This window comes from Musca autumnalis, unplaced genomic scaffold, assembly GCF_047663935.1.
Source record: "Musca autumnalis isolate F117 unplaced genomic scaffold, ASM4766393v1 scaffold_5, whole genome shotgun sequence".
Classification (NCBI taxonomy): Eukaryota; Metazoa; Arthropoda; class Insecta; order Diptera; family Muscidae; genus Musca; species Musca autumnalis.
This window is the reverse complement of record NW_027412088.1, coordinates 44,248,824-44,393,002: the sequence shown is the minus strand read 5'-3', so window position 1 is coordinate 44,393,002 and position 144,179 is coordinate 44,248,824. Positions and strand designations below refer to the sequence as shown.

The 144,179-nt window shown below is 37.2% G+C and overlaps 2 protein-coding genes across 3 annotated transcripts; both read right to left on the bottom strand.

Annotated features, from left to right (window-relative positions):
* Positions 1-8,562: 8,562 nt before the first annotated feature.
* LOC141405897 (putative inorganic phosphate cotransporter) lies at positions 8,563-22,436 on the bottom strand. The gene is made up of 4 exons (XM_073990767.1): positions 22,053-22,436; positions 21,807-21,943; positions 10,198-11,289; positions 8,563-10,134 (listed from the first exon to the last, which is right to left on the bottom strand). The coding sequence occupies exons 1-4, from the start codon at positions 22,114-22,116 to the stop codon at positions 9,931-9,933; spliced, it is 1,497 nt and encodes a 498-aa protein (XP_073846868.1). The 5' UTR covers positions 22,117-22,436; the 3' UTR covers positions 8,563-9,930.
* A 19,001-nt stretch (positions 22,437-41,437) lies between these two features.
* Positions 41,438-102,175, bottom strand: LOC141386711 (putative inorganic phosphate cotransporter). 2 transcript variants are annotated; one of them, XM_073955629.1, is made up of 4 exons: positions 101,139-102,175; positions 43,315-43,451; positions 42,176-43,249; positions 41,438-42,105 (listed from the first exon to the last, which is right to left on the bottom strand). In XM_073955629.1, exons 1-4 carry the CDS (start codon positions 101,188-101,190, stop codon positions 41,881-41,883), a joined length of 1,488 nt encoding a protein of 495 aa, XP_073811730.1. In that variant the 5' UTR covers positions 101,191-102,175; the 3' UTR covers positions 41,438-41,880. The 2 variants fall into 2 exon arrangements, with proteins under 2 accessions (XP_073811730.1, XP_073811731.1); XM_073955630.1 differs by lacking the exon at positions 101,139-102,175 and adding an exon at positions 59,029-59,366.
* Between the last annotated feature and the right edge of the window lie 42,004 nt (positions 102,176-144,179).

Here is a 144,179-nt window from a genome sequence, read left to right as displayed (position 1 = left end):
CGATTCAGGAAACGAAGCTGAACAACAACTGCAGTCTTCGGAGTTGTGATGGATACAACTTCTTCCCTGGGTCGTCCAAAAATGGGGGTGATGGGCTTTTTTTCCTACTGCACCAGTCTGTCCAGTACAGACCTATCTCGCCTGAGCTAGACTCTAGGGACCCATACTTGGAGCGGATAGGTGTGGAACCGCCGAGATAAAACTGCTGAATGTGTGCCCCGCGCTATACGCCTAACATCAGATCTCTGTTGCGAGGTGATAACCGTCTGGCCCTAGGGGATTTTAATGTGCATCGTGAGTTATGGCATTCAGTTCTAGGGAATGACCAGAGAGGCCCAGATCTGGCTGAGCAAATAGATAGCTCCACTTTCTGCCCTGAGAACGAGACGCACCCACCAGGATTAGAGGGGACTGCCATAGTTCGCCTGACATATCCATCGTGTCACCCGGTCTGACGAATGACGTGACATGGCTACCAGTCATTTCCCTTGGGTCGGACCATCTCCCAATCCTCATCTCCATAAATAGACCACCAGACTTCATATCCTCTGAGCGCCGTACTTTCATCAACCATGGGAAAGCGGATTGGAAAGGTTTCAGTGAGTTCACTAATTAACGCTTCAGAGAACTGCCCAATCCCTCTGATGTTCGGGTAGCAGACAGGAAATTCCGAGACATCATCACTGCTGCAGCCGCTTGCTATATTCCTGTTGGTCGAATACCTGAAATAAGACATAATTTCCCAACAGAAGCGACGTGATTAGCTAATGAGCGTGATGAGCTTCGCCGCACGAACCCTAATAACCCCAGAGTCAGTGAACTGACAATGCGGAAAAAGTGGCTAGAACATCTGAAGAGCTGCATCCTTGGAGTCGGTTGTAATAAATTGTGGACAACGGTTAAGGCACTATCCAATCCTGGTAGGAGAGATGATCGGACATCTATCATGTTTAACGACTTGGCTGTGACAGATCCATAGAGGTGCGCAGTGCCGACAATTTTTCGATAGTGACCGGGCTTTGTTTTACGTCGTTTGCGATCTCTTCCAGCCGAGGAAGAACCGCCACAATTTACGATGGCTGATGTTGCAGATGTTATCAGAGGCGCAAAGTCATCCAAAGCGCTTGTACCCGACGGAACTTCAATGGCGGTGCTAAAACAGCTGAATGACCCGCGAGTCCAGTATTTAATAATAGTTCCCAGGCCGATTTCACTTCTATCGCCAGTAGCAAAGATACTCGAGGCGTTACTCCTCCCCAGCATCAGAACGTTTTATCCAGTTGCGGATCATCAACACGGATTCCGGAAGCAGCATAGTACCACAACAGCACTGCACGCTATTTCCACATATATTAGGCGGACAAACCATGCCACAGAACAGCATTGGATCTGACCAAAGCGTTTGATATGGTCGGCCATGCTAGGCTGTTCGAGGATATCGAGAATACTACCCTCCTGGCCTTGTCTGAAACGCTGGGTCAGCAACTAATTGTGGTCTCTAGTCATACGTGGAATTCAGAGACAGGAAGTCCATACCCCGTAGAGTGAAGCAGGGAGTTCCCAAAGGAAGGGTGATATCTCCGGAACTGTTTAACCTCTACCTTTCTGCAATTCCACGCCCCCCGACGGCATTGAGTTAATTATGTACGCGGATGATTTTACAACCATGGAGTCAGGTTCCAACATTGGTAACGTTTGTGACAGGATAAACGCCTATCTCATTGATCTTGTAGAGTTTTTCCACGCGAGGAATATGAAAATATCCACCACTAAGTCAACAGCCACACTGTTCACCCCATGGACGGCACAAATGAAGCTCCCACTGAATGTGCAGGTCGACGGTGCAATTATTGGGTGCGGGGTGCGGATAAAGAAACCTTGTTAACATACAACGCGATAGGTCGGTCTGTGGTACGCTATGCGGCACCAGCGTGGTTTGCTAACGTAAGTGATACGCAATGGGATAACATACAAATCTGCCAGAATGTTGCCCTGAGAACAGCTACAGTTTGTCACCTCATGTCTGCAGTGGACATGAGGAGACCAAGATCCTGCCGGTGCGTCGACACAAAATGTTGACGATGCAGTACTTGCTTGGATGCTATAGGCAAGAGCATCCAAATCATCTAGTGGATATGCCTGAACCCCCCAGGCGAGTCAGGCAGGATTATCGTGATCTAGAAAGGGAGGTCCAGAGATATAAAAGAGAACCTCTAGATCAAAGTTCTTACCAGGCAGGTTTGAGAGATATTCACACTGATATGCTATAGGCAAGAGCACCCAAATCATCTAGTGGATATGCCTGAACCCCCCAGGCGAGTCAGGCAGGATTATCGTGATCTAGAAAGGGAGGTCCAGAGATATAAAAGAGAACCTCTAGATCAAAGTTCTTACCAGGCAGGTTTGAGAGATATTCACACTTATACGGTCGCTGAGGCTCTGGAAGCCTATAGTGCGAATATCGTCCTCGAAGATCACCCACCAAACGTGGCAGCGGAAAAGCAACAGCTGCCAAGGCAAACGAGAGTCGTGTTGGCACAACTAAGATCTGGTTGGTGAAGCCGCCTCAATTCTTACTGGGCCGCGATTCAGTTGAACCGTTGAAGCGATCGGACGTGTTTTTAGTAGCTCAGTGGAAAAATTTATAAAATTCAAGTGAAAGAAACAACAACGATATTTGCTGTCTCGGTTTTTGTGAAATTTAAATTTTCTGACTCTGTCGGATATATTGAAAGTGTTGTTGGGGAATCCCATAACGCGAATATTTACATTGCAAAAGTGGAAGTGGACACTGGAACTGTTGAGACAAGTGCGTGGCTTTTGGTTATACGAGTGGTCGATTGTTTTGGTTTTGATAGCTTGGAATTGCCCTTTTCTTGTGACACGGATTTGTACCTGGCTTTCGGTGAGTTTTTTCTTGTTTATTTGATTTCTGAGTGGGATGCCTCCTAGTGACTCCTAAGGCGAAGCCCAAAAGGGCAGTTGGGAAAGTTGGTGGTGGTGGCTCCAATGATCCACATGCCGGCGATCTGACGGAGATGTCAGACGTCGAGCAGGTGCATGAGAGTGCCGATGGGTCATCTGGGCGGCCGACGTTGACTGCGGCTGAGTCGGCAGAATTGTTGGCGCCTCCTCCTCCTAGTAGGAGGCTGAGACATACAGAAACTGAGGAGAGTTCTGGTGATGGTGGTGAAAACGGAAAGAGAGCGAAGGTTGGTACACCATCAAAGAAGTCGCCAACTAAGGTGTCGAAGAGTCGGGCGCAGGTTGCTGTGCCAATGTGCCTGGATGTGGGATTGGAAGAGCAAGTTGGGCAGAGTGTACCGTGTGTTTCTGGTGTGGGTGGTGAGAGTGCAGCGTCTACGAGTGCGGCTGGTGGAGGGAGTCGTGGCCGTGAGAGTCGCTCTCGCACTAAGAGAGCCACGGTAAGAGCGGTTGCTGGTGTGACGGTTGCGGCGTTAAAGAGTGTGACTGACTCTTTATTAGATTTAATCTGTGACACTCAGTGCTCTACGGAGACAACTAGGGAGGTGATTGCTCTTACCAACAGGTATGAGGAGATGCTCATGCGTGTTATGGTGGAGAATGAACGGCTCAAGGGAAAGTTGGAAGCGTATGAGGGCATGGCGGCAGTTGGAGTTGTGCGGCCTGCAGTGGGGCCTTCTGGACAGGGTGCTTCCGTGGCGGCTTCTACTATGACGCCCCCTGTTGTGAAGGAGAGTGCGCTTGTTGCGAAGCCTGCGGAGACATGGTCGGTGGTTGTCAGGCCGAAGCAAAAGGGGGCTTCTGGTAAGGAAGTGGTACAGAAGGTAATGAAGGAGGTAGGGCCCACTTTGAATGTCAGGGTGCATGACGTTAAACCTATAAAGGATGGAGGAGCAGTTATTCGTACGCCCTCGGTTGCCGAGAGGGAGCGTATAGCTGCCAATACAAAATTTGCTGAGGTGGGGCTGGAAGTTTCGGTCAATGACAAATTCGGGCCAAAGGTTGTTGTTCAGCGTGTACATGTCAGTCTGACGCTTGACGAATTCATGGAGAAAATGTATTCGTTGAATTTGAAGAAGACTATGTCCCTTGAGTCGTTCAGGAAGAGTGTCAGAGTGGTTTCGGTTCCTTGGAAGCACGAGCCTAATAGTGATGCTACGGTGAATGTGGTGTTGGAATGCACGGAGCGAGTGGCTCAGCAGTTTGTTCTGACGGGGTGTACATTCACTGGCATAGATTTATTGCCCGTAGGCAGGATCTTGTTCCCTATTGCTATAGGTGTCTTAGCTTTGACCACAGAGTGCGCGACTGTCGATTTGAGGCTGACGTATGCAGGCATTTTGGAGGCTCCGGTCACTTTTCGACTGGGTGTCCCAATGCGGTCAATTGCCGGAATTGTGCGTATAGAGGTCGTCCAGATGGGCACCTGATGATGTCCATGGACTGCCCTGTATACGCGGCGTTGGCAGCCAGGGTGATTTCTAGACATTAATATGAAGGTCCTCCAATATAATTGTCAGAGGTCCGCTAGCGTCACTCAGGAGTTTGGTCAGGCTTTTCTAAGGCTAGGCGCTTCCATAGGATTGCTTCAAGAGCCTTATTGTAGAGATGGCTATGTGAGGGGGTTGCCGGGGGTATGCGGGTCTTTACGGACCAGAATTGTGACTCTGCTATAGTTGTGGGAGACAGTGACATTGACTGTACTGTTCTTTTAAGTAGCCAATGGGGGGTTTGTCTGTCCGTTGAGTGGGCGGGGGGAAAGGTGTTGTTGGCTAGCATCTATTGTAGATTTAGCTTACCCCTGGAGCCTTATCTTGGGTATATGGATGCGTTACTACTCCTTGAGAGTAGTTGTCCGCTAATCCTCGGTTTAGACGCTAATGCAACCTCCTCTTTGTGGTTCTCGAAGATGGCCAGTCATACATCTGGCCATCAGAACCGCACAAGAGGAGAGTTGCTAAGTGAATGGGTGTTAGCGAGGGGCCTGGTGGTTTTAAATGAGCCCTCGGATCTGTATACCTTTGATGGTCCATCCGGTGTAAGCGACATTGACGTGACGGTTGCAAATGGGGCAGCAATTACGGCTTACCAGTTTAGTTGGCAGATTAGTGAAGACTGGGGTATTAGTGACCATAGGCTCATTGAGATTATGGCCACGCCACGGGGACGGACGAGGGCGACTGAGCGTTTCCGGGGTTGGATGGAACGAGACGTGAACTGGGACCATTATGCGAACTGTGTCAGGGAGGCAGCTATGCCATTAGCGGACTTCAGGGCACTGACGTTAGATGACCAGGTCAGCAAGTTGAATGAGTGGATGAGAAGCGTCAATGACGTACTCCTTGGCAGACGCCGTCAGGTGAAGCCAAGTAAGGTCAAATGGTGGACCCGTGAGCTGGGTCGGATGCGGAGGGGAGTTGCGCGCCTGAGGAAGCGTTTCCAAAGGGCAAGACGAACCAATGCGGAAGACCTGGCTCAGCGTAAAGCTGAGTTCCTTGCTGCTCTTAGGACGTACAAGGACGAGCTATCTAGGAGTAAAGAAGACGATTGGAGGAGATTTATACAGGACATCAGGGATGATCCCTGGGGTAAGGTATACCGTGTGTGCCGACACGGTGGGTCTAAGCGTCAGGTTGACCTACAGGCGTTGCGTCTTGGCTCCACGTCGACGGCCTCGGGGTGGGCGGGAATCGTAGGGATTTTGCTGGGGTCTTTCTTCCCAAGGTCGGAGACTCAATCACCTCCCCCGCTTGTGTGGGAGCTGGGTGAGCCTCCGGACTTGGAGCGTAATGAAGTTGCGGACAGCATCTGCCGGATTAGGAGTAAACAATCGCCAGGTATCGACGGCATGACTGGAAGGATGTATAAAGCCATCTGGAAAGTCATGCCTGAGTATATTGAGTCCGTTCTTGGTGGTTGCATTAACTAGGGGTACTTCCCGCGTGCGTGGAAGGAAGCTCGCGTCGTGGTGCTCCTCAAGTCGCCTGATCGGGTAAGGAGTAATCCTCGCTCGTATCGGGGCATAAGCCTTCTCCCAGTGCTTGGAAAGTGCTGGAGAGGATTATGGTGGCAAGGCTTGGGGAGTGCCGCGGCGTGAGTCCTTCACCGCATCAGTTCGGCTTTGTCGAGGGTAGAGGTACTGTGGACGCGTGGATGCATTTGCAGAACAGTCTGAGCGGGTCAAGTGCCAAATATGTCTTAGGCATATTTGTCGACTTTAAAGGCGCATTTGACTTCCTTTCGTGGGATAGCGTGCTCGCAAAGCTGTCTGAGATCGGGTGTCGGGAGTTTCTTCTCTGGTCCAGTTATTTCAGTGGACGAAGGGCTTGTGTCGTGGGAGCCAATGAGACGGTCTGGACAGATGTGGAGCGAGGCTGCCCTCAGGGGTCTATCTGTGGTCTATTTATTTGGAACCTCATGATGGATTCTCTGCTGCGGGAGTTAGCGACCACTTTCAAGATCTGTGCGTATGCTGATGATCTCCTCATCATGATTGAAGGTGAGGCTCGTGCCGAAATGGAACGTCGTGCTGAGGAGGCCATGGGTATCGTGGGGGTCTGGAGTGACCGAGTGGGTGTTGAGGTGTCAAAGGAGAAGACTGAGCTAATGCTGCTGAAAGGCAGATTAGCACACAGTCGACCTCCCCACGTTCGATTTGGTGACCACGGCATACGGTATGTCAAGCAGGTCAAGTACCTTGGGATAACTATTGCCGAGAGAATTAATTTCCTGCCGCACTTCGATCGTTTGAAAGACAAGTTGACTGCTGTAGCTGGAATGGTCAGAAGGGTCTTGCGGACCGACTGGGGTTTGAGCAGACGTTCCGTTCCGTGCGCACCATATATGGCGGACTCTTTGTTGCCTGTGCAACATATGGGGCGCCTGTATGGTGTGCTGCAGCAGAATCTGTTGTTGGACGTAAGAAGCTCTTGTCGTGTCAACGTGTGGTCATGTTAGCATGCCTGCCAGTGTGTCGCACTGTGTCCACGGATGCAATGCAGGTGCTACTTGGCGCCCTGCCCTTTGATCTGGAAGCGAGATGTAGGACTGTTCTGTACAAGCTGAAGCGTGGCTTGCAACTGTCTGAGGATGATTGGCTCGGGCCTTCTGATCTGGTGGATGGGGATGTTAGGCGGCGCAGTGCAATCCTTCGGGAGCGTGCTGCTGTTAGGTGGCGGACAAGGTGGACGGACAGTGACAAAGGGCGGGTGACGTACGAATTTATTCGTGACGCAACGTTCGTACTGGACCGCCCAGACTTCAGCTTTAGCATGAGTCTGGGATTCTTACTGACGGGGCATGGCTCTCTAAATGCATTTTTATATGCAAGAGGCCTGTCCAGGACAGATTTATGTGGGTGTGGGATGACTGAGGACTGGAGGCATATACTGACGGAATGTCCTTACTATGATGACATTAGAGTTTTAGTCAATATGGGTATAACGTATGGAGGGGCGGGGTGGGATTTCAGTAGCGCACTTGGAGACAGTCGGACCTTTAGTTGTTTAAGTAGGTATGCACGTGAAGTGTTCGATAGGAGAAGGACTAGACTTAGTGGAGGTAACTCCTCCACATAGTCATCTCTACAGTTGGGCGTGTTGTGTTGGAGGAGGAGGAGGTTTTGGAGAAGTTGAGTGGTGCGGCGTCGTGTTTCTCTGGTGTGGATGTCGTGCCGGTCATCCGTGAGGGTGGCTTCGTCTAGTGTTTGTGTTGTGTTGTCCGTTGCCGCGGTCCCTGTGGGCCCATTGTGCAGTCCGTGAGGGCAGCATGTTAATTGTTTGTGGTCCTGTGTTGTTTGTTAATTCCGCTGGCTTATTTGGAGGAGGTCACCAGTCCGGGACTGTTTGGAGTCCAACTCGTAGTGGTCATTGGCCACGAAGCTTGACCGGAAGCTATATTCTGGTACCGCGGGTGCCAGGTGCCCCCAGATCCTCGGATCTGGCCTGGCAGTTGGTGTTGGCCCCCTTGTGGGAGCATCGCGGTGGCTGTGGTTTGGACCCAAATCGCGGGTAGAGTTTCGGCTCGAATGTGGAGTTGCATGGCAACCGGGTGCCTGACCCATAGAAAGGCAGGAGTTTAGATAGGCTCCGCTCCTAACCAAGGTGGCGATCACGTCCAAATACGTGTGAGCGAATTGGTACTCGTACTTTCTGTGCGGGGGCGTTGGTAGACGCATTGTATTCACCCGGTGTTAAGAGCACTGTGGGGTAGACCGTATGGTAGGAACCCACATAAAACACCACGACGTATGGGCCGCGATTGATGGCACGCGGAATATGTGCCCAGCATGCGGCAACGGTCCGCATACTACGCAGCACCTTTTTAACTGCCCAGCAAACCCGACTAACCTGACTCCACTCTAACTTTGGACTAATCGTATTCAGGTGGCTTCCTTTCTGAACTTGGAGCTGGAGGCAGAGCCGAATCAATAAAATTAAGATATACACATACTTGCAAAAGCTGCTACAACAACGACATCTTAAGTGAGAAAGTCGGAAAACTCACAGGGAATTCACGGTCAGTAACCCCCCCCCCCCTATTCCATAACCCAACAATTTAAATAAATTACAGATTCTATTGAATTACCAAAAACTCAAATTACTTATGAATTTTATTCACAGTTGCAATTTATTTAAAATCACGTTAAAAATTCATATAATTCTTGTACGCATTAAGTTTCATATCTTCGAGATAACAATTCACATTCAATTAATTAGGTCGTATATCATACTATTGAAAGCACCGATATTTTTGCTAGGCATATTGTGTAGAATTTACATACATACATATATTAATTCAATAAATAATAATATATAATACCCTGCCAACATTTGCTATCTGTTTATTGTCCAATGAGTCACTTCAATTAGATTGCACAAACGAATGCGATAGTCGCATTCTTATCCAAAAAAATAAAGCTCTCGGGAAGAACTTTTCCTCTCATTAGATACTTTTTTGAGTGTCTAATTGGACACTTCAGAAAGTTATTAAAACGATAATATCGGTGGAGCAGTGGTAAGCATGCTCGCTTTGCAATCTGAATGCCCGGGTTCGATTCCCAGGCCAGTCGACATTTTTTAATGACAAATCTTTTTTTTTAACTATAAAACATTAATATATCTAAAAACTTGATTAAAATAATAATAAATAAAAAAGAACAAAATTTCATTTTGATTTTTTTTAACTTAATTTAATTCCTTTTTATGTTATGTTTTGTTTTATTGTTGTTGTTGTGTCGTTAATCCTTTGTTTGGGTTATTTTTAACTTTTTGGTTTTTTATTATTTAATTTAATTCATTATATTTTTATAATTGTTTCAGGAATTGTCGCTTATATTAATTTTGTCATTTGAAAAATGTGATGTCGCCTGACCTGGTAATCGAACCCCGGACATTCAGATTGCAAAGCGAGCATGCTTACCATTGCACCACCTGCGTATATAACCATCTGTGTACAAAAGTCTTATTTGTTCAACTTACAACAATTCTAAAAATAAATGTAAGCTGTCTAATTTGTATCCAAATAAAGGATGGAAAATAGATATGTCTATCTAATTTCCATCCTTCATTGGGATATAAATGAGATAGCTTACATTTATTTTTAGAAACATATGTTATTGTTGTTATTTGTCTATCGTATTCTTTTCTAAATGGTGACTGGATAGGATACAAATGGGATAACAATGCAATTGTTATTGTATATTAGACAAATGTCGCATTTTTACAGAAAATTAGACACCAAAAAGATCCTCATTTATAAAATTAGATAAAACTCACTTCCAATTGCTGGCAGGGTAGGAATATATAGATACATATATAATTATGTAAGTAATAATGGGGCAGAGAGTTTTGTTTTCATATACATACATATGTACTTATATACATTAAGGACAGGATTTTGAGATTTATACGCACACGCAGAAACACATCACTATCCAACTCATGCTTAAGTAGAGTTTGGTTGTAAAGGGTCTGTTTCCGAGGAATGGACGTCAGTGGAAGGTCGACGAGAGTTGGAACGACTTGCTGGTAGCTGAGGAAAATTCCAGGCCCTTGGCGAGGTACGACCAAATATAATAAACAGCAAATTACCAAAGAAATAGAAAGCAGCAGTAATGTAGAAGACTATGCGCCACTGTAGGGGATTTGTCTGCAAATAAATTGAATGCGGTTTAGAAATTTTTCTACGAAAAAATCAATTTCACCAACTCACCTCATCCGTAACAATTAAACCCACGGTAAGAGGTGCAATAATGCTCATAATATTAGCAGCACAATTTGTAATACCCATCAAAGTACCAGCAAAATTCGGCGATAAATCAATATGATTTACTTGGAAACCCAAATAGGTGGCAGCATTTGATCCCACCGCCAATGTCAATAGGGCAATAGCCAAGGCTGTACTTTCACCGGTTGTTATATAACCCAAACCAATGAGGGCCGTCATTGGTATCCACATTCCAAGGGTGTTAAACAGTTTTCGTGAAAAAGCTAAAGGCATTACACTGTTACGATTCATAATATCGGCAATAAAAATGAAGCCATACGAAAGCAAGGTCATGGCCAAATAGGGTAATGCCGACAATGGACCATTATGACGTATATCCAAACCGAGAATATTTTTCAAAAATGTTGGAATCTCCGTTAGCAATGTCCAAAAGCCCCAGTTATTGGCACAATGGACAATAAGCAATGTCCAAAACGGTAACGAAGATAATATTCTACACCATGGCGTTTTCATTTCGGCTACTTCTAAACGACCAGCATCCGAAGGTCTTCTGCCGTTACTGGAACTTTCAATATAACGTCTTTCCTGTGGCGTTATGCTGGGATGATCTGCTGGAGTACTTGAACTACAATAATACCAAACCAGGCACCATACAAGGCCAGCTAAACCGGAAACATAAAATATACTTGGCCAACCCATCCATGAGGAAGCTATAAAACCGCTTATCGACAGCATTATAACTGTACCAAATTGTGCCCCTGAATAGCAATAACTAACGAGACGGCCGCGTTCTTCGGCTGGCGCCCATTTAGCTAGAAATGTATGCGTGGATGGGAAAATCATTCCTTGGCAAAGACCTTGAACCGAACGCAAGGCTAGGAGCAAAGGCCAGTCACCAATTTCAGCAGCAACAGGTGTTAGCATTGTCAAAATCGAACAGAACAGCACACCAAAGAAAAATGTAAATTTAGCACCATATTTATGCGATAAATAACCGCCAGGAACTTGTGTTACAACATAACCCCAAAAGAAACTGCTTAAGAGGTATGATTTTATACCTTCATCCCAATTGAATTCCTGTAAATAAAAATGAGGTTGGAAATTAAATAAATTACACGGTGCTCTTGAATCAAATTTAAATGGAAGGTGCTTAAACCTGGGAAGTTTTTGCGGATTCTGAAACTACAATGTTCATAGATGACAAAAATTAAAAAAAACTAAAATAATCGTCGGAGCGCTTTTTAAATAAATCGCGATTTAAGTTGGCATTTTTAAGGGTTTTTTAGGTTTTAACGATTTTGCTTGGAAACCACGGGACTAAAGAAAATGTTGTAGCTATGAAAATTCTCTACAAGATTGTCTTTTGTGATATCTTCGTAGTTTTTACCGTTATTGAGATATAGATTTTCAATTTAGGACAATGGATTGAGTGGCCTCCTTATAAAACAATGTTATACACAGTGCACTTTAACTAACTTTAAATGAAAACCGCTTACAGCAGAGAACTTTTTACGGATTTTGAAACAGCTATGTTTATAGATGAGAAAAATCAAAAAACAAGAAAAAATCGCTGGATGAATTTTTAAATAAATCGTGATCAAAGTTCACATTTTTAGGTTTTTTTAGGTTTTCACGATTTGGCTTGGAAACCGCAAGACCTATTGAAATGGGACTAAAGAAAATGTTGTAGCAGCGAAAATTCTGTACAAAATTGGCTGATTGATATTTTCCTAGGTTTTACCATTTTTGTGATATAGAGGTTCAGATCAAACTTTCAGATTTTTTTCATAGGTCTTCAGGATTTAGCTTTGAAACTGCAAATCCTTTCGAAATGGGACTAAAGAATAGTTTGTTGCTGTAAAAATTCTCTACAAGACTGGCTTTTGCAATTTTTTTCTTGGTTGTACCGTTTTTGAGTTATATAGGTTTAAGTTGGGAAATTGCAGTCATGACATTGTTTTATAAGGAGGCGGTCCAGAAAACATGGACCTATATCTACAATTCTCTATAGGAAAATGTTATAGCCCTACCAAAAAAATACCAAATTTGAGGCATTTTGGATAACGAAAATACACAAAATCGGGAGGTATGTTTCTATGAGGGTTATATCAAAACGTGAACCTGCACCGACAAATTTCTGGGGGATAGTTTTATTGCTCCAATGAAGACTAAATACCAAATTTCAGCCATTTCGGTGGGATAATGAGGCTAAAACCTTGCAAAATTGTACCCAGCAAAATTTGACGGAAGGGGTTCTTTGCGATGACGTGATTTCATGTCATCTTTTGCATTGGTTCAAAGGAAGTCGTGAAAGATCCGATCTTTTCATTAGGATTTGAACTAATGCAAAGGAAGTCGTGAAAGATCCGATCTTTTCATCAGCATTTGTACCCATTCCATCGATCCAATAGAGATGATGTTTGTGTTTTTATTTACACACCTGTTTATTTTCATTTTGGTATGTTCCAGTACTGCAAAAATCTACTAATTTTTACTATTTTTTCCGATAACATAAAGGAAAAATTGTTATCGTAGTAAAAATAAGTAGATTCTTGCAGTTTCTGGAACAGACCAAAGTTGTTAGAACTGTCGTCGTGATGTTGTCTTACATTTCCTGCATATCAAACAACTAAAAATTCTAAACAATTGGTATTATATGAAGTCCCAACCATCGAGCTAAAAATAGAATCGGACTGCACACATTGCTATTTTAAAAGTTCCCTTGTCTGTTCTAAATCTGACATAGAATGAAATCAATCAAATCTCGCTTCTTGGAATTTGAAAAAAAGTCCGAAACGAAAAGGAACAAGAATCTGAAAATAAAGAAGAAACTAATTTTGGAAAGAAACAATTAAAAATAAATTAATTAAGCATAAATGGTATTTTCCATAAAAAGTCTCTCCTCCCCGTTCGTTACATTTTGTTCTTAGAGATCCCTAAAGCAAGCCGGGTTGTAGATCCCTACATATTTCCGTCACTAAGCAAAAGAGTATAAATTACCAAAATGTTGTTATAAAATAACAAAATTATAAAATAAAAGTAATTTACGAAATAAAAATACTTAAAGGAGTGCATTTGGAGTCCATGTTGAAATCTGAACTGGTGATGGGAAGATAATTGAAAAAACCTATTGTAAGATGAAAGAATATCAGTTGCGGAGAACGGAGGAAGTAATCTTTTGCGTTGCAGCGGTGGTGATTACATTGCAATTTTGGTTGTAAACTTTTGAAAAACTAAACTGATAAATTAATTGTAGCTATTTCATGAATTCGTTTGAATTAATAAAGAGTTTTGTTTTTCATGAAAACCATATTTCAATACAGCATTTCCATTTTCCAAACAAGACATGAAAATTTCATGCCAAGGGGTTGGTGAAAATGACATGCCAAAGCATTGGTTAAAATGACATGTCAAATCATTGGTGGAAATGACATGCCAAAGCATTGGTGGAAATGACATGTCAACGCATTGGTTAAAATGACATGCTTAGGATCCAGAAAAGAACGTCATCTTTTGGGGTCCACGCTCATATAAAATTCATCGATGAAGATGCTAAAAAGATGACATGCTAGATCACTTGCACCCATGATTGAATGTCATCTTTGGCATCGAACATTTTGCTGGGTATGTACCGTGATGTACCGTTCGATGAAGCCTATATCAAAGCGGGAACCGATATATAATACCAAACATGTTAGGGGTAATAGAAACTTCTGTACCATTTTATAAAGCTTTATATGACGTAGGGGATGGAAGATACCAAGGAACGGTCCTGACCGGCTTTAACATGGCAAAGCCCAGGATTTATCTTAGTCCCTCTTTCATCTCAAGTGGACACTGACCTCCCCATGGTGTCACCTGGGGAACTGCCTTAAACACCCGTTAAAGGTAGTGAGCTAACATGTGCCGCGCGTTCACCCATAAGAACGTTAAAAACTTGGGTTTGGACGTCGGGTTAGTAACCCTCCCCTAGCAAAAATAGCATAATATGAAAAAACGAAAGAAAGGAAAAACAAACCCTTCTAAAGTTGACAAACCCCGCAAACGTTTTAATGACCATGATCTGTGAATCTGCACCTGGAATGTTCGCACTCTTTATAGAGAAATTGCAGTTTACGCATTGGCAGATGTACTTGAAAAATACAAGGCCGACATTACTGCCATAGAGGAAATACGATGGAACGGGAAAGGCGTCACAACAACACCTAAAGGTGACGCTCTGTATTATAGCTGCCATGACACAAAGTATGAGTTCGGTTGCGGATTTGTAGTTGTTCGGAGGTTAAAACATCTGGTTTTCAGCTTCACCCCAGTGAATGAAAGACTCGCTGCAATTCGATTAAAAGCAAAATTCTTCAACATCAGCTTTATTTGCGCTCATGCTCCCACTGAAGACAAGGACGAACACACCAAAGATATATTTTACGAGCGCTTAGAAGAAACTTATGACCGATGCCCTGCCCATGACATTAAAATTATACTAGGCGATTTTAATGCCAAAATTGGAAAGGAGAATATCTTTGGCCCAACAATCGGGAAATTCAGTCTCCACAGTGAAACATCTGACAATGGTATGAGGCTGATAGACTTTGCAGCTGCAAAAAACATGGCAGTTAGCAGTACCAGATTTAATCATCTCGATATTCATAAGGGCACCTGGCTCTCTCCAGATCAGAACACAAGAAATCAAATTAATCATGTTGTGATAGAAGGAGACATGCATCGAGAGTGTTGGATGTACGATCGTTCCGAGGCGCAAACATTGATTCGGACCACTACCTTGTTGCAGCAAAGGTACGCACTCGCTTAAACGTAGCAAACAAAGTACGAACAGACACAATACGAAAGTTAGACATCGGTAAGCTGCAATCACAACAGATAACCACAGCATATTCCACTCAACTAGCCCAATTGCTTAATCAAAGCACTCCTCATCCCGATAACATATCAGCGCAATGGCAAAGCATTGTCCACTCCATGCAAACAGCCGCAAAATCCATACTTGGACCTCCTCCAGAGACCTCCTACAAGGAATCCATGGTATGATCAGGAGTGTCGTGCTGCTACCGAAGAGAAAAATGCGGCATATAGGGCTACTTTACAATCAGTAGCAACGCGTAGCGCACAAGAGAAGTATCGGGAGAAAAGGAGAGAGGAGAAACGTCTTTTCCACAGGAAAAAGAGAGAGATGGAAACGCGGGAGTGTGAACAAATCGAGATGTGCAGGACACAGAATGAAGTCCGAAAATTCTACCAAAGAGTGAAACATCAAACTGATGGCTTTGGAACTGGCACATCCTTCTGTAGAGACAAGCAAGGCAATCTGGTAACTGATACAGATAGTGTGATAACGATATGGAAAGAACATTTTTCCAAACTGTTGGTATCCAATAGTAGCGAAGTCGAGGAAGATACCACAGATCCAATCCCAGAAGATGGTATTGAATGAGGTTAAGACAGCAATAAACCGACTGAAGAATAATAAGACAGCAGGAGCTGATGGCCTACCATCCGAGCTGTTTAAAACCGGAGGCGAAACGCTGATAAGGTGTATGCATCAGCTAGTTAGCTCCATCTGGTAGGAAGAACGCGTACCCGACGATTGGAACCGGAGCATCCTGTGTCCCGTCCATAAGAAAAGAGATAAGACTTTAGCTCCAACTATAGGGCCATAAGTCTTCTCCCTATCGGCTACAAGATAGTGTCCGGGATATTGTGCGATCGACTAATACCCAATGCGGCTTTAGACCTGGCAAGTCCACCATCGACCAGATATCGAGATCGGACCAACTGTTGAAGTTGGTTCCTATAATTTTGGGGTAGTAAAAGACTTCATATACCTCGGCACCGCCGAAAACATAAAAAACGACATCAGTTGTGAAATAAAAAGAAGAATTGTATTGGCCAACAGATGCTACTTTGGCTTAAGTAAGCACTTTAAAAACAAAGCCACAAGTCGTCAAACAAAAATAACGCTTTACAAAACAATGATACTACCCGTGCTGATGTATGGTTCCGAAGCCTGGGTACTTGCGCAAGCAGATAAGGCAAAGCTAGGCGTGTTTGAGAGAAAAATTCTTCGAAAGTTTCTACGGACCAATCTGCGTTGACGGTGAATATCGACTTCGCATGAACCACGAGCTGTATCTGCTATACAACGACATCAATATAGTTAAACGTGTCAAGATGCAGCGATTGTGTTGGCTAGGCCATATCATAAGAATGAGCGAAGATGAACCCGCTAAAAAGGCGTATAAATACGGACCGCTTGGCGGGGCACGCAGAATTGGCAGGCCAAGGAATAGATGGCGCAAACAAGTGGATGAAGAGAAGAAAAGACGCGGGATTCCAGAGTGCGAAGCAACAAATGGAGAGAAATGGAGATCTTTTTTTAGTTCGGCCTATGGAACAAATGTTCTGTAATGGGCCAGCTAAGTAAGTAAGTATCTTAAAAATTGCGAGCTCTACGTTGGCTTCAACAGACAAACGGACGGACATCTTATAATAGAGCACAATTTTTATATTAAAGGTTACGTAGAGTCATTACAGTAATCCTATTAGTATTTGTTCTAAAAGAATTACTGTAATGAAAATTAAAAGCGCTGACAAAATAACTATAATATAATAAGCAATCATATGGCGTCCTAGGTAATGACCACAGGATTACAACACCGAGCCAAGCAACTTGATAGCTACTACGAGGATAAAAGTTAATACACACAGATTACCAGACATCATCATTGTGTCACCTGGTGAGATAAATGACGTGTCATGGCATCGCTTTTCTTAAACCACCTTCCCATAATCGTCTCCGTCAATTGACAGCCCGACTTTATAACATCAGACATATCCGTTTCGAGAGTTTCTGATCTAGATTCTGATCAGATGTGCAAGTTTTCAGAGTTTTTCCCAAGTGCCCCAAAACCGTGGAACGTTAGAGAACTTACTCTTAAAGTCTAGTAGACGGGCACAATTTGAAAAAGTGAAGCAATACACTAAAGGTACATGATTGAGTAAATTCTGGGAAACCGTTAAATCACTTTCGAATCCCTGAAAGGAGGATGATAAAAAACAGCTGCTTTCAAGGGCGGGACAAAGACAGATCCGAAGCGAAGGTGCGCATATTTTAACCAAAGGTTCATAGAGATGCATGAGAGTGGTAGTTGGAAAATGAGTGTTCTATGCCGTATAAGAGCACACCCGCTCGATGAGAATCACCATAACCCAATATACATAGATCTGTTTATTTAAAAAACCTCATCAATATATCGATAGCCACCCATATTATACTGAAACAAGCATGCCTGCAGAGACATATAGTACAGGCTGATGTTTCTTCTGTTGCCAGTAGCGAAGATTCTTCCCCCATAATTAAAAGTTTTTTCCAGTTGCCCAACATCAATATGGATTCCGGATAATATATCGTTCGAGGACTTAAACAGTACAGGCTTTGGCCCGAAAGCGTATACTCGTTCATATTTCTAAATATCAGTTTCTGCTTTTAACTACAAGTGCAAATATATCGCACCTGCATCTGATTTGTTTACAAAACAAGCAAAAAAGTATCAAATAAAAAAGTTTGCTGACAGAGATATATCCTCAGCTTGTGCAAATTGAAACCTTCATCTATGGACAGATCGAATACGAGGTATACACCAAAATCCTTTTCTCCAAAAATTATGTAGTTAGGGTTTTTAAGAATTTTGGATTAAAGCACAAAAGTGTTGCGGAGGTGAAGAAATGAATGGATCACATTGACTATTTTGGAAGTGGATCTTGTTGTTGGAGTTATACCTTTTGATAGATATCGCAGCCACCAGCCATTACAGTTGGTCACCGTATAATTTAGAGCTTTTGGACCATTACATGGGGACGCATAGGGTTGCCACGAAAAAAATAATATTGTTGTAAACAGGACCAAAAAAGTATATTCGGTAAAAATTTACAAAGGACCATCGAACAGACATTAAACTACACCTAAACAAAAAGAGAGGTACGCTAAGGAGTATACGACCCATTTTCCAGCTTAAAATATTTGGAAAAAATATTTCAAGATCCATTTTAGCGAATATTTTGGAAGTTTTGTAAGTGAGGTACCAGAAGAAGTGGACTGATAAGCATCATCTTCGTATTGTGTCTAAGATACGAACAAGTAATACGATATGCAATGGGCCAACGCAGTATCTGTTTCGAGAGTTGCCGTGCGCACCAGCAACCATACACGGTAACCATACGGGTTATTTTACAGCTTTCGGGTAATTTTTTTTTTTCAAGAAGTATGAACTTGTCCCTCAAAGAGCTTATACCATCGTAATAGGGGCCTCGAGTACAACAAGAAAAATCAAAACGATTAGAAAGGCAGGTCTTAAACTGCACTTTTCCGAAATTTTGTGTGAAAGGTTACCGGAGAAGAAGGCCAATATAGCACTGTGCAAAATTTTTAAGGTAATCTTGTGCAAACAATTTGAGCTTAGGATTTTTTGAAAGTACAGACCCAAGCGACAAAAACCCTAATTGGGTTTTGTTGTGTCAGATCCAACTTGGATTTTATGGCCCCATTTGAACATGGTTAAATATTGATTTTTTTTAAATAAATTCTGGGCTACATCTCTGAAAACTATGTGAATCTTCATTTGACCTCTAAAGCAAATTTATAGATAAGGGCAGAATTGCTGAGAACTTTATTTGAAAGATTTTTACAAAGTTTTAGATGGATCAACTCCCAATAGTTAAACTGACCAGAATTTCAGCAATTATGTAAAATTTTCTATATTTTATCGATTTTGATGCCCTAGATGGAGTTTTTTCTTATGTGATCTGTTTAAAAGATAAGTTTAACTAGTTTAGGGCTACAATATTGCCAAAGACAGCAAGGTCAACTTCCTAATCGTTTCTGAAATAAAGGCCCGATAAATGCAAAAAACTGTAGTTTTAGCCCGGTATAGATGAGGCCATAAAATCCTGCTACTAGGGTTTTTGTAGCCTCAGTATGTACTTTCAAAAAATGCATACTAGATAGAAGTTGTTTGAATTTTCAGTGTTGCCATATTCGAATCAGATTTATGTCTGGTAGAAATATTACGATGAATCTCGAGGATTATCGTGTGCACCATTTTAGTGAAAATTGTTGAACTTAAGTAGGGGAGATACCCGAATGAGTAGACCGATATGGCCCCTCCACGAGAGTTATCGTGCCAGCCAGACTGACGGACGGATATGCTTAAATAGACTCCAAATTGTCAGACAGATTTCGTCCAAACATAAAACATAGTTGGGGTCTAAAACCATTATTTCGATAAGATTTTACTAGCCTGAAGGCTGAGCGTAAAAAATAGGAGTAAGGTAAGTTAGTTTGGTAGGTCCACTTCCAGCCTTCCAGCCTCTTCTAAAAGCAGATTTTTGAAACCAGTTTGTTCCATTTTTTTCAAATCTAGCCTTGGAAAGGGAAATAGGTGACAAAAACCAATCCTGAGAAACCAGGTTACACAAGGTTATTTTAATAACATTGGAAAGGTCACAGACTTAGAAATCTGAACACGATTAGATACTACCAAATTCAGCGAAATCAAGGGTATTTGGTTCCAAAGCTTTGCTGAATTAGGATCCTGCATGTGACATGAGTAGGAAAAGCAACAGCGTCAGGCACTTTATTCCTTCCTGAAGGTAATTCGCTGGCAAGAATTGAGGACCTAAGTCAAGGCTCATGTACTGTACATATGAAATTGTGGTTCTGCGGCGGTGTAGTCTGGCTTAAAAGGCATTTGAAAATAATGCTATCATTCTCCAGTTAAAGGAAAGTGGCTGCTTCGATGGGATGTAACCACAGATCCACTGGAGTTAGATGAGTAGGTTTGGCAGGGGAGTAGAAAAGGTGTTTTGTGTCTTGCGGGCCCATGCCGCTTACTGGGTAGATAGAGGTCTTGCACGGCGCGATGGATTTCCGCCCAATAAGAATTTAGGCGACTACTTAGGACTTTATTCACACTATGCTTATGGCCTTAGCAGTTGCATCCGTGTGAAAGCTATTTAAACCCGCTTGATATGCCTATTGATCTAGGGATTCTCTCCTATATTGTTGGACCTCCCTCTCTAGAGCATGAATATAATTCCTGTAGTGGAATTCTGTAACTAATTTTTTGAGTTACCGACAAAATTCAGTAAAAATAAAACGCAAAATTAAGACTGAAAAGTATCAAAAAAAAATTGACAACACTGTTGCTATCGGTATAACTTAGCGACGACTTTATTTTGGTTGTTAACTAACCGAAAAATTTAGCTAATTATCGAAATTATTAGCATTTTAATTTTACCGATTATTGTCGATAACTCGAAAAATGTGTTACAGAATTCCACTACTGATATGCCTGCATGTATCGGGGCCAGCCAGCAGATGGTGATTGGGATGGCTCTCACGGTAGCACCCAATCAAGTACTGCAACGAAAGCATCTAATTGTTTTGCTTTACTGGAAGAATCTTTGCCTCCTCATGTAGATGGTCCACTGAAGACTTGAGAAGGCACCCTGTTACTGTTCTGAGGGCGGCATTCTGACAGGTTTGAATCTTTTTCCAATTCGTACCACATAATCACGGGGACCAAACTGGATCCGCATAGCTTACCGCGTTAGCAGATAGCTGGGGAGTGCGAGCACGACTTGAAAGTAGTGTCAAATGTGACCCCTAAAAAATATTGCTCATTTCTCCAAGTGTACATAGGGCGATATTGATTCTGATTACTTATGGCCGCACATGCTATTTGAACTTTTCCGCTCACACATACTCCCAATCGAAATACAATTGATTTTCCTTATACCATTTGTTTTTTGTCTTCAGGTTGTCCTCAATGGACCATTAGATCTCCGGGTGACGTCGTTGTCATATTGGGAGCTACAAAAACAGGAACAAATTAAATACTCTACCAGCTGACGGAAAAAAACTGATTCTTTTTAAACTGTAAGTTTTTTTTATATATTTATATTTTTGTAATCAGGACATAAAGATCTACCTGTGCTAAACATTTTCCGCCAGCTGGTAGGGTATTCAATTTATGCCTCCGGGTGACGTCGTTGTCATATTGGGAGCTACAGAAACATAAATTAAAGCCCTGATGAAGTGGTTCGCACATAGTGGTACACATAGTTTCCATATTTTCAGGATGAACTCATTGTACCATCAGATCTTGAAATGAAATAGCTTGGGAGCTAAGTAAAATAAGTTTAATCCCTTGGTTGACAAAGTGAAATCATTTTTGACAATGACACTATATACATACATATCAAAATTCGCCCCAGATTTGCGTTTAACGAGTGGATGAGTAATTAAAAAGATAACAAGCGTATGATGACCAAGTAAAGTACCATTATCGCAACTTTTTGAATTATGACTTTTCTTAGTGACGCCATAAAACCACAACAACTAATAGCAAATTATCAATATTTAATCCCTTCGCGCTATGCTTATTATAAATAAATGTCCACCATGTCAAATCAAATTTACACAATTGTTTTATCTGCATATCGACCAAATAAACCATATGGAAGGCAATCAATAATCATTCTATAATTGGACGAATTCATAAAATGTTATTTTAACATACCTCAAAGTCAGGATTTGTGGCATTTCTATCAGTCATAGCCACAATCGCCACAGAGAGATTCACTCGCAATGCATAGGCCACAGCCAATCCACAAAATGCCAATATACATTGGATATGACGCACACCAAAACGAGGACCTTGAATTATTATTATTGCACCCATTGCACCCAATAAAGACAAAGAAAGTTCAGAAGTTTGAATTACATTTGAAATTAATCATATTTTAACAATTTTTACAAAACTCACCTTGTGCACCATTTATCTGTTGATATCCATTGTGCTGCTGCAGACAATCACACCAAAATACCATATTTAATCAAGTGTTCCTTGGAACTGCTTGCTCCACTTCAAAACAACAAAAACGAAACACAAAGCAAACACAAGTAGTTCAGGGTAAATTATTAATTCTTCTGTGGGTTCACTTAGCACATTTTTGTTAAAATTATCTATGTATTTTGTATTAACAATAAAGAAGATAATCGGAATTTGTAGACTCGAAAATATTATTGATGACGCGAAAGTAGTAAATAATAAAAGACAACACAAAAACACCATCTAAAGTGGGAGTGAGAACGACGCTAACAAGTGTTTGTGTGTAATCGACATTGCTTTGTTGTCAAACAAATAATCAGCTGTTACGAGTGTAGAGTCTACACAAACATTGTAGAGTTTTTTACTACGTAAAATACATGCACGCAGTTTAAGTACTTTCTTAGACAACTTTGCAAGTAACAGTTTGGAATTTTAAAAACCTCACAGGAAACAAAATTTTTAATAACTACTACTATAAATTAAATAAAGAAGGAGTAATATTAGCTGTGTTCCTTTACTTACCTGAGGTTACCATTTCTTACCATTTTTAACCTGTAAAGTGTTCCCTTACTTTTAATAGCATACAATTTATATGATAGCAGTTTACCACTTTTACCATTTTCTGCCACTGTTACCATTTTTAAAAGTAAAGGAACAGACCGATTATAATATAGGTTCTGTTGCAAAAAAATTAGCCATAATTATCCAAAAATATACTGTTAGCTCAACTGATTGTTTGAAGACATAGGAGAAACAAAAAAACATTAAAATAAGTTTTCAATTTTTTTAATCGGCCTTTTTGATCTATAATGCAAATGAAAAAGGAAAGCCGACGATTCGAACCCACACACCCACCACTGTTGTTGTAAAAAACAAAACAAAAATGCATTTGAAAGAAGAAAAGTTCGAGGACAGCGAAGCCGCTCCACATCCGATATGTCTGAAGAGGCTTTACCAAAGGCGAAACATGCATGTCACATAGTGGTGGGTGTGTGGGTTCGAATCGTCGGCTTTCCTTTTTCATTTGCATTATAGATCACAAAAATGCATTTGAAAGAAGAAAAGTTCGAGGACAGCGAAGCCGCTCCACATCCGATATGTCTGAAGAGCCTTTACCAAAGGCGAAACATGCATGTCACATAGTGGTGGGTGTGTGGGTTCGAATCGCCGGCTTTCCTTTTAACTACCGTTAAAGACTACTCTAATATGGGGCAAGCCTGGCTAAAACGCATGGTAGAACAAAGAAGGTAAAGTAAGTACTACAACAAATACAACTCAAGAACAACCACATAGAAATTAGTTTTTGTTTGTAATGTTAGTGTCACCGATATATGCAAACAAAACACAATGCTAAAACGCCTGTTACGAGGGCAGTTCGGAAAATTCTTAGCCTAGCACAAAAAGCGCGGTATAAATAGAAAAAGTTAAGTGTTTTGGGAAACTTCCATCTCTGTTATGAGCAAATTTAAATTTTGTTTCGATCTGGCAACTCCTTCATATAGAAACAGGTGTTCAAAAAAGACGCATCCGCAATTTTTTTACAATGGACAAATTAGAAATGCGTGCTGTCATTAAATATTTACATAAAAAAGGTTTATCGGGACAAGAAATTCATAATGGTATGTGGTCTGTTCCTTTACTTCTGAAAATGGCAAAACCGGCAAAAGTAGTAATAGTTGAAAACTGCTGCCATATGAACTGTATGGTGTCTAAAGTAAAGGAACGCTTTTCGAGTAAAAAGTGGTAAAACTTGAAGATTCTTGAACGTAAAGGAACAGAGCTATGGTGAATGTGTTAGGTGAAAGTGCTTCTTCATATCCAACAGTAAAAAATTGGGTTGCTGAATTTAAACGTGGTCGTACAAGCATTGAAGATGAACCACGTAGTGGACGTCCAAAAACAGCAGCAACAACAGAAATTGTAGCCAAAGTGCATGATATGGTATTAAATGATCGACGAATAAAAGTGCGTGAAATTGCTAATATAATGGACATCTCAAATGATCGAGTCCATGAAGATGGGTGCCGCATTTGTTAACAGTCGATCAAAAACGCATAAGAATGAACATTTCTCAAGCTTGTTTGGATCGTTTTAAGCGAAATAAAATGGATTTTAAGCGTCGTTTCATAACTGTTGATGAGACATGGAGAGACAAAAGAACAATCCAAACAATGGACTGAAGCTGGAGGAAGTGCCCCAAAGAAGGCAAAAACAATTCAATCGGCTGGTAAGGTTATGGCAACGGTTTTTTGGGACTTCAAAGGTATTTTATTGATTGACTATCTGCAAAAGGGTAAAACAATAAATTCAGAGTACTATTGCAACCTTTTGGATCAATTAAATGTACAAATTCGAGAAAAACGTCCTGGCTTACAACACAAAAAAATAATTTTTCATCAAGACAACGCACCAGCGCACAAGAGTGTTTTAACAATGGCTAAAATCAACGAATTAAAATACGAGTTGCTTGACCACCCACCTTATTCTCCTGATTTAGCTGCCAGTGACTTTTACTTGTTCCCAAATCTAAAAAAATTCCTTGCTGGCAAGCGTTTTACCTCAAATGAAGATGCAATTACAGTTGTAAACCACTATATATATTGAAGTTTCAGGAGATTATACTGAAAAATAAAAATATTTTTGAAAAACTAACTATTCTCTTTCATTGATAGGCTAAGAAGTTTCCGAACCGCCCTCGTAGACTATACACTTATAACATGTTTAAGAGCATTATCTCGATTTCTTTGACATATATTGTATGAAAATGACAACTTATATACCAGGACTTTCCATATATCATTAAACTTTTTGTACGTACTCTAGTCATATCCGTTAATGATTTTTCATATTCGTTTGTTGGAAAAGAACTTCAAAATCTAGAAATTTCCAGCCCAATTGCCTACAAAGGACACTAATTACGATCATGCGAAAATTACTTCAGGATCATCATTCTTTCGGTCGGAATCAATGACAGAACTATTGAAAACGATAGAGAACCAATTATTCCACCATTCTGATTACTAAAATGGCATAAAAAGCCAACAATTTGGTAATTATTAATCGATTGTTGGGGCGCATCATTTTAAATGCACAAATTTTAAAATATCAATTTTTAGCTTTTCGGCAATATTTTCGTATAACGGAACTGTAAATAAAATATTTTTGTTTACCATCTTAAAGACAACTCTTCAACCTACAAAATTATTTTTTGATTTGTTAACAAATCACAACTCTTTTCGAAGTTACCAACATTTACGTTTTTAAGTTCAGGGGCAGGATTCTTGTTCTATTAAAATTTGAAATGAAAAATATTTCCTTTATACAAGGTGACGCAAAAGTAAACTTCCGATGTTTATACCCTCAGCCTTTAGGCTAAGGAGGGTATATACACTTTGATACGATGAAAATGTGCCTCATCGAAATAATGGTTTTAGACCCCAAGTATGTTTGGACGAAATGTGTTTCAGACAATTTGTAGTCGATCTACCCATGTCCGTCCGTCTGTCTGTCTGTCTGTCCTGCTGGCTGGAGCGCACGATAACTCTCGAACGGATGAACCGATTCGGTTGAAATTTTGGCTTTCGTAATATTTTGCCCAAACTTAGTTTAAGTTCGAAGATGAGCTACATCGGTCCACTCCTTCCGGTACCTCCCCCACAAGAGTTCGAAAATGTTCGGAAAATTTGTGCGCACGATAACTCTTGAAGGGAGTGACCGATTTAGTCCATACTTTGTATAGCGTAAACTTTCTACCAGAGTAATATGAGGTTTCAATATGGTCTCAATAGGTCTACTCCTTCGAGTACCTCCCACACAAAATTTCGGAAAAGTTCAGTTTACGGCCATCTGTCGAATCGCTTCGACTTTTGTTGCAACAACTTGTATTCACTGTCCTCCATACGACGGTACACATTTCATCAGGGGCAAGGCCATACTTCCTGAGAAAATAGCCTGAAAGATGCAAAAAGCCCCTATGACACCGAGTGAGGAGGTTGGAGCGCAAGATAACTCTCGAACGGATCTGCCGATTCGGGCCAAAATATGGCCTTAGTAATATTTTGTCCACACACAGCTTAAGTTTGAAGATAAGCCATATCGGTCCACTCCTTCAGGTACCTCCCCCACAAAAGTTCAAAAATGTTCGGAAAAATTGTTCGCACGGTAACTCTTGAAGGGAGTGGCCGAATTGGTCTATACTTTACACATCCTAATATATCTACCAGATATAGATCAGGTTCAAATATGGACTATATTTGTCCACTCAATCCGGTACCTCCCACACAAAATTTCGGATAAGATAAGACATGCTCTCGAATCACTTTAATTTTTGTTGAACAACTTGCATTCGCCGCCTCAATTGCGATGAAAAAAGTTTTTTTAGGGGCAAGTCCATACTTCTTGCCCGAAGAGTGTAAAAACACCCTATGGCACCATATGTTGTGGCTGGAGATCCACTCCATAATTGTCAATGTCGATCCATTCCTTTTAGTATCTCCTCCGCAAAACTTTTGATCTTTAATCCTAATCAACATTTTCGTCGGTTCAAACACCCAAATATTTTAAAACATCCTAAATACATACGTATTTTGGGAAAAATTTGTTGCAATATACACAGGCTGAGGGTATATCTCTGTCGGCAAGGCCGACTGATACTTTTTTACTTGTTTTTGTCTGTAATTAAAAAAAAAATGGAAAACTTTGATTCTTCTTGTGGATTATTTTTATTTGTTCTTTTAATTTTTTTACATCAAGTCGAGAATATGATGTCAGATAAATGGCCGCCGCCACAGTTTATTGTCATTTGAGCCCTTTTTGTGGCATTTTCCATCACTTTGGCCAAAACTTCCGGCGATAGGTCCTCACATTCTTGACGGATATTGTCTTTAAGAGCTGAAAGAGTCTGAGGCTTGTTGACATAACCCCGCGACTTCAAAAAACCTCATAAAAAGAAGTCTGGAGCGGTCAAATCAGGCGATCTGTGACGAAATTCACGTTGTGCCAAAGTCACTGACCGATTACACTGCTCAACAAAATTGAAAAAGTTGAATGTTTCAGACGAAGTTGCAGTTGCTTCTATATGAAATCGGCGAGTTATTTTCAAATCCGGTCCCGGTTTTTCTCCATCAGCTCTTGTTTTTGAGATATAGCTCAAAATCTGTTTTTACGAGTTTAACCCAGACTTTCGTTATTTTCGGATACACACAAATATTTTTTGTGGGTTTTTCGACATTAATATATTAAGGAGATGTTGTACGCTCGATACAAATCATTTTTGAAATAGTTATGGTGAGTATATATCAAAAAATATAGAAAATATACGACGGACCTGTAGTGGACGAATTAGTCAACGTACCCATCTCGTAAGCCGAAACTCACCAAACTAGGGAATACAAACCTTAAATAATAAACACATCACATAAATTTATACTCCATTCTTTATTGCAACAATACAATATGAATTTCCGTAGAATATTCAGTCTTCTTTTTAAAGCCCTTTCTTTAAAATGGACCTCTTCAATAATATCTACGTGGATGTACCTTCCATTAGTATTTGGGTTTATTTAGAGGTTTTGTGTTCGCACGTCCATTCCTGTTAACTAATGTGATAACATATTATTTCAGATCACTGGTTTCGTTAACAAAATCTTTTTACTTACTTTAAGGTAAGAATTTGTATTTTAGGTCAGTAAACGTACAACAGCATAATTTTGATATTTGGCCCTCTTCATTGATACGCCACTGCGATAATATTATATCAAATTGAAATTGCAATGCCATAAGCGAATTTACCGAAATGTTTAAAATATTTTATAGCTGGCGGCTTTGACTGAACTCACAATTTTGATTTGCTCACACTTTTCGTTTTTGTTTTGATCTCCAAGGCCCATCGATAACTTGGTCTACTTTGAAGAGAGAGAGATCTCGCATGGTATGTTCAGTTCCTTTCTTGCAGGACGTACGTACAAATGCATGATGATAACTGATCATGCAATGTTTAGTATAAATATTTTTTATAAAATACTTCTTCCTTCCAAAAGTCAAAATCTATTTGATCCTGGAGTCTTTTAGATCAATAATATTCCTTGTAATATTCATGAAGTTTTCACCAGTTAAAATAAAATAATTTTCATAGTGTTCAAAAGAAGCTGCATTTTGTACCGTGACCTGTGAACTCATGGATGAAAAATATGTCGATAGCACTAACAATCGTTCAAGCAGATTTGACATTCCGTTTTCTACCCTATTCATCTTGCCCACACCTAGAGAATGTAATCTTCTACGAAACTTAATCACTTCCTTTCACTTTAAACCGCAGAGAATTGAACATCAAATTTCCAGAACAAAAGTTCTTAAATTTTTACAATAATCATATTTTCGTTAATACTAAATATTAAAAGATATTTTTTTACGCCCACAAAATCGACTACAATAATATATCCAACATCAAAATTCCGCATTGCGTAGAATTAGTGAGAAACATTTGGAATTACATGAACAACATTCTTTACAAAAGCCCATCAACCACCAACGAGCTCCAAACCCATGCTCTGGGGACTGGGAATATTGTAAATGGCCACAGGTAGCAACGACTAGCGCCCATAATATCGTTCCGAGTCACCAAAAGAACTTGAGTGCCACTATCTTGAGCCAAACAACTTTTGCCCTACCATAAAGCGAGGAAATAAGCCCTAAAACAACCAATGAATCTGACATGCAAATATTGCGCAATAGCATTCAGTAATAAACAACAACAGCAGCAGTAAAGTTCCCTTCATCTCAAAGCAGCCGTATAGAAACGATAGAACCTCTTTTCGTAACTGTACTGGTCACAGCAAGCCCTTGAAGTACTACATGAAGCCTGAAGCCGCTTCCCGTTCATATTGGTCATAATCTACAACACAGCAAGCGTAAAGTCAGTTCTTTTAGTGTTTCTTATCAATCTTACACAAAACACAATTTGTATCATCGGTCGTATTGATCGCATTTTTAATTCGTCGATGCCCAAGTGGCCTGTATTAAATTGTTCCATGCCAAAAATGAAACTCTTTGGAAACCAACAAAGACAAAAATTATTATTACTAAAAAATGTTTTAATTTGTACTACACAGAGTTACAAATGGTGCTATTAAAGATTTCACCCATCTAAAAACATAGTTCAGCAAAAATATTACCAAAACTTTCATTTGCAGAAAGAACACATAACGTTTTATAATACATTTTTTTGTCTTTATGGTTTCCCCTCAAGATTAACTAATATAAATTTTTTTCCCTTTATTCAAATTTCAATGATAAGTCATTAATTGATTAAGGTTTTAAATTTATATTCATATCTCCTTAATCATACATTTAAACATACATATTTACAACCCATTAATGCAAGTGAGGTTACTTCCCCACCTTATAAAATATCTAAAACGCTTTACAATAAACGTAAAAGAAAAAAACAACAGGCTTGAAACAGAGTAATTTAAAGTAAACCACATTCATTGATAAGAACTGATCAAAACAAAAACAAAGATCAATACTAATAACTCTCATCTAGCAACACAACAAGAGAAAACACCCGTGTCCAGTTCGTGAGTGAAGGCCTTCAGCATGACAGGATAGAGCGGTAAGTCAAAACACACAATCATTTGTACATACTGGTGTATTGATTTTGCTTGAATTTTGATCAGCCTGCTTAACAGAGACTTAATGAGTGAGAAATTACAGGAATGCAGATTAAAGCGTTTACATAAATATTACCATTCTTCTTTAATCAGATTGTACATTTTAAATCACTGTTGTTATTGTTTTGTAAAAGGTTCTCTGTGATATCTCATTCTCATTAAAGTCTCTCCAAATTTGAATTGAATTTAAATCTTGTATTGCCTTTCCTTTTAAAGTGATATTCAGTCATAAACGAATTCATGAATTACCCTATAGGGACTGAATCTATTGTATGCATATTTTCATAGAATTAAAAATCACAGAAAGACTTAATATTTTAATTCGAAACATAAATTAAATGTATATAAAGTCTATTTAAAACCTAAAAACCTAAAAAAATATTTGAATTGTGAAGTATTGAAATGTTAATCTATCTACTTAAAATCTGTACATAATGAAATATATTTGAAATATTAATTGATAAACTTCTCACTTTTACTTGTCCTTTTTTATTAAGATATGAATAAATTATAGCTATCTAAAATGCATATCTAAAGAGATTTGACGTTTTCTTGCACAATATGGGTTAGAGGCCAGGAGTAGATAAAGTTTTTTTGGGATTCTACATAAATACCTAATGCCCCGTAGAATAAAGGTAGGCGAGGGTTTTGAGGGGTACACTCTCATCATCAACTGAGAGTAAATCACTACATCGACTAACATCTGAAACTTCAGTGTAAATTCATGGTTTTTTTGTGGGGTATTTTTACTAATTTATTTAATTTTTATTCATCCATATTCATAAATTTTCTTGCGATTTCATTAATAAATAAGGGAGTCTAGAATAATGACGTAGTGGAGAAATGGTTTTGGTTTCGAGAAGGACATGAATCCCCCCGACCGACTGAAGCTAGGGAATCAAAGGCTCCCGCAGTCCTAACCTCGTACCATTTCCCCGAATGCCCTGATCTTTTAAAAATTGCATTCTACGAATCCTGTTCGTGTCCATTACAGACCTTGTAAAAATTGCATATTTTGAGTATTTTAAGCTGTAATTACGTCATCGGGGGAAGTCATAGGATCTTCATATGGTAATGCGGATATGCTTAGGGTGTCTACTATATAGTCCAGTATTCAAATATATAATATAAAGTTCATAGCGCCCATGATTCGGCCATAACCTAAAAATCATCATGAAGACTGCCATTGAAAAGTAAATGGCTTATGTGGTAATGATATCACTGGTAAATTATTTCCCTTTAGCAGTCTTCATGGCGATTTTTAGGTTATGGCTGAATCATGGGGGCTATGAACTTTATATTATACATTTGAATTCTGGATTATATAGTAGACACCCTAAGCATATCCGGAGTACCATATGAAGATCCTATGACTTCCCCCGATGACGTAATTACAGCTTAAAATACTCAAAATATGCAATTTTTACAAGGTCCGTCGTATATTTTCTATATTTTTTGATATATACTCACCATAACTATTTCAAAAACGATTTATATCGAGCGTACAACATCTCCTTAATATATTAATGTCGAAAAACCCACAAAAAAATATTTGTTTGTATCCGAAAATAACGAAAGTCTGGGTTAAACTCGTAAAAACCGATTGTGAGCTATATCTCAAAAACAAGAGCTGATGGAGAAAAACCGGGACCGGATTTGAAAATAACTCGCCGATTTCCTCTAGAAACAACTGCAACTTCGTTTGAAACAAAAGTCCTGTTGACCAGTGTTAGTGGTCACTAATATTCCGCGTTATGGAACAGTGTAGCGTAACATTATTTATTAACGTATATTTCGCATGTGTTTACTACACAAATGTCAAAACAGAACTGACATTAGGGGCCAATCGCAAAATGTATAGCATTTTCTGATATGAGGATTACTTTTGCGCCACCTTGTATTTATACCATCAGCCTAGGCTAGAAAGGGTATATGTATACACTTTCATAAGGGCAAAACGTGTCTCATCGAAATAATGGTTTTAGACACCAAGTATGTTTGGACGAAATGTGTTTCAGATAATTTGGAGTCGATTTAGCAATGTCCGTCCGTCTGTCTGTCTGGCTTGCTGGAGCGCACGATAACTCTCGAACGGATCTGCCGTTTCGGTACAAAATGTGGCCTTCATAATACATATTTTGTGCAAACTTAGTTTAAGTTCGAAGATAAGCCATATCGGTCCACTCCTTCAAAATTTCAAAAATGTTCGAAAAAATAGTGCGCACGACAACTCTTGATGGGAGTGAGCGATTTGGTCCATACTTTACACATCCTAACATATCTACCAGGTATAGGTCAGGTTCGAATGTGGACTATATTTGTCCACTCCGTCGGGTACCTCTCACACACATTTTTGGGTTAATTCACTTTAAGATCTGCTCTCGGATCAATTTGATTTTGTTGAAGCACTTGCATTCGCTGCTGAATTACGACAGTAAAAGTTTTTTTCAAGGGCAAGTCCATACTTCTTGAGTAAAAAGCCCGAATGTTGTAAAAACCCCATATGGCACAATATGTAGTGACTGGAGAGCTCGAACCGAATACTGCGTTCGTCCACACTTTGGATATCGTAATATTTCTTCTTCTTCTTGAGAAAGAAATAAATAAGCGCAAATGGACCTGGATCGGTCATGTTCTCCGAAGGCCTGACGATGATGTGACAAAATCAGCATTACACTGGAATCCTCAAGGCCAGCGAAGACCAGGAAGGCCTCGAACCACTTGGATAAGAACGGTCAAACAGGAATACGAAGCCCACAACAAGACATGGAACCAAGTCAAGAATATCGCTAATGACAGAAGAAGATGGAGAGAATTCGTAATCGCCCTATGTTCAACATGAACCTTTGTTAAATATATTTATTTGCATCTGTATTTAGATATATGTAACAAATAAAAAGGACATATATATATATATAATATTTCTTCGAATATTGGATGAAATTCGAATGTGGGAGGAGTGGTCCTAAATATTGTCGAAACTCAGTTTAAAAAGCCCTATCTATCGATATTCCCTCAAATTTTTGCGCTTTAATCCTATCCATATAGTTTTGAAAACCCCCCTAAATACAAAGGTTTTTTTGAAAAAAAAAAGTATTTCAATCCACACAGGCTGAGGGTATATCTCTGTCAGCAATGTCGACTGATACTTTTTACTTGTTGTAAAAGCGTTTTGCGGTGCCAACGATAGATGGAAAACGGATGGGCCGATCTTCGTATATTTTTGTGGACGTTTTAAGTACCTAATAATCTTTGATTTAAGCGAAACAGAATTTAGAAAAATCTTTGAAAAAAAAAATTGAAACTATCAAAATTTCGTTAACGAAAAATTACCCTTTTTGTCAAAAAATCGAGCAAAGCACTTAAAAAACAAACATATGAATATCGGTCAGTTCATTTTCGAGCTATCGTTGGCCCCGACTTCGAAAGTGCCATATCGAAAAATACTCGTTTAAAGTTTCTATGTTACATACAAATCACAATAAATTGTTATGACTGTTTTCTCAAATGAGAATGAATGAACTTTTGCCTATTAATGCCTAAAAGAACATTCATTTCATTTTATTTTAAAAAAGGTTCCACACAAAACACTTTGAAAAATGTTTTTTTTGTGAAAAAAATGGTATGAAATGGAAAAAAATTCGCAAAAAATTATTTCCTGTTGCACGAATGAATGAGCTTTTGCCTATTAATGACTAAATAACTTTTATTCAAAAACGTAGAGAAGTAAAGACTAGAAGAAATGCATTTTCCAAAAACATATCCTAATAGTTCCACATTTTGGTTACAGATGGCTACATAACTCACTGGAATTGATAACAGCAATGCCAATCGTTTTTGAAACATAAACGTTGAGTTTTGTCAAAGACATAAATACAACAAGATAAGACATTTCTTTTGCTATCATTCTTCAGTGAATGGCTTTTGAATTTAACATAATGTTATGTTACGATATGGTGATATAACATTTTTTTCTTTTATACATTTTTACGTATTTAACCGAATTTACCGATCCAATTGACATGGAATTATTCTTGAATAGATCCTTGAATTCATAAATTTCGTTTCTGATACCATTACATGAAATGTGCCTCCTTGGTTGCGATTTTGAATTAACTGCAACCTGTTAAGGGTAATGTTTCTATACAAAGTTTCGTAAACATTTTTTTGTTGCATGCATTTTGTCAGGTCTTTATTACTTTATGTCTTTGGTTTTGTGGCTAAAATTTTTTTCTTTTCTTTTTTTATTCAATGAAAAAATCAAAAGCGAATGCCGTCAAACTTGAGTTTTAATGTTTTTCTTGTCAATATTCCAATGAGTAATAGTTTTCGTTTAACAGAATGTTGCTATGATATCGTAGCAACAGAGTTAATTTTTCACAATTGACTTTTCCTATCTTATAATATTGACATCTTTGTTTTATTCCATTTAAATATTGAAAAAGGTCCCTCACAAACCACTTTTCGTTTTTATGATATATGAAAAAAAGTTATATATAATATAAAACAAGTAAAAAAGTATCAGTCAGCCTGTGTATATCGAAACAATTTTTCCCAAAAAACGCATGTATTTAGGGGGTTTTAAAAATGTTGGGCGTTTGAACCGACAAAAATGTTGATTAGGTTTAAAGATCAAAAGTTTTGAGGAGGATATACTAAAAAGAATGGATCTCCAGCCACTACATATGGTACCATAGGGGGTTTTTAAACCCTTCGGGCTGTTTGCTCAAGAAGTATGGACTTGTCCCTGAAAAAACTTTTACCATCGCAATTGAGGCAGCGAATGCAAGTTGCTTCAACAAAAATCAAAGTGATTCCATATCAGGTCTTAAAGTGAACTTATCCGAAATTTTGTGTGGGAGGTACCGGATGGAGTGGACAAATATAGTACATATTTGAACCTGATCTATATCTGGTAGATATATTAGGATGTGTAAAGTGTGGACCAATTCGGCCACTCCCTTCAAGAGTTACCGTACGAACAATTTACCTAGCATTTTTGAACTTTTGTGGGGAAGGCACCTGAAGGAGTGGGCTGATATCGCTTATATTCGAACTTAAACTATGTTTGGACAAACTATTACTAAGGCCAAAGTTTGGACCGAATCGGCAGACCCGTTCGAGAGTTATCTTGCGCTCCAACCACCTCACACGGTGTCATAGGGTTTTTTTTTCAACTTTGAGGCTATTTTCTCAGGAAGTATGGACTTGCCCCTGGTGAAACTTATACCGTTGTATGGGGGGCAGTGAATACAAGCTGCTAAAGCAAAAATCAAAACGATTCGAGAGATGGCCCTAAACTGAACTTTTCCGAAATTTTGTGTGGGAGGTACCCGAAGGAGTGGACCGATTGAGTCCATATTGAAACCTTATCTAAGTCTGGTACACATTTCACGATGGGCAAAGTATGGACCAAATCGGTTACTCTCTTCAGGAGTTATCCTGCGCACAAATTTTCCAAACATTTTCGAACTTTTGTGGAGGAGGTACCGGAAGGTGTGGACCGTTATAGCCCATCTTCGAAATTAAACTAAGTTTTGGCAAAATATTACGAAAGCCAAAATTTGAACCGAATCGTTTATCCGTTCGAGAGTTATCGTGCGCTCCATCCAGCCAGACAGACGGACGGACATTGATCAATCGACTCCAAATTGTCTGAAACACATTTCGTCCAAACATACTTGGGGTCTAAAACCATTATTTCGATGAGGTACATTTTGCCCGTATGAAAGTGTATATACCCTCGTTGGCATAAATGCTGAGAGTATAATGATATATATGATATATGAAGCATTGTGGCGTTTTTTTTATTGAGATAGCGTTTGCAATTTTGTTTTTTTCAAAATAGTCTGGCTTAATCCCATTGTTGTTGTTTTAATATTTTAAAACAACTATTTTATTAGTGGAAAAGATTTGGCATTGTTCGCCAAGGGGTAAGGCAGGGAATACTATAGTTTCGATCCACGCCACTGGATCTCATCAGTTCCCTTGTTTCTTGTTTGTGGATATTCTCCACCGAAGTTATTTTTCAATAACTTCTTCAACAAGAAACTTTTTATACCCAAACATCAATCGTCAGCTCGAAGTATAAAGGTAAGCAAAGAAAAAAGTTCAATGAGAAGTTTTTCCTTGGCAACCTCATACAACTCCGACGAAAGTGTCTGCGAAAACAATTCAATTCAAAAAAAAAAAAAAAATATATATATATATGATATATGTATATGTATGGAGAAACAAACGGTTATGTCATTTTGGTTATGTCGTGTGCCCCTAACTTTGTTTTTAATTAAATATCGGCTTACAATGACCAACAAATTTCAAAAGTTCTGAAAATTAAAAACTTTAAAGCTTTTTGTTCGGAAGTTTTTTTGTCGAGACACTTTATAATTAAGATTCTATGTAATCTTAGGTAAAAACTCATAAAAATATCATACAGGGATACGAGGTTGTAAAAAAGTCATAACCCACGACGAATATTTCTATGTGTTAAAACGGAATGACAAATTTAATTATACCCTCCATATTATGGTGGAGGATATAATTATGGACATAGGATATATTATGGACAAAATCGGTTAGCCCCTTCGAGCGCATAATTAGGCTGAGGGTATAATAATTGCTTTAGAGTCTGATAAAAACAACTCTTTACGACAGCCATCAAAACAATATTCTGATATCGATAGTTTGCCAGCTCTACAGCCAGGCAGAGGAATTGTCTGAAACGGATTCAGTTCTAATACCCCGGTTACACTTATGCCCGTAATTTCTATGCGAAGTTATCTATGAGTTCATAGATATCTCCCGTGTAAGCAAAATTTTATAATTTCAACTAATAGGTAACGTTACCGGGTCAAAAACAACCGTGTTACTTACACCAATGACCTGGTTGATCGTTGCCATTGTGTTAAATGTTGTAAAACACTTCTATGTGGCAATGATTTTGCGAAATCATGAATGAAAATCATCAATGTTACCACATATTTTTAAAATTTTCACGCCTCGGTAAATGGCATGTAGAAATTACCAAACGCGTAGGTAACGATAACTAATAGGTTAATTACGGGCATTAACCAGTGGGTTTGGGTTTCAAATGTCAATTCCACAACGTAAACGTCAAATACATATATCCTCATGAAGTGGGTTAACCCGGCAAAAAACTGTAATGTAACCGTACTATAACATTCTAACAGCTTTAAACCACCTTAACAAAGGCCTTCAAATCGAACTGACCCGAAAAACATCCTAAACAAGTAAAAAAGTATCAGTCGGCTTTGCCGACAGAGATATACCCTCAGCCTGGTATATTGAAACAATTTTTTCCCAAAAAACGCATGTATTTAGGGAGTTTTAAAAATTTTGGGCGTTTGAACTGACAAAAATGTTGATTAGGATTAGAGATCAAAAGTTTTGCGGAGGAGCTACTAAAAAGAATGGATCTCCAGCCACTACGTATGGTACCATAGGGGTTTTTTACAACTTCAGGGATGTTTGCTCAAGAAGTATGGACTTGCCCCTAAAAAAACTTTTACCATCGTAATTGAGGCAGCGAATGCAAGTTGCTTCAACAAAAATCAAAGCGATTCGAAAGCAGGTCTTAAAGTGAACATGTATCCGAAATTTTGTGTGGGAGGTACCGGATGGAGTGGACAAATATAGTCCATATTTGAACCTGATCTATATCTGGTGGATATATTAGGATGTGTAAAGTATGGTCCAATTCGGCCACTCTCTTCAAGAGTTATCGTACGCACAATTTTTCCTAACATTTTTGAACTTTTGTGGGGGAGGTACCTGAAGGAGTGGACCGATATGGCTTATCTTCGAACTTAAACTATGTTTGGACAAAATATTACTAAGACCAAACTTTGGACCGAATCGGCAGACCTGTTCGAGAGTTATTTTGCCCTCCAACCTCCTCACACGGTATCATAGGGATTTTTTGCAACTTTCAGGCTATTTTCTCAGGAAGTATGGACTTGCCCCTGATGAAACTTATACCGTTGTATGGGGGGGCAGTGACTACAAGCTGCTAAAGAACAAATTAAAACGATTCGAGAGATGGCCCTAAACTGAACTTTTCCGAAATTTTGTGTGGGAGGTACCCGAAGGAGTGGACCGATTGAGTCCATATTGAAACCTTATCTAAATCTGGTACACACTTCACGATGGGCAAAATATGGACCAAATCGGTTACTCTCTTCAAGAACATTTTTGAACTTTTGTGGGGGACGTGCCGGAAGGAGTGGATCGTTATAGCCCACCTTCGAAATTAAACTAGGTTTGGGCATAATATTACGAAAGCCAAAATTTGAACCGAATCGTTCATCGTTTCGAGAGTTATCGTGCGCTCCATCCAGCCAGGCAGACGGACGGACATTGATCAATCGACTCCAAATTGTCTGAAACATATTTCGTCCAAACATACTTGGGGTCTAAAACAGTGTTCACCAGCGAGCTGCTACTGAGACCAAATTATCGTAACTTTCAATCCAAAACACACGGTAATGAATGCTCAGTTGCTCTCAGTACGGGCTCGCTGGTGAACACTGGTCTAAAACAATGCTGAGCAAAATCGAGAGAGAGGCAAATTTAAGAGAGAATTAACATTTAATTTTTCTTGATGTTTCATTACTTATTTCAAAATTGTCTAAAATCGTCCACAATACAAATTATTAAAAAATATTAATAAAAATTGCATAAACTTTTAATTGTTTATGGTTCACAAAAAACTAAGAGTACGTTTTCACAATTTGCCAGTGTGCTAGCACAAAGGCGTGCTCACCCCTAGTCTAAAACCATTATTTCGATGAGGCACATTTTGCCCATATGAAAGTGTATATACCCTCGTTGACATAAATGCTGAGGGTATAATGATATATATGTAATAATTTGATGATAAAATTACTGAGAAACAAACGGTTATGTCATTTTGGTTATGTCGTGTGCCCCTAATTTTGTTTTTAGTTAAATATCGGCTTACAATAGTTGTGTCTTTTTACTTTTTCAGTAATAATTATTCAGTAACTTCTTTTCAGAGAGTAAGAGAGATTTTACTCTTTGATATGAAAATAGAGAAAAAAGTAAAAAGACAGCATTTAGTAAACTTTAGCAAGATAACAGTTAATAACCAAAACAAAAACATTGGCGCCAATGCATGAAAGGAAAACTAATTCCAAAGCAATGAAAAAGTTCTTCAATTTTAAGCAAAATAAATAAAAAATAATTAATATATTAATAAAACAATCAATAAATATAGCTGAATCGTAATATTTATAATATTTTTCCACAAAAATAAGATAAACATTGAGCAGCTGACTATTAGCAGATGATTAAAAAACAGCTGATCGAACTTGCTAAATGTTGCTGGGAAAAATTCTTTCAGCAACTTTTAGCAATTTCTCAGCAAACAACTGTCAAAATTGTTTTCTCACTTCGCTCTCTTTTACTGAACTTTTGTGTAAAAAGACAGCATTTAGTAACATTTCGTAATAATTATTACAAATTATCACGTAAAAAGACACACCTAATGACTTCAACAAATTTCAAAAGCTCTGACAATTAAAAACTTTAAAGCTTTTTGTGCGGAAGTTTTTTTTGTCGAGACACTTTATAATTAATATTTTATGTAATCTTAGGTAAAAACTCATAAAAATATTATACAGGGATACTAGGTTGTAAAAAAGTCATAACCCTAACTAGGCGTTTACACCAGACAGTTTGTCTTCAAATACAACTCGGATTTACTAACACATACATATAATTGTCGTTTGTCTCACAGCTGTCCATCATTTTTTTAAAGACAGTCGGGTTAACAAATTTTTGAAATTTTTGTGAAAAAGAAGTGAGATGATAATTCAAATGTGCTGAAAACAAAAGAATATGTATAAAAACAAAATAAGTGGAAGGAAAACGAAAAGAAATCGATGATTTTCATTCATAATTTTACAACTGTTTTTGCAGTTGTCTGGACGCCTACGTCACATGAACTCAACTGTCCTGTCATGTATAAACGCAGGGTAATCTAGAGCTTCCGACGAATATTTCTATGTGTTACAAACGGAATGACAATTTTAATTATACCCTCCATATTATGGTGGAGGATATAATTATGGACCAAATCGGTTAGCCCCTTCGAGCGCATAATTTAGGCTGAGGGTATAATAATTGCTTTAGAGTCTGATACAAACAATTCTTTACGACAGCGATCAAAACAATATTCTGACTATCGATAGTTTGCCAGGTCTACAGCCAGGCAGAGGAATTGTCTGAAACGGTTTTAGTTCTAATACCCCGGTTACACTTATGCCCGTAATTTTTACGCGGAGTTATCTATGAGTTCATAGATATTTAAAACAACCGTGTTACTTACACCAATGACCAGGTTAATCGTTGCCATTGTGTTAAATGTTGTAAAACACTTCTTTTTGGCAATGATTTTGCGAAATCATGAATGAAAATCATCAATGTTACCACAGGTTTTTAAAATTTTCACGCCTCGGTAAATGGCATGTAGAAATTACCAAACGCGTAGGTAACGATAACTAATAGGTAGCTACCTACCCGTTTACCTAGGCGTTGAAATTATGGCATTAACCAGTGGGTTTGGGTTTCAAATGTCAATTCCACAACGTAAGCGTCAAATATATCCTTATGAAGTGGGTTAACCCGGCAAAAAACTCCAATGTAACCGTACTATAACATTCTAACAGCATTAAATCAACTTAACAAAGGCCTTCAAATCGAACTGACCCCCAAAAACATACTAAATTATAAGAGAATGTCTAAAATATACCCATTGTTTAAGATTTCTGGATACACATACAACCTGTAGGGCGTAAAACAACAAGGTCTAACACATCCTTATATTAAAATAAAACTCCATATTTTTGTTGTCTTTTCTTTCGGTTTTTTTCTTAAACAAAAATGAAATATTTTATTTCAAATTATTGGCACTTGTATTTTGTTGTTTGTTTTTGTATTTTCCTCTTTTACTATTTACTTGATGTGTTTTATTTTCATTCGGACACATAACGATAAAGAGTGTACTATTTCCTGTTTTTGTGAATTTGTTATTAAAAAAAATGTTTGTCGCTGATGATCTTAAACAATAACAATAAAAAAATTTGTGTTCAAACATTTACAATTATTTAAGGCACATTGATGCAAGATTGCAAGACGACGATAAATAGCAATGTGTGTTGAATATAAATTTCTGAGTTTTTCTCTTTTTTATTATTTCTTTTTGTTTTTTTAAATAATTTACTTAACAATTAAGGCACAAAGCTATATGTATGTAGATGTGTTTGTGTGTATATACATAAATTATACAATAATTAAAGTACAAAAGGCATATTTTTCGAAAAATTAAATTAAAATAAAATAATAACTTGTGATGAATTGCTTGAATTAAGGAAAATGTTTTCGTTTGCGGGGGCTGTATGGGTTTGTTTCCTTCCATGGCTACATTATTGCAAAAGATAACAAAGATTAGAATTGGAAAATGTTTAAGGAATTTTTGTGATTTCTTGCAGTTACAATTAAAACTAATGGAAGCTCAATTTATGTATAGTTTTTGTTTTATAAAAAAATTAATCAACAAAACAGCAATTCACTAAAAAAATTTAAATGCCTTTTTTTTCAAATATCTTGTTTTTGTATTTTTTGTTAATAGTTTTTTTTTCTATTTTTTCAAATGCAAATTTATTCCATAAAATCATTTGCTTTGTGTTGTTTTTGTTTTCATTGATTTACGCTTACAAATCTATGCAATGCTTATAAACTAAAATTATGTTCGCAAATAAAATATAAAAAATGTATTTTTTCTTATTTGTTGTTTGTTTTGTTTTACTTTTAATTATTACTAAAATTATTTAATTAAATTTCTTTGTTTATGTGCGTTTACTTTAACTAGTCTTAAAATGTAAGGAGGTCTTCAGTACGCTTATTCATATACAGGTATGGTTACTTGTGGCTGCTTGGGGAGGGGGATTGGTGGTGATGATGCTGCTGTTGCTTGATGATGGTGTTGGTGATGGTGGGGTAATAATGAATATGGAGTGATGATGTATATCACTTCCTTGTACCAACAAAGGTTATTGGTTACCATTCTCCTTGATAACAGGTTTCACTTCACCACCATTTAAGAGTAGGGCTGGCATTTCTGGATCAATAATTGTGCTTAGGCGCTTGGCCAAAGCATCTTCGGGTGAGTTCCAGGGCTGTACATTGGTCTTGCCCAAGATGACAAAGAGTAAATTACCAAAGAAGTAAAAACCGGCAGCAATGAAGAACACCATGCGCCATTCCTCGACACTTGGCTGGAAAAAGATAGAAAAAAGAGGTTAGTATTTTTGCATATGAAAAATATACTTCTATTTTTACACTTACCTTATCGGATACCACCAAACCCACACATAGAGGAGCCAGTGCACTCATCACATTTGCCGAACCATTGGTAATGCCCATCAAAGTACCAGCATAATTGGGCGACAAATCAATATGATTCACCTGGAAGCCAAGATATGTGGCTGCACTAATACCCACAGTCAGTGTCAATAACACCACCGCCAATGTGGCATGTTCTTTGGTAACATAACCCAAGGCAATCAATGAAATCATGGGAATCCAATGGCCAATGGAGTTAAAGAATTTCCGACTGAAGGACAAGGAAATGTTTTGCATTTTGCCCAACAACTTGGAGAGGTAGATAAAGAAGAATGACAACACCAACATCACAGCATAGGGTAGGGATGACAACAAGGCACTATTTTTAATATCAATACCGAGAATGTCCTTCATGTAGCTTGGAATTTGGGTCAGCAATGTCCAGAAGCCCCACATGTGAGTGCAGTGTACAACAATCAGGGAAATGAAAGCTGGCGAAGTAAATATCTTAATCCATGGTGTGGGGCCATTGACCTTTGGCGTACTATCAACCTGACCCAAAGAGTTTTCAATCATTTTCTTTTCTTCCGGGGATATGCTCTTGTGTTCGGCCGGTGTACTGGCGGCAAAGAAGAACCAACATATGGCCCATACAAAACCCATGGCTCCAGAGATGTAGAAAATGCCCGGCCAGCCAAGGGAAGATTGAGCAATGACACCACTTACAGCCAACATAACAACGGTACCAAATTGTGAACCAGAATAACAGAAGGTACCCAAGGCACCACGTTCTTCAACTGGTGCCCATTTGGCTAACATGGCGTGGGTGGCAGGATGTACTGAACCCTGTAGCAGGCCCTGGGCAACACGTAAGGCAAACATTAACTTCCAGCCTCCAATATCAGCAGCTAAGGGTGTTAGTATTGTCAAAACGGAACACAAAGTGACACCGATCAGCAACAAAGTCTTGGCACCATATTTCTGGGCAATATGACCACCAGGTATTTGTGTTATAATATAACCCCAAAAGAAGCTGCTCAACAGGAACGATCTGGTGCCGGCATCCCATTCATAGGTCTAGAAAAAAAAAGCAAAAAATTAATTTAAATTCAAGTTTTGGGGAGATTTTTTGCACAACTTACCTCAAAATCACTGTCTGTTGAATTGCTATCCGTCATGGCCACAATGGCCACACTTAAATTCACTCTCAGGGCATAGCACAGGGAGAGACAACAGAAACACAAGAAACACTGTACATGTCGGCTACCGATTCGGGGTCCTGGAAGTAAGAAAAGTAGAAAAAATAAAATTTAGTAAAACAGTCCCATAGCAAGAATTCCTTATATAAGTAGGCAGACAATCTTATTGTAATATAGTCCATATAGGTATATGTATTTAATAAATAAATTATTTTTTTTATATTACTTTGGTTTCGAGCTTCAAGTGAAACGCCTGCCACCAACTTGTAAATTGTTTACTCACACACAAATCATTCCCATTTCCTTACAGTCGCCCGCCCACCCAGTTATCACTGATAAGATGGCACGTCGTCGTACTTATGGGTTTACAAAAATATGCCTACATTCATACGTACATATATTTTATTTTGTAACGCTTTGGAATTGTCTTTATAATCGCTGTTATCAGCAGCGTTAGGTCGGTCTGCTTGTCTGGTATTTGAGCATTTTAAAGTTTTTTTTTTATTTTTCAATTTTCATTTTTTTCTTTCCCTAGCAGAGTAGACCGCAATTAATCGTTGTTTGCTAGTTTTTGTTCATAAATCAAGTTTGTTGTTTTCTTTTGTTTTTGCAAGGAGATTGAGTAAGGCCATTGAGGTTTTCTTGGAAGGGTACATTTATATAAAACAATAAGAATAAGCGTGGATTACATGCAAGAGGGACAAATGTTCAGAGAAGTCCCACCGATCTCTTTACTGAAGCTGAACTGAGCATGCACTTCCAAGCGCTTTGTACTAGACCAACTTTCACTTGAACTGTTCATTGGGTTCGTCTTAAAATTAGCTTTTTGCTGGATCTACTTCAACAACCTCTCAATATCTCAAAGGTGTACCCTACAATTTTTACCGGGTGTTGATACATTTTTTTTTTCGATTTTTCGGCCCCTTCGGGAAGGACACGTATATAAGTGCTACCGGACTCGTCCACATGTAAGGGAAAGTGAAGCTGTGGCTTTGTAATTAGCCATAGAATTTTTGACTTCATATTCACCCGATGTGATAAAAGATTTGATTGAAATACCCAAAATCGGGTGGTGCCGTCATATGGGGGCTATCCCACAAAATGGACCTATGCCCGCAATGTTTGGCAGATAAATTTTCTGATCATTCCAACCCTTAACACCAAATTATATCTAATCTGAAAATGTGGCTAAAAACGTCAAATAATACCCGAAATAGGGCGGTATCGTTATATGGGGGCTATTCCAAAACATGGACCTATGTCTATAATTTTCGGTATATACGTTTTTTGACCACCACCGACCCTAAGTGCCAATTAATAATTTATTCGGTCTGAAAATGTATCTAAAAAACGTCAGTATACTTGAAATCGGGCGATACCATTATATGGGGATATTCCAAAACATGGACCTATTTATGTCCACAATTTTTGGTAGATAAGTTTTTTGACCACAATGAAAATGTAGCTAAAAACGTCGAAATTCCTGAAATCGGGCGGTAAAGTTATATTCCAAAATGCGGAACCATCTTCGAACCTGACCTGTCTGCAAACAAACGACGGATCTTTTCAAAATGTCAGCGTCTTATTTAAATTTTTGTGGATACAAATATGCATAGGCAGAATTTTACCCCATTTCAATGCGTTACAAACGGATAAACAAACATATTATACCCTCCATACTATAGTGGAGGATATAAAAAGTGCCTAGACCACCTGAAGCAATGCAACATGGACTCGGGAAAAGAAAGATGATAAAAGGGCTGTTACTTTCAACAGCGTGACAGTTTCCAAGAGGTGTGAGTGTTATTTTAATCGGCAATTTATAGAGCACCCGGAGCGTGATAGGGCGAAGAGGAGTGTGCTACGTCATATAAGAGCCCTCTCAGCAGAGGAGGTGTCACCACTATTTCCGATGAGCATTGTTACAGATGTCATCCTCAACGCGAAATCATCCAAAGAGTCGGGTCCACACAGAATCTAAATGTAAAAGTAAGTTGATGAACACGGAGTTAGCCTCCCATATTGTACTAGAAGCCTGCACATATGGCAGGGTGAACACGACACCATAGCCAGACAAATATGCCAACGGAGGCGAACCATACAGGCCATATAAGAGCCCCCTCAGCCGAGGAGTTATCACCACCGTTTACGATGAGCGAAGTTAAAGATGTCATCTGCATCTGTTAAAGATGTCATCTGCATCTGTTAAAGATGTCATCTGCGGTTTCAATGGTAATGCTAATGTAAGTGGATCAACCCCGAGTTAGTCAACCATATTGTACCAGAAGCCTGGAAAGTTGGGAAGATGGTCCCGCTACTGAAGACAGACAAATATGCCAACAGAGGCGAATCATACAGGCCGGCCTACCTCTTGCCGTCAATAGCAAAGATTCTAGAGGCACTACTGATACCCATGATGAGAATCAGATTCCATGTTTCCCAACATCAGCATGGATTCCAGAAAATGCACAGCACTGCACGCCATATCCACACATATCAGTCGAGGACTGAACCACAACAGGCCGTGCGACCGAACAGTTGTGGTGCTCTTGACCTATCGAAGACCTACAAGATACCGTGATTAAAATATTGGATCAACTATATGTGTATACGTCAGTGGTGTTCTGAAATTTGAAACAGGGAGTTCTCTAAGGCAGGGTGATATCTCCGGAACTGAATGGATGTTCCCACAACACTAGGGACAGGTAATGAAAAGCAAAAAACGATTTGTCGACTTTTCAATTTTGATCTAAAACTAAAAATTCAATTTTCGGTCTGGCGATTATTTCATTTGTCCTAAAACTCGACTTTTGACTTGTTGATGACCGCAGAAAATCGATTATAAGTGGCTATTCGTCGATTTCCGAGTTTCCTTTTGATCCTTTGCACATATGATTTTGTAGTTATCAGAAAGCTGTAGAACCGCCAAAGTCAACTAAAATCGGTCAGAAATCGATTATGCGATTTTCCCTCCAGTCAAAACACGACTTCGATTTTTAAACTTTTGACTACAAAAATCGATTAATTGAAAGTCGACTTACCTATCCCTACATAACACCCCGAAGGGACAAGGAAGACTTCTCTCATATCAATGAGTACACGCCGATTCATATTAACTCACTGATATGGAACCTACTTTTTATCGCCGATACCAAACGGCGTGTCTTACGACACCACTTGTTTCGTGGTCCAAAGTTACAAGCGAGAGCCTCTAGATCAACGAGCCTATCAGTCAGACTTGAATAGCATTCACATTGATGCAGTTCCGCAGGCAAGTACAAATGTCGTACAGTGTGAATGCCGTACTTAGAAACCATTCCCCAGCCATCGCAGCAGAACAATGTCAATGTTTGCTAAGGCAAAAACTCGATTTGATGACACGAAACCCCACAAATTTTTGCATGTGGAGTATGTAATTGTTCTTCATTTGTTTAATTGACCTCCTAAACCCACTTACATATCTTCTGATTCTTTATGGATGCAGCCAGTCCAAGTCGCAGAATTTTTGAATCTGCAGTGCTATAACAACTATAAAGACTATCTATCTAGTCCAGGTCCAGATTTAAAGAAAAATACACCGATATTCATAAGAACACCCCAAATCAGGTTTTCTCCTCTGCAATATACCCCCTATTGAAGTCTTCCATTCTATAGAAGTCTAATCTATAAAATATCCTATAAGAGGTATTCTGTTCTATAGACGGAGGGCTTTTTTATACCCTCAGCATTTATTCTAATGATACGGGCAAAATGTGCCTCATCGAAATAATGGTTTTAGACCCCAAGTATGTTTGGACGAAATCCGTTTCAGACAGCCGTTTCTGTCTGGCTGGAGCGCACGATAACTCCTGAATGAATTAAGCTATTGTGTCCAAAAAATTTGGCTTTCGTAATATTTTGTCCAAAATTAGTTTATGTTCGAAGATGAGCCATATCTGTGCACTCCTTCAGGTACCTCCCCCACAAAAGTTCGAAAATGTTGGGAAAAATTGTGCGCATGATAAGGGAAGGGGCGGGAAGGGAGTAACCGATTTGGTACATACGTTGCACATCGTTAAGTTTCTATCGGTCCACTCCTTCGGAAAAATTCAATTTAGGACCTGCTCTCTAATCACTTGTATCCGCTGCTTTCATTACGATTTGGTCCGAAGGTTGGGCATCGTAATATTTGTCCGAACTTAGTTTAAATTCGAAGATGAGCCATATCGGTCCACTCCTTACGCAACCTCCCCTACAAAGTTCTAAACTTATCGCTATAATAGGGCGCACGATAACTCTCGAAGGCAGTAACCGAGTTGGTCCATACTATTCACATTATAATATATCTACGAGACATATATCAAATTCGAATATGGTCTATATAGGTCTACTACTTCAGGTACCTCCCAACAAAATTATACCTTTGATTTCTGTTGTAATAATTTTAATTCGCTGTCCCCATTACGGCAGTGCAAGTTTTTTTTTTCAAAGGCAACTCAACGATTCTGACCAAAATTTGGACTTCGTAATATTCTATCAAAATTTAGTTTAACTTCAAATATGGTCCATATCGGTCTTCTCCTTAGGGTACCTCCCCACAGAAGTTCAAAATTTTTATTAAATGCAGTTTAGGATCTGTGGAAAGATCCTTTGGAAATGTATACCAAAGTCTATATACATATATAATTTTTAGGGAAAACCAACTTTTCGTTCTGTCCGCAAAGGACACTTTCAATTCAAACAGGCTGAGGGTATATCTTTGTCGGCAAAGCAGATTGATACCTTTTTAATTGTTCTATAGAAAATACATATAGTGGTCTTTTATTATATAGAAAAGTCCTATGGAGGTCACATATTCTGTGATTTTAAGCAATCTTTCGTATTAATGCTTTTTTTATAGAAGACACCCAATGTAATAATATTTTCTACATAAGACCCCTATGCATATCTTTTTAATCTGTTTAAAACTCTCTGTATAGACGAACATGTTCTCCTTATGGTTTGACCAATATTTCGATAGCATTTAATTATTTCCATAATTCAATAATATTTCGTTCATGGTTACAAAAAAGTAAACGCCGATTCTATGAAAATTTATAAAAAATGTCTAAATATTAGCCGATTTATTATCATTTTTAATTGTAATAAATATTTAAATAAATAAATAATAACTGTCTAAATCGGTAGCGTAACAAATTATCTCCATTTTATATAAATGTGCGCCTATTTAGATAATGCTAAAAATATAAATTTTTAAGAAATAATTTAACATAATTAGGTTGCTAGAGCAAAAGTTTGCAACTTTCGAACATTCGCCACTGCCGCATTAAGCAAAACATTTTTTCGGTGATTTTTATCAACAACTTCCGCTTTCCTAACCTTCAAAATGATATTTTTACAATTTTTATTTGTTTTTTTAAATACTTCACCCACCGAAAAGAAAAAAAAAAGTGTTGGTCGGTCATACCACCAGTGAATTGCTTAGGGGCCCGTTTGCAAAATTGTGATAACTTAAATGCTAATATTTACAAAAAATGAATAAATAAATGACTAATACCAAACAACCAGACAACAATAATTTTTGTTAATAAGCCCGTTAGCCATTGTTGTTTCATTATTTGATAATAATTTTGAGATTTTTCCATAGTAGGTATGTACTATATTATAGCTTATCTTACCCTTGGGGTATCTGTTTTGACATGGTAATTTTTCACTTCACCTAGAACTCTTATCCTATATTGTAAATAATACCAAGAGACGTCATTGTTTATATCACAAAAAAATTTGCCATAATGTTACCTCTTCCCAACCTACATACATACATATTTATAGAAAACAAAATTTAATCGCTATCACCAAGTGTTCAGCTCTGATGGATGGCATATGACTTGCTTGCTTGAAAGGATTATAAATTTTCCAAGTAAACTAAGGGAATTTCTATGCAAATCGGTATGACATGTTTGAAATTAAATTTCTGAAAAATATTTTATTGCACTGCAGTATCGAAGAATTTTTAAAATTGGATAAGGTCTTCTGTTCTATAAAATATTCCTAAGCAGGTCCTCCAATACACAAATGATCCCTACAAATATGTTCTACAGGGCCAAGAGTACTACGTCGCATTTGATTTCTTCCTGCCGAGAATGAACCACCACAATTAATAATGGATGATGTTGAAAATGCCATCAGGAGCGCTAAATCATACAAAGTTTTGGTGATGGAATCTCCATGTAATGCTGAAAGAGCTGAATGTGCCGGGAGTCGAATGAACACTAAAGTTTTCAACCTGCCGCTAGCCACCCACATCGTTCCGAAAGTCTGATAAATGGGCAGGATGGTCCCGCTACTGAAGCCAGGCAAGGATGCCAGCAAAGGTGAATTGTACAGGTTAATTTCTCTTTTGTCGCCCGTAGCAAACACCCCGAGGCTTTAGTCCCCCACAGCGTCGGAAATAGCTATCCAGTTGCCGATCATCAGCATGGATTCCGTAAGCAGTACATTACGACAACAGCGCTGCACGTCGCACATATTAGTCGAAGACTTAACCAGAGCAAGCCGTGTGACAAAACAGTTATGTAGTCGCTTGACTTTGATACGGTCAAGCACTCAACGCTTTTTGAGGACATCGAGCAGACAATCCTCTGACCAAGTTTGAAACGTTGGATAATCAATTATATGTGTGGACACCAAACGTATGTACGTGGAATTCAGGAGAGAAGTCCAAGCCACGTAGAGTGAAACAGAAAGTTTCCCAAGGTGGGGTGACATCTCCGGAACTGATTAACCTCTACCTCTTCTGTTTTCCGGCCCTTAGACGGAATCGTAACGTATCCTGTACTATCTTCGCGTAGGGTGCATTCCCTGATGTCATTTGTGAAAGGTTGAACACCTACATATTTGACTGATCTTACCACTTTTTTCCACGCGAGGAATGTGCAAATAGCCACTTAATCTACGGTCACTCTATTCACTACATGGACGGCAGAAGTGAGAACAGGGTTGCATATCGTGGTCGATGGTAGCAGAATTTCGATAAGAAACAACCCCAAAATTCTAGGGGTCTCATTCGACAGCATGTTCATGTCGTACGCGCATGCCACAGCTATCTGCGATAGGAAAAAGGTCCTCCAGACCCTATCCGGCAGCACTTAGGGTGTAGGTAAAGAAATTGAGAAATAAATTGCATGCTTTCGTTGCAGTACTTGCTTCATTCGGTTACAAAATTTTGCAAAAATCCGCAAAATTCCGAAAATCGGGAGGTACCACTATATGGGGGCTATACCAAAACATGGACCTATATTGATTTTTGTTGGAGGAGTTTCGTGGCCACTGAGAATCTCAAATGTTCAGTTCGGTTAAAAATTGTAGCAAAACTTCTCAAAATACCGAAAATCGGGAGGTACATTTATATGGGGGCTATCCCAAAACATGGACCTATGTTGACGATTTTTGGTGGAGAAGTTTCATGACCACTGAGAACCTCTAATGGCAAATTACAGCTAGTTTTGTTAAAAATGTTCCTAAAATCCTCAAAATATCGAAAATCGGGAGGTCTGTTATATGGAGGCTATACCAAAACATGGTACTATATTGACGATTTTTTGTGGTGAAGTTTTGTGACCACTGAGAACCTCAAATGTCAAAAGATAGTTCGGTTGAAGCATTTTGCTAAAATCTTCAAAATACCAAAAATCGGGAGGTACCATTATATGGGGGGCTATACCAAAACATGGACCTATGTTGTTGTTGTTACAGTGTTTTTATTATGTTTATATGTTCGTTCCTCTGTTCAATCTGGCTTTGGGTCTATCTCCAGTACCAGAAGAATGGCTGCTTCGATGGGATGTAGCCACAGATCCACTGGAGTTAGATACCCATCTAACTCCAGTGGTGGGGGCAGTTAAAAAGATGTTGTGTGTCGTGCGGGTCCATGCCGCATACTGGCCATATGTCTTGCACGGCGCGATCGATTTCGCCCAATACGAATTTAGGCGGCTGCAATATCCCGAGCGTAGTTGAGCCAAAACTACTCTGGTTTGTCGTGGCAGCTGACGCTCCTCAGCTGCGATAGATGGAGGATGTACTCCGAGTACTTTATTCGCACTATAATTGCTTAAGGCCTTCTCTCCTATATTGTTGGACCCCCTCTCTAGAGGATGAATATCCTTCCTAATATGCCTGAATGTGTCGGGCCTAGCCAGCAGATGGTGATTGGGATGGCTCTCACGGTAACACCCAAGCAAGTACTGCAATGAAGGCATCTCATTGTGTTGATTAACTGGAAAAATCTTTGCCTCCTCATGTAGATGGTCCACTGAAGGTTTGAGGAGGCACCATGTCGCTGTTCTCGCTGGAGCTATGTTGACAGTTTTTGGTGGAAAAGTTTGGTGACCACTGAGAACCTCGAATGTCAAATTACAGCAAGTTCGGCTGAAAATTGTAGCTAATATCCACAAAATACCGAAAATAGTTAAAAGGGGGCTATACCAAAACATGGACATATGCCCATCATTTTTGGAATAAAAGTTTGACGATCAATAGGAAGCCAAAATGTCAAATTATAGCTAATTCGGTTTGAAAATGTGACTAAAAACGTCAAAATACCTGAAATCGGGCGGTACTGTTATATGGAGGCTATACCAAAATATGGACCGATATTGTCCATCATCGAACTTGACCTGCCTGCAAACAAAAGACTCGTCTTCCCAAAATTTCAGCGTCCTATCTCCATTTTTGTGGATGCTAGAGTGATTACCACAGACGGACATGCACAGATCGACTCAGAATTTTACTCTGATCCAGGATATATATACTATATAGGGTCGCAAACGAATATTTCAATGCGTTACAAACCGAAAAACAAACTTAATATACCCTCAATACTATGGTGAAGAGTATAAAAAGGCGTTAAGTTCGGCCGGCCCAACTTTTTTTACCCTCCACCATACAAGTTTAATGATGATACCCTTCAACCAATCTTTTGGTAAAATTTCTTTAGCTGAAAGCACATTTAGAATGTTTTCGAAGAATATGGGGTGTCACATTTTAGATTCTAATATTTAGAATTTCATCTGCAATATTGTCAATTCCTTAAGATTTTCAAATTTTTAACGATATAATGGCATCGGTAATTTCTTCTTTCGATGGCAATTGTATTTCGATGGAAAGGTCCGGTCGTTTTTCGTTACTCATATAAAACGTTTTCTCTAATTCTTCAGTTGTTTGTCAACTTAAATTAACAGCCTTTCTTTGTAATTTTAAAAAGAGTTTTCAAGTTTCCCACTGCCTTAGCACTTTCTGTTTTTGCAATTATCTTGGAAATGTTTTCAGTTTTGTCGTCATTTATTGAATGTTTTATTTGCTTATTAAGTTGTCGGTATTCAGTTTGTATGCTTTTTTCTTTCTTCTAGATTTATCAGGGAGTTTTTTAAATTATTTTTTAATAAAGCTGTATCAATAATCAGTGACCATGACTGTGGTGATATGTACTCACTCTTCCCTTTTTTCTTTTCACGACCTAGACAATCTTCGAAGACCTTCGTAACTACGGCTTTAAATTTATTCCAATTTTGAACAACACAAGCTCGGAGAGTGCACGATTTGAAGAAAATTGAATGAGAGCGATTATCATAATAATGAGCACTAATTTAAATACAAATAATAGCGCATTTACATCAAAAGATTTTTACTAAAACGCACTTAAATTGTCATTTCCATATACATATGTATGTATATGTACATATATATGTTTCAAACAAAACACCTATTTTCCAAAAAAATCGCGTTTGAAGTGCCCTGGAGTGCATAATTTAGAGTTAAGTTAATCTCAGACACTCATATTTGGTTTTACTGAATTCTACCTTTTCCAAAAAAATCAACTTTCTATTGCAGTGTTAGTTAGCTACCTATCCCCAAAATATTTTTCTACATTAGTCATCGAAATTCCTCAACAATGAAACAAATTACCTGCTGTGTTATAACCAATACTTCGTTTTGACCTTTACACTAAGAACACGGCATGGTAAAACACAACGTAACCGTAACGAATTATTTTTCAGTTAACTGTGTTATCTTATTTCAAATTTTTGGTTGCAATTAAAAATAACAAAGTACAGTCAAGTGAAATTAAAACGAATAGGAACACTCATGGTGTCTTACATACGAATATATGAATGAGTTTTTCATTCCGATTCTATCAATATGATCAACAGTATTATACTTATTTGTTATTATCGATACAAATCTCGTATAGCTGTGGTTGCATCGTTCACCAACCAGCCTCGTGGTAATACCTTAAAAATGTCTCTCAAAGTGAAAAGATAATCAACAACAATAATAGCAAACACGCATAATAATTTATTTTACTTTGTTGCTGTTTTATTTACTTACTTTTATTTATATCTCTGCCGATTGTGTTAACAACAACAGCAACAGAAAACAACAACTCACGAGTTTATCGCGCGAGTTTTTCTTAATACCTATTATGAAGAAATACAACAATACAACATAATGCAATATATGTATGTATGTACATACAATGTACAACAGCAGTACAACACATGCCTGACACACATTCATTCTCACATGACTTGCAGCACTCTTTTTGTTTATTATATGATTAACATTCGCATAATACTCACGTATGCCGGGTGAACAATATTAAGAGTACTATTTTCGGAATGTGCAAATTTTGAATTGACTCTCCCTCTCTCTCTCTATTTTAAAGAGTTGTATCATGAAAGATATCTACAAGCGAAAAGTGCTGCGGAGCTAACAAAAAAGTGCGACTTAGGGGATAGAAACCGTCACCGATTACATTATTATCCATGTGGTGTCGTAGAAGTTATGTACCTCCTCCGAGAAGAAAATCATTACACCATAGTAATTTGCGCTATACTGCATCTTTTTTGATGAATCACTCATTATTTTCACAAGAAATGCAGTCAATTCCACAGTTTGCATCGAAAAGTGTAGTTTAATTATTAGAACAAGAGCCGCTGTACTGCATCTTTTTTGATGAATCAGTCATTATTTTCAGAAGAAATGCAGTCAAATCCTCAGAAATTATTGCGCCTGAGTGCTTGAACTAAATGTAATGTCATACAGTGAGTATCTGCAACAATCCGAAAAAACAGCGAGAAAAAATTTTAGGCGCAACATTCCCACGAATTACACAGAATGGATGCTTTATAAAAGTGGTTCCCCGGATTTGAATTCTATAGAAAATTTATGGTGTATTTTATTGAAAAATATTAGAAAATACACAGTTACAATCACTCAGGAAATATAAGATGAAGCTTCTTGATAGAAGAAGAAGAAAGCATGATACTAAAATTCTAAAAATTAAAATGATTCTAAAAAGTAAAAAAAGTATCATTCGGCTTTGCCGACAGAGATATACCCTCAGCCTATGTGAATTGAAACTTTCATCTACGGAACGATCGAATGTATATAAGGTCAATACCACACACCAACGGCAGCTCCAATATCCACACCAAAGATTTGAGGTATGTTTCGCGACGCGATATTTGGGTTTATTATGATCAGATAGCTACGCAGGGGCAAAGCACAAGAACACCAGAGATAGCAAGGTTTGATTTCACCCAACGGGGACAGAGTACGAAGACACCCGATAGCTTAATTTCAGATGAAATGAAACACACTGATTTTATGCGTATACAAAAAGTCAAAGTTTTTATTTATTAAAATGCACGCCCAAAGGGAAAATTCAATAATTGTTGTGGTACACTTTCAAGGTTTTGCTAGTTGCAAAGGGAGACGGTCAAACTTTATACACGGTAATCGACAGACTGCCAAAAAACCATGGCACGCACAAAAACGACAATATCGTTTGTTTACATTTCTATACGGTCAAGGCCGACACAAAGGAGAATTAGGAAGAACTATCAGTGATGGCAATCAGTGGTTCACGTAGGCGGAGATGGGACAACTAAAATAAGAGTCATATATAGTTTACACAAACTAAAGTTACTTTCTGAATACAATAACTAATTTAAATAGTCTTCGCCTACGTGAACAAGGTCTTTTCAGCATTTTGTAGCCCTTTGTGGACATTTGAACTTGCCGACAAAAATGCGGATTAGGATTAAAGTTCAAAAGTGATGCGGAAGAGGTACTTAAAGGAATGGAGCGACATAGTCCATTATGGAAGTGGATCTTATTTTGGAAGTTATATCTTTTCGATAGATATCGCGCCCACTAGACGTTTCAATGGGTCGTCGTATAACTTTTGGGCCAGTATGCCAGTAAGCATGGACTTATCCTCGGAAAACATTATATCGCTGTAAACAGGACCACAGCGAACAGCATCGGTACACATTTCCAAAGGATCTTCGAACATACCCTAAACAAACACAAATGTTGAACTTTTGTGGGGGAGGTTCCCTAAGGAGAGGAAATTTTAGAGACATGTTTTAAATATTAGGGGAAGTACTGGAAGTTGTTGACCGGTATTGCCAATCTTCGAACTGAAACTAAGTTAGGATAAACAAGTAAGTACATATCAGTCAGCTGTGCTGACGGAGAAATACCCTCAGCCATTGACCAAGAAAAAAACAACAAAACCAAATCAAACACAATAATTATGCCGTATATAAAATATATTGATTTTATATCACGAGTTTGCTTTAAAATCTTTAGGTACTGCAACGTGGGCATATACCAAATCATTGACATATACCAAACATTTTTGGCAACCAAACTTCTTCATAAAGGACTCAAAATATTAAATTATGTTAAAATAAGTTTGAAAGAAATTTTTAAAAAAGTTTTAGAGTTATCTTGCACAATATCCGACAGGGGTTTGAAGCTTTTGGGCCATTATCTTAGGAAGTATTGACCGGAACAAAATGTACCATTGTAAATGAGGCCGCTCCAACAATCTACTGAAAAACAGTCAAAACGATGCGAGAGGAGCTCCTAAACTTCACTTTATCCGAATTTTGTGTGGGAGGTACTCGAAAGAGTGGACCGATACAATCCATTTTCCAACCTGATACATGACTGGATGAAATAATACGATGTGCAAAGCCTGCACCAATCAGAAATTCCCCGCGAGGATTTGGTTGGTGCCGTCAGGGTTTCTTGGAGCTTTTAGGCCAATATCTCAGGAAGTATGGACTTCCGCAAGAAAAAAATTATACCGTCATAAAGGGAGGCGCAAGAAAAGCTTACAGAAAAAGATGCAAAACCATCCGAGGGGAGTCCTTAAACTTCACTTTATCCGAATTTTGTGTGGGAGGTACGCGAAGGAGTGGGCAGATATAGTTCATATTCGAACCAGATATATATCTGGAAGAAATAATACGATGTGCAAAGTTTTGACTAAATCGATTGCTCCCTTCGAGAGTTATCGTTCAGTAGTGGGATTATGTAACTCATTTTTGCTGTTATCGACAAAAATCGGTAAAATTAAATAGCAAAATTATGACTAAAAACATTAAGAAAAGTTGGCATCACTGTTTGTGTCGGTAGAGGCTAGCGACTACTTTTTATTCATCGTTAACTTACCGAAAATTTTCGTTAATTATCGAAATTATAAACATTTTAATTTTACCGACAATTATCGATAACAGCAAAAATGAGTTACAGAATCCCACTACAGACCATTTTACAGAAAAATTTTGAACTTTTGTGGGGGAGGTACCAGAAGGAGTGGACCGATATGGCCCATCTTCGAACTTAAACTAAGTTTGGACAAAATATTACGATACCCAAAATTTGGTTCGAATCGGTTGAACTGTTCGAGAGTTATCCTGCGCACAAGCCAGACAGACAGACATTTTTCGTATCAACGTGTATATACCCTTCTAGCCTAAAGGCTGGGGGTATAAATATGACGAAGGCCAAATTTTGGTCCAAATCGGTTGATCACTTCGAGAGTTATCGTGCTCTCCAGCAACTACATAACATATGGTATATGGTATCTTTCAGGCTATTTTTTCAGGAAGTATGGACTTTCGCCTGATGAAACTTGTACCGTCGTATGGGGGCAGTGAATACAAGTTGCTACAACAAATATCAAAGCGATTTGAGAGTAGGTCCTAAACTAAACTTTTCCGAAATTTTGTGTGGAAGGTACAGGAAGGAGTGGACCGATTGAGTCTATATTGGAACCTAATCTAAGTCTGGTAGATATTTTACGATGTGCAAAGTATGATCCACATTGGTTACTCAAATTTTCCGAACATTTTCGGTCTTTTGTGGGGGGAGGTACCGGAAGGAGTGGAGCGATATAACCCACCTTCGGACCTAAACTAAGTTTGGACAAAATATAACAAAAGCCAAATTTGGACCAAATCAGTTGATCCGTTCATGAGTTATCGTGTGCTCCAGCCAGCCAGACAGACAGACGGACGGACATGACTAAATCAACTCCAAATTGTCTGAAACTGATTTCGTCCAAACATACTTGGGGTTTAAAACCATAATTTCGATTAGGCACCTTTTGCCCGTATGAAAGTGTACATACCCCGGTTAGCATAAATCCTGAGGGTATAAACATTTTCTAAAGGAATTTAATGTCAGATAAAAATTATTAAAAAGAAAATAATATGATTCCGAGACTGAACTGGAGACAAATATAAAACGGCACAACATCTCAAGCGTGGAGATTAATGTACCTATCTTAACCCATAAACCATTAGGAGAATCCTCGTAAACATGGTCTCATGGTAGAGTTGCACCGAAAAAAGCCATTCATAAATCCTAAAAATCGCCAAATTTGATTGAGGTTGGTTCAACAACACGAAAAAAGTATTTGAATTTTGGAAAGGTGTTATTTTTGGTCGATGCAAATTTATCTTGTTTGGGTCGGGTGGATCAACTAAAGCTAGGGTCACATTAGGCAAATATTTGCTTCAACGACCGGCAGTATGCGCTTACTGAGAGCAAATGAGCATAAATTCCAATGCATTATTTACGCTCATTTGCTCTCAGCAAGCGCACACTGCCGGTCGCTAGAGCAAATATTTGTCTAATGTGACCCTAGCTTAAGACATATGGTGTAGGGCAAATACGGCTTTGAACTCTAAACACACAATTCAGACCGTTAAGGAAGGTCTGTTATGGAAAGAGGTTGTATGAGTGCTGCCGGTTTAGAAAATCTGGTCTTTATCGAACCAATCATGATTAACATGTGCTATTTATACATTCTGAGAGATAATTTACACGATATGTTTTTTACATATGAGTTGTCACTTTGCATATACATTTTGTATTGGACAAGTGAGAACTCATATGTAAAAAACATATCGTGTAAAGTACCCATTAAAATGTGGCGCTAAAAAAATAGAATTTTATCAAGATAATGACATCGAACATGAGTCATACATTGCTCGAGAATGGATACTTCATAATTGTACAAATTTTAAAGAAATAACCCATTACTTCTTAGCCTATTGGTAATTAATATTGTCTTTTCACTAATGAGTTTTTTTTACTGGGACCCTCCTACATTACATTTTTCTAATATCATCTATGTTTATCCATTGAAAATGACCATTAATAAGACCTTATCTCCCTCATTTTTGTAACAGTATCAGTCTAGCTGAGCTGATAAGAGTTAATCATTACACAAAAAATCGTTTCCAGTTTATCTCTCCATTTTTCTCTTTTTTTACAAATAGATGACCATTTTTATTTCAACTAAGTACATACCTGTATTTTTCTCTTTATTTTCCATTACCACAACTCTTACTACCAATGTATTTGTATGGGTGTATGAGAATACCTTTCTTGTTAACAATTGTTGAGATACTTAAAATGCTCATAGCCAGCAAGCCAGCCGGGGAGGATGAAGTCATGTGCAAGTGATTCTTTAAAATACCATTGAATTCTGGTTTTGCACGTGATTACCTCAAATGATCAACGAGAAAAACAACAACAGCACGGCTTTCAATTGTTTCTTGGGTTTTGCCTCTTGTCTAGTTTTCGTTTTTTGCACACCCATACCACGCAAACTGAACTTGTTACAACTGTCTCACATGCAGTTCTACCTAACCAAAGACAGGTATGTATGGTTTTTATACAATACCATCCATGTACGGGTACACTAAGACCTCGCTTTGCGTCGTAGATACGTTCCAAAAAAACACGACTCAAAGTGAAACGACGCAAAGCGAATTAAGATTTTCTATGGAAAACCATGTTAAGTTCGAAGATAGGTTCCAGGCTAGAACAACACTATTTTTTCTTATGCCCACAAATTTAGGTGGAGAAATTACTTAAACACTAGGAACCCTAAACGCCAAATGATAGCTATCTTGGTCTAATTCGGCCAGAAAATGTAGCTAAAACAGTCAAAATGCTCGGGCGGTATCGCTTTGTGAGGGCTATAACAAAACGTGGACCAATGTCAAGTCTCTACATCACTGGGAACACTAAATGGCAAATTAAGCTAATTCGCTCTGAAAATGTCGCTAAAAATGTCAAAACAACTGAAATTGGGCGGTACCGTTATATGGGGGCTTTACTAAAACGTGGACTGATGTAGCCCATCTTTGAATTTGATGTAAGTTCAGACCAAATACATATGTGGGCAAAATTACAGTCCTGTATCTCAAATCATTCGAAGATAGCGTGATTACAACAAACGGACGGACATGGCTAAATCAACTTAGAGTTTTACGCTGACCAAGAATATATGTATATACCTACTTTAAAGGGTCACAAATGGTTATTTCAATGCGTTACAATCGAAAAAACAAATGTTATATACCCTCCAAATTTTGTGGAGGGTATAAAAAATTAGACACTCAAATTTAAAACAACGCAACATCGAAAATCGAACGACGCAGATTGAAAATTGGTATTAACTATGCAACGACGCAACTTCGAAAACAACGCAAACTGAAACGACGCAAAGCGAGGTCTTAGTGTACTCTGAGACTTCCATAAATGAAAACAATGGTCCGTCCATCTGTCTAACTGCCAGGCAGGCAGGCTTACTGCTTGTTTGGTGGCTTGTCATACTGGCTTGTGCCTGCCTGTCTATTTTTAAAACGCTTACTTGTGTTATTTTTGTTCGTAAACGCTTTAGGCGCCAATTACCAACAATGTGCTCAAGTGTTGCACTTTGTACAGGTATGGTAGGCATGTCTATACAAAACACTCTGATCGCTGCTGCTGTTGTTGTTGTTGGCGGCGGCTGCCTAAGAACGAGCTAAGATCGTTTGGAAATTTTTACACTTATGCGAAAAATTATGTCTACAGTTCTAAGAAAAAATTTGTGTAGATTTTTGTGTATAAAATCAAACAAAATTTGGCAAAAGGGATTTTTAGGGAAGGATCAAGGGAAATATCAGTGCATAAAGTTCATGACAAGTGCATTGTCTTCTTTTATTTGATGTAATGTGTATGAAAAAAACACCTGTCGAAGAAGTCGAGATTGAGCAATAGCACGATAATAGACGCTGGTCTAAATTTACCATCTTGAACTGGGAAAATACTAAACGGAAAAGCGCAGAAATTCTTACTATCAACACGAAATAAAGCACGAAAGAGGGTCTGTTGTGGAATGGGGTTGTATGACTGCTTCCGATGCAGGGAATTTTGTCTTTATCGAAGGAATTATGTACAAAATGTGTTATTTAAACATTCCGAGGGATAATTTGAAATGTAGCGCTGAAAAAATGGGATTGGGGACACCATTCCAATTTTATTAAGATAATGACCCCAAACACAAATCATACATTGTTCGTGAACGGATGCTATATAACTGTCCAAAAGTGAATCAAACACCTCCCCAATCCTCGGATTTGAATCCTATTGAAAATCTATGGAGTATTTTGGAGACAAATATAAGAAGACGTAATATCTCAAGCAAATGCACTCTCTTCATCTTGGAAAACATAGTTAAATCTATGCTAAGAAGGTTTACAGCTGTAAAGGATAACAAAGGATATCATACAAAGTACTAAATACCTAAGAAACTGAAAATGTATGTTGAGTTATCGCGGTTTAGGACAAAATCAGATACCTTTGGGTCGTATTTTGTGAGAAGCTTGAATTTGTAAGGCATGTCCTGATTTTATCGCCAATAGGAAATTTTACGCCCATATGGTGATTTTAGGTTTCTGCTATGCAACAGACGATAGTGGCACCAAGGTTGATGTGAAACATCGCTCGTATCCACCAGAGAAAGAGGTAAACTACAATCATTTATTAATCGTTGCTATCGTGGCCTGAGAATTAGACCTCTAATTCTGAATTCCTTAGAAGATGCAGCCACATCACAATCGTGAATGAAAAATGGAGATCGCCTTTGAATCCAAACCACAAGAAGCTGGATGTATAGGACGGCCCTGAGGCTCATGGTGTAGAAGTTAAAGTAATTATATCAACAAGAACCGTAAGGCTTCGGTGCATAAACAGTTTGACATTCTTGCTTAAGTCATTTCTGTTAAATGAATAAAGAACGGCAGAGCCAAATTCGAACTAGGTAGTAACTTATAAAAATAGGATGGGACTTAGAAGAATTTTACATGTAGGATATAATACTTTGTTCTTTTACTTTTTTAATCGTAAAAGTGGTAAAAGAGAAAACTGTCAAAATTGCTCTCTCATGACCAGTATTACTATAAAAGTAAAGGAACGGAAAACTGGTAGATCTGGTAACAATGTCTTTTACTTTTTAATGGTAAAAGTGGTAAAATAGAAAACTGTCAAAATTGCTCTCTCATCATTTACCAGAAAAGTAAAGGCACGGAAAACTAGTAGATCTGGTAACAATGTCAAAAAGAAACATACAAATGCAATGTTCTTCTTTTATTTCACTGTTTTTAGCTTTGTTTTGTCAGCTTTCGCTTTTTTCTTTTGCTTTTGTTAATTTTTTTCTTCATTGCCAAATAATCGTCAAACAAATGTCGAAAAATCATTTCCACCATTTTTTACACGAAGACATTTGCCTGGTAGCCTGCGGTAGAAGAGAACGCCATTTTTGTTCTCTCTCTCTTAAAAATTGCTTCCAGTTTTACCACTTTTTGGAGTTAAGGAACGCTTTGCAGGTTAAGAATGGTAAGAAATGGTAAAAATGGTAACCTCAGGTAAGTAAAGGAACACAATAATCGATTTTTCTACTTTTAGATTTTAGTCTAATAGTACGTTTATGTATAACCGGATTTAACAAACCCATTGGGTTTCAAATGTCAATTCCTTTGCGTATACGTCAAATAAATCCCCATTAAGAAGATTAACCCTGCAAAGGACTATAATATAAACATGGCCTGAGGGTAAAAATGAGATTTTTCGGTCTGGCGATTAACGGCAGGAAATCGATTGTAATCGATTATACGTCACCAAAACTGTAAAACCGCCAAGTCAACAATCTATGGACAAACTCGAAAATCGATCACAAGATAATCGATTATGCGATTTTCCCTCCAGACAAAAGTCGACTAGGATTTTTAGACTTTTGACTGCAAAAAGTCGATTTATCGAAAGTCAACTTACCTATCCATATCCCAAGATGGGCATGGAGACTTCTCTTATACCAATAAAGGCCTGGGTGATTTGTATGGAAGGAAAAGTGATAGTGGGCGCCTAGAAATTCTGCTTCTTGGGATTGTACTGAGCAAAAAATTCCACTAGACCATATGTCTGCGGTGAAAATCGAGCCCCCGGATTTTGACTTGAAATTTTTTTCAACGATATTTTGGCCAAACCATATCTCAAAAACTTGACCTATCCTGAAAATTTCCTTTTGCGCTCTTAGTACACTCACCAAGTCCTTTCATCTCCAAAAGGAAATTTCCACCCACCGTAGACATATGGTCTAGTGGACTTTTTTGCTCAGTACAATTCCAATAATCAGAAAATCCAGGCACCCGTGGTGTTGTTCAAATCGCCACACCCTAATAAAAAAGGCCGAGCAAATTTCGAACTGGGATGCCCTTTTCTTTTTTATTCTTTTATCAGAAGCAAGCAAGGCAAGCAGGCGAGGTAGCTTATGTACTCAGGCCTTAAGTGTTTCCGATTCATATTAACTCAATGATATGAAACCTACCTTTTAACGACGAGTTCGAACGGCGTGTCTGTATACAAATTTTACATAACTGAAATACTCAGAAAATGTCGCCAATATTACGATGAAGCGGGTGTACATTAAATAGCACCAAGGTGGCACCCTCATGTAGGACGGTTTATTATAATTCGGGCTTAGAACGCATTGAAATTTGTTCGTCGACTCACGAATAATCGAGGTCTCGGTTCCGTTTGGAGATCAACTGGTAGTAGTCTTATTGGTTCCGAGGTCGTAATAGAGACCTAGTTCTGGGACTACTGGTACGAGTTGGCCCTGGTCTGTAGACCTATTCTGGTGGTTGGTGTCTGCCCTCTTGTGGGAGTATAGTTGTGGTTGTAGAGCTGCATTGCAACCGGCAGTCTAAGCTATAGAAAGGCAGGAATTTTTGATGGTTTCCTCACCAAACCAAGGTGATGAACAGAGCCAAACTCTTGAATGCAATTGGTATCTCACTACGGTGCAAGGGGGCGCTGGTAGGTCGCTTGTAATTAGCTCAGTGTTGTGTAAATACCGTGGGGTTAGACCAGAAGGTAGGCACCCAGCAAACCAAATGTCGGATGTCCGACACATCTAAACAATTTCGGAAGCAAAATCGTTGAGATTTTGTTCCGATTTCTATACGATTTTACGTAGGGAAATTCGTTCAGATTTCGTTCTGAATTCGGAGCGAATGTCGGAAGTAAATTTCCCTTCGAATATACCAAAGATTTTCTTCCGATTTTGGTACAAATTCGGAGCGAAATGTTGGAAACAAATTTCCCTTCGCAAAACAACCACCACTTAACTGCAAACAAATAACAACAAGCGTTTGGGTTTGATTTTAGTTTGTTGTATAAAAACAAAGTGGTTGGTTATAAAATTCGCATATACAATTTTTAAAAAAATTAAATATAAATGCAACTTTTTTTGTTTGAATTATTGTTGACCTTAGGACTATATTAACTTCTTGATTTGTTTGGCTTTAGGTCAGAAAATAATTTTAATAATAATATTTTACAGTTACAGTCTTCCAATAAAAAAATAACAATGAAACAAGTAAAAAAAGTATCAGTCGGCTTTGCCGACAGAGATATACCCTCAGTCTGTGTATATTGAAACAATTTTTCACAAAAAACGTAAAAATTTTGGGCGTATGAACCGACCACAGCAATGTTGATTAGGTTTAAAGATCAAACGTTTTGCGGAGGAGATAGTAAAAGGAATGGATCGACATTGACCATTATGGAAGTGGATCTGCAGCCACTACATATGGTGCCATATGGGGTTGTAAACACTCTTCGGACTGTTTGCTCAAGAAGTATGGACTTGCCCCTGAAAAAAAACTTTTACCATAGTAATTGAGGCAGCGAATGCAAGTTGCTTTAACAAAAATCAACGTTATTCGATATCAGTTCTTAAAGTAAACTTATCCGAAATTTTGTGTTGGAGGTACCGGATGGAGTGGACAAATATAGTCCATATTTGAACCTGATCTATATCTGGTAGATATTCGGTCACTTCCTTCAAGAGTTACCGTACGAACAATTTTCCGATCATTTTTGAACTTTTGTGGGGGAGGTACCTGAAGGAGTGGACCGATATGGCTTATCTTCCAGAAAGACAGACAGACGGACGGACATTGCTCAATCGACTCCAAATTGTCTGAAATACATTTCGTCCAAACATACTTGGGGTCCAAAACCATTATTTCGATGAGGCAGATTTTGCCCGTATGAAAGTGTATATACCTTCGTTAGCATAAATGCTGAGGGTATAAAAATGGTCAATAAAACGACACCAAAAAAATTCTTTAGATATTCATACGACATTATTCCGAAATCGTTCAGAAATCTGTAAGAAGATTCAGAAGAAAAATTCAACTTTCAAATTTCCAAAGGATTTTTTTCCGATTTCGTTCCGAAATTATGTTAACCACTTCATACAACTTTCATTAATAAATCGCTACGATTTCGGATCCGACATCGGACGTAGCGTCCGAATTTCGTACCGATTTCATTACGTTGTGGGTACGATTGGTTGACTGGGTACCCATGTTAAACACGGCATATATGTATAACCACAACACAAAACAAAAAAAAAAACATTGTTCCACAACATCCCATACGGAACAAGGGAGACTTCTCTCATATCAATGAGTGCACCCCGATTCATATTTAGCTCAATGATATGGGACCTACTGTTTATCGCCGAGTCCGAACGGCGTGTCTTAAGACACCACTTATGGAGAAGTTTTTCAAGGCTGAAATACTCAGGAAATGTCGCCAACATTACTGAGGGGTATTTTGCCACCGTTGAAAAATGTTTGATGTTGCCTGGCCGGGGAATCGAACCCCCCGACCTTCTGCGTGCAAGGAGGGCGTGCATACCATTGCACCACGGTGGAGTTAATTTCCTTGGTGTTGTTTCGGGTTTTCAGCCGATGTACGGATTGTACTCAAGGAGCAATTGGGTTCATTAATGGAACGGCAAATATTTCCAAAAACTTCAGGTAGATTCTCATCAGTATTATCCTAATTTCAGCGTGCAAGTTTTTTATTCTAAAATCTTTAAGTTCGGATTTAATTTCACTAACATCGCCTGAGACTCGGTTTTAAGCACACTGAAATCGATTCTAAACTCCACAAGTCTTTTATCCAATTCGTTGACGATTCAACGATCTTCCATTGGTCAATAATAAATTTGACGAATACTTTCGCCCAGTAGTGTAGCATATGATTCAGGCATAGTAGACGATTATCGCACAACTAATTTTGTGTGTGCTACTGCGTAATTTGTTGTATTGGCAATTTTGAAGTCTGTAAACTGGAAAACTATACATGTAATAGGCACGCAAAGAGGAGTAACAAGTGTTGTTTCTCCAAGAACTAATGCTGTTCTAAAAATATAAATATAGGGTGTTGTAGCAATAAATATTTTAAATCTCATACTTATTACGAGGATAAAGATCTCGGTACATGAGTGGCTGGCTTTAATTAAATAAATATATGGGTTAGACATTTTTCAGACCATAATTGTACGATGGCAGTGTTGTTGATATAGACGGGGAGCGAACACAGGTTAACTTAAACTTTCTTTTGCGATGTAATTCCCATCTTGGAAGCAATTTTAGAACAATATCATGAGAAAGAATGCAGTATAAATGATATATGTATGTACAATCTTATTTCTTATATGGTATAAGTTTTAATGTCAAATGAACATTAACATCCAATTAATAATTATTTATTATAGCTATATACATACATACATACATATATACCAATTAGGGAAATCCATTTTTCATAAGACCACCAGAATGGTAATATAAACTTAATTCCGGGGCTTATGTCCACATGTGCCTTTGCTGATGTAACACTTACTAAGAATAAAATCTTATTTCAACAAAATGAGAGCAAAAATATTTAATCATTGTCTTTAAAATACCTCTGCAAATTAACGGCCTTTGTTTAAATTTTAATTATCCAAAAGAACCCAAGCTAAAAATAGTCTTGACCTACAGGATGGAAATAAAAAATGAATGGTCGCTAAACTGCATACCGCATAAATCTTTATCGGTCTTTGTTTAATTTCTTTGTTATCCAAAGAGTGTTCAATAAAAAATACACGTGCTACTTTTCATTCAATATCAATTTCGAATATTTGTCATTCAAGTTCGAACTTTTTAGCCGCTACATGACAATAAAACAACAACAAAAAAAAAAGAACTGACATTCCTTTATTTTTTCATTAAAGTTCATTAACCGTTGTGGTTGGGTAAATTTGAAGTGACCACCGCAAAAAACCGAAACTTCGTCAATCAGCTGAGAGACCAAAACAGGCAAATCTAAGAAATTTAGTCTCTGTCAAATTGGTGTTTAATTATTTATCTCTCGCTTGATCGGAAAGTTACTGGTGCTGTTGGCGTTTCATAGCCAATTGTCATCAATTAAGTTTTTTTTTTGGAATTTGCATGTCTTAATTGTTTTGTGTTTGTTTTTTGCTTATAAGCGCCAATTTTCGTCACACTCAAAATTCGAACAAAAATCCAATAAAAATAAAATTTAAGAAAAAGATATTGGACATGCCGGACAATTAGTAGAGGAAATATTATGACAGCTGTGTTAAAAAATAATAACGAAAATTTATGATTGCATGGCATGGCTGCTCACAGAACAGATGAGAGTAAATTTAATATTTTCGGTTCAAATGGTAGAGTTAAACCGAATTTTGAACTATATCCCAATTATTTGTGATACGTTGTTAAAACAAGTAAAAAAGTATCAGTCGGCTTAAAATAATAATATTGCGGAGGAGGTACTTAAAGGAATGGATCGACATAGTTCATTATGGAAGTGCATCTTATTTTGGGAGTCATATTTTTCGATAGATATCGCGCCCACTAATCATTTCAGTGGGTCATCGTATAATTTTTGGACCAGTATGCCAGGAAGCATGGACTTGTCGGATAACATAATAACACTGTAAACAGGACCACAACGAACACCATCGGTATACATTTCCAAAGGATCTTCGAACAGACCCTAAACTGCACTTAGACACTACACGGGGCTCTGAAAGCAACTTTAAATGGAAGGTGCTTACACCTGAGAAGTTTTTGCGGATTCTGAAATTACAATGTATGAGAAAAATCAAAAAAAAAAAAAAAAAAACGCCGGTGCGCTTCAAGTTGAAATTTTTAGGCTTTTTTTAGGTTTTCACGATTTTGATTGAAAGCCGCAAGTCCTATCGATATGGGACTAAAGAAAATATTGTAGCTATGAAAATTCTCTACAATACGGACCTTTATGATAATTTCGTAGGTTTTACCGGTATTGAGATATAGAAGTTCAAACTGGGACAATGCATTGACTGTATCGCTACCTTACAAAATATGTTAAACTTAACTAACTTTAAGTGAAAACCGCTTACACCTGGGAAGTTTTTGCGGATTTTGAAACACCAATGTTCATAGGTGATAAAAACCCAAAAACAAGAAAAAATCGCTGGAGGGATTTTTAAATAAATCGCGGTCAAAGTTCACAATTTTATGTTTTTTGTATGTTTTCACGTTTTTGCTTGGAAGCCGCAGGTCCTATCGAAATGGGGCTTAAGAAAATGTTTTAGCAGTGAAAATTCTGTACAAGATTGTCCTGCATAATATTTTCGTAGGTTTTACCGTTTTTGAGATATAGAAGTTGAGATCAAACATTCAGATTTTTTTCTCAGGTCTTTAGGATTTTGAAAACCGCAAGTCATATCGGAATGGAACTTAAGAAAATGTTGTAGCTGTTAAAATTCCCTACTAGATTACTTTTGTATCTTTTTCCTAGGTTGTACCATTTTTGAGATGTATAAGTTTAAGTTGGGAAATTGCAGTCATGACACTGTTTTAGAAGGTACAACTTATGAAAATACCATAAACGTCAATCTTATAGAGAATTGTATATATATAATTTTTGTATATATATTATATTTTATATCGTACAATTTCGATAGGACTTGTGGTTTCCAAGCAAAATCGTGAAAACCTAGAAAACCCCTAAAAATGTCTACTTGAATCGCGATTTATTTAAAAAGCGCTCCGCCAATTTCTTTTTTATTTTTCTTATCTATGAACATTGTAGTTTCAGAATCCGCAAAAACTTCCTGGGTGTAAGCACCTTCCATTTAAATTTGGTTCAAGAGCACCGTGACTACCGTTGGGTAATGTGACCGCTGAGTATGGGAGCTGATGGACTTTAACAGGTTGGTCGGTGAACATAGGCGGCACAAGTGGTTAAATCGTCTGAATAGTTGCAACATTGGAGCCGGAATAAAAAAATTGTGGACAACAATTAAGTCAGTCTCGAACCCTGGAAAGAAGGAAATAGGACCTCAGTCACATTTGGCGACGTTACGCTGACTGCATACGTGCAGGTCCAACGATACAGGAGGTTTAAATAACATTCACACGGTCCCAGTTGCTAAGGCCATAGGAAAATATAGTGTGAATAAAGTCCCCCATCTACAGCAGCTGAGAAGCCTTAGCTGCCACGACAAACCAGAGTAGTTTTGGCTCAACTACGCTCGGGATATTGCAGTCGCCTAAATTCTTATTGGGCGGATATCTATCGCGCACCTTTTCAACTGCCCCGCCAAACCTACTCATCCAGCTCCAGTGAATCTGTGGTTACATACCATCGAAGTGGCCACTTTCCAGGAATTGGGGATAGACCCAGAACCAGATTGACGGAAGAACGAATACACCAACATACAATAATAAACACTGTTACAACCACAACACCAGCAACGCTGACTGATCCGTAAAGATAAACAAGTTATTTCTATCGACAGTTTGTCGAGCACCCCGGGAATGAAAGGGCGAAGAAAAAGAGAACTACGTTGCATTAGATATCTTCCTGACGAGGATGAACCAACACAATTTGCAATGGATGATGTTGCGAATGTCATCAGGAACGCTAAATCATACAAAGCTTTGGGATGTCATCTCCAAGGTAATGCTGAAACAGCCGGTTGTGCTGGGATTCAAGTGTTTCATTAAAGTTCTCAACCTGTTGCTAGCCATCCACATCCTTCACGAAGTCAGGAAAATGGGCAGTGTGGTCCAGCTATAGAAGTCGGGCAAGTATGCCAGCAAAGGTGTATCTTACAGACCGATTTCGCTTTTGTCTTCCATAGCAAAGACCCTTGAGACTTTAGTCCTCCCCAGCGACAGAAATAGCTATACAGTTGAGGATCATCAGCATGGATTTCGTAAGCTGCGCAAGCGCCATCTCCACCATTCATATTGGTCGAGGAGTCAACCAGAGCAAGCCGTGTAATAGAACAATGATTGTGGCGCTTGACTTTCCAAACGCCATTTATACTGTCAAGCACTCCACGTTGCATGAGGACATCGAGCAGACAACCCTCCGGCCAAATTTGAAACGTTTAATAATAAATTATATGTGTGGTCACCAGTCGTACGTGGAATTCAGGAACAAGAAGTCCAATCCCCGTAGAGTGAAACCATGGAGTTCCCCAATGTGGGGGTGATGTCTCCGCAACTGTTTATTCTCTACCACTCCTGTATTCCGCTCCCTCCAAACGCCATTTATATAGTAACGGACGAGTGTACGATCTTGGCGTCAGGTATTTTCCCCTGATGAAATTTGTGAATATTTTCTCTGATGAAATTTCATCAACTTACGAAACCCATGCTGATGATCGGCAACTGTATAGCTATTTCTGTCGCTGGGGAGGACTAAAGGCTTAAGGGTCTTTGCTATTTGGCCGATCTTACCACCTTCTTCAGCGCAAGGAATAAACAAGTATTCGCCACTAAATCTACGCCCATCTGTTCGCGACATGGACGGCAGGTAACTTCCCTGATGAAATTTGTGAAAGGCCGAACTCATATTTGACCGATCTTACCACCTTCTTCAGCGCGAGGAATATGCAAATATCCGCCATTAAATCTACGGCCATCTATTCACGACATGGACGGCAGAGGTTAGAACAGACTTGAATGTCATGGTCGATTGTAGCAGAATTCCGACCACAAACTACCCCAAAGTTCTAGGGGTCACATTCGGCAGCGTATTCATGTCGTCCGCGCATGACACAGCAATCTGCGACAAGCTGAGATGTTGGAACAAAGTCTCAAGTCCCTAGAACCTAAACACATATAACGCCATAGGTCGGTCTGTGGTATGCTATGCGGCGCCAGTACAATCCGCGAATAAAGTGCAACGCGATGGAAAACATATTCAATGCCTCCATGAGAACTGCAACAGGTTGCTTCCTCATGTCTGCAGTGGACCATCCACATAGGGAGACAAAGATTCTTCCAGTACAGCTACGAAATTGCATGCTTCCGTTGCTGTACTTGTTCGGGTGTTAACGTGAGAGTCATCTTAATTACCATATGGTGGATTCCAGGCATGTCAAGAGGGATATTTATGATCTTGAAAGAGAGGTCCAAGGTTACAAGAGAGAACCCAAAGAAGCCTATTAAGCAGGTTTAAATAGCATCCACACGTATGGTCGGTCTGTGGTAAGCTATGCGTCGTCAGCATGATCCGCGAATAAAGTGAAACGCAATGGAAAACATATTCAAGCCTGTCAGAATGCCGCCATAAGAACTGCAACAAGGTGCCGCCTCATGTCTGCAGTGGACCGACCATCTACATGAGGAGACTAAGATTCTTCCTGTACAGCAACCCAATAGCATGTTGTCCGTTGCAGTATTTGTTCGGGTGTTATCGTCCTCCCAATCACCATATGGAGGATAGGACCGGCCCCCACCCGGGCATGCCTGGAGGAATATTTCTGATCTAGAAGAGATAACCCCTAGAATAACATGTCTATTAAGCGGATACATTCGCAGATACGATTAACCAACTATTGTGTGAATTCGGTTCTCGGAGAGCAGCTGAGGAGCGTCAGATGCCACGACAAACCCGAGTAGTTTTGACTCAATTACGCTCAGGATGGTGCAGCCATCTCAATTTCTATAGGGTAAGGATCGATTAAACCATGCAAAGGTTGTGGAAGTGCAAAGTGAGATTGAAAGGAACACAGTTACTATTGGAACATCGTTCATTGTCCGTAATAGTTTCTAGGAACTATGTAATTCGAATTATTTTAATTGTAATTCGAGAATTCTTTTTGTAATTCGTAACATTTCATTTATAATTCGAGAATTCCATTTGTAATTCGAATTATTCCATTTTTAATTCGAATTATTCCATTTGTAATTCGAAATATTCTATTTGTAATTCGAGTTATTCCATTTGAAATTTGAATTATTTCATTTGTAATTCGCATTATTTCATTTGAAATTCGAATTATTTAATTTGTAATTCAAATTTGTTCATTTGTAATTCGAATTATTTAATTTGTAATTCGAATGAGTTTATTTGTAATTCGAAAAAGCAGGTATAAAATCAATACAAAAAATATTTTGTAATTTTTTTGTTTCGAATTACAAATGGAATAATTCAAATTTCAAATGGGGTGATTTAAATGGCAAATAGAACAATTCGAATTACAACTAGAATAATTCGAATTACAAATGGAATAATTCGAATTAAAACCTTGCGACTTCTTCCTTTGGGGCCAAAGACCTCAAAGATAGATCGTTGTGATGCACGAAAAGGATGTGGGCCTGCATGCGTGCTTCCATTTTGCTGATATTGTTTTTCATTATTAACGGCATACCTTCCTCTTTATTATGAAATAAATATCCGTCTTGAGCCACTTTTTCAACAATCCCGGAATACATTTGAAATAATTCGAATTACAAATGGAATAATTTAAATTTCAAATAGAATAATTCAAATTAAAACCTTGCGAGTTTTTTCTGTGGGGCCAAAGACCTCAAGGATGGATGTCGTAAAGCATGAAAAGGATATGGTCCTGTATAAGTTCTCCAATTTGCCAGACATTGTTCTTCATTATTAACGCCATACCTTCCTCTTTATTATGAAATAAACATCCGTCGTGAGCAACTTTTTCAAGAATTCCGAAATATAAACTTAAAAAAATATTCAGATCTATAATGATGGAATATAAAAGAGTATTTTAGAAAATTTTGCACTTTCTACAAAAATTGGCAATACATGACATTTTATTACCCCTCAATTTCCCGGCTAATTTGCAGGAACCTTTCACGGTACATACTAATATTATTTATATCTAAAATACTTTGTTGTTTTATTAAACACCCGTTGTATATCGATTTAGATGTCGGTCGCATTGGTTAGTGTCCACAATTTTGTCTCATTAAACACAATTTGCCATAACTGGTTTCGCATATCGAAGGTGTATGCCCCCCTTTTTTTTTTGCTACAATAATTAGAAAACACTTAAGATAGCCTTATCGTACTCAGCCTTATTAAAGTCATTAAATGGCTTTATAATTAACCGAAATTTACTTGGCCCTCAATATGAATGAATTGAATTGTGCCAAAGTGTAAAACAACAAAATGCTGCCACAATGGAAAGGTTGAGAAAAGAAAAAAAATTGCACGAAATCGCTCATTAAATACTTAAGAAGCAGAACACTTGAGAACACATTATTAACGCGTTTAATTGCAAAGAAAATATTTATTGTGATTGAATAGTTTATGGCGGCAACTTTTGGGCGGGGGTGGGAAATCTTTTGGGGAGGAGCTGCGATATTATCGGACAAAGTGTGCTGTACTATTAATTGACAAAATCTCAAGTACCTTGTCCTGTTTTAGTAGTGTTATGAAATATACAATTTCTTTGAGGCAGAAGTGAGGGTTTTATTTATTGATAATGAACTTCTATTGTCGTGTAAATTTAATTAATATTGAATTTTATCAATATTACGCAAAAAATAGTGTTGTTTGTAATTGAAATTTTGTCTTGTGTTTATTTTTGTAAACGAATAAAAAGACAATAATAACATTCTACTATTTATAAATTAAAAATAAAATGAAAATGAAAACATTGCAACAAAATGCCAATAAATTAAACTATTTATTTTCTGAGAATTGTTTGCTTTTTTATTATACATTCCTCTTAAGGCGCACCCCTCTCTTTTTGTGATAATATGCAAAAATGTCAAATAGTATTATTTATTTACTTAACAAAAAGATTCATTCAAGTAAACATAGGGACAGAAGAGGAATAAGAGATGAGAATGGAAATTTCCCCCATTTCCTATTGTATATTTAAACTATTTTAATTTGATTGCATTTTCTTTGAGTACAAAGAGAGAAAAAATACATTTCAACAACAATTAGACAGACAAAGAATTTATTTAAATAAAATTAATTATTTATTCAAATGTCAAAAACTTTAAAATAAATTCCAGAAGCATGTTCTATGACAATGTTTCCGTTAATTGATATTGTTTTTAACCACTAAATATCATTAGAAATCAATCATCGAACAAACAAAACACTCATCAATTTTTTTTTATTCGAACAAAAAGAAAAAACAAAAAATACTTTAATATCAGTAAGAACCGTAACAATAAATGTGGCATTGAACAGTTTATTGTGGTTAAAACTTTCCAAACGATTTACTCCACGTCAGGTAAAACTAATACAAATATAAACAAATATAAACTTAGTCCCAATCTACATTAGGCAAGTTTTCTTGCGGCAAGTCTGTGTTTGTAGGTGAGATACATATGTATGCAGGCGATTTTAGAAGCAGTAATTTTATAAGGGAGGGAGAATATTGCCACAAGGAAAATCGCCTCATGTAAATCGGGACTTAAATTGAAGTACGTTGGATTTTATTTATTTCAATTTTTATACCCTCAGCATTTATGCTAACGAGGGTATATACACTTTCATACGGGCAAAATGTGCCTCATCGAAATAATGGTTTTAGACCCCCAGACAATTTGGAGTTTATTTAGTCATGTCCGTCCGTCCGTCTGTCTGACTGGAGCGCACGATAACTCTCGAATGATTCAACCGATTCGGTCCACAATTTGGCTTTCGTAATATTTTGTCCAAAGTTAGTTTAAGTTCATAGATGGGCTATATCGGTCTATTACTTCCGGTACCTCCCCCACAAAAGTGCGAAAATGTTCGGAAATTTTGTGCGCACCATAACTCTTGAAGGGAGGAACCAAAGAACTTTGCACATCGTGAAATTTCTACCAGACTTAGATGAGGTTCCAATATGGACTCAATCGGTCCACTCCTTCTGGTACCTCCCACACAAAATTTCGGAAAAGTTCAGTTTAGGGCCTGCTCTCGAATCGCTTTGATTTTTGTTGTAGCAACTTATATTCACTGCCCCCATACGACGGTATAAGTTTCATCAGGGGCAAGTCCAAAGTTCCTGAGAAAATAGCCTGAAATGTGCAAAAAATCCCTATGACACCGAGTGTAGTGGTTGGAGCGTAGGATAACTCTCGAACGGATCTGCCGTTTCGGTCCAAAATGTGGCCTTCGTAATATTTTGTGCAAACTTAATTTAAGTTGGAAGATAAGCCATACCAGTCCACTACTTCAGGTACCTCCCCCCCACAAAAATTGTGCGCATAATAACTCTAGAAGGGAGTGACCGATTTGGTCCATACTTCACACATCCAAATATATCTACCAGATATAGATCAGGTTCGAATATGGACTTTTTTTGTCCACTCCTTCTTGTACCTATCACACAAAATTTCGGATAAGTTCACTTTAAGACCTGCTTCCGAATAGCTTTGATTTTTGTTGAAGCATCTTGCATTCGCTGCCTCAATTACGACGATAATAGTTTTTTTTAGGAGGCAAGTCCATACTTCATGAGAAAGGTGTAAAAACCCCTATGGCACCATATGTAGTGGCTGGAGAGCACGATAACTCTCGAACTGACTGAACCGATTTGGTCCAAAATTTGGCCTTTGTCATATTTTGTGTAAACTTCAGTTTCAGTTCGAAGATGGGCAATACCGGTCCACAACTTCCGGTATTTCCCCCAATATTTAAAAAATGGCACTAAAGTGGTATGCGCTATGTCCCTTGAACGGGTCAACCAATTTGGTCCAAACTTTGGATCTCCTAACAATTTGTCCAAATTTAGTAAACTCGGGAGGTACCGTTAAAAGGGGGCATTACCAAAAACATGGATCTATTTTGAACATTTTTGTTGGAGAAGTTTTGTGACCACTGCACGCAGAGAACAGATATTGTAGGAGCAATCATATTCTAAGAACAAAATAGTATACATCTTTGTGTTTATTTCAGCTTTAGTCCATATTTTGTTGTAATTCAATTGTTTGAATAACAACAAAATATTTTAAAGTGGATATGAAATTGATTAGTTGCGGGCGAAGGGTAGGGAATACTATAGTTTCAGTTGTCACCAAACAACTTCATCAGTTCCCTTTTTCGCCGACTCTGTATCGATAAACAGGTCAATAAAGCCATCTAGCAAATTAAATAAAATGAGAAATTTGCTGTATGGCCCTAAAGCTGTTTACCCTACAATTCGAGTCGAACTAAAGAATTTCATATCCACCACTGTTTTTATGTCGTCTTTGCTTCGCAAAGAATACGAACATAGGAGTGTTGCTTCAATAAGCGGGGGTAAAAACAACAAGAAAGTTGTTTTTGCATTACGCATTGGTCAACAAGGCCGTGCTGATGCCTATTATTGTTGTTGGCGTTTTTTATTGTTGGACTGCAGAATTTTACATCTTCAAATTTCTCATTTTATTTAATTTGCTAGATGGCTTTATTGACCTGTTTATCGATACAGAGTCGGCGAAAAAGGGAACTGATGAAGTTGTTTGGTGACAACTGAAACTATAGTATTCCCTACCCTTCGCCCGCAACTAATCAATTTCATATCCACTTTAAAATATTTTGTTGTTATTCAAACAATTGAATTACAACAAAATATGGACTAAAGCTGAAATAAACACAAAGATGTAAAATTCTGCAGTCCAACAATAAAAAACGCCAACAACAAAATAGTATATTTTAAAAATCTGAAAATATATATTGTTGTTTCAACCATATATTTTGTGACAGGAAACATCATGTTACAAAATGTATTGTTGTACCAAAAATATGTATTTTCAGATTTTTAAAATACACTATTTTGTTCTTAGAATCTCTTCTCTGCGTGTGGGAGCCTCAAATATCAAATGCTACCTGCCATTTCGGACAAAAAATGTACGAAAAATCCTCAAAATATGTAAAATCGGGAGCTGCCGTTATATGTGGTGGGTTATACCAGACTTTTTTTTAAAACGTCGTATCCCTGCACCATATTTTGAGGAGGTTTTACCTAATTCGATAAAAAAAACTCTCGCACAAAGTCATTTAAACAATTTTCTATATGATCTTTTTTGACAAGCTTTTGATGTCACTATAAGCAGATATATAATTGAAAATAAGCCACAATGGAGCCACAAGACATAATCAAAATGACATAACCTTTTGTTTCTCACTAAATTTATCATCATTACACATATATCATTTTATATAATATATACTTTTATTTGATATATCATATTAATTAAAAATGGTTTGTGCGAGAGCTTTTTCTATATTTAAATGGAATAAAAGTTATTATAGTCAATAATAGGCAAAAGGTCATTCATTTGTGCAACAGGAAATTATTTTTTGAGATTTTTTTCATTTCGTAGCATTTTTTTTTTTCATAAAAAAATTAATGTGGTTTGTGAGTGACCTTTTCAATACTTAAATAAAATAAACATTATTTTAGTCATTAATAGGCAAATAATTTTTATTCATTCTTGCTACAGGAAATCATTTAAAAAAAGTCAAAAAGTCATAACCCTAATATACATACATATAGTACGATGTGCAAAGCTTGGACCACTGTCAGTCACTCCCTTCGATCATGGCTATCAGCCATTTTAGTTGGTTGCCGTAAGATTTTGTAGAGCATTTGGACGATTATGTCCGGTATGTATGGTAGTCATAAATAGGCAAATGTTCATCAAAAAATCATAACCCTAATATACATATAGTACGATCATGCCTATCAGCCATTTTAGTTGATTGCCGTAAGAATTTTTAGAGCTTATATCGCTTTAAACAGGACCACAAGGAGTATTTTAGGTAAAAAACTCAAAACGATCATCAAACAGACTGTAAGCTGAACTTTTATGAGGGAGCTGAAGGTACCTCCCTTGTTAATGTCGAATATATACCTTTTCGAACTTGATGTCCAAAGTTTCGGCCACATCGAAATAATTCGTAAGCTTTCGTGTTCATAAGTCAATTTGTTCCGGTAGGGTGCGGAGCTTTTGACCCATTATCTCAGAAATTGTGTACTTGTTCGCTTAAAACATTGAACCGTAAGGATAGCCTGTTGAAAAAATTCGAGACATTCTTTAAACTTAGATAAAAATATTGGTAATTTTGTGTGGGAGGGTACTCGATGGAGTGAACAATATTCGAAGCTAATTTATGTCTGGAAGAAATATTACGATGTGCAATGTTGGGACCAAATCCTTTATTCCCTTCGAAAGTTATTGTGGCCCTGATTTTAGCGAAAAATTATCAGCTTCTGGGGGTCAATTGTCCGAAGGAGTGGTCCGATATAGCTCATCTTCTAACTTGACCTATGTTTAAACAAAATATTAAGAGGTTTAAAGTTTGGACCAAATTAGTTACATCTCCAAAAGTTATGGTGCGCAACAGCCGGCCAAACAGATGGACGGATAGGGCTAAATCAACTCCTCATGAAACGGATTTCATACAAGCATACTTGAGGTCGAAAATCATTGTTCCTATGATTTGGTTAGTTTTTGATTCTATCACAGAACCTAAGCTATTCGAAGCCGTGGAGTTCCTGAAACAAAGAATAGCAAATCCATTGCAACATGAGCCTAGTTCTCCCAATTACAAAGACCTGGAGGAGACACTCTAGAAATAGAACGTGAAGAAAGCTTCTTCTTTTCCGCTTAACACCTTGAGGAGCATAGAGCCTCAAGGTTTTCTGAAACACTGTCTGAACATGAAGTGCTCCCTCCCAGACACGTGAAGGTTGACGCAGTTGCGGGAGGATATGGTATAAGCCTGTGACCTCCTGGGAGAATTACTACCAAATTTCTATTTTTGTTTAAATATATGAATTGTTTTTATTTTCAATCAAACAACAATAACAGGCCATACATTTCTTTCGTCTTTTTGTGACAAAATTTGTCAGTATTTCTTCTTTGCTTGTGAGCACAAGGAAGAATGCCAGAATGCTCTCAACAACGTCTAAGCACGAGCGTAAACTTCTTGGAAGCCTGTGGGCGCCACTGTTGACCTATATGGGTTCATCCGATGCCATCCCTACAGTCTTGTCTGCCATAACAACGTAGATATCTGTAGACCCTATTTCTGAATTACTTCGAGTTGGCTCTAACAGATATTTTGGTAGTGCTGCAGGTATTTCTTCCATGCCATGGTCGCCAGTGTCACGTTTGCGCGAACAGAGGACACCAAGTCACACGTAGACAGTCGGTGTGGTTGACGTTTTAAGGGGATTGGTATTATTCGTATTCGCATCACTCTTCCTATTGTCCTAGAAAGCTAAAGTCATTATAGCTTCGCTCCAGAACTAAAAAGTTTTTACACATTTAACACATTTTGCACACTTTTCACCAAAATGCGTTTCAAAAAGTACCAAAATGGTACTTTTTTCTTTGAATAGGTACTTTTTTATTATTTTTTTAAAAAAAATGTAAAAAAATTTATTCACTAAAAAACAACAACAAAGGCTTATATCTATGAAATATGAAGAATGTTGCAAAATTGTTTATATGGTATAATTAACTTTGTCATTCCGTTAGTAACACATCGAAATATTCGTCGGAGACCCTATATAATATATATCCATTTCCGCCCGTCTGTTAAAATCAAGATACAGCTCGCAATATTTAAGGTAGAGCTTTTAAATTTGGTACAGAAAATTTAAATTTCTCCTAGGATGTTTGATATTGAAAATGGGTTATATTGGTCTACATTTTGATATAGCCTCCATACCACGGTACCTTCCGTTTTTCGGAATTTTGAACCATATTATAATAACAAAAATGTTAAAATTTGGTATTTAGTCTTCGTCGGGGCTACAAAACTCTCCCCCAGAAATTTATCAGTGCATGTCCACGTTCTGATATATTCCTCCATAGAACGGTAACACCCGATTTTTGAGGTTTTAGCCTCATTATTCAATCGAAATGACAGAAATTAGGTATTTGGTATTCGATATGGGCATAAAACATTCCTATAGAGAATTGTGGATATAGTTGCACGTTTTAATAAGCCTAGAGCTGGCAAACTATCGACATTCCGACAATCGTTTAATCGCTGTAGTGAAGTATGTTTATATTGAACTCTAAACAAATTATAATTTAAGTACTTCTGCACGGATAGCCCAAAAAACATGTATTGGTGGCCTATGTAAACTATGTTTTACGTTAGTAAACAAAACGTTAGTCGGACAATTGATAGTTTGCCAGCACTAATATAGCCCCTATAGGAGATGTATTACAGGTTCTCAGATTTGAAGGTACTACGACACCACTCGATGTGAAGTCTTTTAAATGATTAATATAATGTAGTGACTGTAACTTGGTATTTCGGATTCTCAATGAGTGGAAGAAGAAGAAAATGATAAATATGGGATCATATATAGGTATATTCCCAATATATACAGTATCGGCCAAAACTAAAGCACCCCCTCAGTAAATTTTTTTGAAATGATAATTTTTTTTATGAAAACTAAATTATAAATTTATTTTTTATTTTTCTTTTTATTTATTTATATCTTTATAATTGAAAAATACAAAAATAAGGAGATCAGAATTTAACAAACAAAAGTTAAAATTCAAAAAACATTTTAGGTCGCAAATATAAGCGGACAAAACTAAAGCACCCTCCCATTTGAGGTACAGCAAAAACTATTGAAATCAATATTTCGTTGCTTATCCTCTATTCTGGATGACACAATCACATCTTTTAGGCATAAAGGATACTAAATTATTAATTATTGTAGGCGAAATAATCGGGTTTCGGAAAATTTAGCATAAATCCTCAAAATACTGAAAATCGGAAGTTACCGTTATATGGGGCTACACCTAAACGTGAAGCCAGGTCCACGATTTTTGGTGAATATGTTTTGTGACCACTAGGAACCCTAAGTACCAAATTACAGCTAATTTAGTTGGAAAATGTGGCTTAAATATCCGAAATACCGAAGATCGGAAGGTACCGCTATAAGGGGGCTATACCAAAACATTAGCCGATATTGTTCATATTCATCCAAAAATGATGCTACAGCATCCACTAGTCAAATACAATATGCTAACCATCTGAATACTTTAAATTAAACATAGATTCATCGGAAAACAGTTCAAATGGGTCTTGGCGAATGCCAGTCTGGCTCCTTCATTTTTAGTCGATATGAAAGGTTTTTTTTGTTGGTCGTCGACTGAATAAGCCGGCGTCTATCGTTCTTCTGCAATTCGTTATTTTGGTAATTTTTAAACGTTAGCGTATTGTATTTGACTAGCTGATGCTGTAGCATCATTTTTGGATGAATATGAACAATATCGGCTAATGTTTTGGTATAGCCCCCTTATAGCGGTACCTTCCGATCTTCGGTATTTCGGATATTTAAGCCACATTTTCCAACTAAATTAGCTGTAATTTGGTACTTAGGGTTCCTAGTGGTCGCAAAACATATTCACCAAAAATCGTGGACCTGGGTTCACGTTTAGGTGTAGCCCCCATATAACGGTAACTTCCGATTTTCAGTATTTTGAGGATTTAAGTAAATTTTCCGAAAACCGATTATTTCGCCGGCAATAATTAATAATTTAGTATCTTCTATACCAAAAAGATGTGATTGTGTCATTCGGAATAAAGGATACGCAACGAAATATTGATTTCAATAGTTTTTGTTGCACCTCAAATTGGGGGGTGCTTTAGTTTTGTCCGCTTATATTTGCGACCTAAAATATTTTTTGAATGTTAACTTTTGTTTATTAAATTCTGAATTTCTTATTTTTGTTTTTTCCAATTATAAAGATATAAATAAATAAAAAGAAAAATAAAATATAAATTTATAATTTAGTTTTCATAAAAAAATTATCATTTCAAAAAAATTTACTGAGGGGGTGCTTTAGTTTTGGCCGATACTGTACATCCAGATTTTTAAAATTTCTAGCAATTTGCATATATAAAAATGTAAATTTTTGAACCAAAGTGTAATTTTGCATTTTTAGTTTCACAGAAAATTTGTCAACGTGTGGGACTAAAGTATGTGAATAGTACTTAATAGGTACTTTTTACAGTGAAATGGTATTGAAAAAAGTACTATTGTACTGAAATTTCCATCCCAGCCGTACACCAAAAATGTTGCAAAATGTTCACTTCTCTTTGAACCAAAATGGCGCTGAATAGCTTTCTCTTTATAAACTTTTTATACGACAAATTTGAGCGAGCAAAAATGTGCCGGCTTCTGATTGGTTGATTCGCCGACTTTGGCATTTGTTCCAGTTTTTTTGACGTTTCTGTCATTTTTCGTTCCCGTACATTTTGGAAAAATTTGTATGTGGAACTCATTTTCGGCAGTTTGCTCTTTTGACTCTTTTATTATTAAAAAAGTACTGGAACGAAGCTTATACTATGCTCATCTGGTCCGTATGGAAAATACTACGAAACTGGCATTGAGGATGTTGACCATTTGTTTGACAATATGTACATAGCTCCAATGTCCATCAACCTCATAATCTCATAACATTATCGATCCATGCCTAAGGTCTCGCAGATAAACCTGAAACAATCTAGTATGGTTTTGAACAATCTGTTGAAATTTTTTGTGAAGGATGGTATATATGGGGGTTTCGGATTGAACAATTTTTAAAACTGAGTTTTTTGATTTCCTTTATTTTTTGCTGTGGTGACGCTGCTCATCAGCAAAACATTTCAGTATATTTTCAGATTTTGTTGACCAACGGCTCCAGAGATATCGCGCCTTGAAAAAGTCGAATTCTGTAAAAACTATATGCGAAGAAATACTCAGAACTTCATAAATATTGGTCCAATTTGAACAAATGTTTTTTCGTATGGTTTGTTGTTTTATTAGGTATTTAATAAAAAATAAAAAAAAATGCACAGTGGGTTGGATGCAATTTTAGCGGTTTAATATTTAAAGCAATGATTGACCCCTTCGATTTTCTTGAATTTTTTTTGTATTAAACTACGATCAGTTACAACAATTTTAAGTCCTATTTGGGATTCGAACGATTACTATTCTTTCTTATTTTTTTTTAAATTTTGTCAATAAAGTTTTTCCTATATACCACTGTGCAAAATGCAAAATCGAAGAGGTCAATCATTGTTAAAAATTGATTTTAAATATTAAATCGCGAAAATTGCATCCAAGCCCACTGTGCAAATTTTTTCTCAGCGTAATGTAGGCAATATGTCCTTATCCAGCGAACAATATTTCCGACGGCACTGATTTCGGATTTTTCCGAGATTTTTTGAATATTTTTTAGAAACTTGCCGATTTCTGCCCTTTTTCCGATTTCTTTTTCAGAAAATCTAAATTGTCCCCGAATTTTCCAGATTTTTTTCGACTTCGTACCGATTTCTTTCAGAAAGTCTAAAATTTTCTCCGAATTCGTCGGGAAACTCGAATACTTTTTTAGAATTTCCTTAGAAAAAATTTGAGAATTCGGTGTTCACGTCCATGCAGATTTCGTACCCAATTCGGTACGAATTCGGCATTAGAATCGCAAATTTATTCAGAGTTTCTAACCGAATTCGAAACTAGTTTGGAAATAAAATGTTAGCTGGGTATAGTAGTCCACTCATGTAACAATGTTCTAGAAAATGATGTCTTAAGACACGTCTTTCGGACTCGGCCATAAAATAGACCCCATACTAAGCTAATATCAAGCGGGGTTCAATTATTGATATGAAAGACGTCTCCATTGTCCCTTTGGGGATGTTTGTGGGTCTATATTTATACAAATGTACATCAAGGATAGGGTAAGCCTAGATCGTGTATAACTGTTGAAATCATCGTAAGCCCTTATTATCTTCAAAGCTAAGCACAGCGAATTTAAAATCGGCAAGGGTAAAGCTAAAACTGGACAATGGTAAGCTATTCCTACCTGACCCATTCGTTGTTTGTTTGGTTTTAAGGATATTCCCAACTATACCCTAATTGTTTGGTTTGCAAATTAATCAAATTACAACTTTTTGCCCATGACTGTTGTTGGTTTTGTTATTGTTTGTCATCATCACATTATGTATATACGTGACATATTGACAGGTTTTCCATTATTAGTGGCATTTGTTTTCTTTCTATTATCAGAAAAGACACCTTGAGGTCTATTTTATTTTCCTCTATTTTTTACTTTTGTTTTTGTTTTTCATTGATAAGTGTTTGAACATAAGTAGGAAAAAGTGTGGCTGCCGGTAAATAGAACAACAACAATTCTTTCAATACTCATACGCTCATATGGACGAACACTTATAATATGTACTTATGTACATAGAGAGCTTACAAGGAGAGGAATAACGAATGTACACTTGTTGAGTTTTTGTTTTCATTTTAATTGAGAAATATTAAGTGATAGAAATTTAGTTTTTAGTTTTCGTTTTGTTTGTTGTTGCTTTGCAATTTTGTATTTAAATAGTATTGAAAGTGACCTTCCTTGTTTTGTTTGTTGTGTTGTGTGGTGTTTCTAGCCGTTTTAGTCATCAGCCAGCCGTTAAATGTAAAACGATAAACATTTTCAATTTTTAATAACGATATACAAAGAAAGGATGTTTTAAAAATATTGACTTTTATTGTTCCATAAAGTAAAGAAAATATTAAACAAAAACAATATTTTCTTTTAAAAATTTGCGATAACTTGATGATGTGTTATAGGTATATATTTATGTGTTTGTATGTATATATTTTTGTTGTATTTATTTTAATTTTGTATATTTATTTTATTTTTTTTTTGCATGCCATCATTGAATGGGGACATTTAAATTAATGGGTATGAGAGGCAAATGTGGCGTTTCTTGGCAGACAGAGAGTGAGTGAGAAAGAGTTTATGAGAAACCTGTTGTGGGTTGTAGCAATCCCCCCATTACTCGAAATCAAGAGTAACGTGAGAAACAAAAAATTAAAGAAAGAAGCACGTGCCTGCGTCACTACAGTGGGTGCCCAAACACGAGCGTAAAGATCACGCAACAATTTGATCAGTATTGAAAAATCAAATATGGTGTGTGTATATATGTATTGTTTTTTTGTGTGAATATTTTTCTGTTGTAAACATAAAACTAAAAATTTATCATCAGCAAATTTGAGTATTGAAGCGCCAACCGGCACTAAAACCAGCAATCTTTTTAACAATTTCGTCAATTTTGCAAAAACTTTGTTGTTGTTTTTTGCCTTTTTCTAACTGGACTTAACCAGTCTATTCACAACGAAAAATTGCAAATGTTTTATAAAATGGATGAAAATTGCTGTATTTTTTTTAAATCTTTAATTCTATTGTTTATTTCAACACAAGCGTAAATGTGTGAAATAGTATTGAAAATAAATATTATTGTACAGATTTTAGAGTATGAAGAGGTAAAAAGTAAAAAAGTATGTGTCGGCTTTGCCGGTATGTGAAACTTTCATCTATTGAAAGTTTGAATTTCGACCACAAAACAAAAATTCCTTTCTCAAAAAATTATGTATTTAGAGGGGTTTAGAATTTTGTGATACCTTTTGGGCGTATGAACTTGCAGACGAGAATAGGGATTTGGATTGAAGCTCAAAGTTATTGCGGAGGAGGTACCTGAAGATAGAGAACGCTCCCAATAGTCATTTCAGGTGTCCACCCTATAAACTAGGTCAGGAAACATGGACTTGCCGCAAAAAAAAAACAAGTAAAAAAGTATCAGTCAACATAGATATACCCTAAAATGTGCCTCACCAAAATAATGATTTTAGACCGCAAGTATGTTTAGACGAAATGTGTTTCAGACAATTTGGAGTCGATTGAGCAATGTCCGTCCGTCTGTCTGGCTGGCTGGAGCGCACGATAACTCTCGAAGGGATGAACCGATTCGGTTCAATTTTTGGCTTTCGTAATATTTTTCCCAAACATAGTTTAAGTTCGAAGATGGGCTATATTGGTCCACTCCTTCCGTTCCTCTCATACAAAAGTTCGAAAATGTTCGGAAAATTTGTGCGCACGATAACTCTTGAAGAGAGCAACCGATTTGGTCCATACTTTGCACATCGTGAAATTTGTACCAGATAAGGTTTTAATATGGACTCAATCGGTCCATTCCTTCGGGTACCTCCCACACAAGATTTCGGAAAAGTTCAGTTTAGGGCCATCTCTCGAATCGCTTTGATTTTTGTTTTAGCAACTTGTATTCACTGCCCCCCTTACGACGGTACAAGTTTCATTAGCGGCAAGTCCGTACTGCCTGATAAAATAGCATGAAAGTTGCAAAAAACCCCTATGACATCGTGTGAGGTGGTTGGAGCGCAAGATAACCCTCGAACGGATCTGCCGATTGGGTCCAAAATTTGGCCTTAGTAATATTTTGTCCAAACATAGTTTAAGTTCGAAGATAAGTCATATCGGTCCACTCCTTCAGGAACCTCCCCCACAAAAGATCAAAAATGTTCGGAAAAATTGTGCGCACGATAACTTTTGAAGGGAAGGACTGATTTGGTCCATACATGACGTATCCTAATATATTTACAAGATATATTGACTATATTTGACCATTCCTTCCATTAAGGCCTGCTCTTGACTAACTTTGATTTCTGTTGAAGCAACTTGCAATCGCTGTCTCAATTACGACTGTAAAAGTTTTGTCCAGTGGGAAGTCCATACTTCTTGGGAAAACAGCCCGAAAGTTTTAAAAACCCCCTATGGCACGATATGTAGTAGCTGGAGAGCACAATAACTCTCGAACTGATTAACCGATATGTTGTCCAAACATAGTTTAACTTAAAAAATGGCCCATATCGGTCCTCTCCTTATGATACCTCCCCAACAAAAGTTCAACATTTGTGTCCAAGTGCAGTTTTCAAAACTGTTGGTATCCAATAGCAGCGAAGACGACGAAGATACCACAGTCCCAATCCCAGAAGATGGTATAGAATGTATACCGCCCGGCCAAAATGAGGTAAAAACAGCAATCAACTGGCTGAGGAATAATAAAGCAGCAGGAGCCGATGGCTTACCAGCCGAGCTGTTTAAAACCGGAGGCGACGCGCTGATAAGGTGTATGCATCAGCTATTTAGCACCATCTGGCAGGAAGAACGAGTACCCGACGATTGGAACCTGAGTATCCTGTGCCCCGTCCACGAGAAGGGAGATAAGACAGTATGCTCTAACTATAGGGGCATAACTCCACTCCCTATTGCATACAAGATCGTGTCAGGGATATTGTGCGAACGACTAAAGCCTATGGTCAACGAGATAATTGGACCATACCAATGCGGCTTTAGACCCGGCAAGTCCACCATTGACCAGATATTTACCCTGCGGCAAATCCTAGAGAAGACCCAAGAGATGCAGATCGACACCTACCACCTTTTTGTCGATTATAAAGCAGCCTTCGACAGCCCGCTGCGTTCCAAGGTATTCCAAACCATGTCTGAATTTGGTATCCCCGCAAAGCTCATCCGGCTTTGTAAGATGACTTTAACTGATACGAGGTCCTCAGTTAAAATTGGAAAGAACCTCTCCGAAGAGTTTGGTACCAAAAGAGGTTTCAGACAAGGAGACAGCCTTTCGTGTGACCTATTCAACATTTTGCTGGAAAAGGTAATACGAGATGGAAATGTCAAAAGAAATGGCACAGTTTACACCAATAGCCACATGTTACTTGCTTATGCTGATGACATAGACATCATGGGACGATCAGTAAAGGAAGTAACTGATACCTTTATGAAGGTCGAAGCAGAATCTGCGAAAGTCGGTCTGGCGGTAAACGGCGAAAAGACCAAATTGATGGTGTCGACGCGCAAAGCGTCCATAGAGCTCGGACCAACTGTGGAAGTTTGTACCTACAATTTTGAGGTAGTTAAAGACTTCGTCTACCTCGGCACTGCCATAAACACAACAAACAACATCAGTTGTGAAATAAGCAGAAGAATTGTATTGGCCAACAGATGCTACTATGGTTTAAGTAAGTAATTGAAAAACAAAGCCACATCTCGTCAAACGAAAATAACACTATACAAAACGCTGATACTACCCGTGCTAATGTATGGCTCCGAAGCATGGGTACTTGCGCAAGCAGATAAGGCAGTGCTTGGTGTGTTTGAGAGGAAAATTCTACGGGCCGATTTGTGTTGACGGTGAATATCGACGTCGTATGAACCACGAGCTATATAAGCTATACAAAGACATGAATATAGTTAAACGTATCGAGATGCAGCGATTGCGTTGGCTAGGCCATATCATAAGAATGAGCGATGATGAACCCGCTAAAAAGGCGTATGAATACATGCCACATGGCGGTGCACGCAGAATCGGCAGGCCTAAGCTTCGATGGAGCATACAAGTGGATGAATAAATGAAAAGGCGCGGTATTCCAAAAAGTCAAGCGAAAAATAGAGAGGAATGGAGATCTTTTCTTAGTTCGGTCTATGGAACAAATGTTCTGTAATGGACCAACTAAGTAAGTAAGTAATAAATTTTATAATTGGAAGTTTTTTAACTGAATCGAAAAGGTGAATGGAAATATTTTATTGCACAAAGAAAAAAACGCATTTAATATTGACAATTACATCAATAAATATTTCATATACATACATACATACTTATTTATATTTGAAATATGGATGTACCTATTTATTACATTATACAATCATTTGATTCCAGATGCCGATTTCCCGCTGATGATTTCAACTTTGAGGAGATTGTGTTTTATTTCACAACTAAGGAGAAGCGCTCAACGATTTCTATATAAACAAATAAAAAGTCACACTTTTAGACTTTTTATTTGTTTGTACCCAAACATAAATTTGTATGCGGGACCCAAACATAACTTATGTTTGGGACTGGTCTATGACCTAGTTATTCTGTGGCCACTAGAAGATGAAAAATAAGTAAAAAATCTATTTTAGAACAGTTGAGGTGGAATTTCCGTGCGGAGTTATTTTTTTCCATTTTTTTCTCCCATCGGACGCCTCCCCAGGTGGTGGATAGGGGAACGCTCATCAGATATGGCGGGTACCGCAAAAATAAAATATGCGGGGCGAACCAAAGAAAAAAAGGAAAACAAAGGCAGCGTCTGATCAACAGTTGGCGGCAGCAAACAGCGTCTGAATTCCAGGAGGAGCGGCTGAATATGTAGACGGAAACTATAAACCCTTCAGATGGCAACGGGAAACCCCTGGAGTATTATCCCATGATAATCATGCAATTTATGAACATAAATAATGAACGGCCCTCAGTCTCCGGCCAAACGAGGGTGCTAAGAATCCCCGGAGGTAAAACAAAAAATAACCTGAATATTGGTACTTGGAATGTGCGAAGTCTATATGAATCTGGAAAATTAGCTAACACCATTAACGAGATGAACAGAATGAATATTGACATACTTGGAGTTTGCGAAACATGGTGGCCTGATAATGGAGAATTTGTATCTCAAAATGTCAAAGTATTTCACTCAGGAAACCTAAATAGAAATCATAGAAACGGAGTAGGTGTCATTTTGAAAAGCCACATAGCGCAATGCGTAACAGGATTCATACCAAAATCTGATAGAGCAATACTTATAAAGTTAGAAACAAAACCCTTAAAACTAAATATTATACAAATATATGCGCCCACTGCAGACAAGGGTAAAGAAGAAGTCGAAGATTTTTACGAAGATGTAAAATACTTAATAAATATGACAAAACCCCATGATATAAATATCATCCAAGGAGACTTTAATGCCAAAGTTGGAGAAGATATTGTACCAGGCATAACAGGCAAATTTGGACTAGGCGAGAGAAATGATAGAGGTGACAGACTTATTCAATTCTGTCAGGAATATGGGTTTAAAATTACAAATACAATGTTCTGCCTGCCAAAAAGAAGACTGTATACCTGGAAATCCCCTCTAGATAAACCAACAAATATAATAAGAAACCAAATAGATTATATATTGATCAATAAACGCTTTTCTTCGTTTGTAATGAAGACATCCACATATCCAGGGGCAGATGTTTCATCGGACCATATCCTGTTAATGACAAAAATACGAGCAAAATTGAAGAGAAACCCAAAGAGAACAATACGTGGAAAACTCAATACTGGAAAACTGGAGGAACCAAGAGTTAAGACAAGAATGAAAGAGATCATTGATCAAGAATTTCGAAGAATTGAAGTTACAGATAGTGAACAGATGTGGAATTCTGTTAAAAATACGCTAAAATCCATAGCGGACAATAATCTAGGAATCATAAAAAAAACACAAAAGAATGAATGGATGACAAAGAAGATACTGGATCTGATGGAGGAACGTCGAAAACATAAAAATCGAAACTACGAAATATACTACGAATTAAATAGAGAAATACAATCTGCAATCAGAAATGCGAAAAATAATCTCATAAACAGACAATGCCAGGAGATTGAAAGATTGCAACTGTTAAATGACGATTTCAATCTTCACAAGAAAATCAAAGAAATGGCAGGCGTATACCACAAATCAATACCAAAAATTCTATACAATAATGAAAATGAACCTATTTTTGATATATCGGAAAAGATGGCAATATGGAAAGATTACATAAAGCTCCTGTTTACCGACCAGAACCGACCTACCTATGAGATGATGAGAAATGAACCGCCAGAAGGAACATCTATAACCAAGCAAGAAATTGAGACAGCGATAAAATCCTTAAAAGTTAAAAAAACATGTGGTCCTGACGAGATTCCATCGGAAATACTAAAGTTAATAGAAGGAGATAACATTAATATCCTGATCAAGCTATTCAACTACATATATGAGACCGGAGAATACCCAACTGATTGGCTGAGATCAACGTTTATAACGATTCCAAAGAAAAACCAACCGAAACACTGCAGTGACTATAGACTTATCAGCTTAATGAGCCATGCTTTGAAGATTTTTCTTAAAATAATTCATGGGCGAATATATGAGAAGTGTGAGAAAGCTATGGGTGCATCCCAATTTGGTTTTAAAGAAGGCATGGGAACATGTGAAGCTCTTTCATCCCTACAAATCCTAGTCCAAAAATGCAAAACTGTTCAAAAAGTTGTATACATATGCTTTATCGATTACGAGAAGGCTTTTGACACAGTACAACATGATAAATTGATAGAGATTCTAACGTCCATTGGTATTGGACAGAATGAAATTCGATGCATAAAAAGCTTGTATTGGCACCAGACTGCACATGTGGATGTAAATGGAGAATGTACAGAAGACATAGTAATATCTAAAGGTGTGAGACAAGGATGCATATTATCCCCCCTATTGTTCAATGTCTACTCCGAAAGAATATTCCAAGAATCAATCAACGATATCAAAAAAGGAATTCTTATAAATGGTACTTTTCTCAACAATATTAGATATGCAGACGACACAACCATACTAGCTGATAGCTTTGCAGGACTGCAATACCTACTATATAGACTGGCAGCACGCAGTGAATGCTACGGTTTAAAGATAAACATTAAAAAAACTAAGTACATGGTTATTTCCAAAGAGAGTATGGGTAATCAAACGCCTTTAAAAATAAAAAATATCGACGTGGAAAGAGTACATAGTTTTAAATACCTTGGTGCCACAATAAATGACAAGTGGAGCATTTCAAACGAAATAAGGAGCAGAATTGAAATGGCGAGAGAAGCTTTCATAAAATACAAGAAAATTTTTGTGAGTCATGATATCAATATAAAGTCAAAATTAAGATATCTGAAAACATATGTATGGTCAGTTTTGCTATATGGAGTCGAAATGTGGACCCTGAAGGCAGCCGACATGAAGAAGCTTGAAGCTTTCGAGATGTGGACCTACAGACGAATTCTAAAAATACCATGGACCAAGTTTGTAACGAACAATGAAGTGCTGCAAAGAATACATCAAGAAAAAGAGCTTATACGTACAATAAAGAAACGAAAAACAGCATATCTTGGACACATCATGCGAAACAACAAATACAAACTACTCCAAAACATTATCCGATGCAAAATAGAGGGAAGACAGTCCAGGGGAAGAAAAGAGAAGTCTTGGATAAACAATATTCAGGAATGGACCGGTATAAATGATGTTGAAACTCTACTCAGCGAGTGCAGAAATCGACAATCATTTGCTGAAATAATCAACAACTTATAAATACATATATATACCGTACATACTGTAATAGGCGTTACGAAATAAGTCCCCAATGAAATAAGTCCCCAAACTGAAAATGAAATAAGTCCCCAAATTTGGGGCGTTATTTCATAATGAAATAAGTCCCCAAAAATTTAAATGAAATAACTACCCAACGAAATGAAATAACTCCCCAAAATAAAATGAAATAACTCCCCAAATTTGGGGACTTATTTCATTATGAAACAAGTCCCCAATTTTAAAAATGAAATAATTTCCCAAAAACTTTCATCGATTGTTATGTTTTTTTGTTCGTATGCAGCAAAAATAGTAATTGATAACATATACAGTTATACAACATCAATTACGATACAAATTTTCTAGGCAACAAGGCCACTTGAAGGCGTTATTTTGTTCTGCAATTGAGTTATTTTTCAAAGATTTTATTTTCATCTGAAAAACAAACTTTTCGAATTTCCTCTTGGGAAATATTTACTTTTGGCACCACATTTGTACACGTACCGTTTCTCTCATATATTATCCAAGTTAAAAAGATTTGCACCGTTATCTTAACGTTTTCCAATAACTCTGTTGACTTATCTATTTCTTTGAAATATTAAGAATTTGAGTGTAAATTATTTTGTTGTGAAAATAGGTTGATATTTTGGTATGAAACAAAAATTCGCGCGAATTTTGGTTTCATACCAAAATATCAACCTATTTTCACAACAAAATAATTTACGATCAAATACGATGAATGGTAGTACGAGTAGTTGTTTGTGGGAAAAAGGACGTGTCTTGGTATCAAGTTAAAAATTCGCGCGAATTTTTAACTTGATACCAAGACACGTCCTTTTTCCCACAAACAACTACTCGTACTACCATTCATCGAAAACGATTTACTTTCACAATAATATTTCCCTATGCTTTTAGTTATATATATTCCTTCTTTATTCTAATGACTAAGCTCCATATATTTTTGTTAAACAAACTTTCCATCTTCCACATTCACTCTTGATTTGCAACCTTTTATGCTGCAAATGCAGGTGTTGTGTGTAAATCATTTTTGGAATATATAATACCTTCGAACTTTTTTCTCAGCGGCAATAATTTCGCTTCCATACTGATCAGTAGACGCTCTTCAAAAAACTACTTGATAAGCAATAACTACATGACAAAGCACAACGACTGCGTGGTAAGTCCAGTGGGATATAATTTGCAATTTTAGAAAAATGAGATAAGTCCCCAAATTAATTTTTGGGGATTTATTTCATTTCTAAATTTGGGGAGTTATTTCATAATGAAATAAATCCCCAAAATTTTGTATGAAATAAATCCCCAGAAAATTGAAATAAATCCCCAAAAATTTAAATTATAGTTGTTGTTGTTTTGTGTACAAAATTTTGGGGACTTATTTCATTTTCAGTTTGGGGAGTTATTTCATTGGGGACTTATTTCCTAACGCCACTGTAATACATTTTATGTAACTGCATTGATCACCATAAATTCGTAAAACGAATAGGCAAATAAAGAAGAAGAAGAGGTGGAATTTATTTTCAATTTCAATACACTTCATATTCTTATTTTATGTCGCTCTCTGCTGGATTTGATCATGCGAACTTCTGATTTGTAGCCGAACACACTACACACTGTGCCAGGTGTACGAAAACTAAGGGTTGTTTAGACGTTTACATGTACACCAACATCTGTGCCACTGTGCTCATAACTTAGTAAGGAGTAATATAAGTAGTTATTTTTGTTTACATTACTTTGTAATGGTTTACATAATGACTAACGGATCTGAATTTTTGCTGGGTCTGAGTAATGATTCACATTGTTATCTAAAAAATTCGTTTATCTTGACTTTGAAACTGATTCCATTCCTATAGAGCATGATCAATCCAGGTAAATACATTGTTTATAAAACCGTTTTATAAATACAGGTTTCTTTTGTTGAAGTGCGTCATTTCATTTTTATATCACATGCAATTTTCATTCACATATCGTATAGAACCATCTTCCGGTAATAAATTGTTTCAAAATGACTTTGCATTGTGGATTTATATCTTTAAAGAATGCCACATCGATATTTTGGCACAAAAATGATATTCACACAAAATGTATTTCATATTTATTTTCTTTTAACAATGGCTGTTGCTAGCTTAGTAATTTTGGAAATTGTTGATAAATTTAAAATAATGCCAAGAACATTACTATCAAAATCAATTATATGACAGTTTTTAATGTATTATAAAAAAGCATTCAATCAATTATAAAACTTTCCCCTCTCATCAAGTATACAACAAGTTTGGAATTTATTTTGATTTTATTATGATTTTTCTTTTTACCCCAATCCCCAAATAACTTCTCTAACATTTTTTATTCCCTAACATAATTTTAATTGACGTCTAATTTAGTTAGAAATGTGCGTTTGCTTTTTCGCTTTTTATTATTTTATATGTGAATTCATTCATTGTATTTGAACAAAATTCTGTCGGTTTATTTGATTCGTTTTTTTTTTGCTATCTAAATTTTATTTTTTTTAGGCCTTTATTTGAGGAACTACAAAAAAATTGTTTGTTTACTTCCGGTTCTAAATTAACAAATAATTTACAAAATATTATTAAATAACCCAGAACAAACAGAACTTGTGCGTGTGTAAATGTAAAAAGAGTAGCGTTTGTTATGCTGCAAATATGTATTGCTTGACTGCAAATACAATGTCGTTAAATTATGTAAAATTTGTTTTTTTTGGTTGTTTGGGTATTTATGATTTATTTCCATAGAAAGACTTATTTGGGGACTAGATGTATGAGAAAGATAATTGGTTTTCAATTTATTAAATAATAATTCTCCAGTATCTGCGATCTCTTTGAAGTTTGTTCAAACAAACAAGTCCACAAAAAAATCCAAAATGACAAATAATATCAACAAAAGTTGACAGTTTTGCTTAAACATTCAAAATAAATCAAATCTAGCAGAAACCGTATGTGGAGACTATACCTAGAAATGTATAAAATGCCTTCGTGGAGGCTTCCATTTCATAGACTACACACAATATTCAATTAGATGAATATCTGATGAAAATTGTGTGACAATATATAATGGAGTTTTTTATTAGCCATATTCAGAGATCAGGTTATTAAAGGGGCCATGGGGAAGAGGTATATTGCACCCGGCCTTTTAAAAATAGGCTGAACCACTTCGTCTGATTTATTCCTATGGGGAAATATTTTTTTTTGTAAAGAAATCAAAGTACTTGATCTGTCTAATGGCCTGTTTCACTTAGACGATTCGAATACAAATTCATTCGAACTAGGACCAAACATGTGATTCTTAAAAAAAATTGATTTGATTTGGTTTTGCTTTCAACCAAACAAACTTTTTTACAACAACAGGAGTTTGGTAGTAATTCGAACAAAATTAGATTCGAATCGTCTTAGAGAAACTGGCCATAAGTCGTTTTTTTTTGTTAAAAGGGGAAAAACAGTACTTTTTTATGTTTATTATTATCATTTTTTAAGTATCAGTCGGCTTTGCCAACAGAGATATACTCTCAACCTGTGTGAATTGTAACACTTCTTTCCCCACAAAAAAAACTTATGTATTTAGGAAGTTTTCAGAATTTTGGGCATATCAACTTGCCGAAAAAATACGGATTTGGATTAAAGCTTACAAGTTTTGCGGGGGAGGTACCTCAAGAAATGGAGTAATTCCTCTCGATAGATATCGCGCCCAACAGTCATTTCAGTTGATCACCATATAATTTAGAGCTTTTGGGCCATTATTTCAGGAAACATGGACTAGCCCACGAAAAACATATTATCGATGTAAACAGGGTCACAAGGAGTACCTTTGGTAAAAATTGCCAAAGGATCCTCGAACAGAACCTTAACCGCACAAAAATATTGAACATTTGTGTAGGTGGTACCGCAAGGAGTGGACCGATAGGCCCCACTTTTGAACATAAACTAAGTTTGGAAAAAATATTTCGAGATCCAAAGTTGGTCCAAATCGGTTGCTTAGTTTGTGAGATATCGCGCGGACCATTTTAACGAATGTACGAGAAGGAGTGGACCTATAAGCACCTTCGAATTTCATCTTATATTCGAAGAAATATTACGATATGCAAAGTATTCGGTTCCAGAGTTGTCGTGCTCAGCAGCCACTACACTACAAGAAGTATGGGCATGCCACTCAAAAAACATATACCATCGTATTAGGGGCCTTGAATGCAACCTGTTGCAAGAAAAATCAAAACGATTCGAAAGCAGGTCATAAGCTGCACTTTTCCAAAATTTTGTGTGGGAGGTACACGAAGGTGTTGACATATATGTATATAATCTATGTCTTGTAGAAATATTATGATGTCCAAAGTATGGACTGTGCACAAAATTTTAGCGAAAAGTTTTCAACTTTTGTGGGGGAGGTACCGAATTGAGTTGCCCATATATGGCTCAACTTATCGTGGCCATTTTCCTAGGATGTATAGACTTGCCCTGAAAAAAACTTGTACTGTCGTAACGGGGGCAGCAAATACAAGTTGTTACAATAAAAATCAAAGGGATTCGAGAGGAGGTCTTAAACTGCACTTTTCCGAAATTTTGTGTGAGGTTATCCGAAGGAGTGGACCGATATAGTCCATATTCAAACTTGATCTATGTCTGGTAGAAATATGACGATGTGCGAAGTATGGATTGGTTACTGCCTTCGAGAGTTATTGTGCACACCATTTTAATAAAAAATTTTGAACTTTTATGGGGTAGGTGTCGGAAGGTGTGGACCGATATTGCCCATCTTCAAACTTAAACTAAGTGTGGACAAAATACTACGAAGGCCACATCCACTATACATGGAACCAAAGGGGTTGTTTAGAGTTTTTGGGCTATTTTCTCAGGAAGTATGGACTTATCCCTGAAAAAAAAACTGGTATCGCCGTAATGCCCTCGTTTTGGTATATCCCCTATATAACGGTACCTCTCGAGTTTCGGTATTCTGAGGATTTTAGCTAGAATTTTAAGCCGAACTCGCTGTAATTTGACATTTGATGTTGTCTGTGGTCACAAAAATTTTCCACCAAAAATTGTCAACATAGGTCCATTTTTTATATAGTCCACACATAACGGTGCCTCTCGATTTTCGGTATTTTGAGGATGTTAGCTACAATTTTTAACCAAAGTACCTGTAATTGGTCATTTGAGGTTCTCTGTGGTCACGAAACTTCTCCATAAACATATTTTCTACATATGTCCATGTTTAGATATAGTCCCCACATAACGGTACCTCCCGATTTTCCCTATTTTGAGGATTTTAGCTACAATATTAAACCGAACTAGCTGTAATTTGACATTTGAGGTTCTCTGTGGTCAAAATACCTCTCTACCAAAAATTGTCAACATATGCCCATGTGTTGATATAGTTCCCATATAACGGTACTCCCAGATTTTCGGTACTTTGAAGTTTTTAGCTAAAATGTTTAACCGAACTAGCTGTAATTGGACATTTAAGGTTCCCAGTGGTGACGAAACTTCTTCACTATAAATCGTAAACATAGGTCCATATTTTGATATAGTCCCGATATAACGGTACCTCCCGATTTTCGGCATTTTGAGGGTCTTAGCTACATTGTTTGACAGAACTACCCGTTATTTGACATTTGAGGTTACCTGCAGTTATAAAACTTTTCCATCCGATATTCGCTATTTTGAGAATTTTATCCAAAATTTTTAACCTATCTAGCTGTAATTTGACATGTGAGGTTCTTTGAGGTCGTAACACTTCCCCACAAAAAATTGGCAACCTAGGTCCATGTTTTGGTATAGAACCCACATAACAGTACCTTCCGATTTTCGGTTTTTGTGGGTCTTAGCTACATTGTTGGTTGCAGTTCCCTGCAGTTACACAACTTTTCCTCCAAAATTTTCAGGATAGGTATTATAACTTTGTTTTGGTAAAAATTCATGTAACACCGCGAAATACTCGTGGGAGACCCCCAATGTGGTATACCAATCTTCATATCTCGGCGAGATAAATCGATTTTGAGATGTGTGTCCGTCCGTCCGTGTGTCCATTATAAATTGTTATCAAACTCCAGGCCGCAATTATGGACCGATCGTCACGAAATTTGGTATGGAGGTCGATTTCACATCAGAATATATCGCTATTTTAATTGACGATGATCGTGAAATATTTAGCGGATGGACCAAAAACATAATTTTTATCCGATTTTGTAGCTGCTCTGTAGTTCGCAATAATAGTCCGATCGCCTCGAAAATAAGGTAAGAGTATATGACAAAGAAGAAGCTTGCAATTTCAGATGGCGATCAGATAATATTTAGAGGGTTAAATGAACCACAACTTTTGTGTGAAAATTGTGAAAATTTTTTATATACAGCTTAAATCTTTTTTTCTGGAAGAGACATTCCGGGCAAGTAAGCTATACTTGGAAGAGGAACGCTTGACCTTTCTATTGATTTCAATAGTGTTGGTGTACATGATAAGATAACAGAGTTACAGTCTAATATACCCTGTTATTTCTTTGTAGTGCAATCATAAACACGCTAGAGGTCGCAATCATATCTCAATAATCACGAAATTTTGCACGAAGAAAAAGTTCAGGTAGAAGAAGATGCTTACAATTTTGGATGATGATCTGATATTATTTAGCGGGTAAAATGGACCATTACCTTTGTATGAAAAATACAAAAAAATATTTTTGGTCCATATTTTATTTCCTGGAGGGCATATGCCGGCAAAGTAGACTACATATGGAAATAGAACTACTGATATTCCCCCTGATGTTAATTGCAATCACGTGTCTGCTAGATAACGGGCCTACTGCTTAATATATAATGTGTTTTGTGTAGAGAACCACATTTTCCTATTCCCAGTTTTTGCATTATTGCAAATTACATGGTGCCCTAACATTTTAATTGTCCAATTGGATTTTAATACATAAGTATGGTTTGCGACATTTTCTGAATCTTAATCGGGGTACACTCACTCATTGATATGAGAGAAGTCTCCCTTGTCCCTTCTGAGATGTTTGTGAAACAATTATTATATTATTATTTAAGGTTGGTATGATACGGTACCAGAATCCACAAAGTTATTTCTTGTAATAAGTTTATTTGTTCCATAAAGAAATTTTGATTTGTGAAAAGCCAATTCCAGTGGTAAATGTGTAGGGTATCACATGGTCGGCCCCGTCCGACTATACCCTTGGCTTACTTGTTTTTTTTTTGGTTCACTCTAATATACATACTCTCGTTAGCATAAATGCTGAGGGTATAAAGAAAATGTTGGTTGTAAGTCCTCATGGCCAAACCATTTTTGCTTTTTGGTATCGGACCAAATTTGAAAACCTGTATAACTTCTAGTTTGACCCATGTTTCAATTATTCGTCGGGGTCATGCTTAAGTGTTACATACGTCATTTTCCCGTTTTGCGATAATCGTCCACCCACTAAAATAACATTCTAATATGCCTGATGATCGGCCTTATCACCCGTTCAACGTAGCAAAATGGTTGAATGTGTGGAGTTTCGGTGGATTCCTACTTTTTCAATGTACTTCTTAGGTCATAACAGCGCAACTCGAAAGGGAATTAATTCAAAATATTTATATTTTTGACTTGAATAATCAATAATAGTATATTGAAGATTTTCCAAAAATTTAGAAGAATATCTGTTGGAACATTAAAGTTATAGAGAATTTTTTAAAATTAGAATTTTTGTTGTTATGACACAAATGTAAATTACTGTATATCACATGGAACAAAGTGACAATAAAATTTTCCCATCTTTGCCTCAATAACTTCAAGTCTTCTAAATCGAAAACTAAAGTCTTGATTTTTGAAGTTTGGTTTAAAATTTTTAAGTTACTGAAATATGTATTTCATAGCTGAAAAAAGCTTAAGCTTTCAGGTGTAAACGTGGATATCTCGGAAAGTAGAGTAGATATGATAAAACCGACCAAAAATGGAGTATATGGGAAAACCATAGGCACCATCTATATTTCGAAAAGTCAGAAATGGCATTACGCCGACGAGTTGTGTTAACAACTGTTGATTTGAAATTTGATATTACATTTATTCCTACTTTTAGCGTCTTTCGTCTGTCAACATTGTCATGCCGATCCTGATTTCGGCTTCAAAAACGATCTTTCTATTGTAGGCCATCTACCTGTATTTGTATGTATGCACCTAGGCAGTGATTTCTATAATATTAACAAAAATTCCCCAACAATGTAAATTAAAATTTCAAAATATTCCACTCTTTATTATGTCAGTGACCTGAATAAAAATAAATATCTTATCTTGGCGGATAATACCACCTCCCGCTACAACAATAACCTAATACCTATAATGACACATGGCCACAGTTTTGTTCCCCACTGTTGGATGGCTTAAAATGAAGTTTAAGCCTTAAGATTTAATGGGATTTTTGTTGTCGCATTGAGATAAATTTCTTGGGAGATGAAGAAAAAAAAAACGACAACAACTTTTATGTCGTAGGAGATTTGATTTTCATTTCAATGTTATTGATTCTCTTCTTGGCACCACAATCAATGGCATAGATACTACAAACAAATGGTGGGGACCCATCCCCCCATACGTAACCCATACAACCACATGTTGATATGTTGGGGCAAGATATTGGAGATAGTTTCAAACGAGAAGAAAACAATAAATAAAGAAACACAAATCAAGCTCATTGACTTCTCTTTGTCAAATCGAAAAAATAAACCCGAAAGAGAGGAGCATTAAAGAGTAGTCAGTCAGAGTCAGTAGTGTCGTCATTTAAATTGATTTGAATATTTTTTCTTCCTACAGTAAAGAAAACACGTGTTTAACGCAATCAACATTAAAACAAAAGTCGAATGGATAGGAGCAGCTACAGATTGACAATTTGAGTGAATGTCATATTAGCATATTTTTTTGAAGATACTTTTCAGAGATTCTCTTCTTTTCAACTTACCTTCATCGAAACGACGATTTTTGACCAAATTGGTTGTCTTTGGTTGTGACATTTTGAAGGAATTCTATTGAAGTTTGAAGTGGGCGGGTAGGTGGGATAATTTCTGCAGTAGGTTTGAACTTGAGGGAAATTTCGTCAAATTATATCAACGAAATTTAAATTTTGTGGTTTATGTTTTAAATTTTCATATTTTTTAAAGTAGTTTTGTGTGTTAATGTAACATTCTACACAAATTCTCGTATATTTTTTTTTTTGGTATTTCAAAAAAATATTTTTTTCTTGATACGAAAATTTATTTTTAACACTTTGACAACAACAAAATAACACGACTTTTTTATAATATTTTTTTTAAATATATTTTTGTTGTTGTTTTATAACGAAATTCCGTAACACACGCACGTCGTTGTCGTCGTTTTTATACGGTTCTCCTCATCGAAATCACAGAAATGAAATTAAACTGAAGGTTGGTTGGGGCGGTAGATTGGAATTACAGCACTCAATGTTGTGTTGGATTGATGATATCCAGCGGCCAAAAATAATTTGTTGTTATCTTTTCTGATGAAGTCACATCAAAATGACATCCAAAAATCACAGAATAGCTGCTCCGTTTCTTTTGCCTCCGTAATAGCAGAAAAAACTCGAGAGAAAAACTTTTTTCAATTTGATTTTCTCACAAAACAGGAAAAACTGAATTACAAAAACAAAAAACACTAACAACAAAATGCGTTACGCGTACACCGGGTTGTATTACAACGGAACGTTTGTTTGGTTCTCGTTGCAGAAACGTTCTTAAACCGACTGATTTGTATCGCTAACGGCCGCAATGCTTTTATAAATGTGATCTGTGATCCGTTTACGTTGGCCGCCGCACTCACTTACTCGCGCTCACTTTAGTATGGCTGGGTTTCCCTGTCGTGTTGACTGATATGAAACGAGCCAGCCAGCCACCACACAACGTCGTTGTCGCGCATCTATGAGATACTTTTACCACTACCAGTAAAAACGCCGCCGCATGCCTTGCACTGGTGCTAATGGGTGCTGGCCGTTTTTACTGATTACTCGTTCCACACAGTTGCTGTGTTATTTGTTGTTGTTATTCCCTATTCTCACTCTTAATTATTTACTCTTTGTTTTTTAGTTTTGCTCACTTGTTGCTGCTGTTGGTTGGACTATCTCGGCGATTGGTAGGTGGTTGAGAGTGTGTGTATCTCGTGTTGTTGATTTTTGCTGCTTCATTTCTTGTGTCCACTTTGGTGCGTTGCGTTTTGTGTTGTTACACATTTGTTGTTAGTGTTTTCTTTAGGTTTCTTCGGTTGGTTCTGCAACAACAACACTAGTATGCAGTTGTTGTTGTGGTTTAGTACACGAAATTATCGCGTGAATATTTTATCAGTGACTTACATATGCAGTGCAACAGGGAGAGACAACCCTCAAAAGAGGTGAGGGCCAGTGGTGGTCACTATCGGGTACGAAAAAATCATTTTTATGATTTTTTTTAGAAGAAATATACCAAACTTTTTTTGGAAGATTTTGTTTTCATCTGAAAGGTCACTCACTCATTGAGCTAATTTTGGATTTTTTTTGGAAAATAGTGCAGTGTTCTGACAAATGACCGCCTACAAAACACTGCAGTTTGTGGTGCCCATTGTAGCTGGGAATAGGAATAAACCGATCAACATATATTTTTGTGGAAGTCGTTAAGTTCGCCCGGGCCGAACTTTTTATACCCTCCAACATAAACTATTCTCAATAAAATGGAATAATGAGTTTCCTGTCCACAATTTAAGGTGCAAAAATTTTTCGAGCACGGATGCCCCAAATGCCTAAATTAGCTAATCTAATCAAAAAATTGTATTCAAACAGGTGGTACCTTAATATGAGGGCTATGTCAAGTGTGGAAATATTGAATATATATTGAAATTTTTGGAGGAAACGTTGTGTAACTGCAGGGAACCTCAATTGTCAAATTACTGGTAGTTCCAACAAACAATGTAGCTAAGACCCTCAAAATACTGAAAATCGGAAGCGTTATATGGGGGCTAACAAAATATGGACCTATGTTGACGATTTATAGTGAAGAGTTTCGTCACCACTGAGAACCTCAAATGTCCAATTACAGCTAGTTCGGTTAAACATTTTAGCTAAAATCTTCAAAATACCGACAATCGGGAGATATCGATTTATGGGGACAATATCAAAACATGGTTTTTTGACCATAGAGAACCTCAAATGTCCAATTGCAGCTAGTTCAGTTCAAAATTGTAGCTGAAACCCTTACAATACCGAAAATCGTGAGGTACCGTTATGTGGGAACAACATATAACAAAACATGGCCTATGTTGACAATGTTTGGTGGAGAAGTTTCGTGACCACAGAGAATATAAAATGTCAAATTATTGCTAGTTCTGTTAAAAATTGTAGCTTAAACTCTCAATGTACCGAAAAATCGGGGGTACCGTTATATGGTGGCTATATAAAAAATGAACCTATGTTGACAATTTTTGGTGGCAAAGTTTCGTGACCACAAGAACATAAAATTACAGCTAGTTCGTTTAAAAATTTTAGCTAAACCCTGGAATATCGGAAGGTACCGTTATATGGGGGTTATATCAAAACGTGGTTCTATGTTGGCATTTTTTGGTGGAGATCTTTTGCGACCACTAGGAACTCCCCCGTGTCCAAATTATAGGTAGTTCGGTTAAAAATTGTAGCTATAATTCACAAAGTACAGAATATCGGGAGGTACCTATACCAAAACATGGGCCTATGTTGAAAATTTTTGGTGGAGATATTTTCTGGGCACTAGGAATCTCAACTGTTATATTACAGGTAGTTCAGTTAATTCGGAAGGAATAAATTACAGGTAGTTCGGTCATAAAGTTTTAGCTAAAATCGTCAAAATACTTAAAATCGGGTGGTACCGTTACATGGGGGCTATATCAAAACGGGGACCGATTTTGCCTATCTTCGAACTTGACCTGCCTATGGACAAGATGTACTCGGGTGCAAAAATATACCGTTCTAGCTCAAATATTGCGGACGTTAAAGTGATTACAACAGACGGACATGGCTATATCGACTCAGAATTTTATCCTGATCAAGAACATATGTATGTACTTTATGTATGTACCACTCACATATGTATGTACCACTCACTTGGGAGTGACCAGAGGTGATTCATTTGTTGAATTTCTCAAGCAGCTCACTATTCCCTGGAAATATCGCACAGGCAACCGTCAGTCGATAGCTAAAGTCAGAAGACTACCCGTAGTGGTTTTGTTGGCAGCCCCAACTCTAGGATCGGATGCTGTGGCCCAATCAGGCGCACATCTTAAACAAAACGATTACAGAAACGTTAACAAATTCAAATTTAAACAACAACCCTATGATGACGACCCTTGGCTTTAAGAAAAGGATTATGATTGATACTTGGAACGTGAGAACACTCTCTAAACCATTTAGGTTGGTAGACTACCCGTAGTGGGTTTGTTGCCAGCCCCAACACTAGGATCGGATGCTGTGGCCCAATCAGGCGCACATCTTAAACAAAACGATTACAGAAACGTTAACAAATTCAAATTTAAACAACAACCCTATGATGACGACCCTTGGCTTTAAGAAACGGTTTATGATGGGTACATGGAACGTGAGAACACTCTCTGAACCATATAGGTTGGAACAGGCATGTCGTGAAATGGATGCTTACAAACTATCTGCTCTTGGCTTATCTGAAGTAAGGTGACCGAAAAGTGGTCCCCCCTTCGAGACATCCTCTGGTTTCAAATTATTATTTTCTGCAAATGATAATAACCACATCAACGGAGTTGGAATTCTCTTATCACCACAAATTAGCAATTATCTTATCGGGTACAAACCCATTTCAGATCGTATTAATGGCTAGACTGAACTCCCGTTTTAGAAAGATTGCTATAATACAAAGTTATGCATCCACGGATGATGAATTTGCGAAAGATGATTTCTATTCACAGTTTGACGCAACCATAAGCTCACTTCCAGGTGGCGACATTAAAATTGTTATAGGTGATTTTAATGCCAAAGTTGGCAACATAAATGCCGATATAGAGGGAGTAATGGGAACAAATGGGTTATGCAGCCGAAAAAAAAAAACGAAAATGGAGACCGTCTCGTAGACTTTTGTTCACGGCACAGTTTTTTTATTGGTGGTACCAAATTCATCCGCAAATATATGTACATGGCAATCTCCCGACGGAAGGGTAGTAAGCAAACTATTTGTGGGATCTTTAATGGATGTAAAGATCAGGCGTGGTGCAGACATCGATAGCGACCACCAACTCTTAGTAGGAGTCTTTCGTCTTCGACCCGCTGCAATTAAAAAGACAAAGAAGGGTCACAAATACAACATCAACCGTCTGCAAAATCAAAGCACTGTCGATGCATGCAACACCTCATTAAGCAGTCAACTAGAGTTGGGCAATCTAGTTCCCGGAGCGGATCGATCCTTCTAGTTCCTTTTCCCAAAAGGAACTAGTTCCTTATTATAGTTCCATAGTTCCAAATAGTTCCGAGACCGATATAGTTCAACGAATCTTTCTCTTTTATCGTTCTTTTCGTTCAACATAGTTCCGAGACCGAAATAGTTCAACGAATCTTCCTCTTTCGTCGTTCTTTTTGTTTCCTTTGGTTCAAATAGTTCCGAGACCGAAATGTTTTCATGTGGCCTGTTCCCGTACTTTATAAAACGGGTAAAGTCGTAAAAGTTGTAAAAGTCGTAAACGATTTTCATATAAATTTTGTGTACGGGAACGCAAAATGTGTAAAAGTGGTAAAAAATTGTAAAAACTTTTTAGTTCTGGAACAGAGCTATGGTTTGGTGGATGAATGACATAATAATAAATAAAAATAACAAAGACGAATGATGGACGTAGGCTTTAAATTGAAGGAACGAGAAGAACGAAAGGAACTATATAAATGCAGGAGCCGGATGTAGTTCCAATAGTTCATTGTCCGGAATAGTTCCTTGGAACTAGTTCGTTCTGGAACTACACAACTCTACAGTCAACTAAACAACAGGGCCCGAAGTGCTGACTCATGACAAACGATAGCTGATGCGTGCAACCGAAGTGCATAGATCGTACTTGGTCGCGCTGTAAACAGAAGAAAGCCGTGGATAACAGACACAACGTGGGCCGAAATAAAAAAAAAAACGGAGGAGACAAAAGCATCGACTTTAAACTGCCAAGACTAGCGAGGAAGAAAGGGCGTAGTCAAGATGGAATACAGCAACAAACAATGTTAAAAAACTTGCGCGCAATGGCCGAGAGATGTACTACAACAATACAGCAGACGAAGCGGAACAAGCATCAAATGTTGCGAACATGCGTCAAGTTTACGCAGCATTTAAAAACTGAATGGTAACAACATAAAACGCACCGCATCGATCATAGATAAAAACCGAGCTGAGCTAACAACACCAGACGAATCCTTAAACAATGGCGTGAGTTCTTTTCTGAAAACTCGACAACACCTCAAAACCATCGGCCACGCCAAACGCCCTCAAGGCGAAATCAAAAACGGGACATCCCAATATACCCGCCAACTTGAGATGAAATAAAATCGCCCCTTACGTCCAGTGGCCCTGATAACATACCAGCTGAACTGCTTAAATATGGTGCCCCATGACTAGTAGATGCTCTTACACCTATTATACGTTCTGCATGGACAAGTTCGAAAATTCAAGACCTTTGGAAGGAAGGAGTCATAATTACAATTCCCAAAAAGGCGACTTGAAGGAATGTAAGAATTGGCGAGGCATCACATTACTCAATTCTGTTGCGAAACTCATGGCTTCCCTAATACTATACTGAATACGTCGAGCTGTAGAGTCAATACTGCGGTGCGAACATGCAGGGTTTCGCACCGGCAGGTCTTGCGCCGACCATATCAATACTCTTCGCATTATTACACTATGCAACACTGAAAATGCAAACAACTTCTAGTATGGATTTTTTGAAAGTACATATTTAGACTACAAAAACCCTAGTTGGGTTTTGTCCTGTCAGATCCAGTTCGGATTTTATGGCCTCATCTAAACCGGGCTTAATCTACACTTTTTTGCATTTACCAGGCCTTTATCTCAGAAACGAATAGGAAATTGGCCTTGCTGTATTTAGCAATATTGTAGCCCTAAACTAGTAGAACTTATACCACATAAGAAAAATTCCATATAGGGAATCAAAATCTATAAAATATAGAAAATTTTACATAATTGCTGAAATTCTGGTCAGTATCGGCTAAACTATTGGGAGTTGAACCAAGTAACCTTTTGCAAAAATCTTCCAAATAAAGTTCTCAACAATTCTTTAGAACATTCTGAAACTCTAAAATGCTTACTTAATGTTCTTTTAGCGGTAATTTGGATCAAATCTTTTACAACACGTATTTCAAATACAGTTCACACCAACAGTTTATTCTCGCATATCGGATTTCACTACATTATTGAAATTTTTATTGAATCGTCGTTGAAAAATGTACAGAAAACAACGGAAATATTTAGAAAAAATTAACGGTTTTGGAGATTCGGTGCGAAATGTATAAAAATTGTGGTATTTTTGCATATATTTTGAAATTTGAGGCAATAAATGTACAGCCCAATTATGAACGGCCTCTCACCGTGAGTTTTCTCTTTCTCGCCTCCTCCCCTATTATAAACATCATATCGCCGTGAGTGATGTTATGTTCTCACTGTTCCCTTATTATAAACAACAAGAGGGTGAGCAAAACTCACGTTCGTGAAAAAATTAGCTATTACAAATGTAAAAAAAGTGAGAAAAAGAGGCAAATTTCTGCTGAAATTTCTCACTACCGAAATCAAAGTGAGTTGAACAAAAAAATTTAAGTGTGAACATTTATTTTAAAAAATACGAATATTTTGTATCTGTAATGATAATTAATTGTATTTTAGGTTGAAAGTAACAAAAAATAATAAGAGATTTTTTATGTTGTGAGGTTATTGTTGACCTTTGGACGCTATTTTCTTTGGTTTTAATTTGGCTTGAGGTCAACTTAAAAATTTAAAAACAAATGGGCGTTTTTGTTTTTATTCTTATAAAAAGAAAGAAATATCATTATTATAAATTTCTACCATAATGTTTATAGTTGCATAAAACGAATGTTCTTGTTTTTTAAAGCGAAGAGTTCTTTACGAATTCGGTCTGAATCTCTGAATTCTTTCAGAATTTGGTACAAAATTGGGGTCTACCTTCAGTTCCAAGAACGGCATGTAACTATCCACTGGAGTTATATGACTAGGTTTGGCATCGCACCATTAAAAGACGCAGAGTGCTGTGCATGGTGCTATCAATATTTGCCTAAGAATTTAGACGACTGCAATATCCCAAGTATAGTTGAGCAAAAACTACTCTGGTTTGTTGTGGACTTTATTCACACTATATTTGTTTACATTAGAACCTGCGACTATGTGAAAGCTATTCAAAACTACTTGAAATGCTTGTTGAGCAAGGGATTCTATCCAGTATCGTTGGGCTTCCCTCTCTAGAACGTGAAGATCATTCTTGATGGACCTAGTGTGTCGGGCCAACCCACCCAACGTTTTAGTTACAGTACTTGCTCGGGCATTACCGTGAGAGCCATCCCTATCTCACGGTAATGCCCGAGCAAGTACTGTAACTAAAACGTTGCCCGTCGTATGTATCAGTGAAGGAAGGCCTAAATCGAGTTTTCAGGTATGGACAGATCAAAAAGGTACATTCTGCATAAAGCGGCTCACAACTATACAAGGACCCAATCAGGAGCAACCCATGTCTGCAATTGTTATTCCTAGAGAGAGTAATGTACACGATTTGGATCTTTTGGGGTCGCAGTCTTGGAAAGAATGGGAGATGGTGCTAAACACAACTTCCACTTCATTTCCTTGGTATTCCTCAGAATTTGCCATTTCTGTTATCACCCAAAATGCAACATTAAACATTTACTTATTGTAGCCATTTAATGACGTTTTTAAACGACATTTGTTCACTTTTTTACGATTTTCCAATAAATTTCACGAATTCTTCAGTGTAAATAAACAATTTTCACATATCTGCCAAAACAAAAGAACAGCTGTTACAGATGTTGCCATGTTGTTTTAATGTTGTATTTTCTTTTACCAATATCCATGTTCTTTTACAGTGGATTGTTAATAACTGACATTTTTCTTGCTAGAAATGTTTATTAATTTAAAAATTTATTTATTTTTTATACAAAAAATAAGAATTAATTAATCTCAAAGTTATTTGTGCAAAACTTGACGGTATGGCAACACAAATTATTATTTCAAGGGTTCACAAGTCGCGCCATTATTTTCCATTTTCCGACTTGTCAACCCTTGTTCACTTTTTGTGCTCCTCCCTGCTCAATCATAATAGCTCGAGCAGGTGAAAGTGAACTGCAACTCACTTGTGAGTAGCTCCCTACGTGAAGATTCATAATCGCTATGGTAGTTTTTCGAGTTCATTATTTCTCCAAGTATTGTATTCCTGTCCTTATCTACAAATTTACTTCAGAGGTCAGAAGAAGATTCGCATTGGTTTCAGAGATATAGCCCCGAATTTCTTTAAAAACTCAATATTTAACCATGTTTAGATGGGGCCATAAAATCCGAGCTGGATCTGACACAACAAAACCCAATTAGGTTTGTTGTCGTTTGGGTCAGTATTTTAAAAAATCCTCAGTTCGAATTGTTTACACAAGATCACCTTAAAAATGTTGCACAGTGTTATCGACCAGTCGAAGGAGTACAACGCTCATCTCTACCTATTATTCGTCGACTTTGAAAGAGCATTCGATATATCAGGAGATGCACTGTGGGATATCCTCTTGCTAAACGGTATACCGGACAAAATAATACTCCTAATCCGGGAACTCTACAAGAATTTGTCATGCCGCGTTAGTTTTAATACAACAGAAAGTCCATCCTTCTTACTACAGCCGGAGTGAAACAAGGGTGTATTCTCTCACCAACCTTATTTCTGCTAATGCTGGACTATGTCATGAACAAAACAAACAGAGAAGCCCCATGTGGTATCCCGTGTAACCTCAACAATCGCCTCAATGATATTGACTATGCAGATGATATATGTCTCATGGCCCACCGTTTTGAAGACATCCAAACAATACTGAACGGCTTATTATCAACGCATCTAGTATAGGTCTCAAAATAAACATCAAAAATACCAAACTTATGCGTATTGGCTCCAATGTTACAACACCATTAACAGTAAACGGCATTAACATCGAAAACGTTGATAATTTCTGTTATCTCGGAAGCGTAATATAGCACATGGTGGTTCTGATGACGACATTTTGGCCCGTATAAACAAAGCTAGGGCAGTAAAGCCATACACGAAACATGGCGTAAAAACAACATTAGCCGCAAAACAAAATTACGGATTTTCGACAGCAGCGTGAGCGTGAGCAGCGTGCTTTATGACTCATCAACATGGGGTACGACACAGGCGAATCTGAACAAGCTCCAAACATTCATAAATCGCTGCCTCAGACGTATCCTCCACATATATTGCCCCAATGTAATATCAACAAATGGGCTACGTAATATCACGAATAATATCCCAGTCGAGATAGAAATAGAGACACGTAAAGGGACTTGGACAGGGCACATTTTAAGATATCATGAAGTCGGCACTGCAGTGGAATCCATAGGGCCACCGATGACCACGTCGGCCCCGAATGACATGGATTAGATCAAACCCGTTCGTGGGAATTGATTTGGTTACGAAGTTTTTCGGCAAATCACACACACGCGACCCGAACGCAAAGTAAGAGAGCAAATGTTTTGATTTTTTTACTTCAGTCTTGTACTGAATTTCATGCAAGCAGGTTGATGCCGCTTTATTTGTTTATTTTTGGGTACACAGAAAAGATTTTGCAGTTGTACAGCAAATATGTGGAGGGAAGAATTTGAAAATGATTTTTGTTTTGTATTAATATTTTTAATGACGCAGAATGCCTCGTCTGCAATGCAACAATAAAAAATGTATGTATGCTTAGAAAGTCTTAAAAAATCATTTTTATATACAACTAGCGGACCCGGCGAACTTCGTCTCGCTATTAAGGAATAAAATTTCATACAAAAACTCAATTTTCGATTTTTCCAATTTTCCGACTTTTCCAGAGGGATTTTCCAAAATTTTCTTCCGCAAAGACCTTCTCCTCGAAAATGCGAATAACTGACAAAAAAATTTTACAGAAATCGGCCTAGCCGTTCCCATTTTATGAATTACTATACATTTTTTACACCATTTTTATATATATAGATTTGTTTTTTCTCTCAAAAAAATTAACATATGAAGAAAAATACTTTTCAAATTATGAAGTTATTTATATTATTTTTAATTTAAGTCATACAAAGCGAACGAGCCAACAATATATTTTTCATTTCACACTCAATATGAAAATCATCACCCTGTTCTGTCAGTGTAATTTTACCCACACATAAACAATTTAAGCGCTCGCTCTTCTTGGTCGGCTATGGATTAGATGTGTTAAAAGAGAATATGAACCAGATTAAATGTATCACTAACGATAGAAGAATATGGAGAGAATTTGTTACCCCCCTATGTTCAAACATGAACTTTGTTTGTTAAACTTAATATACCACCCATACTTGGAGAAGTTCTTTTTTTTATACCTTCGACGTATAAAAAGACTTCTTCACCAAAAATGGTAGATACAGGTCTAGGTTATAATAGTACCGATTAATTTAAGGTTATTATCCTCATTTCTACCTAATTTATTTACTGGTCAACAAACGCCTCCGCCTAATGTTCCAGACATAGCTTCACGTTTTGGAATTGTACGCATAAAACGGCACCGTCCTGTTGAAGGTATTTGAATGTCATTTGGAACTTAGTGTTCAAAGTAATTAAAGAACCTCCAAAACAAAAATTGCGGGCATAGGTCAACGGTTTGGTATAGCCCCCCTAAATCAGTACTACCGATTTTATGGAGGGTATGTTAAGTTTGTTTATCTGTTTGTAACACAACGAACTAATCACTTGCGACCCTATAAAGTATAAATATTCTTGATCAGGATAAAATTCTAAGATCTAGCCATGTTCGTCTGTCCGTCTGTTGTAATCACTCTAGCGTCCGAAATTTTTGAGATAGAGCGCTAATTTAAGGTATTTTGAGTCTCTTAGCTACACTTTCCGACCGAATTAGCTGAAATTTGACATTTGAGGTAACCAATGACCAAACAGCTTCTATACTAAAAATTTCCATGATAGGTCCACGTTTTGATATAGCCCCCATATAACGGTACCTCCCGATTTAAGGTATTTTGAGGATTTTAGCAACATTTTCTGACCGAATTAGCTTAAACTTGTCATTTGTGGTCCCCAATGGCCCAGAAACTGTTCCACTAAAAATTGTCCAGATAGGTCCACGTTTTGGTATAGCTCGCATATAACGGTACCTCCCTATTTCAGGTATTTTGAGGATTTTAGAAACATTTTCCAACCGAATTAGCTGAAACTTGACATTTGAGGTCCGCAATGGCCCAGAAACTTCTCTACTAAAATTTGTCCAAATAGGTATACGTTTTGGTATAGTCCTCCTATAACGGTACCTCCCGATTTAAGGTATTTTGAGGCTTTTAGCAACATTTCCCGGCCGAATTAGCTAAAATTTTTCAGTTGAGGTCCTCAATGGACCAGAAAATTCTCTACTAAAATTTGTCCAGATAGGTCTACCTTTTGGTATAGTCCCCATATGACGGTACCGCCCGATTTCCGGTATTTTGAAGTTTTTAGCTACATGTTCTGGCCGGATTGGCTATAATGTGGAATTTAGGATTTTGTGTGCATAGGTACTTTCACCACAGCAAGAAAACTAATAATTCCATTTTAGCTCAGAGTATTTCATGGTGGAGGGTATATAAAGTTCTGCCCGGCCGAACTTAACGCTTTTTAACATGTTTTTGTTTTTCAGTTTTTATCTACATATTCGGATAAGATTGGATGTGTTTTGGACATTTATTGTTTCTCCATCTAAACTTGTGGACATAGGTTCTTTTGTAACAGTAAAAAAATATTCCACATAAGTTTATAATATATTATGGTGTAGGGGATAGAAAGTTCGGTCTATATTTTACTTGTTAAGATTATGATGTTTTCTGATTTACCTGAACCAAGATTTTATCACTTCTATGGTCTAAACACGCGGCGCAGGTTACCACACGGTCATGCAAAAACTGTACGTAGTAAAAATTTAATTTCTATGTACTACAAAGGTTGCGCACCCCATTTCATTGAAACATACGTACCAACACAAAGAGTGGCAAAACTATGTCTAAGAGAGTTCCAAAATTGAACACTCGCCAATGTAATTTATAATACATAGAATAAAAGATATCCAAAAAGAATTTCATAGATTTACATAAAGCATACGAGATCTATGTCCAATAGTGATTTGAACATTCCACAAAAAGCCGGCTAAACACAAATACATGATGCAACATATTTACAGATACCAAGAGAAAAGAAACTGCAAAAGAGATTTTGAAAAAATAAATATAAATATAAAGAGAATGGTCACAATAAGAGAACATTATCTTAAAACTTTGGCTAACACAATGTAATGATATCATCCTTGAAGTCAAGGCCGTTTATTAAATTTCGGAATTATTTGATAGTTTATTATTATTTTATTTGAAAATTTATATTGAAAAGTTGGCTACACATTTTGCTAAAATTCGTTTTTGAAAAACGTTATATTTGCCTCCATGGCCCCCTTGCGTACATCCCTGGCTGCCATCTTTTTTTCCGATTTCATGTATTCGACGCACCAAACACAAATTTCGACTGACATTTTGATGGAATTTGGTCTAGAAAAAATTTGGCCAAATTATATTGAAGTTGTGGTGGTGGAGCACGGTATATACTGTCCTAACAGATTTTTGTGCCATAAAACATAAACATAAAATTAAATCCTAAGTCGAAATAAACATTTCCGTCTGTTGAAATTTTTAAGATAGAGGTTTATAATTTGGTACAGAAGTTTCTATTAATTCTAGGATGTTTGGTATTGAAAACGTTCTATATCGCTCCACGTTTTGATAGAACGGTACCTTCCGATTTTGGTATTTAGTCTTCGTTGGGGGTACAAAAGTTTTATAGGTTAACATCGTCATACAGCCTCCATACAACGGTACCTTCCGATTTTCGGTATTTTAAAGTTTTGTTTGTGGCCTCAATATTCCATCGAAATGGCCGAAATTTGGTATTTAGTCTTCGTTGGGGGTATGCAACTTTCCATCAGAAGTTTGTCGGTATAGGTCCACGTCTTCATCAAGTCCCCATAGAATGGTACCTTCAGATTTTTGATATTGTGAAGGTTGTGGCATGAACATCCCACCGAAATGGCCTGAAAATTGGTATTTAGTATTTGTTAGAGGTATACTGCTTTCCGCCAGAAATTTGTCGGTATAGGTTCACGTCTTCATACAGTCCCCATAAAACAGTACCTTCCGATTTTCGGTATTTTCAAGTTTTTAGCCTCAATACGCTACTGAAATGGCTGCAATTTGGGGTGTGTTAAACTTTTCACCTTCATATAGCCTCCATTGAACGGTACCTCCCGATTTACGGTATTTTGAAGACTGTGGCCTCAGTATCCAACCGAAATGGTCAAAACTTGGTATTTACTCTTCCTTCGGGGTATCCAACTTCCACTTGAAATTTGTCTGTATAGGTCCACGTCTTCATATAGTCCCCATAGAAGGGTAAGTTCCTATTTTCGGTATTTTGGAGGTTGTGGCCTCAACATCCCATAGAAATGGTTTAAAGAAAAATAGGGAACAAACAGCGCCATTGTGTGGAAAAATGTTACAAAGTCCGTTAATGAAAGGCAAGATAAAATTTGTTGATACATTCAAAATCCTCATTCAAAAATTGGTTTGACAATGGACCCGGAAAAATGAGGAAGAAAATATCTATTTTTGAATCGTAAAGTATAAAAGGCATAAAAAGGTGTCTATTAAAAAAAACAAAACGACGGGCCAGCAAAGCGACCCTGGGTCTGCTAGTATATATGATAATCTTTTGTTCCAATCATTCTACCGTGATTCTACATTTTTTTGTGCTACGAACTTTCCTCTTTTGGCTGCTTGAGATAGTTGATTATTTATAGTCAGTAAATATTTGTAGAACACGCAAAATATCGAATATTATTCCCTCTAAAACTGTCACATGCATTAATTGTTGTACACATTCTATAGTAAGTGAACATATAAATAAATATATGAGCCCCTCAGTGCCCCAAATTTATAGACTAACCCATAATCTAATATTTAATAATTTGATTATTGCTGATAGATGAAATTAACGTCACATATCTGTATTGAGAGGATTAAGTAAAGCCGATATTTTAATTGATGAGTTCAATATTTATTTTTGCGATTATTTTGTGTATTCACATAGTTCTGTATAGTAAAAGTATATAAACAATTATTCAACATACATATGTATCTAGAATATTCAATATAGTTAGAATCTCACGCAGAAAGGTATTTTTGTATGAAAGAAATCCACACAAATAAGTACTTAACAAAAACACCAATAAGTATTTAGTTAAAATGTACTATTTTAATCTTTCCTATATTTTTCTGAATTTTGCTTAGACCAAAATCGAAAGGATACCTGTTATGAAAATTTGTTGTAGACACTCACAACATGTGGTCGTTAAAAACAGCATGGCAAACAGTATTGCAATAATTTTTAAACAATGATTTTAAAAATCATAACTAATTTGAAAAAGTATAAAAAAACAACCGAATATGAATAGGCTAGACAGACGAATACGCAGTGATGGTCATTAATAAACAGATGACGCGACATTAGAATACGTACAATATATGTATGTATGTACGTATATGTGTGTAGTATATGGCCAATTGGGGCACTGGACACAAGAAAGAATAGGACAAGTCAATAATATGTAATGGCATATTTTTTAAATGAAAACGATTCATATTTTAAAAATATTATCGTAAAAACATTAAGAATATCTTGTTTTTGCATTGAAATCGCAGATCAGTTTTGACATTTTTCATGTTTCAGAACCACACACTCTAAATTATTTGTTAAAAATTGAAATGAAAAACACTCCGATTTGTTGTTGAGTTTTTAGGCGGTGCGTAAAAATTGACAAATTATAGAACAATTTATGAAAATGTCTAATTTTAGACACAAATTATTGCAAAAACAGTAGTTTTAACAAATTATGCTTGAAATTAAAAACAAACTGCTTAATTTCAAACATAAAGTGTTGTAAAAACTTCAATTGCAACAGAATGTGCTTGAAACAACAAAACTCAAAAACGTGTTACCTGCTCCCGGTTCTTTGTTCGGAACGGACGGAAGATTGAGAAAATATTGTTTTTTTTTTAATAAATTAAAATAAGAAGTAAATAAAAAAGGCAATAACAAATGTACGAAGAAGCGCCTAAAACTGAAAAAGTTGTGAATTAAAGTGTAACATTATTTTTAATGACATACAGTGTCGGACAAAACTAAAGCATGATAATTTTTTTTAAGAAAACAAAGTTATAAATTTATTTTTTATTTTTCTTTTTATTTATTTATATATTTATTTCTGGAAAACCGAAAAATAAGGAATTCAGAATTCAATAAACAAAAGTTAAAATTAAAAAAAAAAAACAAGTAAAAAGTTGTTAAGTTCGGTCAGGCCGAACTTTTTATACCCTCCACCATAAAATAGTCTTAATTAAAATGGAATAATTAGGGTCCTTTCACAATTTTAGGTGTAACAACTTTTCGACAATGGATAGACTCCTACTGCCTACTAGGAGGTACCGTTATATGGGGACTATACCAAAACATGGGCCATTGTTGACGATGTTGGTGGAGATATTTTATGACCACTGAGAACTTCAAATGGCGAATTACAGCTATTTCGGTTAAAAATTTTAGCTAAAATTCTCAAAATACCGAAAATCGGGAGGTACCGATATATGGGGGCTATACCAAAACGTGGACCTATGTTGACGACGTCTCGTGGAGATATTTCATGACCACTTAGAACCTCAAATGTCAAATTGCAGACAGTTCGGTTGAAAATTGTGGCTAAAATTCTCAAAATACCGAAAATCGGGAGGCACTGTTATATGGGGCTATACCAAAACATGGACTTATGTTGACGATGTTTGGTGGAGATATTTCCTGGCCACTGAGAACCTCAAATGGCAAATTACAGCTATTTCGGTTAAACATTTTAGCTAAAATTCTCAAAATACCGAAAATCGGGAGGTACCGATATATGGGGGGTATACCAAAACATGGACCTATGTTGACGATGTTTCGTGGAGATATTTCATGACCACTTAGAACCTCAAATGTCAAATTGCAGATAGTTCGGTTGAAAATTGTGGCTAAAATTCTCAAAATACCGAAAATCGGGAGGCACCGTTATATGGGGGATATACCAAAACATGGACTTATGTTGACGATGTTTGGTGGAGATATTTCGTGACCACTGAGAACCTCAAATGGCAAATTACAGCTATTTCGGTTAAGCATTTTAGCTAAAATTCTCAAAATATCGAAAATCGGGACGTACCGTTATATGGGGACTATACCAAAACATGGACATATGCCCACATCCTTTGGGATATAAGTTTGTTGATAACTAGGAACCCTAAGTGCCAAATTATAGCTAATTCGGTCTGCAAATGTGTCGAAGAACGTCAAAATACCTTAAATCCGGAGGAACCGTTATATGGGAGCTATACCAAAGAGTGGACCGATATAGCCCATCTTCGAACTTGACCTGCCTATAGAAGAAAGACCCTCGGGTGCAAAATTTCAGCACTCTATCTCAATTATTGCGGACGCTAGAGTGATTACAACAGACGGACATGGCTAGATCGTCTTAGAATTTTATCCTGATCAATGTGTTATCCTGATCGATGTGTTACAAACGGAATGACAAACTTAATATACCCTCCATACTATGGTGGAGGGTATAAAAAAAAACAACAGGACTAAAGCACCTCCAATTTGAGGTAAAACAAAAACTATTGAAATCAATATTTCGTTGCATATCCTCTATTCTGGATGACACAAACACATCTTTTAGGCATAGAGAATATTAATTATTGCAGGAAAAATAATTGATTTTCGGAAAATTTAGCTTAAATCCTAAAAATACTGAAAATCGAAAAGGTCCGTTGTATGGGGGTTAAACCCAAACGTGGACCCAGATCCACAATTTTTGGTGGAAATGTTTTGTGACCATTGGGAATCCTAAATTACACCTAATTTAGTAGGACAATGTGGCTTAAATACTCAAAATACCGAATATCGGAAGGTACCGCTATAAGCGAGCTATACCAAAACATTAGCCGATATTGTTCATATTCATTCAAAAATTATGCTACAGCATCTTCTTGTCAAATGCAAAATCGCTTAGATTGAAAAATTAGCAAAAGAACGATTTACAGAATAACGGTAGACGACGGCTTATTCAGTCGACGATCAGCAAAAAAAAAAACCTTTCATATCGACAAAAAATGAAGGAGCCAGACTGGAGTCGCCAAGACCCATCTGAACTGGGGTATCCAAAAATGAAGGACTGTGCTGTTTTCTGATGAATATAAGTTGACTTTAAGGGATTCGGATGACATAAGGCATAGGTTAAATCCTAAATATTGTAAGGACACTGTATAACATGGAGGCGGAACACAATGGGATTTTTTTTCGGGGCAAGGGATTGGACCAATTCATAAAATTAATGGAATTATGGATCGTTTCAAGTATCGTAACGTATTAAAAAGGCGTGATGTTGCTTATGCAGAAGAAGAGATGCCACTTTGATGGATAATTCAGGCAGATATCGAGCCAAAACATGTATCGAAAGTGGTTAAGGAGTGATTCCAAAACAATTAGACAGAAGTTCTCCGTTGGCACACCCAATCCCCTGATCTTAGCTCTCGATTGGGGATTGTAAGAAAAACTATAAAAGTCCGTGATATCATGCCCCTTTGAGTTACATTAGAATTACAATTTTCTACTTCATTGTCGTCGATGAAACATTCTTCCAGACCAATTTTCGAACATTTATGATAAATGTGGGCAACTATTGTGCACTTGTGAGCATGATAATACTTACATTTGTACTGCAAGGATGATTTTCGATGCTCAGAAGACATCTAACGAAATCAAAAAGTCATTTAAAGCAAGTTTTTAAAACGGTTTTGTTTGAATATTTCTTGATTTTATCTGAAAGTTCTTGGTAACGTTTCCATGTTGAGAATTGAACCCACGTTCCAAATAAAGCTGGTCAAATTTGTTGTAGGATTTATCAGAATGTTCCATTTTAATAAACTAAACCAAAAAACTGAGCAATATTTGCTTGGGTAGTACAATTTTTCAATTTTATTTGATTGAAACCTATTCTGATGATCGCAAAAATTGGACAACTTGTTGTACAAGTTTTGTTATAATTGGGATATTTTCCGAAAATATGGCAACACCGTCAAGTTTCTTCATGAGAATGTTGGAGAAGTGCTGCATGGCATCACATGGTCGGCCCCGTCCGACTATAGCCATCTTTTACTTAATTTTTTGGTGATTTTAGCTAACATTTTAAACGAACTAGCTGTAATTTACCATTTGATGTTCTCAGTGGTCACAAAACGTATCCACCAATAATTATCAACATAGGTCCATGTTTTGGTATTGCCCCCATATAACGGTACCTTCCTAGTATATGTATTTCGAGACTCTTAACTACATTTTTAATGAACTGCCTGTTATTTGATTAGCAGCACGACACTCCTGGTCATACCATGGGTGCCTTGGTAGGGGTTTTGGATGGATTTTGCGGTTGGATTTTACTTTGCCACTGTGCTGATGCGTTATCGGGAAGAGAGTTGCTGTTCGTACTTAATTTGGGTGCCCTTATGAATATCGAGACACTTAAATCTGCTTCTACTAGCTATCACGTTTTTTGACGCTGCAAACTCTAAAAGCCCCATTCTATTGTAATATGTTTCACTGTAAAGACTGAATTTCCCGACAGTTGGATCAAAGATATTCTCTTTTCCAATTTTGGTATTAAAATCGCCTAGAATCATTTTAATGCCATGGATCATAAGTTTCTAATCGCTCGGTCTGTTCGTCCATGTCTTCAGTGGGTGCATGTGCGCAAATAAAGCTGATGTTGAAGAATTTTGCATTTATCCGCTTTGTAGAATGTCACTGGGGTGAAACTGGATGTTTTAACTTCCGACCAACTACAAATCCGCAAATCAGCTATAATACCGTGGAGCATATTCACATGTACAAACATCATAAATTAGTTTAAATTTCAAAATAGCCAGGCTTAATCCCATAGTCGTTGTTTTAATATTTTATTAAAACAAATTTAATTTATTAGTGGGAAAAATTGGCAATGTTTACCAATGGGTAAGGCAGGGAAGACTATAGTTTCGGATCTCGCCACAGGTCCTCATCAGTTCCCTTGTTTTTGTTTTTCAACAAGAATCTTTTTTATACCCAAGTGCCAATTGCACAGAATTTCTTTGGCACTGCCCAAACTCGAGCATCTACACTTGCAAACAAAACCATATCTTTCCCACTGCTGTGCGTTCGTTGAGTCTCAACGAAAAACACATAAATAATTTGTTGGTGTTGCTTATGACAGCAATAAACCACCCTTTTAACGGTGCCCGGTCTCACAAATAGGAGGGTTGGCGTATTTTATTTGGGATGACGACTTTAGGTCATCAATCGCGAGTAGAAGGCTGCGGAATGCTGCTTTAGGTATTGCCAAAGAAATTCTCGATCAGAGCAGGGATGACAGATTTGCCAATTTATCGGCATTTTGACGATTTTTAGACCAACAAGTAAAAAAGTTTCAGTCGGCTTTGCCGACAGAGATGTACCCTCGGCTTGTGTATTACTTACTTACTTACTTAGTTGGCCCATTACAGAACATTTGTTCCATAGAACTAAGAACTAAGAAAAGATCTCCATTTCTCTCTGTTTTTCGCTTGACTTTTTGGAATACCGCGCCTTTCCATTTCTTCATCCACTTGTGTGCTCCATCGAAGCTTAGGCCTGCCGATTCTGCGTGCACCGCCATGTGGCATGTATTCATACGCCTTTTTAGCGGGTTCATCATCGCTCATTCTCATGATATGGCCTAGCCAACGCAATCGTTGCATCTCGATACGTTTAACTATATGCATGTCTTTGTATAGCTTATATAGCTCGTGGTTCATACGACGTCGATATTCACCGTCAACGCAAATCGGCCCGTAGATCTTTCGAAGAATTTTCCTCTCAAACACACCAAGCACTGCCTTATCTGCTTGCGCAAGTACCCATGCTTCGGAGCCATACATTAGCACGGGTAGTATCAGCGTTTTGTATAGTGTTATTTTTGTTTGACGAGATGTGGCTTTGTTTTTAAATTGCTTACTTAGACCATAGTAGCATCTGTTGGCCAATAAAATTCTTCTTCTTATTTCACAACTGATGTTGTTTGTTGTGTTTATGGCAGTGCCGAGGTAGACGAAGTCTTTAACTACCTCAAAATTGTAGGTACCAACTTCTACGGTTGGTCCGAGCTCTATGGACGCTTTGCGCGTCGACACCATCAATTTGATCTTTTCGCCGTTTACCGCCAGACCCACTTTCGCAGATTCTGCTTCGACCTTCCTAAAGGTATCAGTTACTTCCTTTACTGATCGTCCCATGATATCTATGTCATCAGCATAGGCAAGTAACATGTGGCTATTGGTGTAAATTGTGCCATTTCTTTTGACATTTGCATCTCGTATTACCTTTTCCAGCAAAATGTTGACTAGGCCACACGAAAGGCTGTCTCCTTGTCTGAAACCTCTTTTGGTACAAAATTCTTAGGAGAGTTTCTTTCCAATTTTAACTGAGGACCTAGTATCAGTTAGAGTCATCTTACAAAGCCGGATGAGCTTTGCGGGAATACCAAATTCAGACATTGCAGCTTGTGTATATTGAAACAATTTTTTCCCAAAATACGTCTGTATTTAGGGGGTTTTAAAAATGTTGGGCGTTTAAACCGACAAAAATGTTGATTAGGGTTAAAGATCAAAGGTTTTGCGGAGGAGATACTAAAAGGAATGGATCGACATTGACCGTTATGGAAGTGGATCTCCACGCACAACATATGGTGCAATAGAGGGTTTTTACACTCTTCGGGCTATTTGTTCAAGAAGTATGGACTTGCCCCTAAAAAATTGAGGCAGCGAAAGCAAGTTGATTCAACAAAAATCAAAGTGATTAAAGTGAACTTATCCGAAATATTGTGTGGGAGGTACCGGATGGAGAGGACGAATATAGTCCATATTTGAACCTGATCTATATCTGCTAGATATATTAGGATGTGTAAAGTATAGACCAATTCGGCCACTCCCATCATGATTTACCGTACGAACAATTTTTCCGAATATTTTTGAACTTTTGTGGGGGAGCTACCTGAAGGAGTGGACCGATATGGCTTATCTTCAAACTCCAAACATAGTTTAGTTTGGACAAAATATTACTAAGGTCATATTTTGGACCAAATCGGCAGATCCGTTCGAGAGTTATCTTGCGCTTCAACCACCTAAGGCGGAGTCATAGGGGTTTTTTGCAACCTTCATGCTATTTTCTCAGGAAGTATGGACTTGCGCCTGATGAAACTTGTACCGTCGTATGAAGGGCAGTGAGTACAAGTTGCTAAAACAAAAATCAAAGCGATTCGAGAGATGGCCTTAAACTGAACTTTTCCGAAGTTTTGTGTGGGAGGTACCCGAAGGAGTGGACATATTGAGACCATATTGGAACCTCATAGTACTCTGGTAAAAAGTTAACGTTATACACAGTATGGACAAAATCGGTCACTTCCTTCAAGAGTAATCGTGCGCACATACTTTCCGAACATTTTCGAACTTTTGTGGGGGAGGTACCGGAAAGAGTGGACTGATGTAGCTCATCTTCGAACTTAAACTAAGTTTGGGCAAAATATTACGAAAGCCAAAATTTGAACCGAATCGGTTCATCCGTTCGAGAGTTATTGTGCGCTCCAGCCAGCGGGACAGACAGACAGACGGACGGACGGACATGGCTAGATCGACTGCAAATTGTCTGAAACACATTTCGTCCAAACATACTTGGGGTCTAAAACCATTATTTCGATGAGGCACATTTTCATCGTATCCTTAGCCTAAAGGCTGAGGGTATAAAAAGCAGAAATGCCCCTAAAACGCCGATTTTTAGTTATGGCAACTTTTTCACATAAAATTTGCGTTTTGTGTGAATATTGTGATTGGTAGGACTGATCTCATTAAGACAACTATACATATATCTATCACCTTATTTTAGTACGTTTATATATAATCTAATTTAATAAAGCCACTGGGTTTTAAATCTCAATTCAATTGTGTATACGACAAAAAAAAATCCTCATAAAGAAGATCAACGCGAAAAAACCTATATATCAAAAACTATGTATATTTTTTATTAGTTTTGTTTAAAGTGTCACACCTAGTCATTAGAGCTGGCAAACCATCGATATTCCCAACATTAGATATTTTCGATATAATATTTTAAAATATCGATTGCTATCGAATTATCGTTAAGTTGTCAACACCATTAATTTGGAGATGAAAATGGCGGAAATGTCAATGCTTTTCTTGACATTTTGCACAAGTAGTTCACAGAAATGTAAAGGACAATAAACAATTGCTTTTATTTTATAAAAAAATGTGTAATGTGTGTGTGAAAAATGTGTACGTGTAACTACGGTCTTACTTTCTCACACACACAAAACCGAAAAGCAGCGAAATTTCTACTTTTTTCAATGAATTTTAGGTTGCGGATTTTTGTTCGGATAATATCGATAGGCAAAACTAGCTATCGATATTTACTTTTTAAAAAATAATCAATTTTATCGATAGTGCCATCGATTTTTTGCCGGCTCTACTAGTCATGCACCTCAAAAACATAATTGTTTATGATTTTTTTCTAAGAAAAGTACCAGACTTTTCTAACAGATATTTTTCATGAGGAAAGGGACATTTTGACCTACCTTCGGTAATTTTTTGTTGAAAAATATTGCACAGTTTTGTGGCAAACGTCCATCTACGAGACACTGTCTTTAAAAAAGCGTCTTGCGCTGTTCTCTCTATCTCGAAAACGACTGGACGGATCATCTCATATTTCTATTGGATTATTAAGCATTGTAATACTATACGAAAGTTATTGTAATACTATACGAAATACTTGTTTTGCCGATTTGACGATTTTGGCTCCGGAAAATTGACGATTTTCGACCAAACTTATCTGACATCACTGGATCAGAGTGTTTCTTTGCACACGTATCTATTTGAGCGAGCAATATACACTTGGGTATAACAAGTTTCTTGTTGAAAAATAAGAAACAAGGGAACTGATGATGATCTGTGGCGAGATCCGAAACTATAGTCTTCCCTGCCTTACCCCTTGGTAAATATCGCCAAATTGTTGCCACTAATAAATTAAAGTTGTTTTAATAAAATATTAAAACAACGACTATGGGATGGGTAGTCGTCATCCCAAATAAAAACGCCAACCCTCCTAAGAAATTAGTTTATTCACTTTATGCAATACGAGGGCGGTTCGGAAACTTCTTAGCCTATCAATGAAAGAGTTTTCAAAAATATTTTTATTTTTCAATATAATCTCCTGAAACTTCAATACATTAGTCCAACGCTTTTCTAGCAATTCTATCCCTTGATTAAAATAGTTTTCCTCAAGGTCTTCAAAATAGTGGTTTACAACTGTAATTGCATCTTCATTTGAGGTAAAACGCTTGCCAGCAAGGAATTTTCTTAGATTTGGGAACAAGTAAAAGTCACTGGGAGCTAAATCAGGAGAATAAGGTGGGTGGTCAAGCAACTCGTACTTTAATTCGTTGATTTTAGCCATTGTTAAAACACTCTTGTGCGCTGGTGCGTTGTCTTGATGAAAAATTATTTTTTTGTGTTGTAAGCCAGGACGTTTTTCTCGAATTTGTACATTTAATTGATCCAAAAGGTTGCAATAGTACTCTGAATTTATTGTTTTACCCTTTTGCAGATAGTCAATCAATAAAATACCTTTGAAGTCCCAAAAAACCGTTGCCATAACCAGGGTTTCGGAGTCGAGGTATTTTTGGCTCGACTCCGACTCCGACTCCAGGCGAGTTTTTTTCACGACTCCGACTCCGACTCAGACTCCGGGTCGACTCCGAGAGTGAATTCCTATACCACTAAAAATGAATAAAATGTGCACAAATTTTAAACGTTTTCCTATATTTTGGCCTATATAGGCTAATGCATTAGTTTTTCCTTACTTATTCATTCATTCGAACATATCAATACTGTTTCTGTCGAATCTTATATTGAAAAATAGCAAAGTTAGAAAGTTTTTGTCGGTTTTCATTTTTTTCCACGAGTATATTCTGGACGGATTTCTTCCGCGTGAGAAAATCTTTAAGCCTTCAAAATATTTGAAAATGATGGGGCAATACAAATCATAAGGACTACTTGCAATAAAAACTATAAGCAATTTACGATTTAGTGTGCTTAGCCTTAAAAGGAGGCCAGTTGTAAAGCTCAATAAAAGTAATTTGTCATGATTTTTTTCCGAGAAAACTACGTAACTTTTTGGCAGATTTTTTTTTTTTCATCTGAAAGAGAAAAATATTACGAAGGTTTGTGGTCGTCTACGAAAATTTGTTTTCATTAAAGCATTTTGCCGTGCCAACTCTATCTCGAAAACTAATAAACCAATTGTCATATATTTTTGTGGCCGATATCGAGAAAAACAAGGTTTATATGCTGCATACAAAATAAAATAAATTGTTCCCATCCAACGCTCATACTGAGGCAATATTGTTCCGATCGACTTAAATATTTGACCACATATTCTATGCTATTTATACTTTCTACCTTTTTCTGAAATTTATAAATAGGGATCACCCCTTAAACTAAAATTCAGCGCTCACATTTTGAACTTTGGCTTGGAGTGGATAATTTTATTGAAATATTTGAGATATATTGTGTACACCACTCAGCACGAAGGCAGATGGATGTTTTCTGGAACTGAAAAATTAGCAAACGATGAGATTTTGTGTATGAAAATATACTACAAAAATGTTGCTAGGAAAATTTTATGTAGTGTCGCTTCACTAGGACAAAAAATCAATGTTGTCATGTTTTTATTGTCCTTTATCACTTTTACCCGATCCTTTCTTATGAAAACTCTATGATTATGTATTTCATTGAATTTCGTATATGCAATTGAATGTGCAGAAAACTCTGACAGATTCTGTTATTTGAATATCTACATCTAAAGCCCTCATTGAGATGAAAGATTCGCCGTTTGTGAGGCTTCTGTTAACCAACAACGAATTTATGATGCCTAATTCAGAAGCGTAACCATCCGAATTTGATATATAGTTAATAGATTATGCGAATTTACCGAAATACATAAACATACGTTTTTTTGAGAAAGTAACGGGTAAACTGATAACGGACAATTAAAACGTGACAATATCGATTTCTTGGATATGGGAAACATTGTAGAAAATTTCATATTGTTTTACTTTATGAGTTCAAGAACAAAAAGGACATGGAAGAAACTAAGCTAGAAGGACAGCATATTTGACATAAAGGTTCGTCATTCCATTTAACTGAAAACATGTAATCTAAAAATGATGAAACAATATCTCCAAACAGAGATATAAAGCTATTTTCTCAATGATTGATGAGGGTCAATCAAAAAAAATCATTATGTCATGATTCAGAAATTCCAGCTATGGGATCCTTTGGGGTTCTCAATTGGGGCTTTCATTCCCAAAAGGAATTTCCTTTCCCAGATCTTAACTTCCGCTTTGTGTCACAGTGTATTCAGTAAGATTTCCCATAGAGACCACAATGTCTTTAATAGAAGACAATGATGACTTCTCATAAAAAAACAAGATGAGAATACCAATAGACCTTTGTGAGAAGACCAGTAAGACTTCTGACGAAAGAGGTTAAAGGTCCAATCTTAACTCGATTGATAGAACTTTACTATTGTTTCCAAAAATGTGAAGAATCAATTGGATCAACAAAATAGGGATGAATAGACTACACTTCAGAGGATAGTAAATATCCTGTGAATTGTCCTTTAACTTAGTATAATATATAATTTGCATATATATTTTCTTTTACCTTTCTTTTAAAATAAATAATCATTTTAAAGAAATGTTCTTGTTCCAAATTTAAGGTTATATATCTATAACGTAGAAAAAAATTTTGCCCGGAGTCGGAGTCGAGTTATTTTTTTTCGACTCAGACTCCGACTCCGACTCCAGCAAAATTGCTCGACTCCGACTCGTAGACTCCGACTCCGACTCCGAAACCCTGGCCATAACCTTACCAGCCGATAGAATTGTTTTTGCCTTCTTTGGGGCACCTCCTCCAGCTTCAGTCCATTGTTTGGATTGTTCTTTTGTCTCTGGAGTATAGCGGTGGATCCATGTCTCATCAACAGTTATGAAGCGACGCTTAAAGATCATTTGAGATGCCCATGATATTAGCAATTTCACGCACTTTTATTCGTCGATCATTTAATACCATATCATGCAGTTTGGCTACAATTTCTGTTGTTGTTTCTGTTTTTGGACGTCCACTACGTGGTTCATCTTCAATGCTTGTACGACCACGTTTAAATTCATCAACCCAATTTTTTACTGTTGCATATGAAGGAGCACTTTCACCAAACACATTCACCATATCATTATGAATTTCTTGTCCCGATAAACCGTTTTTATGTAAATATTTAATGACAGCACGCATTTCTAGTTTTTCCATTGTAAAAAAATTGCGGATACGTCTTTTTTGAACACCTGTTTCTATATGAAGGAGTTGCCAGATCGAAACAAAATTTAACATGTGTTCATAACAGAGATGTAAGTTTCCAAAACTCTTAACTTTTTTCTGTTTATACCACGCTTTTTGTGCTAGGCTAAGAAGTTTCCGAACTGCCCTCGTATACTGACGGTGTTGGCCAGTGGCACAAAAGTCACATGACGCATTTATGCCGATCTCATGTTTTTCAATCTCCTACGTTTTTTATGACATACAAATACATACATACACACGTACATATGTATATTTAAAGACAAAACCAAAAATATGTATATTTTTATTTGACGAAAGTAGGCAAACTTTCCTTTATTTTTTTAATTTTAAAGATCATTAAATCAAAATCTATAGATGCTGACAAGCCCCTAGCGTCGAACAGGTGACATGTACCGTTTCCAGTGGCTCAGTTTTTTATATAAAATTTGAAATGGAATATGTTTTTATATATGATTTTTGCTTAAATTATGATATATTGTTATATGGGATGGTGACCTCAAATATGTTTGGATAATATCTCTTTCAGACAATGTGGTGTCGATTTATGGTACAATTTTTTCGGGGACTAATCTATATATTAGGTTGGATATTGGGTTGCACGGAATCCTATATAGTTTTGAAGATAATTAAGATGAAATTATTCCATTGTCATTGCTTTCAAATTTAAGATGAAGGCGAATAAAATTCCAGGGATAATGCCGTACTTTGCTCGATGGTAAATACTGGAAGAGAAAGAGAATAAGAATAAAGAATTTTGTTAGGTGTATTCACCAAACCATTATAGGTTTTTAGCAAATTGAAAAAGAGTATGTAATGGGATCTACGAGTATGTCCGATAAGAAGACAAGTCTATCAATTTAATATCTAACCATCTCGTGCGCAGCAAGGTACACCAAATAAAGACGCGGCCTCTGCCGTCCCATATTTAAGTCAGAGATCTAACCCTACTGTGACCCGTAATAAATCGCACAGTGATCTTCATCCTTAACTTATCAAGTGATAGAAGGGAATTGCTCCACGTTGAGAGATGGCAGGCAAGATGGCTTTGGCGCCAGTGGCTTCCGTCCAAAGGAGAATTTCCTTTAGCCCAAATGTCTTTGCTTGGAATCCCGGGGGTGGAACAAATCTGCAAGGGAAGGGCCTGGGCGATTACTGTTACCAGATTCAAGCTGATGATTTAAGACTCAGGCATGTCTAAACTGAGAAATCGCCGGAATTTGAAATTCGTCAGGAGCCCAGAGCATATGCAGATGTTGGAGATCCAGCATCAAAGCAGTATAATTGTTCAATGATCACTTCATAGTTTGTACAATAGTGGCTTATATCCAAGTGCTTGTCACCAGACAAGTTCTAGATGGGCAGAACAATGGTTACTTACATCCAATGCATCACTTGTGGTCTGTGTTACCTACTTTTGTTAATGGATTCTTGCAGGTGTTGAGACCAATAATACCTTTTTTATACTCTCCTCTAGATTAGATTTCTAGTGGTCTCGAAACTTCTTCACTAAAAATTGACAACATAGGTCCATGATTTAGTATAGTTCCCATATAACTGTACATTCCGATTTTAGGTATTTTGCAATTTTAGGTAAAATTTTAAACCGAACTAGCTGTAATTTAATATTTGAGGTTCGCAGTAGTCGTGAAACTTCTTCGCTAAAAATCGTCAACATAGGTCCATGTTTTGGTATAGACCCTATATAACGGTACCTTCCAATCTTTGGTATTTTAAGGATTGTTGCCAAAATTTTAAACCGAACTAGGTGTAATTTGCCATTTGATGTTCTCAGTGGTCACGAAAAATTTTCACTAAACATTATTAAAAAGGTCCATTTTTTGATATAGTTCCCATATAACGGTAACTCACGATTTACGGTGTTTTGAGATTTTAACTAAAATTTTGAAGCGAACTAGCTGCAATTTGACATTTGGGGTTCCCAGTGATCACGAAACTTCATCACTAAAAATCGTCAACATAGGTGCATTATTGGTATAGCCCCCATATAACGGTACCTCCCAATTTTTGGTGATTTGAGAATTTTTAAACCCTCAGTATTTATGCTAACGAGGGTATGTACACTTTCATACGGGCAAAATGTGCCTCATCGAAATAATGGTTTTAGACCCCAAGTATGATTGACGAAATGTGTTTCAGACAATTTGGAGTCGATTGAGCAATGTCCGTCCGTTTGTCTGGCTGGCTGGTGAGCACGATAACTCTCGAACCGATGAACCGATTTGATCCAAAATTTGGCTTTCGCAATATTTTGTCCAAACTTAGTTTAAGTTCGAAGATGGTTTATATCGGTGCACTCTTTCCGGTACCTCCCCCACAAAAGTTCGAAAATGTTCGGAAAATTTGTGCGCACGATAACTCTTGAAGGGAGTAACCAATTTGGTCCATACTTTGCATATCCTAATATATTTACCAAACATGGATCAGGATATGGACGATATTTGTCCACTCCTTTGGGTACCTTCCACGCAAAATTTCGGAAAAGTTCAGTTTAGGAGCTGCTCTCGAATAGCTTTGATTTTTGCTGTAGCAACTTGTTTTCACTTCCCCCGATACGACGGTGTATGTTTCATCAGGAGCAAGTCCTCACTACCTGAGAAAATAGCCTGAAATATGCCAAAAGCCCCTGTGACACTGTGTGAGTTGGTTGGAGTGCAAGATAACTCTAGAACGGATTTGCCGATTCGGTCCAAAATCTGGCCTTCTTAATATTTTGTTCAAACGTAGTTTATGTTTGAAGATAAGCCATATCGGTCCACTCCTTCAGGTACCTCCCTCACAAAATTTCAAAAATGTTCGGAAAAATTGTGGCCACGGTAACTCTTGAAGGGAGTGACCGATTAGGTCCATACTTTACGCATCCTAATACATTCGCCAGACATAGATCAGTTTTGAATATGGACTATATTTGTCCACTCCCTCGGGTACCGCCAACACGAAATTTTGGATAAATTCACTTTAAGACCTGCTCTCAAATCACATAATTTTTTTTTGAAGCAAATTGTATTTGCTGCCTCAATAACGACAGTAAAAGTGTTTTCAGGGGAAAGTCCATACTTCTTGAGAAAACATCCCAAAAGTTGTAAAACCGAACCGAATACTGCGTTCGTCCACACTTTGGATATTGTAATATTTCTTCAAATATTAGATGAAATTCGAAGATGGTGTTTATAGGTCCACTCCTTCCGGTACCTTCCCCATAAAAGTTCGAAAATATTCGCTAAAATTGTACGCGCGATTTGGTCCATACTTTGGATCTCTAAATATTGTCGAAGCTTAGTTTATGTCCAAAATTGGGCCCTATCTGTCCAATCCTCGTGGTACCACAAACGCAAATGTTCAACATTTTTGTGTTGTTAAGGGTCTGTTCGAGGATCCTTTGGACATTTTTACCGAAGGTTTTCCTTGTGGCCCTGATTACAGCGATATTATGTTTTTCGTAGGCTAGTGTCCCTCCAAATTTTTGAGATTTAATCCTACCCATACTTTTGTCGGTTCACACGACCAAAATTTTGAAATCCCCTCTAAATATATATATTTTTTATACACTACACCACTATGTGGGGAGGGTATTATAAGTTGGTTTTGGCCAAAAAGTTTGTAACGTAGTTTGTAGACCCATACTTATATATACCAAAATGAATGTCTCGACGAGCTGAGTCGATCTTGCTATGTGTGTCTGTCCGTCCGTCTGTCCATCTAAACCTTGTAATCACGCTACAGGTCGCAATTTTGATCGGATCGTCACCAAATTTTGGGTGTTGATGAGGGTCTTGGAGGGGAAGAAGCCTATTGATTTTGGATAATATTCAGGGGTCGGAATGGGCAAAAAACTTATTTGGAGAAAAAGTCAACGTTTTATTTCATAGCGAGTATCTCCGCATCTATAAGAGGTATATCAAAAGCAAAACCTGATGAAAGTAGAAAATATCGAGAAATCGATTCTGGAATTGAAGTCCGATATAATAATATACAAATTGAATTTGTTGATTGTATAAAATGCCTTGGTGTGATTGTTGATAATGCGCTGACTTTTGAAGTTCATATCAATTCATTGGTTTCCAAAATTAACTTTATGTTAAGGAAGCTTTATAGCACCGAATTATGTCTTTCGAATGATATTAAAAAATACCTTGTAAAAGCATTGATAATGCCAATAATCATGTACAACATAGAAGTATTTTCAGGAACATTTGGTTTTGTGCTTAAGAAGCTTCAAATTGCCTTTAATAGAGTAGTAAAATTTGTCTATTCGCTTAAAAGATTGCAGCATGTCACTCCTTTTGTTATTGATTTTTTAGGTTGCAAATTTCGTGATTTTATTAATTTACGAATATGCCTTCTCTTCTACAAATGCTTTAAGATGCGGACGCCACTTTACTTTGTACATTTATTCAGTTTTACAAGATCATATCGGAACCCCCAAATTCGCATTCCTTTGATCACACCTCCATTAGAGAGATCGTTTCTTGTTCGAGTAGCTAGAGTATATAATGTATTGCCACTGCCCTTAACAGGAGTGTTTGGTCTTTCACTAGTTGTATTCCGCAGAAAAATGTTGGAGTATATTGTTTCACGTTACTCCCAATTGTGATCTATTTATATACATTTTCATATTATCCGCTTATAGCTCAAATGCTTTAAATATTTTTTTCCTATGCTGCATACATGTGAATTTGAATGTAGTCACTGTGTCGTATTTTGCTTGAAATATTTAGGCACATCACTGAGTGGTTCATTTCATATTCAGATGTAAATGTAGTTTTTATTGGAGTAGTTCAAATTCTTAAATTTCTTACTTTGCATTTAATGATCTGAAGTTTCATAAAAAATAATGAATTTTCATAAAATATTTGTTTTTGAAATTCTCATTAATCAAAAAAAAAAATATAAAAAATTTAATATTATTTATGCATATTTATATTGCTCTTATTATAAATGCTGTATTTCTTTTGGAGTAGTTTATTATCCTTTCCATTCTCGGAGTATCAAAATTCAATTAATCAAAATGTTTTTATTTACATTTTTTATTTTATAATTACTGCCCCCTTTTTTATACATAGTAATTATTTTTTTGAGTAGTTCTAACATCCCTCCCTTGTTATATTTAAGCTATTTTATATAATATTAAATTGAACATTATACTGTAGTATACAGCCTTAAGGTCGAAAGACTGGGCATATGAAAATTGAAATAAATAAATAAAATAAATAAAATATCATCTTCACAACGATGTGAAGTAGGTTGTCATAGGTGGTCAAACAACAGAGATATCGCAATAGTCGCTAATACAACCCAGCTTTTGATTTTTGCGATTTTAATTATAATGACGGATATCACAGCTTTGGTTAGGGAGCTACCAAAAGGAAAGCCTGACTATGAAAGTAGAATATCCTACCTTTACAATGATGTAAAGTGTGTTGGCGTAGGTGGCCAAATAACGGAGATATAGCAATAGTCGGTAATACATGCCATTTTTTAATCTTTTCCGAAATCGCGCTACAGGTCGCAATTTTGATCGGATCGTCAAGAAATATTGGGAGTTAATGGGGGTCCCACAGGGGAAGAAGCCTATTGATTTTGATGATGGTCGGATAATATTCAGATAATATTCATATAAAGGTCAACGTTCTATTTCTTTAACAGGTATATCAAAAGCAAAACCTGACAAGGAAAGTAGAAAATATCACCTTTGCAACGATGTAGTGTAGGTTGTAATAGGTGGTCAAACAACAGAGATATTCTAATAGTCGGTAATGCATCCCATTTTCCGATTTTTTTGTAATCACGCTACAGGTCGCAATTTGATCGGATCGTCACGATTTGGACGGGAGTTGATGCGGGTCCCACAGAGGAAGAAGCCTATTAAGTTTGGTGATGGTCGGATAATATTCAGGAGTTGGAATAAGCAAAAAGCTTTTGTGGAGATAAGTCAACGTTTTTTCTTATGAGAATATCTCCGCTTCTGGTAGGAGTATTCCAAAACGAAAGCCCGTCAATGGAAGAAAAAAAGATCTCCTTTATATTGATGTAAAGTATGTTGGCGTAAGTGGGCAAACAACCGAGATATCGCAAAAGTCAGTAATATATCCAATTTTTGCATTTTTTGTAATCACGCTACAGGTTGGAATTTTGATCGGATAGTCACGAAATGTTGGGGGTTGATTTGGGCCCCAGAGAGAAAGAGGCACATTATTTTTGGTGGTAGTCGGATTATATTGCCTAAAAAAATGTTGACTAGTGAAAAGCTTATGCACAGGGGTAGTGGTGTAGGCTATCACATGGTCGGCCCGTCCCGATTATAGCCTTTGCTCACTTGTTTTTCTTAAAGTAGGCTAAGGGTATATCTCTGTCGGCAAAGCCGACTAACACTTTGTTACTTTTTTAAATTGGTTTCTACTCACTTTATTAACATGTTTAGAGAAATAGCTTTTCTCAAAATCGGTTTCGAAATTATTATCCCTATTTCTATTATTATCCCTATTTCAATTGGACCAAAATATTGTGGAATTTTTATCCCCCCCTCCCTCCAAACATTGCTGTATGTATTAAAAAAAGACAGAACTCATGCTTAATTTTAAAATATAAAATCGTCACGTATTTTTTTTTTTTTGTTTGAAGAGGTATTAAAATTTTATATGACTTTTTTTCTGCCTGTCATTTGAAAATGTTTCTTTTCTTGTTTGTAAAACAAAGCGTTGTCGGTGAGTTTTTTTTTTTTGTTTTGCTTGCAAAAATAAATTCTGTGTCTTCTCAAACGCCCACCCAGTTTTATTTGAATGAATTCCAAAATTCGCGGCATTCGGTGTATATGTATGTTGGTTCATACATACATAAGTACGTCGGAATATCTGTAGAAATGTAAATTAGTTTGTTGTGATCAGTGATCACACGCTTTTCTTTAACATTTAATATGGCCAAGTAATTGAGTAGTTGCCAAAATGGGTGGTGGGTGTGCATTTCAGTTAGCAAATGTTTTGATTTTAAAATAAATGAACGGAATCACTTTGAATATTATTAAGAAGATTGTGTTTTAATTAACATTCTTTGATCGCAGACAAACAAATACTAACCGGCCTAATATACATATAATGACGAGCGTCTAAAGAGATCATTAACTCCATTAAGTTTGTACAAAACAAGAAAAAAGAAAGAATCAGCTGACTTTGTCGACTGGCTGCCTATAGGCAGAGATACATAAACATCAAGCCATTCTTGCTTAAGTCATTTCAGTTACAATAATAAATACAAGGAACGACCTGATTTAAATGTGGTTCTGGCATTTTTTTTTCTTTATCAAAAATGTCTTAACAAAAAGAGAAGTGGTGGCCCTATTTTTAAAAACCAATTGCGTTTTGTGATTTTTGTTGACAAATGACGGAAAAGTTTTAGTCGTTTGAGGGATAGGTATCATAAGCAGTGGTCTTTATTTTTCCACTGACAGACTCAATCAACACAATGCACACACAAAAACCTTATCCTTCTTATATTGCAATAATATCACTTGAGAAGCGTTTTTGGAAAATGCGGGCTATTATTAAAGGTAGTATGGAGCCGTGTAACAAAGACCACAAAGACTACTAAAACTTTAGTGCTAAAGGTGTATGAAGTAGTGGCACCCAAATCTCAGGATAAATTGGCTTGACCTCAAAAAATAAAAATTGTATACCCTCAGCATTTATGCTAACGAAGATATTTACACTTTCATACGGATCAAATGTGTCTCATCCAAATAAAGGTATATAATTAATAATAGACGAAATCCGTTTCAGATGATTTGAAGTCGATAAAGCTATGTCCGTCCGTCTGACTGGAGCGCACGATAATTCTCGAACGGATTATCCTTTTGGTTCCAAATTTGGCTTTCGTAATATTTTGTCCATACTTAGTTTATTTTCGAAGATGGGTCATATCGGTTCACTCCCTCTGGTACCTCCTCCACAAAAGTTCAACATTTATCAGAAAATTAGGCGCAGGATATCTCTTCAATGGACTTAGCGATTTGGTCCATACTTTGCACATCGCAATATTTCTACCAGACATAGACCAAGATCGAATATGGACTATATCGGTCCACTCTCTCGGGTACCGTCCACGCAAACGTTCAAAATTACGCGCACGATAACTCTCTAAGGGACTTTCCGATGTGGTGCATACTTTGCACATCGTAATATTTCTACCAGGTATAAATGATGTTCGAATATAGACTATATCCGTCCACTTCTTCGGGTACCCCTCACACAAAATTTCGGAAAAGTGCAGTTTAAAATCTCCTCTCGAATTGTTTTGATTTTTGTTGTAACAACTTATATTCGCTGCGCCTGATTACGACGGTACATGTTTTTTTTTTTTCAGGGGCAAGTCCATACTTCCTGAGAAAATGGCTCGAAAGCTGCAAAAACCCTCCCATGTGTAGTGGATTCGGTCCAACATTTGGCAGGTATAATATTTTGCGCTAATTAAAAGCAAGTTCTAAGATGGACATATCGGTCCACTCCTTCGGGTACCTTCCCAAAAAAGATCAAAACATTTCGCTGAAACGATGCGCACGAATTATCGTAGGCACCATTTTATCTCCAAGGCAGTAGCCGATTTGATCCATAGATCCGGCTAGAATATGGACTATATATCGTCGGTGTCATGCTTAAGTGTTCCATACGCCATTTGCCTGATTCGAGAAAAACTCAAGTTAATGTTTAAGGCCATACGGGATAAAAATGGTGCAATAATCCAATACTTTAAGAGCTCATTTCTACTTAACTAAACTCATAGAATATATCAGTAGTTTATTTTAGTCAGATATCTGTGATAGTCTAGAAGTTATGGCCAATGTTTATAATTGCAAAAAGTTGCTGAATTGTTCCATGGAATCTTTTTTTCATGTTTTTGGCAGTTTGTGTCACATGGAACACGTTTTGTCACATTTCAACCAAAACACTTTTTATCGATCGTGTTCCACCTCCCTTATATAAAGTGCTACTGTTGAGTTTAAAAATCAGGACTTTAAATGAAAAATTTAATTTCCTCATACAAATACAATAAGGACCATTATTATAGGTTTCCTTAACATTTATTTAAGGGATTTCCTCCACTTATCACTATTTTTTTTTGTGGTAAAAATTTCTTATCGACAAAACAGATTGATATTTTGCATTTCTAAGGTAACATAAAACATTTCATTTCGATTTTCTTTTAATACCATTTTTGTAGTCGGTTAGCTTCAAATACATACATCAAAATCTTGTCTTTAAACTATGGATTATTTGTTTAAACGATTGATAAAATTTCGTTTTCATATAACAATACATATTCAAAAATATTTGGATTTAGAAACTATTTTTCTTCAGTTTTTAAACCAAGTCCTTTAAAACAATTTGTTCCATTCGCCACAATTTTCCGTAACTTCGCAAAAATGGGCAATTTTTTGTTCCAAACGCCATCATTTTTGGTGCGGAACAATTCGTTTTTGTCTCTTTTTGTTCCATACGCCAAACGAGATGGATATGGAACTAAAAAGTTCAAAGTTGTTTTGTTCCATACGCCAGGCTTTATGGATATGGAACAAAACGACAAGATTTTTTGGGTCACAAAGCGGATATGGAACATACTGGCATCTGAATATCTCAGAAACTATAAGAGATAAAGAAAAACCGACCAAAAATCTGAAAGAGCATGGTTCAAAACCTTGTAAGGTACCTTTATCTCAAAATGTCAAAAATGGCGTATGGAACACTTAAGCATGACACCGACGATATGTAAACTCATTCGGGTATCTCCCACACAAAATATCGTAAAAGTGCAATTTAGGACCTCCTCTCAAATCGTTTTGGTTTTTCTTGCAACAGGTTGCACTCAAAGTCCCTATTAAAATGGCACAAGTTCTTTGAGTGGCAAGTACATACTTCTTGAGAAAATGACTCGAAAGCTGCAAAAAAAAAAAAGACTCCTACGGCCAGCATGTGTAGTGGCTGGTGCGAACGAAAACTCTCGAACCGAGTACTGATTTGGTCCACACTTTGCATATCGTAATATTTCTTCGAATATTCGATGAAATTCGAAGGTGGTGCTTATAGGTGCACTCCTTTCGGTATCTCCCCCGCAAAAGTTCGAAAATATTCCCTAAAATCGAACGCGCGATATCTCATAAACGGAGCAACCAATTTGGTCCAAACATTGGAACTCGAAATACTTTATCCAAACTTAGTTTATGTTCAAAAGTGCGCCCTGTCGGTCCACTCCTTGTGGTGTCACCCACACAAATGTTCAACATTTTTATTTAAATGCGTTTAAGGGTCTGTTCGAGGATCCTTTGGATTTTTTTACCGAAGCTACTCCTAGTGGCCCTGCTTACAGCGATATTATGTTTTTCGTAGGCAAGTACATGTTTCCTGATATAACGGTCCAAAAGCTCTAAATTATATAGTGACCAACTGAAAATGAAAATGAGCGCAATATCTACCGAGAGAAATGACTTCCAAAAATATAAGACCCACTTCCAAAATGGACTATGTCGGTCCATTCCTTCATTTATTAAGTTGCATGAAGTTCTATATTGGAAAACATTTTCGGGTATCTCCCTCACAAAGTTCAAATTTTTCGCTTTATGCAGTTTAATGGCTGACTGTTCGAGGATGGTTCAATCATTTTTACCGAAAATTCTCTCTGTGCTCCTGCTTTCAGCGATAAAATTTTTTTTTCGTGAGCAAGTCCATGCTTCCTGACATAATGCTCCCAAAGCTCTAATGGTAATGGTTTAAACTGCGTTCATAAAAAAAATCTGTAAACAAGTGAGTGGGGAATAGAGCCAACAATTCGCGCCCAATATAAATTGAGGCTTGTGTATCTTCCGGATCCTAACTGGAATAATACAACTCGTGTTTGTCTTGGCAGCTGTCGTTCTTCAGTTACAATGGATAGGAGGTGGTCTCCGATTACGGAATTCACATTGTTCCGTTGTACTGCCTGCGCAACTGCATTAGTGTGAATGCTATTCAAGCCTACCTGATAGGATCGTGATCTAAAAGTTCTTATACTTTTGGACCACTCACTTCAAATCATGGTTAGGGTAAGCCTGTCCACTACATCTTCTTTTTTCTGTAAAACCCTAGCAGGTACTACATCGAAAAAATTAGTAAATCGTAAAATGGTACAATGTGTTATGAGGAGGCACCCTGTTGCAATTCTCAGGGCGGAATTTTTGCAGATTTGAATATTCTTCCGTAGTGGTCGTAGTGGTTCTTCCGTAGTAACATTTTCATGTTTGATAAATATTTGCCCAATATGTTTGAAATATTTTATCGACATTCAACAAAAATATGGTGAATAAGCTTTTAATCAAAAATTTCGGGGTGTCTTTTTTTTCTGTGTACGTAGCGCTAACATTCGCTTGCGGGTCAACTTAAACATACTTTCGAACGTTATACCCAATATCTTGGGGTAGTTAGCGGTCGGAATCAGGGAACCATAAACTAATATTTTCAGGGAACCTCATTTCAGCTGTAGTGGCAATGGATTAAACGGCGTATATTTTCATATTCTTCAGATGGAGTAACTACACTAAGTCAGCTATATAGACATTTAACCTGTCATAGGAGCAAACGTCAAGATTGTACAATCGTTCTCATACATTACGACCTCCAGGGAGGGTGTGGAATTTCAGAAAGGTAAATGTTAAACAGTATCGGAGTCGGCAATCCGCCTTGGGAAATTGCTGTTTCACTCTACGGGTCTTCGATCAGAAATCCTACGGGTCAGAAATCCACAGACGACAGGCGTGCACACATATATAGTTGATTATCCAACGTTTCAAACACGGCTGGAGAGATGTTTATCTATATTCTCGAACAGCTTGGCATGAATGACGCTATCGAAGGCCTTCTATAGGTCAAGAGCCACCATAACTGTTCCGTCGCACGGTCTGTTCTGATTCAGTCCTCGATTGGTATGTTTGAATATGGCGTATAATGCTGTTGTGGTGCTGGGTATTTGCCGGAATCCAAACTGAAGTTGTGCAACTGGGAAACTGTCCCTTTAGAATCTTTGCTACTGGTGACAAGAGGGAGAACAGCCTGTTCGATTCACATCTGCTGCTATCCTTGCTTGGCTTCTGTAGCGAGACCACTCCGCCAACGTTGCAGGCTACTCATACAATATTGGTGGTAGATTGAGGACATTTGTTAAATACTTAAACTCGTTGCTTCATGGTTGCTAAAGCATGGATGATTTCTCGTCGGCTGAAATTTGGTATTTAGTCTTCGTTTATGTTATACAATTTTGCAGGAGATCGTTCCCTCCCGATTTTCGGTATTTTGAAGGTTACAGCGTCATTTGCAATCCGAAATGAATGAAATTTGGTATTCAGTCCTACATGGGGTTATAAAATATTCCAAAAGAAAATTATCAGTATACATTAGGCCGGGCGATTTGAAAACTTTAATGAGAAGTTTGGTATTCAGTCCTCGATGTGGTTATAAAATATTCCAAAAGAGAATTATCAGTATACATTAGGCCGGGCGATTTAAAACTTTAATGAGCCCTTCGCGTTTCTGATTCCTGGGATAGAACTGAGGAAAAAGTCCACTAGACCATAGGTCTACCGCGAAAATCGAGCCTCCCGATTTTGACTTTGAGTTTTTTATCCACGTTTTTTGGACATTTTAGCATATAACGGCCAAACCATTGAGATTTTCGATCCAACACAAAGACAAAAATTGTAGCCAAGACAGTGATTAAGAACTCTCTAATACATCGCAAAAGCATTGGAACGCTCTTTCAGGCAGTTTTTTTTTTCGGAAAATGTCGATAAATGACACTGTGCTACAAAAGTTGACCAGAAAAATATTCAAGGAGTTCTGATGCAAAATTCTATCGTGTTTGGATCCATGGACAACGAAAATGCCTTTAGTTCGTTTGGGTTTTTTTATAATGGTAAAAGTAGTGAAAATCTGGGTTTCTTACATTTTCAAATTTAAACGGGCATATCTTCTTTTTTCACAACAGATTTCTACTGATCCTTCTTCCTTTTAAAGGGGTGAAAAATATCTTTCGAACAAGTTATTATTTTTTTAATCGGTTCACAAATGGCTACGTTATAGTGGTTTATGTCTGAAAACCCCCACATAAAAACTATAAAGTCAAAATCGGGAGGCTCGATTTTCGCGGTAGACCTATGGTCTAGTGGACTTTTTTTGCTCAGTTCAATCCCAGGAATCAGAAACGCCAAGGGCCCATTAAGGTCTTTTTCCTTCCATACAAATCGCCCCGCTCTAGTATACATATGTCTTCATATAGTCCCATAGGTATTTTGAAATTTTTAGCTGCATTATTCAACCGAATGACTGAAATTTGGTATTTAGTGTTAGCTGTGGGTGCAAAACTTTCCACCTAAAATTTGGCGATATAGGCCATATAGCCGCCATAGAACAGTACCTCCCGAATATCGGAATTTTAAAAGTTGGGGCCTCAATATCGCACTGAAATGGCTGAATTTAGGTATTTAGTCTTCGTTGGGGTTATAAAACTTTTCGCCAGCAACTTGTCGGTATGGATCCAAGTCAACCTATAGCTTCCATAGAAGGTTATCTTTCGATTTTGAAGGTTGTGACCTCAATATCCAACCGAAATGTTTGAAATTTGGTAGTTAGTCTTCCTTTGGGGTATAAAACTTTCCACTAGAAATTTGTCGGTATAAACCTACGTTTTCATATAGACCCCATAGAAGGATAACTGCCGATTTTCGGCATTTTGAAAGTTTTGGCCTTAATATCCCACCGAAATGGATGAAATTTGTTATTTTTGTTAGCATAGGCCCACGTCTTCATATAGCCCCATAGAAAGGTACCTCGGATTTTCGAAATGTTAAAGGATGTGGCCTCAATATCCTACTGAAGTGGCTGAAATTTGGTATTTAGTTTTCGTTGTAGATAGAGACCTACGTTTTCACATAGACCCCATAGAAGGGTACCTTCCGATTTTCGGAATTTTGAAAGTTGTGGACTCAATATCCCACTGCAATGGCTAATATTTGTGAAGGTTCAGCGTTATTTTCGATCCCAAATGAATGGAATTTGGTATACAGTCTTCGATGGGGTACAAAATATTCCAAAAGAGAATTATCTGTATATTTCTTCATATAGCTCCCATAAAACATCTCCCTATTTCAGGAATTTTTACATTTTTAGCTGCATTATTCAACAGAAAAGACTGAAATTTGGTGTTTAGTGTTAGTTTGGGTGCTAAACTTTCCACCTAAAATTTGTCGATATAGGTCCACGTTTTCATGTAGCCGCCATAGAACAATACCTCCCGATTTTCGTTATTTTGGATGTTGTGACCTCAATATCCAACCGAAATGTTTGAAATTTGGTATTTAGTCTTCCCTGGGGGTATTAAACATTCCACCAGAAATTTGTCGTTACAGACCTTCGTTTTCATATAGACCCCATAGAAGGGTACCTGCACATTTTCGGAATTTTAAAGTATGTGGCTTCAATATCCTACTGAAATGGCTGCAATTTGGTATTTAGTCTTCGTTAAAGGTAAAAAACTTTCCACCAGGAATTTGTCAATATAGACCTACGTTTTCATTTAGAACCCATAGAAGGGTATCTCCCGGATTTCGGAATTTTAAAGGTTGTGGGCTCAATATCCCAATGAAATGGCTGAAATTAGGATTTAGTCTTCGGTTGTGACCTCAATATCCAACCGAAAGGTTTGAATTTTGGTATTTCGTCTTCTTTTGGGGTATTAAACTTTGCACCAGAAATTTTTCGGTATAAACCTATGTTTTCATATAGACTCCATAGAAGGGTACCTCCCGATTTAATTTATTTTGAAGGTTATGGCCTTAATATCCAACCGAAATGGATGAAATTAGATATTTAGTCTTCTTTGGGGGTATACAACTTTCCACCTGAAATTTTTAGATATAGACCTACGTTTTCACATAGCCCCCATAGAACGGTACCTCCCGATTTATCCTTATTTTGAAGGTTGTGGCCTTAATATCGCACCGATATGGATAAACTTGGGTATTTAGTCTTCATTGGGGGTATAAAACTTTCTACCTGAAATTTGTAGGTAAGGACCTACGTTTTCACATAGACCCCGTAGAAGAGTACCTTCCGATTTTAGGAATTTTGAAGGTTGTGGACTCAATATCCCACTGAAATGGCTGAAATTTGGTATTTAATCTTCGTTGCGGGCATAAAACTGTTTACCAGAAATTTGTCGGTATAAGTTTACGTGTTCGTATAGCCCCCATCGAACGGTACCTTCCGATTTTCGTTGTTTTGAAGTTTGCAACCTGAACACGCAACCGAAATGTTTGAAATTTGGTATTTAGTCGTCGTTGGGGTATACAATTTTTCACCTGTAATTGGGCAGCGTAGGCTCACGTCTTCATATAGTCCCCATAGAACGATACCTTCCGATTTTCGTTATATTGAAGTTGGTGGCCTCAATATCACACCGAAATGATATTTAGTCTTCGTTGGGGTATTAAACTTTCGACCAGAAATCGGTGTATGCACACGTCTTCATATAGTCCCCATAGAACTGTAGTTCCCGATTTTCGTTATTTTGACGGTTGTGGCCTCAATATCCATCCGAAATGTTTGAAATTTGGTATATAGTCTTCATTGGTGGTATAAGACTACCTAACAGAAAGTTGTCCGTATAGGTCTACGTCATCATATAGCCTTGAACGGTCCCTCGTGATTTTCGATATTTTGAGGGTTGTGCCCTTAATATCGCATCAAATTGTCACCCAATGAATCGTGAGATGTTCCACTTACTCACCGATATGTAGTTACATTTATTACGTTTGCTAGATTATGTTATGGGAATTAATAATTAGACCTCGGATACCGATGGAAATTCCTATTGAAATTGTAATTTCTATGTGAATTTGTATGAATGACATGTTCTTGTGTGAATTGACTTTCTCTGTGACATACATACATATTTAAACACAACTTTTTTTCTGATTCTCAGATGCATTTGATTAATAGGTATTTAATGTTATAAAGGCAATGACACGCCACAAGAAACAA

Excerpts from the sequence above, each read along its gene's own strand:
- LOC141405897 (XM_073990767.1), bottom strand. The coding sequence starts at position 22,116 with ATGGTATTTTGGTGTGATTGTCTGCAGCAGCACAATGGATATCAACAG. Across the intron at positions 21,944-22,052 it reads ACAGATAAATGGTGCACAAG|GTCCTCGTTTTGGTGTGCGT; the intron begins GTGAGTTTTGTA and ends TAATAATTCAAG. Across the intron at positions 11,290-21,806 it reads CCACAAATCCTGACTTTGAG|GAATTCAATTGGGATGAAGG; the intron begins GTATGTTAAAAT and ends TTTTATTTACAG.
- LOC141386711 (XM_073955629.1), bottom strand. The coding sequence starts at position 101,190 with ATGTCACAACCAAAGACAACCAATTTGGTCAAAAATCGTCGTTTCGAT. Across the intron at positions 43,250-43,314 it reads CAACAGACAGTGATTTTGAG|ACCTATGAATGGGATGCCGG; the intron begins GTAAGTTGTGCA and ends TTTTTTTTCTAG. Across the intron at positions 42,106-42,175 it reads GTTTGGTGGTATCCGATAAG|CCAAGTGTCGAGGAATGGCG; the intron begins GTAAGTGTAAAA and ends ATCTTTTTCCAG.